Source organism: Anomalospiza imberbis, chromosome 5 (genome assembly GCF_031753505.1).
Source record: "Anomalospiza imberbis isolate Cuckoo-Finch-1a 21T00152 chromosome 5, ASM3175350v1, whole genome shotgun sequence".
Classification (NCBI taxonomy): domain Eukaryota; kingdom Metazoa; phylum Chordata; class Aves; order Passeriformes; family Viduidae; genus Anomalospiza; species Anomalospiza imberbis.
Window position 1 is genome coordinate 62,231,292 of NC_089685.1, and position 118,038 is coordinate 62,349,329.

General features: G+C 45.5%; 3 protein-coding genes and 3 long non-coding RNA genes across 16 annotated transcripts; 2 read left to right on the plus strand and 4 right to left on the minus strand.

Moving 5' to 3' along the window:
• Positions 1-824: 824 nt before the first annotated feature.
• Positions 825-19,827, minus strand: RANGAP1 (Ran GTPase activating protein 1). 3 transcript variants are annotated; one of them, XM_068191380.1, is made up of 15 exons: positions 19,664-19,827; positions 18,468-18,595; positions 17,501-17,560; positions 16,659-16,838; positions 15,687-15,821; positions 14,352-14,510; positions 14,065-14,178; positions 12,484-12,583; positions 11,861-11,938; positions 11,330-11,487; positions 10,731-10,844; positions 10,308-10,410; positions 8,540-8,628; positions 6,584-6,705; positions 825-1,295 (listed from the first exon to the last, which is right to left on the minus strand). In XM_068191380.1, exons 1-15 carry the CDS (start codon positions 19,773-19,775, stop codon positions 1,226-1,228), a joined length of 1,722 nt encoding a protein of 573 aa, XP_068047481.1. In that variant the 5' UTR covers positions 19,776-19,827; the 3' UTR covers positions 825-1,225. The 3 variants fall into 3 exon arrangements, with proteins under 3 accessions (XP_068047481.1, XP_068047482.1, XP_068047483.1); XM_068191381.1 differs by having other exon boundaries at positions 11,330-11,474; positions 11,854-11,938; XM_068191382.1 differs by lacking the exon at positions 6,584-6,705 and having other exon boundaries at positions 1,147-1,295.
• On the minus strand, positions 5,900-6,143 carry LOC137474632 (uncharacterized). Its single transcript, XR_010999440.1, has 2 exons — positions 6,024-6,143; positions 5,900-5,965 (listed from the first exon to the last, which is right to left on the minus strand). It is a non-coding gene; the product is annotated as an uncharacterized lncRNA (long non-coding RNA).
• A 6,205-nt stretch (positions 19,828-26,032) lies between the features above and the next one.
• On the plus strand, positions 26,033-74,405 carry ZC3H7B (zinc finger CCCH-type containing 7B). Of its 8 annotated transcripts, none has more exons than XM_068191397.1 (23): positions 26,033-26,568; positions 33,163-33,223; positions 35,150-35,183; positions 35,570-35,767; positions 36,605-36,763; positions 39,380-39,460; positions 40,890-40,949; positions 42,336-42,378; positions 46,815-47,074; positions 48,553-48,901; positions 49,876-49,982; positions 50,829-50,991; positions 51,077-51,238; positions 52,085-52,290; positions 53,743-53,843; positions 54,522-54,703; positions 58,269-58,354; positions 63,737-63,870; positions 65,387-65,492; positions 66,554-66,662; positions 68,338-68,471; positions 69,265-69,428; positions 70,182-74,405. In XM_068191397.1, exons 2-23 carry the CDS (start codon positions 33,171-33,173, stop codon positions 70,372-70,374), a joined length of 3,084 nt encoding a protein of 1,027 aa, XP_068047498.1. In that variant the 5' UTR covers positions 26,033-26,568; positions 33,163-33,170; the 3' UTR covers positions 70,375-74,405. The 8 variants fall into 8 exon arrangements, with proteins under 8 accessions (XP_068047498.1, XP_068047493.1, XP_068047500.1 ...); XM_068191392.1 differs by having other exon boundaries at positions 26,034-26,568; positions 49,873-49,982; XM_068191399.1 differs by having other exon boundaries at positions 26,034-26,568; positions 49,876-49,931.
• Positions 26,380-29,372, minus strand: LOC137474662 (uncharacterized). The gene is made up of 2 exons (XR_010999444.1): positions 29,098-29,372; positions 26,380-29,044 (listed from the first exon to the last, which is right to left on the minus strand). It is a non-coding gene; the product is annotated as an uncharacterized lncRNA (long non-coding RNA).
• LOC137474664 (uncharacterized) lies at positions 73,648-82,491 on the minus strand. Its single transcript, XR_010999446.1, has 2 exons — positions 78,611-82,491; positions 73,648-78,411 (listed from the first exon to the last, which is right to left on the minus strand). It is a non-coding gene; the product is annotated as an uncharacterized lncRNA (long non-coding RNA).
• A 57-nt stretch (positions 82,492-82,548) lies between these two features.
• TEF (TEF transcription factor, PAR bZIP family member) lies at positions 82,549-105,168 on the plus strand. Of its 2 annotated transcripts, none has more exons than XM_068191417.1 (5): positions 82,549-82,873; positions 93,203-93,529; positions 95,011-95,231; positions 95,881-96,092; positions 98,011-105,168. In XM_068191417.1, the coding sequence occupies exons 1-5, from the start codon at positions 82,771-82,773 to the stop codon at positions 98,030-98,032; spliced, it is 885 nt and encodes a 294-aa protein (XP_068047518.1). In that variant the 5' UTR covers positions 82,549-82,770; the 3' UTR covers positions 98,033-105,168. The 2 variants fall into 2 exon arrangements, with proteins under 2 accessions (XP_068047518.1, XP_068047517.1); XM_068191416.1 differs by lacking the exon at positions 82,549-82,873 and adding an exon at positions 87,365-87,651.
• The last annotated feature ends 12,870 nt before the right edge of the window (positions 105,169-118,038 follow it).

Consider the following 118,038-nt stretch of genomic DNA (forward strand, 5'->3'; position numbering starts at 1 on the left):
GGAAACCATCAAGAAAAGAGATGGGGTGCTGCAGAAACAAGGTTTCTGACTCGATAGCTTTGCCCCCTCTCACTTTACCGGTGCCTCTCTCCTCACACAAACCAGGCTCCATTCCAGTCCCATTTTGTGTTCCACTGCAAACTCTGCAATCACATAAAGCTGCAAAACAGGTTTCCAAATCCCAGTGTAGGTCTTATAAATGATGATAAGGCTGTGGAGTTAATTTTTATTTACATAACATTTCAGGCAATCGACATAAACATTTTTAAGTTGTACGGAGGAATGTCATGGTGGTCCCAAGGCACGAATGGGCATATGGACAATCCTCCAGACAGATTTAGGGGCATCTGCTGCTACTTGTTCAGAGAAAAGCACAACCTTCTCTCTCCATATTTTTACACGTGCTTGGCTTTCAAACGTGTGAACAGTGTACACAGGCCCAGTGTTTTGCCAAAGGGAAGAGAAAGGGACACATTCCACAGGGATTTCATGGCTTGTATTCATTTCCAAACCAAGCCTATTTAATTAGGGTGAGAAGGAAAAGGGCAGGAAAAAACAACACAGGCAATGGCAAAAAAAATTTACAATAAAATATCTTTGCTCCCTTAAGCAATGGCCACCAGGATCAGCCACACTACACAAATATTCCAAGCCACAGCCAAAGGGGAACAGTACATTAAAATAAACATCAGCCACACACTGCCTTTGACAACAGACTTGAAAGAAGAACCAAAGGGGATCACACCTCACCCCTCTGACCCATGAGCAGCAACCCCTTGGCCCAGAGAAGCAGGGCAGCAGCAGCAGCAGAGCCTCCCTCTGGCACAGTGCTAAATGCTATAAGGCAGGTCAAAGTCAAATAAAATAAAATGCCCAACTGGCTTGGATCCAGATGAGAGCTCTTCTGGGCCCTGTGTTAGTCTTGGCACCCTTGCCAATGCAACCAAACTGGAGAACTCTTCAGATCATGCTGAGCTCACAGCAGTACAGACTTATTTTAGCATAAGCACCTGCCTTACAGACCAGGGAATCACTTCAAGAGGAGTAGGAATACAATTCAGCTGGATTTGTTCTTTTATGAATGCAGAAGGAAGGACAGATTTCCTACAGGGGAAAAAAAAGGACAGCATGTCTGTATGTGCTCTGGGATCCTCTCCCTCTCCACAGCTCCGAGTTCTGTGATGATGACAGTCCTATGGGGATGGAAGGGCACATCTCTTGTCTCCTACAGCTGGTGGAGAGTCTGTAAGAGCATGTGGCGAGCAAATGAACAGGAGTCAAGAGCACGGTTGGGTCTGTGGAAAGAAGGGAGAGAGAGATTTAAAATACTGAATTAAATAATGGTTTTGTGTCTGCCTTTGACTAAGCAAATAAACACTGTTTTCAATGTATTGGATGTGTATGCCCCAAAACCTACAGATTTTGCCCTCAGTTATCTTTTCCAATACCATTCCATCACTGTTGCCCAGATCACTGCTTCCCATTCAGAGCCTGCTGTGGAAAACTCTCTCTCCTGAGAGTCCAAGTCAGGAAGACATTGGTCAAGAATCAGAACATTTATTTCCATAACTATAAACAATCTGCTACTGACTTTTATCTCTGCAGCCCAGTGTCTCATTTTGGGTAGAATGATGGAGGTGGAAACCCCCTTCCCTCTCTTCTAGCAATGGATTTTTCCCATCAACTTTCATTGTTTAGAGCCCCAAAACACAGGAGATGATCCTGTGAGCACTCCAGTCTTTTCTCACCAAGTCATCTGCTATCTATAATCAGATGGTCACTTTGGTCTCAGGACTTTTAAAGTCTTTAAAAGAGGCGGCATAACCGCCTGTTACTCTTCCCTGAGGTCAAGTAACACCTGACTGGTTTTGCTGGGCTGATGCTGTTTAGGTTTTGCCTTTTTTTCTATGTTCTCTTCATACATGTATTCTTCACACATGTATTTGCAGGTCTGTAATCTATTGTATTAATGACCAGTTTTCCCAGTACTTTTCCTTTCCTTAAGCAGAAATACAAAAATTCCAGAGCACCAAGCTCCAGGAGGTACAAGACTCCATGCTATCTTGGTTGTTCTCAAGGATGAGAACAACTCTTCAAGATACATTTTCATGGACAAAGTACAAATAGTGCTAAAGGGGGGGTTCCAGAGAAGGGGCTTGACCTGGGGGGGAATTGCATCAACACTTGTCCTCCTAACTGGTGCTTCTTATCAATTATGCTAGTTTTCTAAAACCTATAAAATGTACTCGCCCCTGGGGGAGGGAGGTGGACTTTTGTGGACATCTTTCCACAACTGCCTCTGGAGGTCTTCAAATAAAGATCCCCTTTTATATTACCTCCTTACTAGAATTATCTCGAATTTTCATTTGCAGGTTAGGAAAAAGGCAAGAGGGCCACCTTTCAGGTGGCCCACAGAACATGGGCCCACAAACATGCAGAATGTCACCCGAAAGGGCCCAAGACAGAAGATGCAGTAGCGAAATCAGATTTACACAGAATAATCTGCTCCCTGAAATTAAACCATGGAAACACAGTCACAGCAGGGTTAACATGAGGCTAAATTTCTGTAATGTTTCCTCCCACTAATTTATATTTCTGTTTCTGCAGGCTAATTGCTGGCTCGGTGTCACTGAAACTTTTACCAGTCTCAGTCCATCCATTAGGGAGCTTCCTCCAAAGAATTTTAATGCAATGTTTTCAACTGTTCTGAGAATAGAAATCATTAATTTTACCTCTCTCCCACCTCACCACAACAAAATAACCTTTAACAATTAACAGCTGTGAAGCCTACTCAATCTGGGGAAAAGGGTGAGCTGAAATAAAGAGTGGAATATCTAGGAAGGAGCAAGGAGTTCACCTCCAGGTGTACAGCATATGACCAATTTCTGCAGAGGTTGTTTGGTACTTCACTCCATAGCTGCTGCTGTTTAATAGAAGCATATCCTGGAGAAGACCTAACCATTTTATTCCCCCCAAGAGCCATTAAATGCCTCATACTGAACACACAGTGTCACAAAATTACAGCTTGGAGTTTATCTTCAAAGTGGCTGGGAGACACATTTCAATTTCAGCCCTCATCTTTGGAAGATCCAGCCCTCTTTGCAATGAGGGAGCTGGTTTGATCCAGGCAGCTGCCCATTTCTGGAAATACAGAACCTGGACCACTAATATTGATCACAGACAAGATCCCTCAGCCGCCTCTCCTGACACTAAGCCTCCTCTAACAATAAAATTCTCCTTATTTGCTGTGGAGTTACCTGCCTGCCACTCTATGCTACAGACTGTTGGAAGAGACCAGTGATGTGATGCAATTCAACAGCAAAGAGCAACATAAAAAAAACCCAAACAAAACAACAAAAAACCAACCAAACACAAACCCCATCACCTCCAGCAAGTCTCAAGTGGGCAGGCAGACATCCACATACTTTCAGTATTTCCACCTAAAAACTTATGGAAAAGCACATGTGGATTCACAGCACCCTCTTGTGTCCAAAAAACCCAAATAAGGCTTGACAGCAAGCAGAGTAAGATCAATGCTGTTTACAGTCTGTACCCACAATTCTGTAATTTTTATTGAATAGAGAACACTGCCTACAATAACAAATTGTCACAAAAGGAAGGAGGTAAGTGCCTAGTTCAGAAGCCCCCACTGCAGTGAATGACAGCAGAGCTCTGGCCTAGGCAGCTACAAGGACTTTACAGCTCTAAAAGCCCAGAAGAGCTATCCGCAAACCAAAAGGAGAAAAGAAAGGAAATTCCACAAAAATGCATATTATTTTTCTGCAAGTGAAGGAATTATAGGTTTGGCAGAGTGGAATTAGGTTTGTCACAGAAACAGAGGCCAGATGATTTCTGAACATTACTAGGTCAACCAGGTAGAGGTTTAACTTTAGGATTGCAATTTTACTCTGACTGAATTCCAAGAAGAGACAAGAGACAGAGGTTAGGTGAGAAGCTGTGTGTTGGTTTTGGCTGGGATAATTTTCTTCACAGGAGGGGCTGTGTTTTGGATTTGTGCTGGAAGCAGTGCTGCTGACACAGGGATGTTTCAGTTACTGCTGAGCAGTGCTCATACAGCATTAAGGCATTTTGTTCCTCACCCCACCCCAGCAGCAAGTAGGCCCAGGGTGCACAAGAAGCCAGAGGGGACACAGCTAGGACAACTGACCCCAGCTGCCCAGAGGGATATTCCACAGCACACAGCATCATGCTTATCAGATAAAGCAGAAGGAAGAAGCCAGCTATGATGGAGCCTTCCTGGAGATAGTGGAAGTGATTCATTAATTCCTTGTTTTGCTTTGCTTACAGATGCAGCTTTTGCTTTACCTATTAACCAGTCTTCATGTCAATTCCCAAGTTTGCTCACTTTCAGTCTTCCCCTTATCTTCTCCATCCCACTGGGTTGAGAATAAATGGCTGTGTGGGGCTTTGGTGGGAGCTGGGGTGAAACGACAACAGGCTGTTTTAACTGGACTGTGGGGTTCTTGAACTGTTTACATTTACCCAGACACAAATTTAAGAGCTGTTGTCCTTGTTCCCTTATGGGAAAGCATTGTAAGAAAGGGCTGTGTTTATATAACAGAGAGAGACTGCCTGTATCTAGTGTGGATTTCATTATGGAGGACCAAAGTTTCCCTCTAAAATCACAGCTTACAACAAGTCTGTAAAGCAGAAAACTTCCACTCCCAGCATTTCCTAGCACACTGGTGGAGGCTTGGCATTACCACTGGCACATACCAGAGGAAGAGCTGCCTTCCGCTAAGGGAGGGTCTCAGCTCTCACTCAGCTTCTACAGAACCTATGAACAGCCTCATACTTCCACCAGGCGACTCTCCCCTCTTCTTTGTGTAGTGAAATGCTGGCTCTGGCTTTAATAGGGTTGGTGTTGATGAATTCATGAAGACCCAAATTTTACTCTTTATTTTGTCACATACAGCATCAGCTACAGCTGAAAAACATTTATTGGGAAAAGCCTACATGTACATGGAGAGGGGAGACAATTATCTTTTCTCAACAAAATCGTCAGGCATTGCTGCCTGACATATAGAATTAGGACAGTCAAATGCCCTAAACCAAAGTCTTTCTCCTGTATTCTCAGCTTCCAGCAATTTAAATTCCATTGTGAGGGCTGGGGCTTGATCAATAACCAAGAGCAAGGCCGCAGTGTCGGAAACAGCAGAAATTCAGTGATACAGCTGGGTAGCTTCACATGGCAAGTCCTGGCATTTCTTGCTTAAACCTATCATGATCAAGTTGGAGGTATATTTGTTCATTTGGTAAAGCACATAGTCACTGGCTTCTAAGTGCCTTAACCTGATCAACACAAAGATAGGAGGCAGCAGGCAAAGTGTTCCAGAAGAAGGGCCTCCAGTCAGCATTTGCACATGTGTAAACAAGATACTTTATTTTCCAAAACTCACCTTAGCATGGTTGGTCTTTATAGACACAAGCCACTGCTACATATCAGTTTTGACAGCTTCAGCCAGACCAACGCTTGGAAAAATTGTTTTCCCCCCATCACAACTGGCCAGCTTCCAAGCCCAGCAGAACCATGACAGATAACCAGTATTTGACTGCGCTCCTACTGTCCATGTTTCATACTGACCCCAACTACCTAATGCCTCCACTTTACACCAGCAAGGGGTCCTAAGCAGCTGCTGCTAACCCATACACCATGAAATTCAGGAACTCTTCAGCCTCATTCTGGAACCTGCTAAAAGCTGCTCTCACCCTACACAGCACACGGCGCATGCCGAGCCAATCATCAAGCTCCAAACAGATTTCAGGCCTCTGCTGTTTTGCCTGGAGTGACAATTTTGGACTGCTTCTCCTTTGACTACTGAACAGTAGTATGCAAGTCTATTTGGTGGGTTTTTTCCCCCCTAAATCTAATCAATGCTGAAGTTGACACCGATTTAATTTAGGAGAGATACGGTTTCCACAGCCATTTAATACATTAAAAAAGCTCAAGTGGGGGCAGGGCTTAGTTCTGTACCTGTTGTGGAAGTAACAACATTCAGTACAGGCAGTCAGTAAAAGCAGCTTCTTCAGTACTTGCGCTCCCCATTCAGTTCTCAGAAAAAATCACTAACTTGGTTGCTGTCACAGTAGGAAGTTCTATTTAAAAACAAATTCAGTCTTTGTGTTCTGCAGCTTTCATCTGCTAGTGTTCAGTGTCACACAGCGTAACAACTCTAGCAGAGCTCTGCTGACCCTCTTAACTCTAAAGGATGACTTGGAGGGCATAGCTAGATCCAGTGTACCCACAGCTCCCTCATACAGTGGCCAGAAACCCAGCAGGTTTCCTTAAGCTCAAAAAAGCTCTTCTGTGAGAGGTATTAGCAGTCTCTTGTTCAGAGCCACTTCCTTGCAAAGCCAACTTCCCTCTTTAGAATTTTTTTCCAATTCTGAACCTCACATACCGCAATAACCAAGATAAAATAGAGGCCCCATTAAGCTACTAATTCTCAGTTTCAGAACAGACCTATAGTGGGCTTTCACAACAGCTTACATGCAGCTATTAACCCTCCAACAGTTGCACCAACTCCCACAGAGAAGATTACATGGCAAATACAATACTCACTTTGTAACAAAAGCTGAGAGAACTGGGGCCAGGGATTTAGGGAAATAATCCTGCTGGACCATATGGTTCAAGGTCATAAGAATACCATAGAGGCTTGGTACAGTTTTGATCTTCTCTTCACTCTGACAAACAGACAAGAAATCAGACATCAGAGAACTGGGATTTGATTTAACCCACTGTAATTCACAGACAAGTAAGTCTCTGCTGAATGAAGTGCTTCCACATACTGCAGGATAGAAAGCTGGTCACTCAATTAAGTACAAGACAAAGGTAGCCAATTCCATTGTCTCCCAGCACCTGAAACAATGTATCAAGAACATTCTAGAACTTATCAACTGACAGTAGTACTAATAGGGAAAGGGAAGTAGTGAACCTGCAAGTGAAACAGTCAAATCTTCTCAGAGGCTCTGTGTCCAAGTGTTCTCCTGAGGAATTTCACCAGACCTGAGTCCATAAAGAATTCAGTTGCCTTAGCAATTTTTATTGTGTTATTCTGTAGCTCATTTTTATACCACCTCCAGCTCTTTGACAGGCTCCCTCCAGAACCTGATGCAGTGTTCCCAGACCTGGTCTCATAGTTATGTACAAGATAAAGCCAAAATATCCCCTTGCTTACATGATGCATTTGTTATTTCTTATTCCTAATGTGATGCTACTCTACGTGTCCCAACTCTTACATTGTTTTCATGTATTTTTCTACTGGCATTTCAACAAAACTCCTCATTCTGCAGACAAGACCCAGACCTGTGTTCCTGCTGTAGGACCTTGGAGTTCACAGTATTAAGAATATCTGTTGCTCACATGCTTCCAGCTACATAGGACTGAAAATGGAATATGCACCTTATCCACATGTAGGGAACTGGGGATGAATTTGACACATCACAGATGTGAATCAGCAGGTTGATCCTCCAGGGCCTTATCACCACTTCCTGTCCTAAAAGACTTCCTCAGGAGCACAGGTTTGTGCTTTGTGCCTCATGCATATTGCTACTTTCCACATGGGCAAGAGGTAGGTGGCAGTCCTCAAAACAGGCATTCTGCAGAACCAAATACCACCTTGGGTTCCATTAACCTTTCTGGGAAGTGGGAAGCTCAGTGCTGGTCCAGTATACAGTGAATACAGAGAGAGGCTAAACTGATTTTTAGGAAATTAAGTCATATGCACACATGTCAGTGAGGGTGTGAACGCCAAGCTGGAGACTACCAGAAGGACATTGACAAACCTGTTTAATAGCAGGCTGCTCTAACAGATTATGGCTTTTCTGTAGTTTAGAATTGTCTTCGACCAAGTTTATATTCTCAGCTTCCAGATCTTGAGGCAGTGAGAAACACTAACCCTTGTAGCACAAGCAGGCAAAGGTGTTTAAGGCTTTGCAGAGATAACCTCTCCACAGCCACCTCACTGAAAATAAAGCCACTAACTCTATGAAAATCACCTCACTGAAAATAAAGCTATTAATTCTATGAAAATCACAGGCTTCCTACTGACCCTCCATCTTCTCACAGAAAGTTAATTCATTGCAACTAATTATTTAACACTAGCATTTGGCAAAGAGTCTCCAAAGCATGAAATTGAATGCCATTGATCTGGCATGAGTAAATGATACACATTTTTGAGACATGCTCTCAAAAAATGCCCTAAAGGACCCCAATAACTAATAACATTGATATGACTTTTATAGTCCAGCAGCAGCATTATTGCCCTACCTGAGCCTCCCTACCTTCAGAGAATGACTGACAATGCAGAGCACATTAAAAAAGGGCACACATCCTTCATTCTAATGCAACCTTGCAATTTGCAGTTTCTGCTGGACCCTACGACTTCCATTGCCCCTGGGCACCAGGCAGGCACTGGCACCCAGCTGCTTCCATGGCAACATAATTACCCAAATTCCAGCCAGTCTGGCCTTCAACAGCCTGAACAGACCATGACTTAACTCTTTCCTGCTTCCTCACCTTAAGTAGTCCCATGTGGACCAAGAGGTTTGAGATGAATGCATCCGAATTAAATGTGGCAGAACTGAAGGCTTTTTTCATCAAGGCATCTAAAAAGAGATAAGCACATTAGTTTAATCAACACAGAAAAAGGACATTTATGGATTTAAGATGAAAATGGATCATACAGAAACTCAGCTGTTAAATTGGTTTTGTGATATAGTATCTGTTAAGATTTCATTTGTCTCTGTAGCTATAAGCTCTGAAACATTAAGACAGGTCAAACCCCTTAAGTATAAAGGGGAAAAAAAAATTTAGCACACCCAGCAAAACACACAAAGCCCACATGAGAATTCCCACACTGCCAAGCTCCAGATGCAATACACCCCAGTCCTATGCATCACCAGATGTTCTGCTCAGTGCTTTTGAGCATGCATGCTATGTGTACACATACATATAAACATGCATACAAACATGAGCAGATGAGCTAGAGCTCATCAAGAGGTAGAGTGCCTTGACTTCAAGGCCAGCAACAATTCACCTTTCATTTGAAACCACAAAGAATGAGAGAACACAATGACAAAGTTTGTTCACCTGTTTTCTGGGCTCCCTCAGGACTAATACTATGCCACAAACAATGGGCAAACCAAGGCTTTAACCTCTCATGTGTACAAGGTGGCAAGGTAACCCATTTTTGACCTCTGACCATTCTGTTTTCTTAGAATGGGCAGAATTCACTGGAGTGGCTGTAGAACAGTGCCAGACATTAACCAGGGCCCTCACTGTCAGCTGATGACTGCTTTTATCGAAGTAATTGCCAGGTTCTACCTTTCCTGAAGAAGCAGGAATACAGATAAATGGGTAAACAAACACACTTGGGACAACAGCAATACCCTTTGTTCCATTTTTTTACTGGAGACAACTCATAACAGGCATGAGCCAAGGTGCTCTAGCTTAATGAGGTGCCAACTGACTATTTTTCACTGATTCGACCCACAACCAACTGCAGAGAGCTATTGTGTCACTGTCTGTAAAACAAGAGTTTCACCATGGCTATGAATTCCAAACCAGGGAAATGCACAGTACACCACTTTAAGTGGTCTTCACAATAATTGAGCCAATTCTTTTGCACAGTAATGATGGGTAGCTCACGTGTGGGAGAACTGAACTGCTGGGGGATTTGAAAAAATGAAAGACAGTGATCAGATGCCCAGGATTGGCTGGAAATCCCTATTTCCAAGCAAAATCATGAAGGGATATACTAGTAGTCCACACACTAATCAGACCTAACCCAAACTACTACTCCAATATAGTGTGAGAAATGGTCCCTTCTTGGAACATTGGTTTCTGTGTCTTGCCCCATGTTGGAAATATCTGCTTCCTGAAGAAATTAAAGATAAGAGACATCAACTAGGAGGTCTCTCTTTACCATCTCATAACACTACACTAGGGAGGCTACTTCCTGCAAAATGCTTTTTAAATAAACAGCCTTGGAAAGGTAACTGACCTCAAAATACAGAGCTACTGGCTATGGACAGCCCAGCATCAAGGAGATGCAGTAAAGGCAGCATCAGGCAACTACAACAGGGACAGGCTTTGGCAGCACAAGTATGCCAGGTTCAGAATCAATCTTCCACTCTACACAACAGCAGGGCACAGCTTGGCACTTTGTTATCTGCCAGGGACAAAAAGGCCCAATGGCCTGGCTCACAGGGGCCTTGTCCTCCTTGCAGAGGTGTCTGTGGCACTGAACCAGGTCACACCACAATGGGAAGAAAGGCCCAATCACCTGTTGTTTCATGCACTGCTGTTTTCACTGGGGCTTCATCTTTGAAGACCGAGGATATCCTTAGGAGGGTTGCAACTACTTTTTCTACATCAGATGTATCTGTCTGAAAGGGAAAAAACAGAGATCAGTTAACTGCTAGACAGCTACACAACATGAGTCTCTGCTAGGGCTATGGAAAGAATTCCAGTCTTTAGCTGAGTGGCATCAGCTTTGCCTTGGCCATATCAGAAGGCACAAACAACACAAACAATTATTTTATGTAGAAGCTCTGATGCCAGTTTAAGCATTATTTGCATCATCTGCTTCCATCAGGTTCTTTGGGATCACTGGAGAAAAGATGCAAATCTAGATCAACTTATCACCTTTGGCAATTAAACAATTTTGCAAGGAAAATCAAGCCCAGACAAGCACCAGCTCACCTACCTGCTGAGCTATCAGGACAGAGCACTTTGGTCCTAGTCGCAGCAGCTTCTCTGGTGATGGGAAAGCAAGGAACGTGGCAACATCCACAGGAGGAGATGGCACTGGAGTTGAAGCCTGAAACAGGTGGAATTCATCTCAAGTTTATTCTTGGAAGTAAATCAATTGGTTCAGCAAAAGCAGATGGGACAGCTCAGGGCACAGCTATGCCAGGCCAGAATCTGTTCTCTTTGAAGACAGCCTGAGGCTGACCTAAGCCCAGAGCTGAAGTGGTCAGGACATGCTAGCACAAGGGCATGGCACTGCATGTCCAAGGTCCCCACCACTTTCTGAACATGGAAGACTTTTGCTACCCATGTGTTGCTACAACCGCTACTCAGCCTTTCCCTCCACACACGTGTACAACACGCGCACTTTAACAAAACACATTTTTCAGCTAATCCATTTTATTTCCTGAATGTTATCTCCCTGGTACAATAGTGCCAGCCTATGCAGGAATGTGACTGCCTGTCAGCACTTCAAGGTCAGACTCCACCATCTCACTTCCTCCTTTACTCTTCTCCAGCTGATGAAACCAAAAATCTATCCGGCAGTAAGCTCACCTGTGAATCAATTATCTTCTTAGGAGTCAGTGACTCCTCTTCTTCTGCTCCTCTCTCCTTCAGCTGTTGCTGTTCCTCCTCCTCTTCCTCCTCCTCATCTTCATCTTCCTCCTCCTCATCATCATCCTCCTCTCCTTCATCATCACTAAGGTTAGAATGTTACACATTCCATTAATTACACACCTGGAATTCCTGTACACTGGAACTCCAAATTGTCAAGAACAAAAGATCAGCCTCTCCTCAAAGTCCTACTGCAAGAAGCGCATCTCACCTAAAAGACACCAACAGGACACTCAGACATCACTACCCAGAGAACAGCAAGAAAAGATCAAACACACCCAGTTACTTATGCTGAGGTGAGTCCATCAATGAAAACAAGACAAGTTTAATTCTTGGCTGTGCTCCACACTCATATCAACATCCACTAGCAATGAGAGAGTTATTTTAAAATGAAACAGGTCAATGAAAGTGTTGATGAAAATTGTCAGAAAACTTCCAATTTAAACTCTTGGTACCATGCCTACCTCAAAGATCCCAGCACTGATGCCATATTGAAGCCTTCAAGGATCTCATGGAGTTGTTCGCACACCTCTTCTCCCAGACAGTTACCTAGTTTGACAGAGGAAAGTGGACTTGACACATGCACACAAGTTTGCTCTTCAGGACTTACCTGTATATTCTTGTCCATCTCTTTTCTGAAATCAGTTACATGCCAATACTGCACAACACCTTAGAGGCAGCAACACAAAACTGCACTTATCGGACAGAATCAAACAGTTAAACAAATTTCAGCAGCATTACACAATGGTTGGAGATGAAAAACCCCTAATGCTTCAGGAGTTTGAGAGACTTCCTATTATTTCTCTAAATAGCTCTTGTTCCTAGTGATTCTAAAACAAGGACACACAACACAGCACCAGTGAAATGCAGTGACCCAAGGTATGAACAGCAAAAGCCAACAAAAGTCAAAGTAATCACACTCTTCTGCACAGCTGCACATAAATGTTCTCAAGGTCATGCAAGTTCAGCTACTGAGTACTGTTTTTGTATGCTGACAATTGAAATAATAGAATATATGGTTCCATCAACATTCTTCCTAGTGGTTTCTCATTGGAATCAAACCATACATATTTTGATCCAGCAAACCTACATACCATTGAGATCCAACTTCTCCAGCTCTGTCTTATCTTCAATAGCTTCAGCAACAGTCAAAGCAGCATCTCGCTTGATCTCACAGAAAGACAAATTCAGTTCCTAAAAATGCAGAAGGACATTTTGTCTGCAGAATTCCTATTAAGATCTATCATACCCGTAAATTTCATGTCCTCACAAGTGTCCTGGAAAAACTCATTTGAAGAGGCTCCCAGAAAAAAAAAAAGTTATTAATTGAAAATAAAGCCTGACATACTCCTAAACTCATATACTTGAAAAGGGAATTTTGAAACATACTAGTAGTTACAAGCAGCACTACTAAAGGTGGCCATTTCACAAATCACTGCTCACCTAAAAGGTAGCAGACATTTCAGTCCTTAGCAGTCAGCTGACTGGAGATCTTCTCTTATCAAGGGTCTCAAGAGCACTCCAAAACTCCCATTCCACTATGTCCAACAGAAAAAGGGCAGCTACTGTACTAAACAGATTGAACATTTCCTTTGACACCACAGTTGCAAGTTAAGGCCTTCAAAAAAAAAAAGCCATGAGCGGTACTACTTCTGAGAGACTCAGCCAACAGAGAAACCATGTGGACTAGTAAGAGTCAAGTAATTCAACAGCCAGACACCATCCCCCCACCATATCACATTGTGCTCAACCAATCCCTTCCTGAGAAGGGATTGAATATTAACAGGAGAAGGGAAACAGTCCTTGAACAGAAAGAATCAGCTGCAATTGCTTCATGCTACCTTCCCTTAACCATTTCTGCTCTGGGAAAAATGACTTAACTTCTGTCTGTTGATCTCAATACACCATTACTTAAGTATGCTTGGGAGATTCAGACAAGTTCCAGTAGAACCAGCAGAAGCCCAAGCAAGGAATCACACACCACAGAGAACCTACTTCTTTCTATAGGCTCATACACACAAATAGGTATTAGGTTAATTCCTGTCTTTGACTGCAAGATTAGGAATCATATGCTCAGCATCTATCTCAGGGTAGTTATGACTCATGGCAGGTGTTTCTAAAGATCCTAGTTTGCTGATGTTATTAATTTGACTTCAGCCTATCCAGAAAGTCGTCAGATTCCAGTCCTGCAAACACTGATGCAGCAGGCTGTGGTATCACCAAAAAACTAAAAATATTTGGACCCTTGATTGATGCTCTAACAAAGAAAAAGCATTAACTGTATGAGCTATGAAATGCTGAAAAGACAAGCTGCTCATCAAGTCCCCTTCATGTCAGTCCCCATTCTTGAAGCTCTGGGAAGTTGTAATAGCAGGTACTTCCATTATCAGATTTCTTGAGTAGCACTTACTGAGTTGAGCCAACAGCTGCAAAAACATCAAGCAAAGACTAACCAGATCACTGGTACACCTCCACATAGCACAGCCCTCACTGGATGGTGGGATGCCGCTGACCTATATCACAGCTTGCTGCTTCTGAGCACAGAGCCTGCACCGAATCCTACCTTAAAGTAATCCTATCTTAAAGTAATCAGTAGTGGTAGGAGAATGAACAGAAAAACATGAAATGAAAAACATGGCATTTTTCAAAAGAGCTGAACAGCAAGGAGACAATACCTTTAATTTATGAAGCCCTTCTTTAACAGCATCAGCAATAGCAACAGCACCCTTGGAACGCACCAGGCAGTCCCCAAAGTTGATCACTTCAATCTGACGAAGTGCCTTCAGAGTCTGCAGAGCAAAACAGCAGAGATTTGAAAATAGACACGCATGTAAGTGAACATCCTATTACTTCTGGAATGCCATCTTTCCTATTGCAACATGACATGGTTCCACCAACCCAAAGGTGCTAATACCGACCAGACTTGAGACAAAACCCAAAACAACTGCTTAAAACAACTCACCTCTGCCATGGCCACAGCTCCTTTCTCTGTGAAGGTGTTGTCATTCAAGTTTATAACCTTAAGCAGTGGGTTGACGGCAAAGGCCTGTGCCAGTGCCGTTATGCCAGGATGGTTAATTCCATTCTGTGGCATATGGACCTCTTCTAGAGTCCCAATGATCTGGGAAAGGATGTAGACAAAAAAAAAAGCTTTTAGAAAGCATTCAGCTTCAATTCAACTTCAGCTTGAGAGTATACTGCTCCCCTTTTAGAATTTACTTAAAATTGTTTTGAGTTTCAAAACTCCATTGGTTCTCCTGCAGTGAATTATTTACCAGCAATTCTGTCACAAATCTAAATTAAATCACAGATGCATGGCAAGTATCAGATAAACACAAACCCTTGATTCAAAGAGACAAGTATCGTTGTCCTAAATAACTTAAAACAAGAGTTCTTCACCTGTGGTTCAAGAACACTGAAATACACCACACAACATCACTTCAATTTTCTAATTAAAATCTACATGTAGCACTGACCACAGAAACAAACATGTAAGAAACCTAGTACAAATATGGTTTATGGACTAAACAGCATGTCACATAACACAGTAATTAACCCCATTTTGATAGTGCCACTCAATTTTGATTCTCCATGAATCACATAGTTATACAACTCTAGTATTTCAGAAGTCTTATTTTTGCCATCACTACTGATTAATCCAAATCACATCTAGGCAGTTCTTTACAAAAAAAGTCAACCTGTAACCTGCAATATCATTGTCAATATGCATTGTAATTCAGAAGTCACTTCTAGCAACAACTGAAGTATGAAGAGGGAATTAGGTGGCCCCAATCACAGTGAATTGTCTTCTTCCCACAAAAGTGCAAGTGGCCAGTGACAGCTAGAGAAAGCCAGACAACAGTTCAAGCTCTGACTAGATAATCCTAGCAAAAACACTGGGCTGCTTTTGCCAGATGACTGAACAAAGCAGAACTCAAGAGAAAAACCTGGGATACCCACCCCAGTGCCAGTCAACAACCATTAGCATAGAGAGAGGAAAAGGAATAGGACTATTAAATTACTCAGGAGATGACTATTTCTCCCTCAGGTAACTACTTTACATAGTGACCAGCTATGTGTTTGGAAATTTAGGTCACAAAAACACTCAGTCAGCAATTCTAACTCCACTTGTTGAAGACTCCAGTTTCAGCAGCAAGAAACATTGTGACTTCAGTGAACAGACCACCAGCTCCTGCCTCCTAGCTGATGCAAACTCTCCATGCATCATCTTTAACACTAACACTGAATCATACCTTGCTCCAATTTGCTGGCAAAGCAGCTCTGGTTTGATACTCACCCCAAAGGCTTCAGCCAGGGCAGTGGTACCATCATTCTCCAGACGATTTCTGCCAGCCACAAATATTTTTAAAGCAAGAGGCTTGCCCTGGGCACTTGATTTCCTGTGACACTCTTTCAGAGCAGCTGCCAATATCTAAAGATAAAACAAGCAGCTTATACTCCCCCAGCATATCACTCTACAGGAATTCTACTGTGTTTTGTAGATCCACCTCTTGAGAAATACTTTGAGCATCACTGACACATACCTGTTTCTACAACAGGGTATACAATAAAACTGTCTCTACCTGCAACACTTGCACAATGGTCTCAGGCAAGAATTGATAGTTTTGCAACACTTAAACACACTGAGCCATCAAGAACATTTTGCTTCTCATCAGGTAAGCTTATATGGGTAGGAAGATGACAATGAGCTACCACTACACACTTGAAGCAAAGGAATTCTGCTGGGCTGTCCTGGGAAAAAGCACTCACAGGAGGTCAGATCCTTCTCTACTTAGCCCTGTGAAATGCACCCAAGCACAGTGTCCAGGCTCCCACATGGATTTAATGGGAAAAGTCCAGCAGAGGGTACCAAGGACAATTGAAGAACTGGAGAATTTTACTCATAAGGATAATAGTGACCCCTGAGATTATTAAGGCTGGAGAAGAAAAGGCTCTGGGGAGATATTATCCATGTGTAAAAATAGCCAGCATGACAAGGAGACAAGGTGGTATAAAGAAGGCAGAGAGTCCGACACAACTGCACACAAAGTGCAGAGAAAACACCATTTTAACACAAACTCCCTTTTTTTACTGTGAGGGCTGTTCAACACTGGGAAAGGCTATTCATAGAGCTTGTGAAGTCTCCATATTCAAAACCTGACTAGACCAAGCTTGAAGAACCTGGTGTACTTGTAGTTGCCTTAAGCAGGGGAGTTTGCCATCACGAAAGATTGCTTCCAGCTTCATTCCCAAAGGAGATAACCCTTACCTTCCCACCACCAATGCCCATGCCACAGTTATTGAGCTTGAGTTCCTGCAGAGTGTAGCATGCAGGGCTCTTCAGCAGAGCCTCAAAGCCACGCACACCGTCTGGCCCAAAGGCATTGTCACTCAGGTCCAACTCCACTAGCTGGGCTCCAGCAGCTATGAGTGCATCCCCCAGAGAGATCTGTAAGGAAAACAGATGGCAGTGCGAGGGAATAGATTACCTTTTAGTGACAGCATCACTGCAGTGGCTAGGTATGACAGTGATGCTGCAAAAAAAAAAATTTCCACTTGGAAGACATTCTGCAAAGCTGCATGGGGAAATAAAGCTTTACTGCTAAATACAGAGAGGAAGTTGCAAAAATAAAGCAAAAGATAACCACAAAGCAGTTACCAAGACACTATCCCATCTTTTTAGGTCAAATATTTTTCAAAGTCAATTTCCTGGTCCACACTGCTGAAAGAAATACTGTCTTCATCAATGCTGAGTTTATGTTCTGGATTCAGAGGACTCGGAAATGAGGAGCACTGTAATGGTCTTAGAAGACACAGCTATATGATTTACTTAGAAAGTTTAGCTCTCACTTTATCCACTGGGTCATGAAGATGGTTTTTCCCAGTGAAAAGCTCCTTCACCAGCATGGACTCACACTTAACCTTTAATTGACTCCTCTCCATCTCACACAGGAAGAGTAGAAGAGAACCACTCACCTATTCTGAGACATTTAGTGCTAACAGCACAGAGAAGGATCAGCTCTGTACCAAAATACAGACTCCCACAAAAAGCACGACAGGTGAGAAAAGAGGTTATATTAGTCAGAAATCTCAGATCTAGTTTTTACTTACCAAAGCAGGAGGGATCTCCGACCTTAGCCTGCCTGTGAACATGTCACTCCAATGACACCTCTAAAATAAGAAGTATACAGATAAAACCCACTAAAATATTTAGGTCAGCTCAGCTGTAATAAACATTTACACATACAAGATGCTTTACATCACTGGAGACAGCTTAATGCTGTCTCCCTTCCCTTGGGTTGTCATTTGATTGTACTAAAGAGCTGCAAGAATCGTGTTACAATCACTTCACTTGCAAGGACAAAGTAACAAATTCACACTTATAAACATTATACAAGAACTCTTGCTTGTGTTCAAGCTGGAGTTATTTTCTGCTGAGAAAATTGCCGTTGAAAAAACTATCAGGAAACAGAAGAATACATTAGCAATGCAGATTTTACTAAGGTATGAAGTGCAACAACCTGAACTTACTTCAAATGCCACACTTGGGTGATTAATGCGTATCAATGTCTCATATCACTCTCCTTCAAGGGATAGTGTAGTGCCTCTAGTAGCACAGCATCCCCTTAACATTAGGCTAGAGTAATAGCAGGAAAACATAGCTTGAGCAAAGACGAGCCTCCTGTTGCATTTCTTCCCTACTGAGACATTCTCTGAAGACTCACTCTCCATAAGATTCGACTCAGTTTTTCAGAGAACTTAATTTGAACTGAGTATTTTGTTGCCATGGCTTTGTTTACAGATGCTGGCTTCAGTAGAGGCTCTTCCTCACACAGCTTCCCAGCTTTAAGACTGGAAGCCTTCTAAACAGGAAGTTAGGAATGCAAAAGGTATTCCCATTATCCTCAGGTGTCCAAGTTATGCTGTATTTTCCTAAGATTGCTCTTCCTCCTGGAAGAGCCACCAAGCAAGCTTCAGGGGTAACTCAAGGTAGGTCTCCGCAGTAAGAGCCTAGAGAGGCCTTCAATATTTCCACATTATTTCTTCCCCTCGACTATCCCCCAGTTAAGAATCTCACCTTAAGCTCACTTTTCTTCTCCAAGGCTTTGGCAATAACCTTTGCTGCCTCCACACCCACTGTGTTGCCTTCCAGGCGCAAGGCTTCCAGGCCATCAAATTCCTCAATTTGCTTGATCACTTCTTCAGCTGCAAGAAGCAGATAATCTAGTTGGTCCTTTAACCATTGTCTTGGTTACCACAGTAACCCTGAGATCCAGTAAAACTTGGTCAACCTCTAGCAAAAACAGCTAGAACAACGCCTGAAACAGCAATGGGAACAGAGCTGAAGTGTCAGGTCACCAGAAAGAACACACTCCATTCCCTACCCTGCCTTCACATAACTCTATTGTTCTAGTCTCATAGCCATCCTCCTATTTGCAAAAGTAGGTTTCTTTACTTCCCCAATAAAATCATTCTGCCATTCAGCACATGCTTTAAAAGCTAGAGTGCAAGTCCCTGGAGAGGTGCAGAGACTAAGTTAAAAGCTGACAGGCATTAGTGTCACATCAACAGGAAAAAGTTCCCACCGACTATCAGAATTAATGTCGGTTTAGCAAACATGTCAGGGTGGAACAATTTAGCTCTACAGTAATCCTAGGCTAGGCAAAGAAGCAAGCTGCAGTCTCTCCTGTCAACGGGCACTTGCTATTGTTCCCAAGCTCCAAGGCCTTTCCTCATAGTACAATGCCTTTGAACTACTAAACCAATCTATAAAAAAGCTCCACCTTTGGCATTAGCAAAAAAAAACCCCAAAAAACTATATAGTATATATACAATATATATTATTTGCTATATACTACAGAAAGAAACAAAAAAGAAAGAAATCAAACTATTGCAGCAGGCTAACCTATGAGCCCATTCCTCTGTGCCCATCTTGTTCCAAGAGCTGTGATACACTTGTTTACTCTTTTTAAAAGGAGCACTGACTTCTAACGCCCAGTAACTGTCAAAAGCACTTAGAGCGAACACCGAGAACACAACAACTGCAAACCAGGCACCCAAATCGCAGTTCGAGTGGCTGCAGCACTGCCAAGGCTCCAGGTCAAAGCAGGGTACCAGAAGGGCAGGAAACATCCCTATCAGAAGCAGCTGTAGCTGACAGACCCCTGCATGGCAGATATGACAACTTGTCCATGCAGGATTAGCAGAAAGTTTACCACAAGGTTTTACAACTTCAGGGACATGCTTCCAAAGCACAAGGGTATTTCCTCTTACCATCTTCAGCTGTGTTGAGTTTAAGGCTCTGGCCTTTGAAGCTCAACTGTCCACCACCCACTTTGGTTTTGGCAAGCGACTCTGCAAGCTTAGTGATGTCTTCTGAGGCCATTGTCCCGCTTTTCCCAAAAGGTAAGAACTGTCAAATAAAAGAAACTATCATCATAAAAATTCTCTAACTACAATACATAATCTACACAAATAACCATATTTATTTGAACACTGATGTGGTTTTTGTTAGTCAGATATCTAATTGAGTTTTCCATGTCATAACTTACTTTTCCCCAGAGCTCAATTAAGATAGCTAAGCTAGATTAATACTCCAAAGCCAGCCAGTCGATGGTGCTGATTCTTCCAACAGTGACAATATACTTCATAAATAAACAGTAGGTAAAACTATGGATTAAGGCCACATTAAGACGTTACTCCTTGTGCAAGATTAACAATTACAATGCAATATCCCTCTTGTTTCAAACTCCATCCTTTAATTATATGTGCTGCATGCTTCCCCTGCTCTCCAAATCAAGCCAGCATGAACACAGTTGCTTTTCCTTTTCAGTGATATTCCCAGAAGTGCCCGTGTCAGCACAGTTCCAGAACCATCGAGTTGCTGAAAACATTGTGTGTGCTGCATACAAAACTCTCTCAGCTTCCTGGGTGCTCTTTCCTTTCAGATGTTCCACACAAATCCATCACACATTAAACAGGATGATCTAACACTCAAAATAAATTAGTGAGCATCTAGCCTTGGGGCAGATGTTTGAAGCTAGCCATGGCTGGTAGCATCTGCATAGCATTATTTAATGAAAATTAATCACTGTCTGAAGGAACTGGCCTCCATCCATTGAGCAGGATAAACAGAGTACATTTCTTATCCCGCTGTCTCTGCTGGGATAAAAGGCTACACAGAACTAATGCTTAGAAACCACACACTTAGACTTTAGACATCAGAAGGGATGAAGTTCCATTCCTACAACAGAAAACTGGTTCCCTTCCATTCCTGTCTGATTAGAAACGACCCCACACTCTTGTAGCTGCTTGAGGTCAACGGTGCTGGTTTTAAAATACCCTCTATATGAAAGCTGTATATTTTCCTCCACATACTCTTCTCCTGATACCCATCTGTGAAGACTCCAGCTTCTCCACAGTATGACCTCTTTTCAGGGGTCTTTAATTTTAATATCACTTTTGGAAACAAGGGGTGAAAGTCTCCAAGGCTGAAGAACATAATTTTTCTAGGATGCCTATCCTCTCAGGTAGGTGCTGCCAGTAGAAAGAAACTGATGCCTACTGAGGCTACCTGAACAGAGGCTAGATGGTGTTAAATGAATAAAGTAGGTATTTATTAAAAGGCCTTCAAAGTATACAGCTGGGGCAGTACAAGAGCCTGGCTGTGGCTCCACCCAAGATGGATGCCTGATCACGAGGTTTCACACTTTTATGAGTTTTGGTCCATTGACAAATTGGGGTCAATTGTCCAATTTCAGCTTCAGGTTACCAAGTCCCATCCTCCCGGATGGCTCTCCTCAGTTTGCTGTTGCTCACAATTTTTGGGTCTGAAGGTGCAACAGTGTCCTTGGTTCTCAGGCTGGAATAAGATTGTTTGGTCTACATGAAAGCTCAAACTTAAGGCATCAAACCCACATAACTTACTCCACTCCTACCAGACACCAGGATACCAAAATCAAGGACACTCCCAGCCTCTGCCAATCTAACACCGAGAAGAAAGAAAAAGAGGACATCCTCCAAACCATGAAGGCTTTACAAGACAGGGACAGAAGTTAATATCTGCAGAAGTCAGTGTGTCCACCTCGTTCAATTAACAACTTTACTCTTAAAAATCAGTTCCCATCTACTATGATCATCTTCCTTACAGATGTTCACATCCACCTGGCTTCTCTTTCCCTTCAATCTCCTTTGTTGTTCTTCACCTTACATATAGACTACCTCCTAAACTCAATATACACATCCTGAAGCATGTTTTACAGCACATGTCACCCACACCCAACTGTCAACCTACCACAGGTCTCTTTACTGTTAATTCTTCCGCTGAGAAAGCTCTTGGGAAAAAAAAAAAAAAAAAAAAAAAAAAAAGAAGAGTTAGCCTGTTTGGCAAACACAACCAAGAAGATCTGGAAACGCCTAAAGACACGTTTCCTTTTCACTTAAGGGCTGTATGAAACTTTACGTTCCCCAACGATCCAAAAGGTTAGTTAGAGGAATACTTCAATTACAACACTTCGTCGACCCCGACGGCCAACACGCCGGCTACCGGCTGTGCGCGCAGCACCGGGGCAGCTGGCAGCGCGGGGCGACAGCCCGAGGTCCCCGCCCCGCCAGCTCCTGACAGCCCCGCAGCGTCGCTCGCTCCAGGGGTGGCCGAAGGCTCCTCTCTTCCCCCGCGGGAGCTGCCCCCCGCCCCACGCAACGGGGCCCAAAGCACGGCCGGAACGCCCCTTCCCGCTCCGCGCGGGGAGAGGAGCCCGCGGCCGGACACGCGCGACGCGAGCGGGAACCCCCGCCTGCGCGTCGGCGGGGCGCGCGTGGGAGCGCCCCCCGCAGGCGGGGCGGAGAAGCGCGGCAGCCCGCGGGATCGCCCCCTCTCACGCAGGCCCCCTGCGCCGGCCGCCAACGGCGGCGGCTGCCGCCTCTCCCCTCACCTCACCTCCTCGGGGATGCCGCCGCCGGGGAAGGCGCGGGAGCCTCACGCCGCCGCCGCGCCGGGGCCGCTGGGTGACGGGTGGGCGGGGGAGGCGGAGGATTTGAACGCCGGCAGTTCTGCTCCCCGCTCCGGGATTGGCTGCCGCGTCGTGACGCCACGGGACGCGCTCCGCCGCCGCACCGCAGCCGGTGTCGCCACGCCGGGCGCGGGCGGGGCTGCGGGGCGCGCGCGGCGGCGGCCGCGGGGCACGCCGGGGGCTGTAGTCCTGTTCCTGCCTTCGGCCCCGGGTGCGGCCGGCGGCCTGAGCGGGGCTGGGCCCGGGCCGCGCTCACAAGCCCCGTTCGCGGAAGTGTCGCTGGGGAAGCTCCCGCCAGCCCGCAGGGGGAACACGAGCGCCTTCTGATGAGAAGCGTCGCCTGGATAATGGCCCTGGGGTCTCCTGTTCGTACTCGCATGTTACTGTCAGACCGTTCTGCTAAAGAAGGCATTTCACAGAATCACGGAATCTGTTAGCTTGGAAAAGATCTCTGAGATCATCGAGTCCAACCTATGATCAAACAACGGCTTATCAACGAGACCATGGCACCAAGTGCCGCATCCAGTCTTAAAACACCTCCAGGGTCGGTGACAACAGCACCTCCCTGGGCCACCCATCCCAACACTCAATCACCCTTTCTGTGATAAAATTCTTCCTAATGGCCAACCTGAACCTCCAGTGGCACAGCATATGACTATGTCCTCTCATCTGCTGCTTTCACCCTGGAGTGCCAAGTCAATCCTGGTTCAGGATGGAAAAAAAGCCTTGGTTTGTGTGACAGCCTTGTGTGCACATTGTGCATGACATTTTCTTCCTGAGTTTAGAACAAAAGTACATTGGATGAGGCAGAGTGAGCTGTGCACAGACCTGCCTGCTACTGCCGTGGGTTTGCACAGCGCCTCTGTCCCTTCTCTGCCACCTGCAACCTACGGGCACCAATGTAGGTGGCATGCCAGGTGGCAGATACCTGGCAGATGCCGCTATTGAGCAGGGCCATAGGTAGGATTTATTCTGCTGTTTAGTCCCAAAACATTCTAAGAGGCATTTTCCAGTCTCTCACAAGTTTCCCAGCTGCGGTTTTAATAAGCAACAGCAAATGCTTGTATGGACCCAAGGAAAGAATGTCGGTATTTGATGGTGCTGGGTGACCAGCCTCATAAATAGTAAGACAAGTTACTTTTGCGACTGAAGAAAATGAAGAACGATTTAGACACTAGACTGTGGCTGCATGTGAGAAGCATAAAGCTGTGAGAATACATACAGCTGATGAGGAGTTAAATTAGTGTGGTCTCGAGAAGGAGCTTGAACCTGAAAATATAAGCAAGAAATTTGGCACTGGATATAAGTTCCTCACAATTTTTAGTAATAAGCAGGATCTTATCAAATACATCAGATTCCCTTCCTTGTCATTCCCAAATACTGGTTTTGCCAGAGGGGCAAGAACAAAGGCATTGACTATAGGTGCAGCTATATTGGAATGTAGGTGTACCATGCCATTATAGGATAGATCCATACATTCATTCTTCCTAAAAATAGCTTTATATATCAAAGCAACTTCTATGACACTGTATCTGGTTTGTAGCAGGGGTTTGCAGTGTTTGACTCTCGCTGACTACCTGCACATGAGACTGAGACCTCAATAACTGCACTTGCAAACTGTGAAAATCTTCGGTTTGCAGTGTTTGACTCTTGCTGACTACCTGCACATGAGACTGAGACCTCAATAACTGCACTTGCAAACTGTGAAAATCTTCGTGTTAACTGCTAAGGAAAGATTGTACTTCATGAGAGGAGTGGTACATGCCAAATCATGACCTTGCAGGACACCTCCCAGTCTTAGAGACAAAGGAAATTGGGATGGAGGAAAGCACAACATGACTTTCAACTGAGAAATGCAGTCTTGGAAATGAATGTTCTTAAATTAAAAACTAGTGTTTATTCCAGCATAACTTGATTGTGTGTATGTTTTGGTTTTGTTCCTTTTTCCTCACCTCCTCTTAACCTTTCTTCTCATCCACCAGTGAGATCTTTTCCTTTCACAGGTGCTGCAGGGCTGGAGGTGTCCTGGGCTCTGTGACTCATTTGGTGATGGCTCTGTAGGGCCGCCCTCCCACTGTGATCTGGCATGCTCTCCCGGTGTTCACTTTCTGCCTCCAGACCCGCTCCACCTTTCTTCTGCCCAAAACCACTCCATCAACAGGGTTTGTCATTCAATGTACATTTTGCCCAGCAGCTTCTGCACCAGAGGCCCAGCTTAGTTTAGGTTCTAGTCATTGTCACAGTGTCACCACCTTAAATTAAGAAATAACAAATCTTCTGAAGAGTTAATAAAAATAAACATTGTCTTATCCATGGATAGTAGCAATCTTGGATCAAAACCAATACCTAAAAATGTGCATTGTAATAAAATATTGTGAAGAGCAGTAGACAGTGTTCTCCAATGTCATAAGGTACCCTATACAAGTCACAGCCTGTATTTCATAAATTATCAGTTTATTGTGTTGACAATGCTGTCAGAAGCCAATCCTACCCAGTATAATAAAGTCTTTCCTTTTTTGATCAATGCATTTTAAATATCAAGCCAGTTTAGTACACTTCAGATGTTACCTTCTATCTGCCTTTGAATCTTGGCAGAGTACACAGTTGCAAAGCACAAGCTGACATTCTTGTGGGTCACTGTAAATAGAGAAGTGAGACACTCAGGAGTAAATATGTCACTGATTAGACTGGGAAAAAGCTGGTAATTTAACCCAGCGTCAGTCTGGAAATTATTAATCTAGTGGTTGACAGAATCCTTTAGGGAGAGGGAAACTATTCTGCCAGGGAGGCTGTACAAGCATACAGCTCCTTCCAGAGTGTTATTTGAAGTTAGTGCAGCTGGGTCGGGATGGGTGATCCCCCAGCTAAGATGGTCTGTGTATCTGGATCTTCACAACTACTGCCCATGGCAGAGCACATCCCACCCAGCCTCCCTTTCCCACCAGCAGTTCTCTTCCTGGGGCTCTGCTAGCATGGACTGCTTGGAGATTCAGTCCACTTTCTGGAAATACTGAGGGATTTGGGATGAAAACAAGCCAAAAATACGATTCCAAAAAGTGTTTAAACTCACATGTGTATGCATAAACATAAAAATATATATGCATCTACATACCTATAATATATATGTAGATTTTATAATACCCAATCGTGTAAAATCTAATTTTAATATGGTTTATTAATGCTGCATATATGCATCTACATATATATAACATATATATACATGTGTGTATGTATATGTATAAAATATGTAGATTATATAATACTTAGACACGTAAAGTATAATATGAATTGAGATTTAAAAAACAATTTTTGTTTTATTTTTGTGTTTAGTTTAGTTTTGTTGTTGTTGGGTTTTGGGTGGGGTTTTGTTTGTGCGTTTCTGTTTTTGTTTTTGTTTGTTTTTAAATGCATATTCCTTTCCACGCAAAGATTTATGTTTTCAGATAAGGTTATTTACAGGGAACCCCCTCAGCAGTGCAGGCTGGAGCAAGTAAGGTCTGGCTGGAGCAGTTAATTGCTCTGCCATCAGCGATGGCTCTGGCCCCCGTCCAGCGAACACAAAGGGGTGGGCTCAAGGGTCACAGCTTCACGGATGTGATAATCCCAGGGGGGTCTCACAATTCAGCTCCTCGCCGCGTTCGTGTGCATGCATTCTCTCTGCAGAGGCAGCTTTGCTTTCTCTTGGGGTATATTTTTTTAATATCAGCAAAGACAACCAGGAAGAAAAAAATGTTGCATTAAAATTAGAACGGAGAGTGGACTGCTGAAGAGCTTTATTTTTTAGATTTTTGTTTTTGTTTTTAAAGCCTAATTCACCTTAAAGAATCTCAAAACCAGCCTCAAGGGAAAGATTTGTGAATTTTTGTAATGGAAAGCGGTAGCCTCTAGGGCCCAGAGGATATGCAGGGAGGCATTTTCTCTCGCTGGTGCAGCTGAGAGCGAGCGAGAGCGAGCGAGACCTGGAAATGAAAGTAAAGAGATCAGGAGGCACATGGAGGGAGCTGCAGGGGCAGCCGATCCAGAAGCAGAATGCTGCCTTCTATAATTAAATAGCACTTACTGTTATTATTACTTCTAGTAATAATACATTAATAATATCTCTAGTAATACAATACCATTTATCAAGGAAAGTTTATGCATAGTGTGGGGGGGAAAACCCGAGGAGAGGTGAGTTCTTTATTATTATTTTGGGGGGATTATTTTTGTCTTAATTCTGTGTATGTTTGTGTATGTAGAAAGGGGTGGACTTGAGAAACAAGCAATTCTGGATGTTGCTTCATTAGAAAGTAGAGGTTTCAGATAGTAACTGCATAGATGAAAGGTTGTGTAATTGGAAATGTAAAAAAATGTGGTGAAAAAGAATACGGGTGAGATTTTTGAAGCTAAACCGTCTTCCGCCAAAAATGTGGGGTTTGCAAAAAAAAAAAATTGTCAAAGATCCTAATCCCACCCCCTGGAAAAAAATGTGGTAGTCTAAAATTGCATAGCTAGGGGGAAAGACCCTGGGTTTACGTGGAAAACTTAGTATTAATCGCGTTTGTGCCTGTTTTGTTTTGTACGTTCGGGATGTGTGTTTTGGTCTGTATTTAGGCTGCAGTTTCCCCCTCTTGTTTCGTTCAAACCCCATGAAACGGCAGAGAAATCATTTGGAATTGCTTTTTAGATGGACCTTCCATAGGGTCTTCTAAAGTTTATCAAATAAGAAGACTGTGTTTTTGCGTTTTTGGATTTTGATTTGTTTGTTTTGGTTTTAATTCTTTAATGTTTTAGACAGTTTCCGGGTGGCAGGGGACGTTATGTGTTTTTTGTTTTTTGGGTTTTTTTTTTTTTTTCTTTTTTTTCCTCTTAAAGCCGTCTCCCAGACTCTTGGAGATGCGTGATTTTTATTTAAGCAGATGGGGGATGGGGAAGGAGGAAGAGTATGTTTTGGTTTGTTTTCCTTTTCCCGGGGAAGCCTGGATGTCTCCTGCCGTGGGAGACCCCTTCCAGCAGGGCCGCGGCGTTGGGAGTGTCGGGGTGCCGGCGTTCGGCGGAGTCGCGGGGCGCGGGAGGCGCCGCCGGCCCCTCGCCGCTCCTGCGGCCGAGTTGGCGCCTCTCCCAGCGGCGGCCTCTACGCAAGGCCGGGGACCGGCGGCCTAGTGCTGGCAGCGGGGGGAGGAGGACGCGAGAGAGGGTTCCCGCGCCATCCGTGTGGGAACCGGCCCCCGGATTTAGTTTTTCAAATGAGGCACGGGAATGCGAGCTGGGTGGACAGAAACCCAAGAGCAAGTGGCTTAGGGATAGGCAGCATCACCCCACAGCTCTCTCCATGCTCCTTGGCTGCGCTGCAGTGGGGGCAGGAGGAAGGGTGGCCTGCGGTACATGAAGGTGCTATGTGTAGAACACAAGGCTGAAGGGAGTGGAAAATGAAGTAATGGGGGCTGATGTGGTCACTTGAGGCTTTAGCCCCCACCACCATCCCCCTCTCAGGGAAACTTAAGAGTCACTGCTTTTATTTCCAGTGTGGGGTGAGCTGGTTGTTGCTACCTTGCTCTGCATTCACTGGGTGCAGTGAATATTGCTGGGTGCAGCTGGCGGCACCCCAATGACCCCGGTGATGCTGCACTAGTGGGGTGCTGGCATGTGAGATGGTGGCCATGAAAGTTCCTTGGGGCAGCCGGTGCTGGGAGGGACAGAGGAGTCAGCTCTGGTGGGCACAACATCGTGGTGGGGACTCCAAGAGCAGTTGACTGTGAGAAGCAGTGAAACCCAGGGAGTGGGGCATGGCAGAAAGCAGCTGCAGGAGTAAGCAAGAGCCCAATTTTGTAGTAGGCTCGGCAGTTTGTCCTTTACTTGATGTGTGCCCAGTTAGCTATTCTGCTGCACCACTAAGGTGGCCAAGCAGCAGGCAGTGAAACACTCCTATGTTTCAGACCAGTGTATCCTGGAGCCTTTTTCCTGGGGAGCTCCAGTCTCGGCTCTACAATGTGCCACTTGCATCTGAGTGTACTAATTTCTAGCTGAAATGTTACAGTCAGAAAGTCAGTCAAGTGTCAGTTCATTGCCATCTCAGAAATACAGTATGAAAAACTTTGCCCAAATTCAGCTCTGGCAGGGTTATGAATAAGAGCTGTGTCCTTGATAAGATAAATTCATGTCTTTCCGTTCATCTCGTGTTTCTACTGTCTACCTATCTAGAGGATATCCACCCAGTGTGTGATTCAGTCCCCCAGTTCACTGGCTCATGCTTCCTTCTGAAGGCAAGAAAACCATTTTGCCTGTCTGTAGCATTTTATTGCTGTCTGGCAAATGGTTTGCCATTTGTTGAAGAACTGTGAATAAAGTTCTCTCTAGATGCTGGACCAGGGAGGATAAATGTCTCTGGACTGAAAGGTTAAGAGCTTTGTAGTGGGGATATAAATACTCAGTATTTGAATTTTGCTGGTGATTTGAGTGGACAAGTCTGGACAGAGAGATTTGGTGGGGGAGAGAAAAGGGACATTTAGTGCTTCATAAAATGTTTTCTGCTGTGTTTCTAAAAATATTTGAATGCCCAAGAAAACAAAACCTAAACCAGCTTTGCACTTAAAATTAATTATGCAGTAGCTGTGGTATAGTGTGCAGCAAAACTGAAGTGTTGCTCATGTGGGTGGCTCAGTGTGTGCTGGGTTTGCTGGTGTAACAAGTGCACGGCTTGGTCTGAATGTTAAATGAAACATGGGTTTGCTGGTGTAACAAGTGCACGGCTTGGTCTGAATGTTAAATGAAACATGGTGAAGATGCTGGAACGATGAGGGGAGACAGAAGTCACTGAGTTTGCTGGTGAGGTGGTGGAGGAGGAGGTGTGAGGAGCAAAAAGAGGAGTCTGATTGGCAGCCTCCTGCAGTGGTTGGGGCAGGCAGGACTGATCAGGTGAGGGGTCTGCCACACTTGAAGGAGATTGCTGGTCTGGAGTCACATTGAAGGGGAATGGTAGTTGTTCCTTAGAGATGTGCAAGAAATTGTTGGTAGCAGCACACGGTGAGCACTTTGAAGGTGTTGCCATGAGGGGATGAGTCTTATGTGCAAAGTCATGTCATAAGCTTGGAGGTGTGACAGACCTGTAGCAGAGAAAGCTGGTCACCCTCTTGCAGGGAGGGAGGAATATTGTAAAATGCAGGCGAACTCAATGGGAAGAATGATGATGTCTGACTAATTTCAGAAGGCTGAATGATTTCTTTATTATAACTTTGCTAAAATACATTAATATACTGTATAAAGGAGGATACTAAAACTACATGCTATTTTCTCTAACTACCATATCTAACTACTAACAACTCGTGACCCTGTTCTCCAGAGTCCAGACACAGGTAGATCCGATTGGCCACCAGACTCAAACAATTCTTACCAGAATCCAATCAAGCAATCACCCCAGGTAAACAATTCTCCTAGCACATTCCACATGAGAAAAACAAGGAGCAGAAGTAGAAATTGTTTTCTCTTTCTTTCTCTCTGCGCACCTTTATGAAAAATCCTGAGAGAGAGAGAAATGTGCTGCCACAGAGGAATGTGGGGCAGCACCAGGGAGCAGTAGTCTAGAGGGGAGATCAGGCCTGTGGTTTATGTTTAAAGAAGGCAGTGGAGGGGTTTGGGTTGAAGAATATTCACTCTGGAAGATGGGAGTAGAACTGCAGAGCATAAACAGCGTACAGGGCACAGAAGGTGTCCTTTTACCAGGGTTTTGTAGCAAGGATCAAACTGTAGCTGTGTATTGTGGGACGTACAGAGATGCAATTGGCTGGTCAGCCACCCAGATGAAGCAAAGGTGGGGATATTCATGCTGGATGCAGTGGCAATAGTGATAAGGAGAGGAAAAAACAGAAGGGGAGCTTTGGGATGCAGGAAAAGTTGGGTAACTCTAGGAAGGAGACATTCTGTAGCCATTCCCAGTAGTCCTTTGGCTGCACTCCAGGTTTGGGTCAGTAGTGTTTGAATGCCCTTCTCTCTGGGCAAGCAACAGTAATCAGTTCTCGCTGTAACACAGACTCACATCCTGCTGTGTAGGATGTTATAGCAGCAGGGTCAGGGTAGCTGTGAGAACAGGTACTGATCTCTTCTTTACTCCTTGCAGAGTGTTTTAAAGGCTGAGCTCAGAAACAGAAGTAGACCATGTGTATCGGAAGCTTTTCAAGGGGGTGATTTGTTTTGTGGATATACACAATTGCAAAGGTGTGCCATGGCATTTTTGGAATGCAGCCATTGATTTGATGATGACCAGCCAGTGTTCAGCTGCCCTCCCCACAGTCACCAATGATCTATCTTTTTACCAGATCCGTGGGCTTCTGCTTCACTTCCCTGACTATTGTTCCCTCAAGCATGACTCAGCGAGCAGCAAGAGCAGGGCTGCACCTCCAGGCAGGGCAAGCAAGTAGCTGAAGGTGATGGCAGTCACCAGCAATGCCCTCACTCACAGGGTACAGTCCCATCACATGTGAACAGTGTAGGCAGAACTAGATGCCAATAGGAGTGGTTCATCAACAGTCCCGGAGAAGATGAGGTGGTGAATCTGGTCCAGGTCCACCCAGCGAGTCCAGTGGTAGGAGACGATGCCAGACACAGGACTGGAGACAGGCTGCCTGCAGTGGATGTCTAAGGCTTGTCCCAGAGATAGAACTGAGGACAAGTTCACCTACAGCATAGCTCAGACAAGACAGGACCTGCACCTCTGCTGAAATGGAGCTCCTAGACTATGGACAGAGGGGCATAGGTGGGGGTCCAAGGTGAGGCTGTTTGGAGTGCTTCAAGACTTTTAGTGTATTCAGCTAGAAATTCTTCCTTCCTCCCTGTGCTCTCCACATGAGCCTTTGGGAATGTTCACTTGACTCTTTTGCCTCCTCTTCTCCCCCACAGTTTCTCTCTTGTCATTTCCTGTGGAGGCCCTTTCCTCACTCTTGTCTCTGATGGCCCTCACAGTTTCTTACAGTGATCTGGGGTAGATCTGTCCTCTTTCATGTCTTTCACTGCTGCCTTTGTGGAAATGGTTCCTACTGCTCCTCTTCTGCTTCTCTGTTCTCTCCTACTTCTTCTGTCTTTGCAGAATTTCACACAGGGAGAAAAATAAAATTACCTCTCTCCCCTTGTCTACCTCCCCAGCCTGTCTGCCTGTATCGTTAGTGATCATATTAACCTCACAATCTCCTTGTTAAATTTCCTTGGCTCTTCCTGATTGCTCATTATCCAGGCTATTTATGAATCAATGCAGGCCTTCTGTTGGTGTTGTGCTGAAGTATATCAGCTCTTCTCCATCACTTCTGTTTAAAAGCCTTTGTAGAGATGCTAACCATCCCTCACCTTGTCTGTTGGCTTTCCCTTTCTTGCTGCACTGCCCATCCTGTTCCAAGTTCAGCTGCTTAAAAGTCTCCTACCTGCTGCTTGAACCAGATTGCTTCCAAATTTACTGTCTGATGGCTTAGAAACTGCACAGTGTCACTTTCAAGCTCTTGCTTCCTTCTGCTGCCACTTTCTCTCACTCCAGTCTTTGCTGCTTCCCCCAGCTCTTATTGTTGGTAATGGGCAGGTTCAATTCTACATTTTGCAATGTAGGGCTTGCTGAGTTGTCAGGATTGATTTTTATGTACCTTAAAGACCCCTTCAACCTGTTCAGACTGAGTGTGTCATGGATACTGCAAGATAATCTTGGAATGATAGGGATGGTCTTAATGTAGAAGGGAGCTGGATGAAAATCCTCTCCAAGCTGTTGTAGTGTAGAGGTGGAGAAATTACTTCAGTATCTTCTCAGAGGTAATCCTGTGTTGGGAAGGAGCAGGTTCTTCCTCTCCATCTCATTTCAGTGTTTCTGTACTTACTGCCTTTGTCCCCAAGTTCCTATTCCTCAAATGCTGAGTATTATTTGTGGTCACTGCTGGTTGATCTGAAATTTGCTGTCACCAGCAGCTCCGTTTTGCCATAAAGTGCCATCCTTTCTCGCCTTCATTATTCTTTTCTTGTGTGACAGACCTGTGTACCTTGGAGAAAGGTCACTGGGGAGCCATTCCAAGATTTGCTTCCAAACTGCAGAGGATGAAGTGCAGATAACTCTTGAGCCTTCATAAGGTGCTGCCCACCCCAGTTTAAAGCACTGCAGGATAGGACTCTATTCCCTCTCCAAAGAAGTGTTCCCCAGTCTGTGCTGCTCTTGCCTGCTGATTTTCAGTGTGAAATCCCCATTGCATGTATTCAGTGCTGTCTTTTTATGCAGACCACAGCAAGCTATTTCATCTCCTTCCTTTGCATCTCCCTTTGTGCTGTACCTCCATAAACCTTATGTAGACAAGGTGTGTTTCATATGCTGTGCAGTAAACCAGTTTAAATCTGTCCCAGATAAATACTGGTCAGAATTGTATATCATGGGAGGGTCTAGGCACAAATTCCTGAAATGACTGCCAGTGCAGGCAAAGATGGTGTTGGGTTTCTTCCCTTTCCTAGAAGGCAGTCATGATAACAGTTGGTTCCCATTGCTTTATTTACTGGCAGCCTAAGCTGAGAGCTCAAATTGAAGTAATTCCTCTTTGCCCCTGAATCCTGTCAGTGGCATGTGAGAAAAAGCAGATACTTGGTAGCGAGCTGCTTGCCATGCTGTATCTGCAGTGTGGATAAATCATGGGCTTCGCTGTTCAGGGCATCTGGTCTGGAACATTTTGTTAGTAGTAAATTCAGGCACAAACAAACTACTTTGCTGTTTAATTGCCAACAAGACCTAAAATGACTCACTTTGTGTTGTTTCTTTCTCTTCTTCCTCCACAGCAACCATAATGGAGAGGCAGAAGAGAAAACAAGAAATAGAGAAAGGACTTCAGTTCATTCAGTAAGTGGACAACCTCAGTGTTCCCTGTGGATTTGGAGGCGGTCATCTTTCTGTTGAGGATTGCAGGAGCTGAGTTTTTCCTATTCACTGCTTTGGGTTTTCTGCATGGGAAAGAGATACTGTCCTGAGGATTTTAACTGTGATTTTTTTTCAGGGTATTTCTTGTCCTGTTAGAGCTCCCTAAGCTTAAAATTCTGTCATTTTAATTTCCTTTGGTTTTGCCCTCCACTGCAGTGCCAGGATTATCTTTACAGTCAGCATAATGCTAATAGTACTTGGACCTTCTACATCATCTTCAGCATGAAGATCTCAAAGTGCTCTCTAAACAAGGTTATCCCACCTTTGTTAGGAAGGGAGACAGTGTTTCAATTCTGTAGGCGGGGAAACAAGGTACATAACATGTTAGGCACCCCATATGGTGCCTATAGGAAAAATAGATAACCTGGGTTCTTCTACTGTTGCTAACCTGTAATGTAGATGTCTCAGATCACTCTTCTCTGAATATTATGTGACCTTGTAGAGCTTGAGGTGGTTGCTTATATAGTAGTTACAAATCCTAGTACTTCCTTGTAAGATACAGTAGTTTTTCTCCCTCCAATGTTTGACTGATCAGAGGCCTCAAACTCAGGTCCAGGTTCCATGGTGAGTAAGGAAGCAGTAAGATTGTAATCAGATTGGTTTGGGATTTTTTAAGTTCTACTTTGTGTCCTGCAATTATTATGCCTGAAATATGTGCCTCTACAGTAGGAAACCCCCTAGATCTTCTGTGTTACATATTAGTATCCTGTAACATGCCCATGATATTTTCATCCCGGTCTGAGACTAAATAGGGCTGATAGCTCAGTTTTGGAGAGGTAATTGTGAGATTTATATTGGTAGCACTTATAAAAATGCACGAGGTTCTGGGGAAGAAAATAATTTAGAAATATGAGGTGTAGTTCATGCATCTGGGGCATATCTTGCACTCTGAACCAGGAGCACTGCCATATGTTGGTTTGTTTTGATGCAAAAGAAGGGAGTCCCAATATGTAAGCATCATGAATATTTCTTACAAAGCCTTTACATTTCCTGTAGTTAGTTTTAAGGAGTAATTAGAGGAAATCTAAAAAAACATTTATTCTGTAACCAGTAAGATCATGTATTTACGGTAGGTGAGAAAAGCTATGAAATGTGCTGAGGATTCCTCTAGAGCCTATTGATTTGTCCTTGAAGAGAAACAATAAATATATGTGGACCAAGCCTGGAAGAATTGGTTGGTTCAATTTGTAGAACAGAACCTTTCTCTTAAGTCTCAGTGTTGTTGTAGGGTAGTTGTTATCCTCACAAGCGCTGTCAGTGTTTGTGGTTCAGCCTTGGCCAAGAAAGTTGGAGTTAAATGAGCTGAGCTCCTGAACCTGCACTGTTTTCTCCCTTCCTTTTGTGGGGTAGGCCTAAAGGCATATGGCTAAGTTAAGGCAGAGAAAAGTGATTGCATTTATATCTGTATGTCTCTGGTCTCACAAAGAATTTGAAGAAGTCTTGGAGTGCTACTCTAGTGCCTCTGATTAGAGCCAGATGCATATAAAATACACTTGTATTCTTCCTGACAGTCTCTCATGGGACTTTATTAAAGATAGGTTTTTTAGGTGACTGTCAGAAGGCACATTACAGTGGATCGTGTATGCACAAAAAAGAAATGAGAATAAGACTCCTCTAGTCTCAAGTCCCTCTTAGACATGACCATTGCTTGACACCACTGTGAGTGTCACTGAGCATAATGCTCCCTAACTGGGTTCTCTTTGCCTCAGCCGCCTTCGCAGTGATAAAATGTTCAGTAACTTACTGAGATCACCAGCACAGGACCAGAAAAAGGATCTCTTCATCAGACAAAAGCCCTTGTTTGCATGGATGCCTGTTTCATGAGTATTTTCTCTTCTTTTTCTTCAGGTCCACATTACCCTTAAGCCAAGAAGATTATGAGGTAATGGAGATTTTGTTTGTTTGTTAAAGCTGGGAGCCCTCTGGTTAGCAAGATTTGTTCTGTTGCACAGCCATTAGTTTACATGCCAAAAGTGAAGAATGTGGGATGGTCTGTCACAATTTGCCTGTGACTTAAAGTTTTAAGGTTCTGATGATGACAGCTTTCAGGGAAAAGGAGAAGACACTGAAGCATTCAAGAAGAATTGGAATTTGACTGGATTATTCTCCTCTACCAAAAGCCTGATGTTTTACAGGAGTGTAGGGATGCAGGAGTATCTTAGTGGACAAGTAGTTTGCCAAAAGATACGGAAAGGAACGGGAAATTGGGAAGCCTGTCCTGTCTCTGAATATCCACTTGAGTCTATCTGTTCTCTCCCTGCTGCCCAGGCCTTTTTGCAGAAGCTGGTGAGAAACTTGTTTGCAGAGGGCAATGATTTGTTCCGAGAGAAGGATTTCAAGCTTTCCCTGGTCCAGTATGTGGAAGGGCTGAATGTGGCAGATTATGCAGCCTCTGACGAGGTGACCATCCCAAAGGAACTCCTCTGCAAGCTCCACGTCAACCGAGCTGCCTGCTACTTTGCCATGGTGAGCGCTTTCCCAAGTCATCCCCAGGAGCCAGGGTTGCAGTGCTGTGCAGTTGGAAAAGATGTCATGAGGCATTTCAGCTGGTTTTGTCCACTCCCTGTTCAAACACTGGAGGAGACAACAACACACAGAAAAGGCTGCAATCTCCTCACAATTGCACTGTGTCTTGCAAGACCAGAGGAAGGATGTGAGGAGAGGGGGCCAGGCCTAAGGTACTGAAAATGCAGTTCTGCTCTTCAGTGATGAGGAGTTAGAATCATCCAGTGTCTTCCATTGTTGAGCAGGAATACTGTTTATTGCTCCGGAGGCTCTTGCCTCCTCCTTTGAGACACTGGAAGACAGTAGGAAGGCTTTGGATCTTGAAGGAACTTGCAGCATACACATGGAAAAGGATTCTGAAATACCCAGGCATTAAAAGGCTGCATGCTTCCATTTTACTAAGGCATGTAACAGCTTTCCTTTATGGCACAACCCCAGAGCCAGCCCATCCTGTTTGTAAGGACACTGAGTCCCCTGAAAATTAGCAAGCAGTCACATAATTAAAGACTTTCAAGTGCAACACGCTCAGGGTAGAGGGAGAGGCAAGATAAGGTTGCTCAAGCAGCCTTAGTTCTGTCATTTCTTGACTTTGAAGTGTTTTGAGTTTTGCAAGATTTAACAAAATGTTCTGTTAATGTAGATGTGTTTGCATGCTGGTCTGTGCATGAGTAACATATGTACTTCCACCTGCTGCTTGTATTCCTGTTTTCTGCTGAGAGATAGAACATTTGCATTCACAGAGAAGGACAAGTTAGCCTGCTGTGCCTCAGCTGACTCCAGGTGGTCTGTTCCATGCAGGGGTTGTATGAGAAGGCGCTGGAAGACAGCGAGAAGGCTTTAAGTCTGGACAAGGAGAACATCCGAGCGCTATTCCGGAAAGCCCGTTCCTTAAATGAACTTGGAAGACACAAAGAAGCGTATGAGTGCAACAGCCGATGCTTGCTGTCCCTCCCACATGTAAGTTTTTGACATACAACTCATCTTGGTTTTTGTGGCTCACAACCTTCTTCTCCTTAACATGCTTAGTGTGAGGCCGGAGGATAGTGGAAGAGAAATTTTGTCGGTTCCCAAGAACATGCTTATGCTCAGAAATTCTGTCACTTTGACTCAAAGATGTTTGTCCTCACATGTTTCTTCAGGCCAAGTCACCTCTTACAGATAGTGCCAGCCAGGGACACCAGTTAATGACAGCAGGTTTATGGTCTGTTTGTGAAGAACAAACCCCTACTCTAACAAAAGATGATCTAAAGCCATGAGAATGTTTTAATTGGCTGTGTTTTTATCTCTAATGGAAGTGACTAGGAGCATGGGATAAATGGGAACTGGAGCTCTGAAAGAAAAACATACATGGTTTTCCTGTGTTGGATACAAATGTCTCACATTTCACTTCCCGATTGCTAAGACAAAGTGATCAAGCTTTTTATTTCTTGAGGAACATGCAAAGGTGTCCTTGCCATCACATGGCATTGTTATTTTTGTGTTCCGGGGTGTGTAAATTTTTGTACGTGGAGAGGGCTATCTGCATATACTAGGAACTATTTTCCTGATAGTGCTTTTGAGCATCCTCTTAGGCCAGATATTGATCTGGAAAGCAAATTCTGATTACATGGATTCAGGTAAGCACTTTGCTGATGTTGGTTCTGATCCATCACAGTAATATTATTACAAGAAAAATGCATCCACCTCAGCAGGAGAAGTTAACTTTCCTTTATATTACTGTTATAGAAGCAATCTTTGAAAGCCTTGTTAGCAGTTAGTTATTCCTTTCGTATAGTTTGTAAATTCTAGCTTCTTTGACTTGGCACAACAGGGTGACCAAAGCATATTGAAGATATCATGTTTGGGGAGTCCCAAGGAGCTGCTGTATAAACAAACCCTTTGATTAACAAAAGCATCTAATGTAGGTGTTCTTGTAAAGCTATATGTGGCTATAATTTACATTGTACTTTAGCCACTTGATATATTTTAACTATATAGTTATGTTTACATAGCTGCCATTGTTATCATTATTTTATCAAAATTCTCTGTGCCAGGAAAGTTCAGCCTAAAACACCATATTGAGTGATCTGTGTTTCCTATTCTAAACAATTCAGACTTGTAAGTTAACATACCCCATTGTCTTATTACCTGCTTAACAGAAATCATAAGCCTTCTCTGCATGAAAGGCAAGTCATGCTATCCATCATTTCACTCTTTTCCATTACCCTCTGGAGCACATGGGTACTTCCACCTTTGCATTGCTGTAATTGCTGAGACCTTTGTTGTGGTCAGAACAGAGCCTGTCTTAAAACTTCTGATGATAAAGGATATGCCGCTCATTTAGCTCACTGTCTAGCAGAGCTAACTTACTTCTGGGTGCAGATACTCAGTGCTGCTAGTTTGCAGAAGTTCTCAGGATGGTGAAGTTAATACTTCTCTGTGGTACACTTGTGTTTGGTATGGCACCAGGTGCTTTAGAAGAAGAAATGGACAAGCTAGATTTTGTTTTCACTGAGTTCAGTGAAGATGGTGCCAAGACTAATGTTGAGTGTGTGGGGGAACACAATCAAAAAATGGCACTCCATATTGAAGGGAAAAGTTACTGATATGGTGGGCTGGAAGAACCAGAGGCTTTTCAGCTGTTCTAAGGGAAAGGACTCAACCTACAGGGAGAAGGGAGATAGGAAAGACCAGCATGGCAAGTAGAGAGAAGAGGGCAAGCTTCAAGGTTGGACATGAGGGGGGAAATGTTAGAAGATTAATGAGGGCTATCACAACAGGTTGGGCAGATAGATACTTTTTTTTTCTTCTTTGAAAAAAATGTTGAAGTACTCTGAAATTTTTGCAAACAGGGAGAGAGAAGAAAACAGAAGGAAACAGTTGCTGGTGATATATAAATGTAGAAGACTGTGGCAGGTTGTTAGTCTGGGCAGGAAGCCCATGGTGGTGTGTGAGTGGGCAAGGACACTGGGCAGGGAGGATGGTAAAATGCCACACAATGGGGAAAGCTGAAGATTTGCTTGACTAAGCTGAGGCAGTTTAGCTGGAGCTGGAGACAGTCAAAATGCCTTCTAGACAGTAGATTGAAAACTGAGACTTGGTTTCAGCTTTAAAAACAAACAAGCAAAACAGGCTAGTGGGTACTGTCTGCATATCAAAACTGATGATTAACTCTGCAGCTGGCAGAGAGGGAAGACATGCAGGCTCCTTCCCAGGCATGGAGACCTTGCAGAAGCTGTATCAGCAGCCAGTCTTGGCAGCTCCTTCAGCCAACTTGCCTGCAGGACTCCTGAACCCTGTATTTGCAGAGTGGATGCTTTGTTGGAAGCAGATACTTGATTGTGATTTTCTGCAGCATTGAATGAGTGTAGGGCAAAACTCCTGGTGCAACTGCAGCATCTTGGCAGGACTAAATTACAAGAATGCTGAAGTCTGTGTGGACTCTCCTGGGTCTGTTCTGGAAATTATCTATCTGCTGCTGTCTGAAGCTGAGGCTTGGTGCAGCCCAATGTGCATAAATGCATTCCTCTTTATTTCATTCTGTGTGCCACAAAGGCAAAACTGAAAGTGTCCCATCAATGGTTTTGTCCCCAGGATGAAAGTGTCACACAACTGGGACAGGAGCTTGCCCAGAAGCTGGGACTGAGGGTTCGAAAAGCATACAAAAGACCTCAGGTATGACTTCTTTTGTCTTAGAGGCTATCCTTTGCTTGTACAAATTTACTTTTGCAGAAGTGGTAGGTGCTGCTTTGCAGTTACAGACATGTGTACACAACCCTGCAAACTCTAGCAGGCTGCTGGCAACCCTCCTTGTCCTGACCCCCTGACTCACTTTGCCTTGATCCATTTGTAACCCCAGTGCTGCTCTGTGTCTACCGCTGGGATGTTTTCTGAGTCCCCAGCTGGTGCTGCAGGAGAAACTTCGGATGTAGTAGATGCCTATTGTGTTTTTTGCAGGAGAGGAACACCTCATCCCAAAGCAGGTTTTGCATCACAATCCTCTCTCTGTTATGAGAAGGATGGGTTCCTCTGCTGCACTGGAGGCATGACTGGTTTTGTAGTGCAGTGGATCATGAAGGGTTCCTGCCGCATTTCTAGGCATACACTTCTTTGTGCTGTGGGAGAACAATGGGTACACACCTGGTCAGAAGCTAATTTGACACCAGTGGCTGGATCCATAACTTGGCTCCACAAGGACGTGCTGTAGGTGATCAAATGTGTACCCTGGGTTGGAGCTAGAGGGCGTTAGGCCGCTGCTAGCCATAAAGCTGCCTTGGTCGCAGATTTTGTTCTCAGGAGCAGAGAACATGAGCCAGTAGTGGAAGCTGACGTTTGCGTTTGCATCCTTGGCCCCAGGCACCGGGGTGTGTTAAACAAACAGCGTGTTCCACCTGCAGAGGGGCACCTCTGTAGCATGAGGTGGAGTGATTGGTGGGCATCTGGTTTGCAGAGAGCTTTTAGGGTAAACCTGGCTGTAACGTGTTAATCCTCTCCCCAACAAACTTCATGTGTGATTTGCCTACCCTAAGAAAACTCCTTGATCTCATAGCAGCTTTCCACAATCCAAAATGTTTCTGTCTCAAAGAAAGGGAAGCTTATGTGGAAATACTTTTTGTAGCTGTTCACTGTGTTGGCATTGCCTTTTTTGCTGCTGTCATGTTACTCAGCTGAGATGGGCTTAAACCACCTGTGTGTTAGAAATACAAAAAATTAAACATTCCAGAATGCTTTTTATTATTTGAAATTCTGTGTTTGGTACTTTGTTAACACTTTGTGATCTTTTGTGTTGAGTTCCAGCTTTCACTCCAGTGTGGTAATGCCTTCCCAAAGTAATAATTTCTTAAGGAAAAGCAAACCCATCTGTTTCTCAAGGAAGTTTTTTGCCTCCTGGTTATGGATCAGATATTCTGAGGTGGACGGAACAATTAAATGTCCCTTTTTAGTGTTGACAAACGTGTACTCTTGTGTCACAGTGGGGTAACCTTTTGGGGTGGCTTTATTTTTGGGCAGTGCTTGGAAGGAAACCATATTGTAACCCAGCTTTACCTAGTTCATGAGCCTTGATGGGCAAAATTCTGCTCTAAGACCTCTCTCTTCCTTGCAGCAGGAATTGGAAACATTTTCACTACTCAGTAATGGCACGTCAATCAATTCATCAAACCAGGTAGAGTTTGCATCCTGTGATTGTTACTATTTATGGACTGTGCTACTAGAATGCTTTAAAGTTTTATTTAAATGCAAATTTATAACTGTCTTTTAAGTTTGAACTGTTTTAATTAGTGTTTTTTGCTCTTAAGGGATATTGCCAAGAAATTAATTTCTTTGAAAACATTTCTACTGACATAATTTTTTATGTTGGTAATTAGATCACCAAAGATGGTTATTTTTCTTAGTTATTGCGAATGTTTGCTATCTCTTGCATTTTAAATAAATTTTTGTTTTCAAGTTTTGCATATCTAACAATAACGCTAAATAAAAGTCAGAAAGTGCAACTGCAGAAGAAACATATAAAATTAAATCCTGTGATGTAATGAGTAAGGCACATACACAGTTTATGTATTGTTTGTATTGTTCTGGGAGACCCAGCTAGGCAGGGCAGTGTACAAATACTAAGGTAAAATATAAGAAATTGCTGTTTTCCTTGTTCTACCACTGGGCAAAAAAAAAGTCCCAACAAACAAGCACTTGCTGTTTCTATAGGCTGTTTGGTATTTCACAATGCTCCTTAAAGCAAATAAACATTATAATTTTGTACAGCAAACTACTAAAGAACTAATTTACCTCTCACTGTTCAGTGATTTGGCTTCACATCTTTCTATGAAGGCCAGTCAACTTTCTTTAATAGTTGTGCCTAGTTTTTAATTTCAAAATCTTTTCCTTTTATAAAAATTGAAAATAGTGCAAAATCCACTGTAGTAGATGCAATATTACAAGACAAATGCTTTACTTGTGCCTTTTTAAGCTTAATCTGAAGGCACATATACTTACCTCTATTTATGTTTCTGTAAAATATGGACTCAATTTATTCCTTGCCTTGAGCTCCAAGTCAGCAGTTGTCTTGGCAGAAACATTTTCCTGTTTTGAATTTGCTGTAGAAGTTTGTGGTTGTTAGATTGCAAAATATGTGAACTAAGAAAAGGAACGTTGTGTAAGATCAGGCTAATCAGATCTCCCATGCAGTGGGCTGACCAATCGATGTGTCCTGGGACTTGGGACACAGTGTTCTCATCCACACATGAAATACCCTATTCTATGTATGGAGTTGCTCACATGGTTGGATGTTGTGCAGACATGGTTTTCCCTTGTAGCAAAAGGATTTGTCAGCTGCTGAAGGTAAACATGAATAGGTTCCTTGGATCAATGGCCTCCTAAAGTTCATTGGTTTGGTTCGTTGGTTCTGTTACAGCACAGAAAGAGGCCATAAAGGAAAAGAAAGGGTCATATACATTTAGGAGTAGTGAAGAGTCCCATATGTGAAGTGTGGATGTATATTTAAATATTAACTTCTCACAATATTTTTCATCTCCCTTTTCCTACATCCTCTTTGCAGACTACTTCCAATGGATTGGGCTCAATAGATGACATTGAAACAGGTAAAGATATCTCAGACTTTTGTGGCTCCAGTATGGTATGTGACCAGGCTGGCAGGCTTGAGAGGTTCATCACCTGCATTTTTGTCTCTTCTGCACACTCCTAACTTCGGTAACTGGGAGAAGGAAAAAGTGGTGTAAAGCAGGAGTGTTCTTCTTGCAAACCCAGCTTTTTGTCCAGGCCCGGTGAGAGACGTGTCTGGGAGTTAAAAGGGTCTTCTGAGGTACACAGTTCTCTCCAGTTGTGCTTTCTTGAAGCTGCTCTTGGCAAAGCTGCTGCAATTCTGCTCCAAGGCAAAACAGTCCAGATAAAGTGAAGGTTGTTTGCTCTGAGTGCATATGGTCCTCCAAGACACTGAGGTGGAGGAATTGAAAACAAAGGAGTTTGGAGGGACCCAGGGAGAGCCGAGTTCAGGGTTGGGCACCCAGGAGGAGAAGGAAGATTAACAGAGTTGCTTTTCTCTTGCTGGGAAACAAGTGACCTTAACTCTGCCCCTGTAGAAAGGCTTGCTACCTTGTATCCTGGAGTACTGCACTTCTGCCTCTGAGCACATCAGTCTTTGTTCCTTTGTAAGGTAGTCTGTGTGCATGAAGATAAGTGTGAGGACTTAACACCATAAGTAGCAATTGCTTGTTTTATAGAAATAAACTAATTTCATTATTAGGGTGCTTTGGAAAGCATGTTCTGTGTTATTATCTGTTGAATGCCAATTTAGTATCTGCTTGCTACATGAGATCATGAGGCCAAGTTCTGTGAATTGAGGAGAGTTTTTCACATTATCTTGCTGTGCTAAAATTAACTGGACTCCTACTACAGACTAACAAATGACTGCATCAAGTAAGCTCTTTATCTAATCTGGATTTGATGTAAGAGCAGCATGCCACCTTTACTGCAGATCAGCCAGACAGAGTCTTTACTGCTAGGAAATCTTTGCAAAAGCACTGGCATTATGTTATCCAATTGCCCTGAGAGTGGTGTGCCACCAGGACAACTGGGTGCTGGGTACCCTAAGAGTTTCAGATTAGAGGAGTTTTTTTAGTGATTTTTTTTTTGTGATTGTTGTTTTGTTCTGTTTTAAAATGCAGACTCTTGAAGCCTTTTCCTCCATGTTTTGCTTGAAGTTATCTGATTAACTCAGGCCAGTCCTGCAGAGAGATCATGGCTCAGATCTGGCTCAGTATGGCCATTGGCCAGCTAATGCACCAGGGAACCACTACTGTTTTGGAGAGCAGAGCTAGAAACAGTGCTTTTAAAAGCTCTGTACTTGGCCCTTGGGGACAGGCAGGCGTATGGCCAGAGAAGCCACCAGCTGGGGGCCTTGGTTATGAGAGACTTGGTTCAAGGGCATGTATGGACAAGCCTGTGATATTGACATTCTCTGAACAGAGAGAGTCATGATTATTTCTCCCAGGAATTTTCCTGGGAAGTTGTGAGATGCAGTGAGAAAGCTCAGAGAAAGAAGAAAACAATTCTTATCTCTATTCGCTGCTCCTGTTGTTTGGCACATGTGGAATATGTTATGGAGATTGTTTACCAAAGAGTGATTTGTTAATTGGACACAGGTGAAGGTTGTTTGGATTGATTGGCCAGTTGGGTCAAAGCTGTGTCGTAACTGTCTGGAGACAGTCACAGGATTTTCTTTAGTATTTTTTTAGTATGATATAGTTCTAGTATAGTATTAATGTAATATAATTTAGCTTAATAAAAGCAATTTATTCAGCCTTCTGCAAAATGGAATCAAAGTGTGTTATTCCCCGTGCAGGGGGTTTGCACTGCTTCAATACAAGCCCCTTGTTGACTTTATAATAATACACGGGGCTGAGTGTGATGGCAGGTGCAGAAATCAGCAGGTATGGGTGTGACTGTGAGCTACTCATCAAAGAAAGCTGTTTTATTCTTTTAAGGTGGAGTAAACATTAGGTGAATGTAGAGGATGCATGAGCATTCTGTAAGGAGAGTATGTGAGATGTGAGTATCACAGCTGGTGAGTGAGGTCAGCAGATCTGGTGTCCTGAGGAAAGCAGGAATGGGAAAAGAGAGATAGGGAAAAACATTGTACAGAGTGGAGTCCAATCTTCCAGGGAGGAAGTGCCTGAAGGAATGACAGGGTTTGGGTGGTCAGGGTGAGAGGAGTGGACATCTTTCCTCTTCCACTTGCAAGTAGTGGAACCTGTTGGTCCCTGCTCTTTTCCTTGCCCTTCACGTGTGCTGAGCTGTGGGGGTCTCATGTTATTGTCTGCCTTTTGGTCATGCATTCAGTGTTTACTGGTTTGGGGCCTCTTAGGGTGTGTGAGGGCCTTTTTTCTTTGCTTCCCAGTCTGAGTGGAAAATGCAGGGCCTCATTCATTCCTCAGAAGGTCTGAGAAGGTCTGAGCTGCTGGGTCCTTTGGGGCCCTGTCATTGTGCATCCTTTTGCTCCCCACTGCACGTGACCCCATCCCTTCCAGCATGTTCTGAACTTCTTGTTGGCCTCTGTAGGGATCTTGACAGTACTCCAGACAGTACTCCAGTACTTAAACATCTGAAAAATGGGAAGGCACAAGCCATCCCTTTGTACTGCGGGGAATCTGGCCAAGCTTCCAGGCATGAGAAAAGCTGGATAGCTGGTTCCTTGGTGGCTGGGGGTTCTGCACCAAAGGGAGATAAGTCATTGCAAAAGGGGGCATGGGGTTGGAGCCAAGCCTGATTGGTGGGGCAGCTGTAAAACTAAGGACATGCACAGCCTGTGGGAAATGCATTCAGCTGCACACCGAAATCCTGTGTTGGATCCCATAAGGTACAACACGTGTTTGCCTTCAATGGCATGCTTGAGGATGTGGAGAGAGACCTGTGTCTGTTCCTTGCCACTTCCCCTGCTTCCCTGTCTTTTGTCATGGGTCAGCCTCCAGTGCCTTGCACAGTGACCTTTGCTGCAGTCCATCCATGTGGACCACTCACAACAAATACTGGAGGAAAGGTTGCAGGGGTTGGTGCTGTGCTCCAGGTGGGGTTAGAGATAAGGGGGCATGGCAGTGTTTGTCATCTCCTCTGTTGTTTTGTTCAGGACATGGGGGTTTGCTGGAGTTGCTAATTTGCTGAGCTCTCTGAGAAGGCACCAGCACATTCCTGGGCCAGAAAACGAGCAGTTTGCAGCCAGTAACAGGGCTCACTCACCTGGTCCCTGATGCAGAGGATGGCCAAGTTCTCATGGGGGTTCAGTGAATAGACCTGGTACAGACAGGATGCAGCATTTCTTCCTGGATCAAGTTTTGTGTCTCTGAAGCATGTCTAGTTTCTTTCCCAATTTTATCAGTCTTTCTAATAAAAGCTATTGTCTCTCCTTCCAAACTTTGCCTTGCTTTTATAGCCTTACTCTGTTGCAGTTACAGTGCAGCCAATAGGATGTTGATGGAGAAGGTAGCATCTTTGTCTTATTTATTTTCTTTAATTCCAGGACATCTGCACAAGGGCAGAATTAAGGTAGTTTGAGTGCTTGGTTTGAGAACTGCAAATGTAATGCTGCATTTTTCAAATTTCTAACATCTGAACTTTTTTTGAACCTTTATTTTTTTTGAGAATAAAATGATCTTCTGTGAAGAACATGTGCTTGCAACCTTAACTTCACTTAACAGAGGTTTATATTGCATGATGGGAACATCTTACTATTTCAGTAGTGTACTGGAGAGGGGAAGAAACCTTAGAGAAAACCACTGCCTCTTTTCTGCCTCAACCCCATCTCACACGAGTTCCCAAGGGCATGTTTGTTGATCAGATATTGAGGGGAAAAATGAGTAGCAGCCTCCCACTTTTGGAAATCAGGAAGGACTCAAGAGCAGGGAATTTACTTGGGTAAAGACAGTTGAGTGAGTCTGATGGGGATTTTTGGGACACATTGTTAGCACAACCTGATCTGACCACTCAATCTTTGACTCTCCTCTCAACAGGGCCTTGTGTTTTTAGTCTTCGACCATTTAGGATGCCTGGGTTTTTAGAGAGGGTGTGCAAGTAAGCAGGCTTTCAGCTGGGGTAGCGAAGCTCCAAGGACTAGAGAAGGCAGTGATCTCTGCCAAATGCATTAGTGAGGAACATTAAAGAAAACACCAGGTGGTGGGTTATAGAGAAATTGTACTACGTGCCCCTGGCCTTTAGTACTGGCCATAATGAATTTGGTAACTGCTCAACCACAGGTTTTCTGTTGTTCCCGGTTGCTGTACATGCTTGCCAAATCCTGACAGTCAGACTGGGCACCAGCCCTTAGAATGTATTTCAGCTATTGGTGAGTGGGAACAAAAATGAAAGGGCATACTCTTCAGAGTGGAGCCTCTCCTCTCAGAAAATTGGCATACTTCTTTTTTGTGATTTGGTGGAGTTGTATAATATTGGTTTTGCCATGTTGTGCTCTCTTTGTCTCCTGCAAGAGGCTCTCCTGATGACTGGCTCTGTTTTTCTCTCATCACAGACTGCTCTATGGACCTGCAGTGCCTCCCATCTCCTGTGGCCACCTCCATCCCTGTGAATGAGGGGCTGGCCCCTTTGCCTTCTGACTCAGATGCAAAGGGCTTGCCCACCTCACTTCCTGCTGCCAGCTTGATCCCGTCTCCAGACTGTGTACCCTTGCCAGTGCCTGAGAATGCAGAGGACTTCACAGATGGGGACATCATTGGGGAAGAACTGGACTCCCTCCTGGATTCCCTTGCTGAAGGGTCACCATACCCTCTAGTAAGAATGAGCGCTGCATGGATCTACTGCTTCTTTGTTCCAAATAGGTCCTTGGAAGCCCTTGGAGCATGAGAATGTGCATGCTGCCTCTCATTCTCTTTCTGTAATTCTTTTCTCCTATCTCTTCCTCTAGGGAAACTCATTCTTTCTTTTGTTTATTTCTGCTACTGTGAGTATAAAGAGTCCTCTTCTAAGCGTGCTTTGCTGTGTGCAGCTTCAGGGAGCTGCCTCTCAAAATATACCCAAGGTAGACCTCCCCTGACATCTCCTTCCACCTGGCCTCTCATGTCCGTGAAGTTGAAGCAAGTCTAATTAGTAAAAGGAGTGTGGTGAAGCAGGAATGATGGATGTATTTTATACAGTGGGCATGCTCTAATCTCCTTGTATTTTGTGCAGGTTGCACTCAGCCTAAGCTCTTTGAACAGATCTGGGAGATACATAAACAATCTGTATTCATACTTATGTTGGATTTTAGTTGCCAGTGTTGCTTTTGTGAGCCACCTTGGGTCTGGAGGCAGTATAGTGATTTTCATGCTGGAAAAGCCCTGATGAGAGGTGCCACGGGTTGTGATCATTACCATGACCTTTGCACTCTGTCTACTCGGCTGCCTTGTTTCTTGACCTGAACTGGTTTAAGTGCCCAGTGCAGGGCACTGCCTTGCAGACTGATGAACTCAGGTATCCCAACACCTCCTCAGGGATCCTGGTCCAGACTGTTTGCAGTACAGAAAAATGGGGAGGTTTGTGGGAAATCTGCAGGTGGATTGAGCTGCCAGGTATCCTTTTGCTCCAGCTAGTACAACACGCCCTTCACTGGGAGCCTGTTTCTCTCTGTTGTCATGGTTTGACCCCAGTCAGCAACTAAATACTAGACAGCTGCTCACTCACTTTCTTCCTGCCCCTTCCCCAGTAAGGAGGATAATTGAAAAAACCCAAACTTGTGGCTTAAGATATTAACAGTTTAATAATTGAAACAAAATAAAATGCAATATCAACAACAACAATAGTAATAGTAAAGGAGAGAGAGGGAGGAATAAAACCCAAGAGAAACAAGTGATGCACAGTACAGTTGCTCACCACTTGCTGACCAATGCCCAGCCTTCCTTAAGCAGCAATCAGTAACCCTGACCAACTTCCCTCCATTTATATCCTGGGCATGATGTTCTGTGGTATGGAATATCCCCTTGGCTTGTTGCGATCACCTGTCCTGGCCATGCTCTCCCCCATCTTCTTGTTCACCTGCTCACTAGCAGAGCATGGGAAATGGAAAATCCTTGACTTAGAGTAAGCATGACTTAGCAATAACCAAAACATCAGTGTGTTCTCAGCATTATTCTCATGCTAAATCCAAAACACAGCACTGTATCTGCTACTGAGAAGAAAATTAACTCTGTGCTGGCCAAAACCAGGACATCTCTTTTCGGTCTTTGTTCCTCAATACTAATTCGCTATTTATCCTCCTTCCTGCTCCCCTGAAGTCTCTTGTCCAGGGCACCATTCCTACCAACCTGCCAACAGAGATGCCCCAGTTGATTCCTGTGTTTCCGGGGGGAACTCCGCTGCTGCCTCCAGTTGTGACAGCCAGTATCCCTGTCTCTACCCCTCTGCCACCTGCCTCCTTTGGCCTGGTGATGGATCCCACCAAGCAGCTCTCCTCCTCCTCAGTCCTGGATGCCTTTGAGGCCCCACCAGGAGGAAGTGGCAGCTCCACTTTAGATTCGCTGGATTCCCTGGATCTGCTTCCATACACAGATACACGGCTTGACGCCCTGGACTCCTTTGGGACAAGCAGGGGGTCGCTGGATACCTTGGATTCCTTTGCCATTGGTAGGTGCAGGGTGATGTGGTTTTGTGTTGCCTTAGTCGTGAATGCATGCCAAAATTATTTCCTTCACTGCTGAGGACATATGTCTTGTAGCTTTCTCTGCTGGTGTGGCAGAACAGGAATATAAATGTAGAAAAGAGCAGTGAATTGTCTTGGACAGAGTAACGGATAAGGTTTAGCTCAAAAGTAATGAGAAAAAGCTGTAGGTATGTAATCCCAGATAACCAGTACCTGCATGGAGTGAAATCTAAAGAGGAGAAAGGAGCACAAAGGTGTGTAATGATGAATGATGAGATTTAAACTTGGCTTGGTGTCCAGAACACCTCCCTTGGCACAATTTGCTGGACTATAGCATGATTCCTCCACCTTCCTCCTCAATGACTCTTCGACATTTTGCACAAAGTGAGCAGAATGATGGTGACTGTTTTAGATGATACAGGACCTTATTGTGCTGGGCAGAATGGTAGAGGCCAAGGCAGATCTTTCCCATCTCTTGATTCAGGGCCATGAGTGTCCTCTTGAATGAGGCTCTGAAATCTCACATCATAAGGTGAAAAGGTGTGGAGGATGGTGGGCAAAGACTGAGTCACCTCCTGTTCAGGAGGGAAGTGGGCTTCTTCTTGGTTAATTTGTTCCCAGTATTGCAGTATATTGGCAGTATTTTGAGAACAGCAGAGATTGGCCAGTCAGCACTTGAACACTGACAATCATCTCAGCTTTGGGTTGCCACCTTAGTAATGCCAGTTCTCAGCAGCATAGAGTTGGGTTCAGTAGGATTTCTGGGACCAGAAAGCGTTTCCTGGAGTTTTTCTGAGTCTAGACAGATGCTTTGGGAAGAAAGTATTAAAACATTATGAAATAAATAAAGCAAATTAATTTAATAAGCTGTTTGTCCTTTTGTGAGTAGATCTGCCTCTGAGAGTGAAATGATTGTTTTTATTTTGTGGGGCTCTTTTCCCCTTCTTTTGCCCAGAAGAAGCTAGCTCTCAGGAACTGCGACACTCATCTGGCAGCCAAAAACCAGCCCCAGTGGTGAGTGAGCTACTGGCCTGTGCTGATGTCCCAAGATGCTCTGAAGCCAAGGTAGTGGTGGTGGTGATAGTGGTCACTTGGGTGATGTAGGTAATTTGGGCCTCTCCTCTTACCCTGCCCTGGTGAGTGTTGCCTCCCATGTTGTGGCAATGCAGGTAAAGATTCCCACTGGGTCAGTAGGAAGACATTTGTTCCATCTTTGTTTTTATCCATAACTCCATATTGCCAAGGTAAACATGGCGTGACCGAGGCTGTAATGTCAGCAGGGGATCATGGAAGACGGGGTCCTACTGTACCTGGCAGCCACATAATGCTCAAGGATGGGGCAGAGTAAGGCAACTTTGACTTCAGGCTACTGAAGTTCTTTGTTGCTCTCTGCCCCTGTCACGAGGCTTCTCCAGATGTTCTGCCTCTGTCGTATGTCTCCAGTCTTGGAGAAAAAGGGGAGGATTAGTAAGCTTGGAACAAAAGTTATTCTTGAGTTCTTGTCACCTGCTGGCCCTGTTAACATCAATGTGAATATCCCTGAAGATTGACTGATAAGCAGTTTGGGTTTTTTCTTAGCTTGGGATAAGGTTGATTTAAAAGTCTTCCATTGCAGAGTAGATTGTGATGGAAGGAGTGAGGAGGGCATTTTGTTTTGTGGCTCGTGATAGAAAACTGAGTTTCTTACCGGTAGGAAATAGGCCTGTCTTTGAAGTGAACACACCACAGTGTTCATTCTCTTTGAAAAAGTTGCAGTCCTCTCTTCTGGAAATGTAATTTCAGATGAGAACATTTTGATGAGAGAGGAAATGAGAAAGGTTTTGAGAGACTGGAGTGGGGCAGGGGGTTGAAGAGGTCTCTTGCCCATATGGTTGCAGAGCTGAAGAGAGAGATGTGTGTGTTTTCACTCAGGTCAGCCTTGGTGGAGTGAATCACCCAGCTGTGCCCAAGGCCACCGAGCACCTGCTGTCCCAGGCAGAACCAGTAATGCCCAACACAGCTCTGCTGGTGAAGAACCCCCTGGCGTCTACTCACGTTTTCAAACAAGCCTGTCATATCTGCTACCCCAAAACAGGTGATGCATTTGCTCTGCCACCAGAGCACTGGCACAGACTAGGAATTGGCTTTCCCCAGGCTGATGGGGTTATTCTCTCTGGCAGGGCCCAAGGCTGGTGATTACACCTATCGGGAAGGGTTAGAGCACAAGTGCAAGCGGGACATACTGCTGGGCAGGCTGAAGAACTCGGAAGACAAGACCTGGAAGAGGATCCGTCCTCGCCCAACCAAAACCAATTTTGTAGGATCCTACTATCTGTGCAAAGGTGATCTGTGGCAGTTGGTTGCTGGGAAGGGGCTGTGCCAGGGGAGACTGGGAGGGGAATTCTGTTTGATATTGCCTGCTGGCTCTAGGGTGTCCTGTTTCATCAGTAGCCTGTGGACTGGATGGCTCAGTACAGTGAAGGGCAATGAGCTGCCATGTTGTGGAGATTAGGCAGCTTCTTAAGTGGTGGAGTAGAAGAGTTCCAAAGGCTCAGTGAGCTGCTGCACACAGTCGAGTGCTCAGAGCTTCTCTGTTGACACGGGCTTTACTGAGAGCCTCCCTCCTGTACATATGCTCACCTTAGTCCCACTCAACCCGACTGGCCCATGGCAGGGCTGTGGCTCTGCCTAGGGAAAAGCATTCTCTGCCTGCTCCTTTGCTCCAGCCCATCCCACAGTACATGCAGGTAGTGTGACCAGACTGGTATCCCGAGGCAGTGTCATTACAAAGTACCTAATGAAGTGGGGAGATTGCAAGAGCTAAGCTAAAATGGCTCTTTACTTCTGGGCCTATGGGAGAACTTAATTTGTATTGGCTTTAAAAGGGGTTAGTTAAGTTATGATCTGTCCCTGGCCAGGCACTCTGAATTAAAGCTGGCCTCTTGTTTTAAGATGGTTTCCCCTATAGCAGCATTACTGGAGATTGTCACCCTTCAGTAGTTTACATTAACTCTTCAATGTCTTGATATATGTGAACTTGGGAGGAGATATCTTTTTCTTTTAGCTCTCTGTTTTCTTGCTTTCAGTTCTATGTGAGGTGTGGGCACTGGGAGAAGACAAGAAAGAGTTTAGTTTCTGACTGGGCCGCCCTGCCTGTGTGGTGGTGTGTGCTGTTTGTTGCTTTGTAGATATGCTTAACAAGCAGGACTGTAAGTACGGGGATAACTGCACCTTCGCGTACCACCAGGAAGAGATCGACGTGTGGACAGAGGAGAGGAAGGGGACCCTCAATCGTGACCTCCTCTTTGACCCGCTAGGTGGGATCAAGCAGAGCAGCCTCACAATTGCCAAGCTCCTCAAGGAACATCAGGGCATCTTCACCTTCCTCTGTGAGGTACAGAACTGGTGGGAGGGGGCAGGCATCAATCATCTCTTCAGTATGTATCTGGACCACTTATATGTTGATAGTTGCCACCACGAAAATACAGTGGGATGACTTGCACAACTCGAGTGTTCACAATGGATGTCTGTAAACGCTTCAGGAGGGACAGGTGAGGAAGGAGAGGCAGGGAGGGAGCCCTGTGTGTTCGGGAGTGTTTTCACTGTCTGGAGTTTAATGATGATGAAGGAAGGGTTGAGTGGTTATGGGTAGGAACTGGGGGAAAGCCAATAAGGTGGGAGTCTGTTACAGATCACCCAACCAGGGTGAAGAGGCAGACAAAATATTCTATACGCAGATGGGATAAGTCTCGTAATTGTTGGCCCTTTTTCTTGTGGGGAGCTTCAGCAGGTGTGTGCTGTAAGTACAGCACAGCAGAGAAGAAACAGTCCAGGAGGTTCCTGGAGTGTGTGGAAGAGAACTCCTGACACAGCTGGTGAGGGTGACAACTAGGGAAGGCATCCACTGGGTCTGGTGTTTTGTGAACAGAGAAGGACTGGTGGGTGATATTATGGTTGGAAGCTGTCTGGGGCACAGCAGTCATGCAATGGTACAGTTTTCAGTTCTTGGAGAAATAAGGAGAGGGGTCAGCAGCACTGCCTTCTGAAGGGCAGACTTTAGCCTCTTTAGGAGCCTGGTTGACAGAGTACCTTGGGAGGCAGTCTTGAAGGGAAAACGAGTCCAGGAATGTTGGACATTCTTCAAGAAGGAAATCTTAGAGGTGCAGGAGTAGGCCGCCTGTAATTCTGTGTGTCCCAGCCAGTGCCCTGCTCCCAGAAGGACAGTGGGCATTGTATGCAGGAGTGTGCAGGAGAAAGGAGTAGTTTCCCTCCTTAGCCCTGCAGCTGAACCAGGTGCTCACAGCCTCATGGGATGACCTGTCTCTTCTCCCATCTTGACATATTGCTTTGAATTGTAATTTAGCCCCAGTTACTTTAGAAATCAGAATTCCATAATGCAACAAATTCCCACTTGATGTCTGTGCAGAGCTACTGAGCTGGTCAGTTGAGAATTGCCTCATATCATCTTAATGCTCTGCAGCACAGAGTTTCCCATGTTGGCAGTACATGTAAAGGGACGTGTTCTTTGCTGTGAAGTGGCTGTTCTTTTTTCTCCCTTGTTCTTGTTCTGTTGGCTAACAGGGAAAGAATATGCAGCTCTGACCAAAATTTTTCCAACCACAATGGAAAATACTGTGGAGAATATGCCAAAAAATGTTGTCTGGAAGCTTTTCCAGAGATTGACTTGCTTTATTTTAAAGCCCTACCACAAAGTTTTCACCACACTTCTTTCTAACTTTGAACATTAGAATAGGCTGGCTCTGATTCTTCTTTCTCCTCTAAGTGAAGTTGCTCTGGTTCACTGCTGTCTAAGATTTTCCCAGTATGCTACTTCTTCTCTTCCCAGATTTGCTTTGACAGCAAGCCCCGGATTATCAGTAAAGGGACCAAGGACACACCATCTGTCTGCTCCAACCTTTCTGCAAAACACATTTTCCATGATAACAAGTGAGTGAACACTTTTTTCTCCTGATGGGAACCATGTCTCACAAGTCCAGCCAGTTTAACTCCAGGGCTCTGGTCTCTTTCTTCTTTTCCTCCCTACGGGTTCCAATCATAGGACAGCTCAAATCATGATAAGTAGCACTATGGGATTCACACTGCATGTTTGCTTCTGGTGCTGAAGGATTTCAGGCATTAGCAAAGCCCTTTGGCGTCCCTCTGTCAAGTTTTCCATTGACTTAATTTGCCTTTCAGTTTGGCCTTTACAAAAAGGTCAAAACAAAGATCCTCTTGCTCAGGATCCTGCCTCTGACTGTCTGGTAATGAATGTTTAGGAAAACAAGTATAACAAACATGTCAAGTACACAGTCATACAATTCCTTCTGGTTCCTGGCAACCTGAGATGTGGGGAGATGCTGAACCAGAGGAGTTGGTATCTTTGCTGCGTATTTTGAAACTTGTCTGATCTCTGAACTTAGAGCATCACCCATGTGCTCAGAGTGAAAATAACTACCCAAGCTTGCTAGGGTGGGAGTGCAGGGGTTTGCTTTTCCCAGAGGGAGTCTGTCTCTCCTGGTGTCAATTTTCTTGTGTCCTTTGCCTGCCCAGTCAAATGTCTGGATGTCATATGTAAGGAGGAGGTGGGGAGGGTTTGATCCTCTGGTGCTTTGCATTTTTCTGCAGGTGTCTGGTCCACATTGTGCGTTCCACCTCCCTGAAATATTCCAAGATCCGTCAGTTCCAGGAGCACTTCCAGTTTGATGTGTGCCGACATGAGGTGCGTTACGGCTGCCTGCGTGAGGACAGCTGCCACTTTGCTCACAGTTTCATTGAGCTCAAGGTCTGGCTGCTGCAGCAATATTCAGGTGAGTGTGACTTTGCTGGTGTTGTGTACACTTGAGGTTCTTCCATTGTGTATTCAGGGCCAGTTCAGAGGGGGAGAAGGTGATTTGGGACTACTTAGAAGGTGTCACTCGCTCCTGCATATTACTTACTCTGCCTCCTCAGAGACACAGAAGAGAGGATCAAGGTGTTCTGTGAGGTGATTTGGCCCTTGTCCATTTACAGGAACAGGGTGTTTATAATTTGCAGACTAGAAAGCCTTTCCCTTGGGACCAGCTGAATAAATTAAAATGATAATTAGGTAGATAGTGCTGAATCCCAAGAGGTGTTTGGTGCTTAAATCTTCTGCAAATAGCCATTGGACCCCTGAGTGAACATGTTTTGCAGTGAGAATGGCAGCACAGGTGACAAAGCAGTTGGTTATATAAAGAAGGCTATGGATCTGCAGTTTGTCAAAACAAATTCATCAACAGCAGGAAATTGCAAGATCCTTGGTGTTTCCCAAAAACCATTTGATGACGTACTTCAGGAGAGGTTTTACAGAGATTATACTCAGGGAAATGGTATAGTGACAGTGCCACATATGGCACTTTCAGTCCTGTCTCTTTTGTCTCTGTCTGATACATTGGAGGTTTTGTCTGGCTGATGTCCTGTTGGCTCTGTAGATATTAGTCCACCCACATTGCTACCTTACATGTTTTTTCACCACAGGGTCTCATTTAGTGCAACACCCAGACTGGTAATGGGAGTACTTCAGAGAGGAAACACATTATGGATGTTTCTCACCATTTTTTGATGTCATAATTGATGTTCAGTGCAGTCTTTGGCCTTGGCTTCAGCTCATGAGGGACAGTGATGAACAAGTAGCACACTGTGGCAAATGCCATCTTTAATCTTTCTGTTTGCCCTCATTTACTTGTGGCCTCAGGAAATCAAATAATTACAGCTCTGGAGTTTGTAAGATAGCACACAGCCTGTGAGTCATAGAAGGCCATTGCTGCCCTACATGGTTGTGATACTGCTTATTGTATTCTGGGCACTCTAATATTCAAGTACCTTGCTTTTATCCCCATCCCATGGTTGGTTTATTTTAGTAGATTTGGTCAGGTTTTGTTATTTGAAAAGTTTCTTTGCTCCCTTCTTCCTTCCCTCTGTGTTCCTTCCTCTTCATCCTGCAGAAGAAATAAACTGATTTTTTTTCTTTCCTTCTTTATTTGAAGACATTATTTCAAAGGGAAAGTTGAGGAGATGAAACAAGCCATGAGTTAAGCTGCAGAGTTGATCATTAAGCCTTGTGCTTAATGATCCACCTTTTCCAATAATAGGAGAGACATTATCTTGTGAGGTTTTTTTCTGCAGGGCTGTATACATGAGCCTGCTTTCCTTGTTAGTTCGCCTTTCTCAAGTGTAGCATTCATTATGAAAGCTGAGATTAAAGGTAGTTGTTGCCATTCTCTGGAATGCTTTAGCTTTGGAGCAGGAAGTTTCATTTGGGCACTATTTGCTCAGCAAGAATAGGAAGAGGGCAGCTTACATTTGAAGCACTTCACAGCCATTTGAGCATTTACAGAGCTTCTGGCTTTGTTCGTGGGGATAAAGGATTGTATTAGTGGAGTAAAGGTTCCCAAGATCTGAAAATTGGACGGGCAGGACTGTTTTCTTGTTCACTGTGGCTTTTCACAGGCATCTCTTGCTATCTTCTTCCACCAGTGGTAATAACAGACTCTTTGTCTTCACTAATGATTTTGCAAAAGATGCCGAAATATTATAAGTAATCAACACTTGGGCCTTTTGGTTCCCGGCTCATTTCTTTGTGACAGTTCATGCTTTGAAAAGCTGGTAGATTGGAAACCATCCTTTCGCATTTTTGAGGGTTTTTCATTCCCAGCTACCACATTTCTAGACTGTATTGTTGACATAGTTCAGAATTCTAGAACTGGAAGAAGGCAGTCACAAGAGCTACATTTGAAATTCAGTCTTCTGACAAGGCCTGCATATGCTTCTCCCTTTGGTTCTGCACCCCAAGGATCACAGGTGTGCAGAATGGAGAAGGTGGGAGCTGCTTCAGTCCTTTTCCTGCCAGGTCCAGTGCAGCATGGTAATCTTTTATTGTGGTATTCCCAGATTTAGAGTTTTTGTCCCCAAAATACAAATTATCATTGTGTCTGACCCTGGAATACTTGGACATGGAAGAAGGAGTTGTAATTTTTCTAACTACACCATTTCTTCTGGGATTAAGGGTTAAGAGGTAGAATATTCACTAACAGCTCTGATCTGTGAGCAATACCAGTTATGCAGTAGCTGCCATTTTAAAGACCTGAGCAAATGTGCTTGAAGAATGGTGAAGTTTTCTGAGTGCTTTTCATCCTGTTCAAACCCTGTGCAAATGGCAGTAGAGGTGCCGCATGGGGACCTGAACAGCCAAAATCACAGACAGGAAAACTGAGGTCAGGAATGCTGTGGCTTACCCAAGCTACACACAGCCTAAGCTGAGATGAAAACTTTGTTTGGTGGCCCTTAAGTTCTGGAATGCGCTGTCTCCCAGATCAATGATTGCATTTATGTAATACTCCTGGGGAACACCTCACTTCAGTAATAAAAGCTGTAGGCATCAGCAAAGCAATCAAATTTGCAATGTCTGTGTCCTGGGGATGCTGCATCAAGGCCATCCTCAGCACCCTCCTTGCAATCAGCTGCCTGTGCAAGATATTTGCTTCAGTTTGTTTTGGCAGCTGTCTTGGGTCTTTAGAGCACTTAATAACTTGAATGCCCATCTAGCTGACTGGTGATAACAGAGGCTGTTCCCTCACCACTTGAGCTGGTCAGGAGCTAATTCCTTAGATAAGGTCTGACCAATCCTTTTTCTTGTTGTCTGATGTTGTATTTCTGCTATCTGAGACCTTGCAGATCTTTCCTTGCTGGTTATTTACTAGCAGCTGGTCCTTGGTTCATTTTGCACTGCTGGTCTTTCCTTGCTGCCTTGGTTGTCCTTGGTGTCTATTTGTGTTGAATTTCAACTTTCCTCTTTGCCTATGGGGAGCTCTCTCAGCTTGATGGTATAACAGGCAAATTAATCCCAGCAGGTAATAGGTGAGACTTCTGGAGTCTTGGAGATGCTAGATGTCTTAGTGGGTATCTGTGGTCTTCCAAGCTAGAAGCAAAAACTCCATATACAGTAGATGAATAGTAACAAAGCATTGCCTTTAAGACCTTGGTAGAATCTGCTGATGTGGGGGTCAGGGACAGCCTTCATCAAGCTCTTGACCCTTGTGAAGAAATATTGGCTTGGAAGCAGTGTCTGGGTCCTTTGCAGACTGCCTGAGCAGAAAGCCAAGTCTGAACAAGCCCAGGAGACCGAACTCTTCTCCTTTTGTTTGGCTTGTGTAGAGGAGATCTTCCTTAGCAAGGGATTAGACATATTCTGTGGTGGGTTCTGTCACAACTCTGTCCAGACATTACCAGGGGGACTGTTGAGAGCTGTCAGCTACTCATGGGTTACTAAGCCTAAACTAAAAAGTCCTGCAACCCCTCCTTCTCTTCTTTTGGCCAAAGGAGTGTAACTCGGTTCTGTCTCCTTTTTGTTCCCAGGAATGACCCATGAAGATATTGTGCAGGAGTCCAAGAAGTACTGGCAGCAGGTGGAGGCACATGCCAGCAAACCAGCCAACAGCGTGGTAAGTAAGGTTCATCTAGGGCTTGGAGACAGATTTTGCTCCCAATGGTTCCGGCCCTTTCTGTCTTTTCCTCCCACTATTGTGCCTGACAGGTCCCAGGCAGACCAGGCTGGCCACTGAGGTGGAGGAGAGCTGAGAGCTTTCCTGGTTGCAGTGCTGTTGTTAAGCTTTGTACCTTGTTTTGCAGTGTTATGATCTGCTCTGTTCCCTGCTAGGGTGAAGCCTCCAGGTCACCGAGGGCAACACACATGAGAATGTTGTTTTGTGTGAGACCTTGCTGGTGAAACTGGGAGATTTTGGGGCAGTGGTCACAGAGTGGGGACCAAATGTGTCCTGCTGCCCTTTAGTGGCCAAGGGGTGGTAGAGCAGTTTGAAGGACTTCTAAGGAATGACTCATGACCTATACAACAGATCTGAACATAGGAGTGGGTGGAACTGGCAGCCCAGGTGCTGTTGAGGCTGACAGAGACCTTAGTGGTGCTTTACCAGGAGGAGACTGGGAGCTTTGCCCTTTTTTTGCCACCAGTCTCTCAGTGTGGAGGGCTTGCACCCTCGAGCACTGGCAAGAGCGTACCAGGGTAGTGTGAGAGGGGTTAGAAGCAAAGGGCTTTTCTTTGTTTACTTTCCTCTGTCTTGTTGGTTATGGGCAGTGCTGTCTTATCCTTTTTTTTTTATCCCAGAGGGGATTTCTGTACTGTAGGAGCAGAGCCCACCCAGTGAGGACAATTCCCAGCCCAGTCCTGCTGTTGAACTAAAGCAGTTTTTGCCATTAGAACAGGACAATGGTGGGGAATGTGGTGTAAATCCTTTTTGTTCCCATTTAACAGCTTTCTTTAACCTTGGCAAACCTGAGCTTGCCATCCCTTGGCCTGTGTCTTACTGTCCAAGCACAGTGTTTCACCTTTGTATGGGGTCTGTCACCCAGGAGTTCCTCTGCAGAGACCAGTGTCAGAGCAGTCTGTGAGCACCCTGTTGAGGAGGTCTTTTATAGGAGAGGAATCAGAGTCACTCATTTGATGTTTAGCTGCTGTTTTTTGTCTTGGTTGTGTGCCAACAGAAGTGTTCTGAAGGCTGTAGGGCACTGATGCTGGGGAAGCATCTCTGGGAAGGTCTGATGGGCATAGCTTAGCCTAACAGAAAAGATGCAGGTGACTGCACTGATACTTGCAGTGGGCTCTGTGTCCACGTATGCACTGGTTATGCTGCATGAGATGGATTCATCTTCAAGGGGATGCTCGGCAATAAACCTGTGCAGCTGTTGTTGTCTTAAACAGTTGGAGGAAAGGAATGGGAAGCAGCAGTCCAGAATGACCAAGGTCTGTATTTCCCAGAACTGTCTGACTTGCTTTAGGAATATGTTCTAACCTCTCAGGAAGCTCAGCAGGACAACTTTCTGTGTCCTGTATTATATGAGAAGTGGATGATCTGAATAGTCCCTGCAACCAGAGCTAGCTGTGATCTCTTTCTGGTGTGGGAACAGAAGCAGTGGCCTGCATCTCCACATGGGAGGAAACTAAATGTGAATTTGCAGCAGTTTGTGACAGCAGTTGGATTTATATCAGCAATCCTTGCTCCATATGTGCCTTGCCCCAAGAGCACAGTCCAGAGACTGGTTCTGTCCTGCCTGCTGTGAATTTACCTGCATTTTCAAGAAAGCTCTGTCTTGCCATTCTCTGTGTGTAATGAGGGGATTAACAAAAGATAAATGGACAGCTGTTTTCCTGTAAGCCTTGCAGCTTCAAATTCACCTGTGTGTGGAGGTGCTACTGCTGGAAGAATAAGCTGTACAGTAGGCATGGTCAGAGCATGTCCTCTGAAGCATGTGGGATCTGGATGCAAAGTGAGGGTTCCATTTCTGGCTGCTGGGGCTTGCAAGGGGCAGAGGATCAGGAAAGGAAATGCCAGAGCCTGCTACGTCAGGGAATGGGTAGAGAGCTACAGTTTCTGGGCCCTGTGGGCAGTGCTAGGGCTAATGACCAGTGGCAAAGTCTGGCTGTGGCCCATAAATGCCTGTCACAGAGCTGGACTGCACCCACAACCCTTACAGGGTGCAGAGGCAAAGCAGCAGCCTTGTTGGTACAGTGAAAAAGTGCCTACCAGCAGCACCACCAGCCATCTCTAAGGATGGGCAGCCTGGCACAGGCACTGGCACTGTGCAGGGAGACAGTCAAGTCAGTCAGATGCATGTGTTTGCAGTAGCACACCATGGCTTTGGCAACAGCACGTCCTCAGCCAGAGGGCTGTGCTTTGGGATGAGATTTGGGCTTGCTGCCAAAGACCCTGTAGGCAGGACTAGCTATCTGTTGAGAGATGTTTACTTTTGCCATTGTTTTCTCCTGTCCAAGCAGGCTAACGTGACTCAGAGTTTTCTCAACGTCCTTCCAGCTTTCAAAGTTGGCTGCCTGGCAAAGACAACTTCCCAGGAGTGCTGTAAAAACAGACCCCTCCTTCCCGTCATCCCGTGAGATCCACTCTCACTCCAGTGCCCTCTGGTCAGCGGAAGCAAAGTTGCTCTGGGGGATTTTACTGCAGTTTTGTCACAGCTGCCAGCTGGACTCAGCACCCACGGCTGTCCAGTTGTGGAAAAAAGAGGCAGGCAGCATGCAGGGGCCCAGTAGCTGTGACAATGAAGGTCAGGAGGCTTAGCAAGAAATGAAAAATGAAGATACACTGCTTGCCAAGCACCTGATGGGACTCTTGCACTTGGCCCCACAAATTTGGCCTCACAGCAGCTGCTGTAGGAGTAAACCCAGTGGCCACAGATTGAAGAGCCAGACAGCAGGAGGGGCTGTTGTAGGGAGCCGGGTGTCTTCTCATCACATCCCAGCAAACTGAGGGGTTGTAGCCCTCATTTTTTCTGGTTTTCAAGAGCTGTTTTGTTTTTATTCCCCTAGCCAGCACCAGAACCCCTACGAAAGCTCACCCCAGAATTATCAATTTCAGCATGGAGAGGAAAAGAATGTCTCCATTAAGGAGTACTTGCACCTAAGTACTGCTCACTCAGTTAGGTGGCTGAGTAACCTGGGCTCCTCATATAGTCCCCTGCGGTATATGACTCCTCCACAGAACATTTCAGTATCACTGAGAGGAGTTCCTGAAGCTGGGAGACATGAATGGCCGTGCAGGGTCTGTTGTTTTCTGCAGAGCCTGAAGTGGAGAGCGGTCGTGCCAGAGACTTGTATTTATTTGGTTGCCATGGTGCATAGCTAGCACTGTATTGTCTGGCTTCATAGCAAGGGGTGGTGCCATAGCCCACGGCACTTTTGCCTGGCTTAGTCTGCTAGAGCCTCATGTGATATAATTTCCACACTGTTGGTTATCAGCAGCCTGCCAGGTGTGTGTCTTGCCTTTACAAAAACAGTCATACAGCATTAAGAGGAGCCGCTTTGAATTTTTGCTTGGCTCCTAATCCCCTGGGAGCATACCTGCCCACTGGATTGACCAGCAGTTTGCATGATTCAGATGAAGAAATGCACGGGGCTTCTTTTGGTGAAGAATTTGTGGAGAAAGCAGCCCAGATTACCAGAACTACCTGAGAGATACTTTCTTTCTCTCTGATCTCTTGTCTCTTCTGGAGATACTGTGTTTAGTTTTGCTGGGTCAGTAGGTTTGAGCAAAGCTTCCTGGCTGTGCTGAGAGATATGTCACCAGGAGGATAGCATGGGATTGATACAAGGGAATATGCTAGCAGTGCCATTTTGTTACCATAGGCCTATAGGTTTGATGGCTCAGTAGTGAGTGGTAGTGGAATTGTGTTTGAAGACCAAGTGGAGATTAAAGCTACTGTTCAAAGGCCACATATCTGAGAGGGAGGCACCTTATTGTCTTTCATGGTAGCCCAAATCTCAACTGTGCTCATTTCACAGCCTGGCAGAAAATCTCACTTTGATGTGTTCTTGGTGGTCACCAGCACAGGTGACAACTGACAGCAAGTGATAAACGAGTCATGTGCTGGGAGTCACCAGAAAGGTCATTCTCTCAAACCAGAGATTACCCTCTTTCAAAAGAGATTATCTCTTTCAAAAGAGATGCTGGTTCTCTCTGAGGGTCCTTTTGCTGAGACATCAGAGAACTGATGGCTTCATGTATGTAGCACAAGTGAGGTCACTTCCCCAGTCAGCTTTTCACAGTGACAGAGGACCCTTTATATGTCAGTTCTGGTTCTCCAAAAGACTATGTCTGGAGGATGCAGAGTGGTAATTGATAGCTGATGTGGCATCTCCTGGGAAATGCTTTGATTCTGTGCTGCCTGTGTTTGCTGTTTTCCCTTCACTGAGGGATGCAGCCAGGGTCCATGCTGCTGCTAATAATTTACTGGCAGAAACCTGCTCTTCAGGGACATGGCTTGCATGTCTGGTTATTGTGAGATGCTCAGGGTTAAAGTCAAGGCATGGCAGGTGGGACGGGCTGTTGATGTGGCTGACAGTCAGAGAATTGTTTTGCTGGTGCGTGACCTTTGTGCTTCATGGCCAGCTCAGTGACCAGGGTGTTCTCTTGTACTCTCACATACTCCCGTGCCCAGGGCCACTGGCATCCAGTCGGGTTTGTTTTTTGGTTTGGACATGAACTGGAGATACCAGCCTCATGTTCTTCCAGTGATGATGCGGAATGCAAACAGTTTTCCAGAGATTTGCTCAGAAAACATGAGGCAGCAGTGATATGAGATTGGCTCCTTTTTTTTTTCCATCTCCACAATCTGTTATTCATAATCCCAAACTAGCCTTCTCAGGTAGGGTGGGGGCAATAAGTGCAATGGCTGAGAAGATATGAAATATGTGCATTGTACCTCTGTGCAGAGACTCTGATTTAACTGCTTGTGAAATGCAGTGCAGAGGAACTGTGAGAAGACTTGAAAGGATATCAACAAGTGGACCCAGCTCTGACTTCATTGTGTCAAAAGTTAGGTGTGACATGAGGTTCTTCATCCAAAAGCAGGAGTTTTGTGTCCTGCATTGTGATATGGTCCAGCTTCCTCCCAAGGGGGCTCTCTCAGCTGCACTCTCCACAGGCAGAGTGGGACATAGATTGCCCTCCCTGCAGGGAAGTGGGGATTAAGCTCTGGGACAAGTCTCACAGAGCTTGTCTGTACATGGAGGTACACTGCAGGGGTTTCACAGCCAGGCCTGGTCAGTGCTGGAAGCTGCCAGGCTGTCTGTGCTTTTGGCCAGATGTCAAAACCCAGGAAATCATGCTGAAGCAAGCGGTGGTTTTGCTCCTGTCTGGTATCTCATTGGGCCAACAGCTAATGCTGGCAAAGGAGAGCTGATTTAATCTGGCTTGTCACTGGTACACAGGTGTGTGGGGAGCTGCCAGCATCTCTGTGGCAGGTTTGGGGGGTGCATTTTGCCTCTCTTTGCCTGAGGCTGTGATTCTTTTCCCTAGGCTTCTCCCCGGAATCCCACGTCAAGCACCTTTGACCTCCAGATGAAATTTGTGTGTGGCCAGTGCTGGAGGAACGGGCAGCTGGTGGAGCCAGATAAAGACCTCAAGTACTGTAGTGCCAAAGCCCCCCACTGGTGAGCAATTCAACCTTCTCTTTACTCTGCCCTTCTTCAAGGGCAGGAATTTTTCATCCTACCTTCTCCAGGGCTTCATTTGGCATCTTTGGAAGAGGCATTGCAGACAGCTGCTTTCCAGCTTCCTTCTCTCTTTACTGTGTGTATTTGCTGCCAGCATCATGCAGACTGTTACTTCTGGCACAGGCGGTCCAGCTCCCACAATTCCCTTTTCTCCCAGTTCCTATCATTTCTTCTTACCACAGGCACTAACAGAGCTCTCCTCTGCACTTGTTTATACTCAGCTATTTGCAGATGTCTGTCAGGTCACAATTAGCAATAATTCAAGATATCACTTTTAAATTAGTTTCCCTTGGCTCTTTCATTGCTTTGGTTGCTCCTCTGTGATGCATGTCATGTCTCTTTGCACCTCTTGACTCCTTGGGCCCCATGAGAATGTTTGGTGTGACAGAAGCATTGAATCCTAGAACAGTTTGGATTGGGAGAGACCTTTAAAGGTCATCTAATCCAGCCATCCTGCAATGAGCAGCCACATCTTCAACTAGATCAGGTTGCTCAGCCTGACCTTGAATGTTTCCAGGGATCAGGCATCCACCACCTCTCTGGGTTGTGCCAGTGTTTCAACACCCTCATCATAAAACATTCCTTCCTTACATCTTGTCTGAATCTACCCTCTTTTAGTTTCAAGGCACTACCCCTTGTCACAACACTGCAGGGCCCACTAAAAAATTTGTCCCCATCTGTCTTATAAGCCCCCTAGAAGAGAAATATTGGCTGGGAAGTCACTGTTTGGTCATGGAAACTGTGGCCTGTCTCACCCAGGCAGCCTGCAGGGATCTGATAGAAGGGTTTATAGAACCACTTTTCCCATAACACAGGCCACAAAGGCACAGTCCAGCTTCCTATTGTAAATGTAAGACTTCTGTTGAAGAAGAGACAGAAGCAGCAGTTTCTGGAGGAAGTAAGCGGGTGAGGATTGCTTCCTGGGATGGGAAAAACAACACCTCTTTGTGCAGCTGCTGAGTAGAGCTGGTGTTTTTGCTCAGGGTATCTCCTGGTGATCCCTTGCTGGAGCTGCAGGAGAATAAATACTTCCTGGCACTTTTCATAAGGTTGTGCTTGTAATGACTTGCATTTCTATTGCACCTTTCAAACAGAAAACATTCCCAAGTGTTCTTCATGGATCTGATTGCACAAGAATTGGCTGTGTGAAAGGATGGAATGCAGCTGTTTAATAATCCGTGGTGATGCCATGTGAGATTTGGGGGAGATTTTTGTGGCTCTATGAAAAGAGGTACCCCAGTAAATAGGTAATATTTACAGGGAGAAGTCCTCCTAAAACCGTGTTCTTGTGGCTTCTCTATCACAGATGTGCATGTCTAGGAACAGCCAGTTAGTGCAAGGACAAGCTGGAGAGGAGGATTTGCTCATCTTTCAGTATTTGAGGGTCTCTGAGGTAAAGAACATTTGTTCTGCTCTTTCTTATGTCTCTCTTGATTGATTCTCTCTTCTTCAGCTGGACGAAGGAACGCCGTGTCCTGCTGGTGATGTCCAAAGCTAAGAAGAAGTGGGTGTCAGTCCGACCACTGCCTTCCATCCGTAACTTCCCACAGCAATATGATGTAAGCCCCACGCTCAGCATGGCCAGGTGCCCCATCCCTTTCCCTTCCACCACGGTGCAGTGTTTTGAGGGCTGCTCCCTTGAAGACTTGTCAGGGAGACAAGCACATGATGGCTGAGATGGGAGGTAAGGACAGACTGACGGCAGCAAAATACATCCAGCAAAAAGATGGAGCAGAAGAAGGAGCAGCACCCATTTAAACCACTCTACACACAAATACAAGTTTCCAGTGTTGCTGCTAATACATAACAAGAGCTGTTAATGCATCTCTGGCTGGCACAGAGTTTGGGAATGAAATGTAAGACTCCCTTTAGGTCAGGGTTTCTCAATGTAGGTGAGAGGCGAGATGCTTAGGAGAAGCCTATCCCTGCCTTTGCTGTGACTGTGTACTATAGATTGTGAAACTTGCTCACAATGGGTTTTGAAAGCAAAACTAAGAACTCAGCTAAAAAGCCACGTGCTGTGAGGAAAATTACAGATATCCAGACTCTAACCCCAGCTCCAAATGTCACAATAGAGAGTTTCTCTCCCTCTCTCCTTTCTTTTTTTTCCCTGAAAGAAGAAAACTCCTTCTTCCTACCCTATGGTAGATCCTCCTTTTGTGCCAGAACAGGGGGTAAGAGATGATCCGTAAATATGATGTTTAGAAAGTTTCTCATTTTCTCTGGCAATGATGCTCCTGGTAGCTGTTTGTGCACTAGTGTGGTCTAAGCAATCTGTAAGGCCACTCTTCACCCACTCAGAGGTGGCTGGAGAATGAGTCACCTTTGGGGACTATCAGCTTCATCAGCAGAAAACATTATTGATTCAATCCAGGATGCTCCCTGCTGTTGCCCTGTATCTGCACCCAGTTACCTATGGAAATGGCAGCAGCTGCTGAACTGCCTGTGTGTTTATGTCGTCAGGAGACTGAGGAAAAGAATAATGAGTTAATGATATATTGTGTCATGTTTGCAATATGTCCTGTGCAATTTAATGCCCTAGCTGGTTATCAAACCCACTTTCCCCTCTAGCCAGGACTGATTGTGCAGATGCTGAATTTTTCTCTCTATCTTTCAACAGTTGTGTATCCATGCACAGAATGGCAGGAAATGCCAGTATGTGGGCAACTGCTCCTTTGCCCACAGCCCTGAGGAGAGAGACATGTGGACCTTCATGAAGGAAAATAAAAGTGAGTGGGGGAAATGGGGGCCAAAGAGTTTGGGGAAGAGGATATTTGGGCATCTGGAGGATCTGTTAAGACATATTCTTGACAAGAGAGATGAAGCTGGACAAGGCTGCTGCCATGAGTTTATGTGGGATTTTGGGTCAAGTCTGTCTACAGCTGCTTTTTTCTTAAATGTGCATGTATCTCTTGAGTCCCTTGCTGTGGGACTAGTGCACAATAGTTTTATGTCTTACATTGCTTCACTGTTGCCCTCTCTTTCTGCATCACTTTAGAATCCGGCCTGTACTGTCCCTCCTGTTGCCCGTAATGTCCCAGGCCTGGCTCTGTATGGAGCTCTGCCAAAGCACCAGTCCTAGCCTGTAGCTGCTCCTGTATCTTTCTTGTCTGTCTTCTATCTGCTTTGGCTGTCTTACCTATTTCTGCTCATATTCCTTGGTATTGGCCTGTGGCCCTCCCTGCTCATGGCATTGTATTCAAAGGGGTGGAGTTGAGATCCTGAATTAGAAAATCGTTGGGTGGTGCCTTTATGGAGGAACTTGTCTGTATTTAATTATCCAGGCTTACCTTTTGGGCAGTAGTTGGGGGGTTGCCCATATCCTGGACAGCCAGCTCTGTGGCAGAAATCCTTGTTTATTCAGATCAACAGGAGACTGGGAAAAAAGGGCCAGCTGTCCAGATGCTCACCTACCTCTGTTGGAGCTGCTGGAAAGCCTGAAGGATTTCAGGCCTGCCCTGAGTTTTTTAGGTTCTGTGGAGGGTCCTTCTCTCTGCTGAGCCAAACTATTACTTGTTGCATTTCATTGCTGGGCCCTTTAAAGCACATCAGACCAGTCTGGGTGTGTTTGCTCAAGCACAAAGGTGAATCTTCAAACAAGAGCATTGTCTCAATTTGGGGGAATTTACATTCATTATCCCCAGTTACCTCAAGTTCCTCAATTACTCTTTTAGCAAGGAGTAAATCACTAATGCATCACACTTAGAGCATCATATCAATATCTGCAAACATATATGTTTCCATAGCCTCTCTCAGGATCTGATCTTGCAAAGGCAGATGTCTACTTAAAGCTTCCACTTCAAATTTCCCTTCCCAGAAGTTAGTTATGTTGAGTGGCTTTTAAATCAAAAGCCATGAGAGACATTGACCGCAGTTCTCTGGGTAGGTTTTGAACTTAGAGCAAGCTATCATTAGGTCTTCCTGCCCTCTGCAGTGCTTCCTGAGGCCAGCTTGCTTAGGGGCTCTCCTCCCTCTCTAGTGCTGAGGGTGAAGCTTGGGCTTAGAGGGAAGAGACAGATCTGAAACCTGCCTTAGCTTCCTGGCTGGATGAGATGTCTTCCAAGAGGTCATGTAGAATCAGGCCTCTTGGAGAATCATCTTGTGCGGTGAATTCCAAGGAGATCTTGCAGCACTTTGCCACCTTTCTGAAAAGTTTGTGTGGCTCTTGTCACAGTTGCCCTTTGACTGATAAAAGACACTCCCCATGCCAGGTGGTGTGGTGTGAATTTAGCTCCTCTCCCCCGGGGTCTTATCTGAGGAAGTGACATGGGGCACAGGCCTTCAGTCTGGTGCTGCTGCACAGGCGAGGGAAGGGAAGGGCTGCCCCAGCATTTGTCCTTTTCTCATAGTTTGTGCACCAGGTGGGGAGGTTGTTGAGTGGCTTCATGTGTCGCCTTTGTGCAGTACTAGATATGCAGCAGACCTATGATATGTGGCTAAAGAAACACAATCCTGGGAAGCCTGGAGAGGGAACACCACTCACCTCACGAGAAGGGGAGAAACAGATCCAGATGCCCACTGACTATGCGGACATCATGGTAATAAGCTGATCTTTTGTCCTTCATTCCTTCTCCTCCTCTTCCTCCTCAATGCTGCCAGCCTGCCTCTCTCCTGTGCTCCAGGTGTGGCTAGCAGGGACTGCATTACTCTAGTGTTAATACAGAGCCTGTATTAACGTAGGTTAAATGGACAGCTTGGAGCAGCACAGAAAGGACAGCACAGCTGAAGTGGGAAGAGATTGACCTGGGGTCAGCAAGGCTCTAAAATGCTTTTCTGTTAATCCCCAAGTCATTAGGAGTCTACCTTAGGTTCCCTTTTGCATGGCCTCAGCCTCTCTCCAGGGTTCCTGGGCAAGCTGGCAAAACCATTGCAGGCCTGTCAGAAGAGGGAGAAGCTTGGAGAAGAGCTGGTACAGAAGCCTGGGAAAACTGGAGGCAGATGTGTTTCCTTTTGCCATGGGTGTTACTGATGTAATGGTCTGTGCTGCTGAAGGGTCCTGCATTGCCTGTGAACCTGGGGACCTTGCAGTGAGACCCCACTGGGGCCATCAGCAGGGGCAGGGGGACCATGTCAATGAACTAAGCTGCCCTGTCCCCTAAGCCTGTTTGAGCCATAGATAAACTCTGACAGAGCATCTCTTCTGTTCCCCTTTTGTGTCAGCACAGTTCCCTAAAGACAATATGGCAGAGAAGCGTGGGTAGTCATAGATTCAGTGGAGCTCCCAGGATGCTCTGGAAGGAGAGGGGGAGAGGCAGTGCCAGCAATAGGGAAGGCCAGTGGATGTGAATGTTATTGCACTGACTGGCCCTTTTCCCTTTCTGCACCGGTTAGATGGGCTACCACTGCTGGCTCTGTGGGAAAAACAGCAACAGCAAGAAGCAATGGCAGCAGCACATCCAGTCGGAGAAGCACAAGGAGAAGGTCTTCACCTCAGACAGTGACTCCAGCTGCTGGAGCTACCGCTTCCCCATGGGCGAATTCCGGCTCTGCGAGAGGTACCATTGTCTCACCTCCCTCCTGTGCCGCTGCTGCAGGGACAGGGTAACAGGCCCAGGGCCTCTGTCATCCCTCTTCATCCTCTCACAGAGTTCTCGGAGACTTCTTCATGGAGGAGGAGTGGGATGAGATGACAGGTTTGGGTGGCACTTAGGCTGCTGTTAGATCACAGAGGTGCTCAGCCATAATACTGAGGGGTAAAAACACATTCCTGAGCATGTGTCTTTAGAAAAGGAGAGCTTCCTGTCTGCACCTGTGCTCTTCATAGCCAGGATGCTCTCAGGCTGCTGAACAGCCTCTTTAGCTAGTGCTTGGGGGGATCCCAGGTGCCTTATTAAATGGTTTGAATGTCTCACGCCCTCTGAATCAGCACCTTAAGGTGCCTTCAGAAAGCTTGTGATGGTTAAAAATGCCGCTTGGGTTAGCAAGAAGGTTCTTGTCTTTCATGCTGGTTACCTGGCATTTCCTCTCTTGTGCATTGCTTTTTCCTCATCCCTGCTGGTCCAATTCCAGCTCACATTTTTTGTGCTCTTGACTAAATCCCCTTGTAGCCACTTCTCATTTTGCTGCTCTGTTTTTTCCCCAGCCTTGATGTCTTTCTCACCTGCACATGGGTTTGTAGGACAATTAGCTCACCCTTAAAAAGGAGAGTTCACAGCATGTTTCAGTGGGTCCTGATCAAATATCCCAGACAGAGAGCCCAAGTCCCTGTACTGAGGGTACCCTCCTGACTGCGCTCCTTGTGCTGGCAGGTTCCAGAAGAACAAGGCCTGTCCTGAGGGAGAGGAGTGTCGCTATGCCCATGGGCAGGACGAGCTGACGGAGTGGCTAGACCGGAGGGAAGTGCTGAAACAGAAACTGGCCAAAGCTCGCAAGGACATGCTGCTCTGCCCCAGGGATGACGACTTCGGCAAATACAACTTCCTATTGCGGGATGACGTATAGTATGAGCTGGGGGGAGTCTGTCAGCTGCAGAAACATGGGGTGGGTTTTCCAAGTGGCAGTAGCAGGGAGAGCGAGATCTGTGTCTCGCAAAGAGAATTTTTTCTTTTCTTTTAAGATTATGAGACAATGATTTATTAGTGAATGAATTTGTGAATTTGATTCTCGTTGGCCAGCAACGCCACACTCACTGAGTTTATGATCCATCTTTTCTCTCTTCTTTCCCCTAAATTCTCCTTCCACCTCATCTTTTTGTTTTCACTCTCCTTCATTCAAAAGAAGTAATTCAGTCTGTATTGGGCTGCAAATCAGAGAATTTCTCCTTTTGTCATTCTTCTGTCTTTCAATTCAGAGTATGACTGCAGAGGTCTGGAGGACAAAGCTGAGAGAGAGGGACAGAAAAGTTGTGGATGCCCCACCCCTGGAACTGTTCAATGCCAGGTTGGATAGAGCTCTGAGCAATGTGGTCTAGTAGAAGATGTCCTTCTAAATGACAGGGGGATTGAAACTAGATGATCTTAAGGTCTCTTCCAGCCCAGACCGTTCTATGATTTTATGAAATCTGGTGAAAAGGTAACCATGAATTTCATATGTTCCTTTTCTCAGTGCTGCAGACTAAGCTCCACTTACTCTGCTGCAGCCCTCCTGCTTTCCTGGGCAGTTTGGTACCAGAACAAAGAGGAATTGTGGTGCAAAGAAGGAAATCCACTAGATTTCGCTTAAAAGATCTAGGCTTATGTTCAAACTGTCTATATTGCCCTTAGGCATCAACTGGTGCTAAGGAGGACAATAGCTGTGTGGTATAAGGAGTGCAAGGTAAAAGCAGTAAAGTCATGAAACTGCTTGCAGCAGTGGGAACTGGGTTGTAGGTGACTTCAAACTTGAGCTGACTGAAGCAAGTTGGTGAGAAAGCAAGTTCGTGACTTCTCATTAGATGTCTTTTTCAGTGTGTGGCAGGTCTTCAGGGCAGATAGTTTGGGTTTGGTTTTTTTGGCTGGTGTGACTGGTGCAAGTAAAACAGAACCCATCTAGGAAGTGTAGTGGAGTCTGTGACACATCATGTGTCACTGAAGTCCACACAGCAGTCTCAGTCAGGAGGGAGGTGGTCACCAAAAGGAACCTGTGTTTCTGTTGCCGTGTGTCCTGAAGAGAGGGAGGAAGGTAATGGTATTCTTTCTTGCTCTTTAAATGGCATGTGTTTCTGGTTACTTAGAGCTGCATTTTTCCCTGCACTGCCAGAAGAAGTGGGTGGGGACCCATTTCAAAGGACACCATTGCGCAGCACGGGCAATGTTAAGCTAATGGGACTCCAGCTGGAAGCGCTTACCAGTACCAGAGATCCAGCCCCCTCCTCCTCACAGCCAGAGCAGGGAGCTTGCCGATGCACAGTGCAACCAGGATGTGACCCAGAGCAGGGACACAGTGCTGGAGAATGAGTGGCACAGCGGGACCCAGCCAAGGCCTGCTCTTGTGCTGCCTGATGTGTGCTTTGATGAGGTAACCACTAATGCTGAATGCTGGGACAGAAGTTTTGCTTTTTTAAGTAGCAGCAGTGAGAAGCGGTACTGCTCTGCATGCCAGCCATGTCTTCTCTGGCAGTCTCACCTGTAAGCAGTAAATGTGTCCCTTGTTCTGAGTTTCCCTCTCCTTCTCCCTTCTGCAGTCCAGCTCTGCTCTGCAGTTTTGCATGCATGTATGGCACCATCCAGTCAAACACAAACACATCTCCCTCCCAGCCTTCGTCAGGGTTGTCTTTTTCATACAGATTCTCCTGGGACAGCAGTCTCGGAGCTCTTGGGGCTGGTAGGGCTGTATCCATGGTAAATACAATCTGGCCGTGAACCTCTTGGTGTTTTGGCATTGCTGTGTCCTCCCATTTCTCTCTGCTCCCATATCCTTGGGGTTCAGAGCTTCAGGAGAGATGGGATGTGGAAATCAGGAGATGTGGAGATGGTGTGGGGCAGCTGTCATCTTTGTAAACCAGCCTTCAGGAGGGTGCTTCAGCTCCAGGGGGATAGTTAGGGTCCAATTATGGAGCAGAGTGCTGGAATCTTTCCAGAGACATAGCGTGTTCTAAGTAAACGGAATGTACTTCTGCCCTTAGAATCATTAAGTTGAAAAAGACCTCAAAGATCAAGTCCAGTTGTTAACCTGGCACTGCCAAGTCCCAGACTAAACCATGTCCCAAAGTGCCACATCTACATGTATTTTTAAATACCTCTGGGGATGGGGACTTAGCCTCTTTCCTGGGCAACTTAACCACTTTTCTGCTGAGCTTTTTTTCCTCTCCCTTAAAATATGGATGTAGTCTCTGGTTTGCTATGAGCAATATCAGACATGGCAGTTTTTGAGTGGTCAGGTGCTGTATTTTCTCCTTGTTCTTTGTGGTAGCTATGGTACCTTCTCCTGGTCATCCTTGTGCTCAAGTGGTAAACTTTAGAGATGGGAGGAGACAGGCATCAGCTCCTGGGTTATCTTGTTCTGCTCTTCTTGGGCAGAGATGCCAAGGAAAGAAATCTGGACTGGGGGACACCGGAATGTGTTTTTTTATTTTTAAAACAAACCTGCATCTCTAGTGTGACTGTAGCGTTCGCTGAGCTGTGATTTCTCATGTAACCGAAACAAGTTACAGAGTGGGTCACTGTCCCCTCTCCCTGTCTCTGCAGTGAGAGCTGAGCTGCTCAGTGGGGCTTCAGAGGTTCGGGCTGGGGCTGAGATGGGAGAGGGTGAGGTGACGTAGGCCCACGGTCATGGGGGTTGCATCAAGGTCTCTTTGTTTTCCCTGATATGATAACCTGGTCTGTGGTGTTGCAGTACTTCGTCACCAGACTTGTTTTAGTGTGTATATATGTGACCCTTCCCATGAAGCATATATACACAGGTATTAAATATATCTCTCTATATAATATTATATGTGTGTGGTATTGAACGAATCTTTTAAATGAGGGTAAAGGAAAAGGACTCAGGCCAGGAAATGCAGCATCTCCAGTTTAATTATGAAGCCTTTTATTTGGGATAGGGAAAGGGAACTAACAAAAGAGGGGAGGTTTTTATATAGATAGGTATAAACTTTGAGATGGGACAGGTTTCCCTGTTGACAATTTTGAAACCCTTTAGGATGTCCTTGCAGTCCCATCTCAGTGAGAGAGTATTATACTGCTAACTAGTGAGTAAAGTTTTAACATAAGGCTTTGCTTATATTATTTAAAGGGACATTGTGAAAGGCAGGAAGTTTCACACTTGATTTCGCAGGCTTGCTTTATCAAGCCAAGAGGGTTTTCTTCAGCACATAATGTGCCCTCAGCAGAAATGCTCAGTGCTCGCAGCTCTGATAAACCACAAGTTGTAGGGGCTGCTTTAGTGGTGTGTCCACAAGACCCTGTGATAACTCTCCTTTCTTTATTTGTGTGAGAGAAGAAGAATATTCTGCAGCACAGAATCAAATTTGAGGGTTCTTAACAAAGGAGGTATTAATGTTTTAATTTTATAACATTAGAAAAAATCTTATATCCTGTAAAATAACCATAGACATTCACACAGAGCAGAAACTTATTAAATGCTGAAGGGCTTAGTGAAAATCCTTTCCCAAATTCTTTGGTAGGGGCAGGGATTTAGGTGACACTGGCATTGGAGTTAACCAGTAACCAGGCCTTTACAGGGAGAAGTAAAAAAAAAAAAAAAAAAAAAAAAAAAAAAAAACAAAAAAAATACCCTACTTAGCTTGTATGAAACTGTATGTTAAAAATTGATGGGTTTTAGCAAGTGAAAGGAAAAGATAGCAAGGGGATGCTGCAGTTCTGAACTGGGTAGTAATGATTTTGAGTCCTTTAATATGTCTTATATTAATATAATTTAAGAATACCACGCTTTACTATTAAAAAGAACTTAGTATCTTTCATAAGGTCTAGTATCAGGATAAATATGTAGATGTTTTAACAACATTTTTGTTTTCGTTCTTAAATAAAGAAAGAAAAACCAAACTTGCTTCTTTTAGCCTTTGTAATAGAAAATAAAAGTGTGCACTTTAAACCCTCTCCTGATCCAGAGTGTTTTTGTGTTTTTCAAACAGCCTGCAAAGGATTTTATCTTGCTTTCGAGTTTCCCTGCTGTGAGAAGGGAAGCAAAGGGAGCACATCAAGCATTGGACCACTGTGGCTTTCTCCCATCTTTAAGTATAATCTGCTACTGTTCTTGCTGAGTGGAAAATTGCCCATGTGCATATTAACAGTTGATGCAGTTCGTCATCAGACACACAGTTCTAGTGAATTTTAGATGTATTTAAGATGTTTTTCTTTCCCTCTAGTGCCAAGAATCCATGTGCTCTGCATTAACACATAGTTTCAGGTGTTTGGGTAACCTGTGTTTAGAAACCTCCAGTAATCGGGTAAACACCTTCATCTAGAGATTCTTCTGTGTAGGCTGCTCTGTTCAACTGGGTTGGCCAGTTCTTCTGCCTGGCTGTGTGCACCCTGCTAGGGAACATGTCTTTAGCCCCGCTCACCCAGTCGCAGACAGATTGGGTCATGGGAAGCATCTGTGCACTTACTTTCCTCCTAGAGAGGATGCTGTGTGAAGAAAGTGCAGTGGGGGAAGAGGTCAGTGTGAAAACATTTATTAATAAACCCAGCTTCTTTATTTTTTTAATACATTGTGATGCAGATTAATCTAGATTTTGGATGAAATCAAAACCGGAGATGTGGTGAAGACACAGGGGTCCCATGGATATGCCCTGTTACTGCTGTATAAACTGGTAGTGACCAGAAGGTCATATCCAGTGAGGCCTGAAGAGACAAGATTTGTCACACATCTCCTTGATGTGCCTTCATACAGACATAAGAACTCATGTCCTGCTGGTCAAAGAAGAGGCCTGAACACATTCTTGTAGTGCAGGGGGAATGAGGAGCTGTGTGCACTTCCCAGGTGCATCAATTGAGTACATACAATGTGAGAGACATTAGTTTTACATTCCCAAGATTGTTGAGACCATGCTGGCAAGAGCTGAGGGTAGCTTTTCCAGTACAACTGATACCAAAATTTTCAAATTGTGAGACAGATGAAGCATCAGAAGAAGAACACCTATTTTCCTTGTGGGCTTGAGCCTCAGCTGTAAACTGGTGTTTCTTCAATGAAATAAACTTGTATTTTGGAGAGGAAGAAAAGGAGCGGTGATTTCAGTAATCTGATCTTCCTAGGAATTTCAGCAGATACAAAGACAAGGCAGAGAGACCCAGGTCAGCCAGGAAAAATCCAGGTTCTATGGAAAATTGAGAGGAGCAGGGTAGAAATCCCTGAGAGGTAGGAGGAAGGCTTCGTAATGAAGATGTTTAATGCCGTCACAGCAGCCTGGCAGAGGGAGTTTGCTGCAGATGAGAATCCTAAGCAGTCCTGTAATGGAGTCTGCCTACCACACTATAGAGAAACATTTCTGGGCAGTGACAGCAAATGATGCAAATGCTGTCATCCTCTTCATTGTGTTTGCTGCTGCCATTGCAACCAGGAACAGGGTCATGTTGTGTTATGTCCTGTGCACAGTGAGCAGCAGAGTTCCTGACATGCATGAGCTGGGGAGGTGTGTTGGTCACTGGCTGGGCACAGAGGACGTAACTATGTAGGGCAGCTGGGGGTAAAAACATGGGGCAGAAATCAACAAGCTAAATAGTAAAAGAGGCCTGGATGGGAGTGACTAGTTGGAGGGAAGTGGAGGAGAAAAGGCTGTGAGCATGCCGTCTGAAGCACACAGCTGTTTGATATGCAGTGGAGGAAGGCACTGAACAGACTTGGTTGGTTGCTATGGGATGGCTCTGGCCAGAGGTCCTGTGGACACACAGCTATTGGGGCTTCCTGGAAAGCTGCAGACTCTGGTCAGGAGCTGAACCATGTCTCATTCAGCCTCACCCTTTTCTCCCCAGGACAGGAGTGGACAGGACAGGACCTGTCCATTCCACATAATTTCTCTCCCTTCCCAGATTGAATATCGCCTCTTGTTTCTTTGTGGTTCCTCCTCCAGGCAAGAGCAGTGTGTCCTGGTGCCACTGGTTCAGGAGTGGTGTTTCCTGAAAACAGCTCGAGGAGTAGCAAAGACAAGAGCAGGGACCAGACTGGATGACAGTTCCAGCTGACTCATTTCCCACCACAACAGTCCTATCCCTGGCAGCTCCCAAGATTGCCCCTTTCAGGAATGCTCATATCTGCAGTTTATCTTATGGATGGCAGTGCCCTAGAAAACTACTACAGAGAGCCTTAGGAGGCACAAACATAACAGAGACCCTGTAAATAACGTCATTCATAACCATCTGAATTAATCCTCAAAAAATTACATTTACCCAAGGGTGGGATAGAGGTCTCTAAAGCTAGATGCCAGAGTAGATTTGGCTTGCTTTGAATTGGACAAACACTCGGCTCTGGAGGTGCTCTTTGGCATATTTCCTTTGTTCTCAGTGGATTTCCTTTGTCTGCCTTAGCTGTGGGCTTCCAATAGCGCTGCAGCCCTCCAGGCAGATGGCTGGGAAGGATGAAGAACTGCATAGTTTTGCTAATTGAATACCAAGGCATGCGCCCCCATCTGTACCCCAGCAAAGCTCTGAGAAAGAGAGGGAAAGTCTTGATTCCATAGGAGTGAGATGGCCTCCATTTTCCTCAGCAAAATTACTTGAGAATAACTGCAACACAGCTGGGCATTGCCCCTGGGAGCTGTGGTGGGGATTCAATACAGCAGCAGTGTTTCAAAAGAAGCTCTAGGCAGCCTGTTTGAGCCCATTCATGTCTTGGTTTTGGGGTATCAGTGGGAGCCAAACTGTCAAAGTTTTTTAAGGGTCATTTGTTTTCTTTCAGTCCACATGCCTTCCCCAGGCTCAGCTGACTCCTGTATCTTTCTTTCAAGCTCAGACCTCTTGTGCTACAATGCTGCAGGATCCCTCCTCTTGCTGGGGACCACATTGTCCTTAGCAGGTGTGAGTAGGAAGAGATGGCTGACAGACAGCCCAGGTCCTTACAGAGAGTCTTGGTTTTGAGAGAGAAGCAGCCACAGGAGTGTGTCTCTTGCTGTCCCACCCAATGATCTCCCATGGCCCAACATCACTGGCCTTGGATTTCCCCATCCTGATTTCAACCCCTTGATTTGTTGCTGCTCTTGGCACCTCCTGGACTCTGCCTCCTGCCAAGGCTTGTTCCAAGAGCTCCCAAAGCTGTCTCTGTCCAGGCTGCCAGAGTGATTTCAGAGCAGGGAAATGCAAAAAGGCAGCTTTGGGTGTCCTTCCTGCCCAGGACAGTACAACGTCTGGTGATCCCAAGGCCCTTTCTCATGTTTTCTCTCTGCCTAGCACCGAGTTCTCTGGCAAATAGCACCTCACAAGGGAAGGCCACGTGCAGAGAAGCAGAGCTGTGGTGAGCCCAGCTGCCATGTGAGCTCCCCAAGAAGGGGGAGATGTCTTGATGGGGGTGGTGGGGAAGCAAAGCTCATTAACTTTTTGGCACTCGTTTTGGGGAATTAGTTTTTAGAAATTCTTTTGCCTCAGGCAGGAGGTGCAGGCACTTCCTTCCACTGAAGTTCATTGATTGGTTGGGAGATCCCAGTGCTGCTCTTCCACACAGGGAGACAAGCAGGCACATTTGTACACGTACATAGGCACACGTATGCATGCCATACCCTGCTCGGGAAGGAAGCCATTTCAGAGGTAGGAAGAGAGCTCTCAGGAGTGAGGTACCTGTGTCACATGTTGCTACCACCAAAAGCACCCAAAGGGTTGCATGTCCATGTTGCAGGCACCAGGAATACAGAACCCTAATCCCACTTTTCCCTCAGCTGTACACCCTCCCATGCTGGCTTCATTACTCCTCTCACCTCCTTTTCTTCAAAGTTATCTGCTGTGGATGCTGTGGTGTGGCCACAGCCTTCCTTGCTGCTGCCGTTCTGGGTATCCCTGCAGCTCTATGGGTGTTTGTTGGCGCTAGCAGCATCTCAGCTCAGAAGACAACAAGTTTCTGGGATGTGGGGCAAGTGTCCTTTCAGAATGGCTATGGTGAAACTCAGCCTGCAGGCCTCTACCAAGGTGAGAAAAATTCCCTACCAAGCCCAATATACCACACAAATAAATAGTTAAGTCTGGAAGCTGTAAGGGGAATGTACAATTGTCCTAGGAACTAGTACAAGAACAAAAAATTATACAGATGTCTGTAAAGAGGCAGTGATTGACGTCTGGCAAAGGATTTGCTTGAATAAAAGAAAGAAGAAACCACTTACCAAGCTGGGTTTGGTGAAACAGTCAAACCCTGTGGGTGGGCCTGGAGCCTCCACACAGACTTTGAGGAGTAGGCTTGATTTGTGGGATGTGCAACAGAAGATGTCTCATGTGAGGAGGTACGGGAATTTCCAAGTAATGGCTGCGCTGCCAGTGTGAATGGTCTGGGGTGACTGAAAGAAATGGAGAAAAAAAAGGGGAAATAGTCTTGCTTCAAGAACAGTAGAATTTGCAAATCTTCTAGAGGTGTCTACACATTTTTATCCTTTTTTCCAGATTCACTTCAGGGGAGTGTCATCTTGTAAGTCACCATGAAGTCCCTTCAGTACTGCTGGCTTCTGCCTGTCCCTTGTCACTGCCAATGGGCCCCAGATCATACAGAACACATAACAGCAGGTTTTATCTCTGGGGAGGCATTAATTTGACTCTCCTCTTCCTAGCTTATCTTTCAAACAGAATAAGATATTTAAATGTATTTATCCCTTTGTCAAGGTGGGTAGCATGCTCTGGGGATGGATGGATGGATGGATGGATGGATGGATGGATGGATGGATGGACGGACGGACAGAAGGATACATAATACTGTTGCATAAGCTTTGTGTCCTTAGAAAATCAGAAAAAAGCTTTTTATTTTCTAAGAGGACACATTCCATTAGATTACCAAGGCAAACTTTCATCTTATTGGAAGAAGCTGAGATAAAAGCAATTAGTAATAATAACCACTAATGCCTTTCTTTGGTCAAATGTCATTGCTGCTGCTGGGTTCCCCATCAGCTGTGCTTTCAGACACACCTGAGAAACAGTTAAATTCCCTTTTTTAGTGGTGACCTCATAAATCGATGAGCAGCCAGGTGCCACCGCCAAGGAGAAGACCCACAGCAATAATCGGCAGGAGTTTCTGACTGAGGAGGCGCACAAGTGTGGCACTGGCTCTTGTTTTGGGTCTGAGGGAGGCTGCAAGACACTGGAAGGAGCAGAAACTGGGGAAAGGCCACTCCAGAAGCGCTGTGAAAGCGGCCTTGTGGAGGAGTTGAGGGAATACCCCTGGGGCTGAGTGAAAGATGGCAACTTGGACCCACGCACAGAGAACCCCCTTACCCGGCTCCATATAATGAGCAGGGTTGTATCAGAGGTCTGAATGTCTGAAAAGATTCTTCAGGGTCTCAAACTGCCAGGAAGGCTGTATCTATGAGTAACACCTCAGCAGTGTTGCTCTATAGCTCACTTTGGGCCCAATGGCACAGCTCTCTAGAGAGGTTCCATTAGAGACAGGAGTAGAATTAGAGGTTTTAAAAGAGACATTTACATGCTTTGGTGCCAGCAGAAGCACCTGAACATGGCAGGAAAGCAAAGAGGTCGGGGGAAGGAAGGTACAAGAATTGGTTGCTTTAAAAAAGAACAATTATTTTGAATAAAATTATAAAAGGAGGGAGAGTATGGACCAAGGCTAATGTTGAAGGACTCACAATCCTCCCCTCAGGACTGCTGAACACACTCCTTGGGCAAATGTGCCAAGAGGTTCAGCCAACACAGCTGGGTGGTGTGGGTAGCTGTTACAAGAGACCTGCAGAAAATATAGTGAAGTTAGCCCTGGTCTATGCCAGTTAAATTGGTGTTCCTGGAGTTTGGCCTTTTCCATCACATTAGGTGCCTTCTTTTGTGTGCCATCCACTTAAGACCAGTATAACTTGACTATGGCTGGTTAAGTCTGTGAGAAAATGTGCTGTTAAGGGCTGACTGGGCTTCTGAGTGATGAATGGAGCAGAGCTGCCAACAACTCCACTAAAATGGGATCACAAAACCAATAAAAACATATCTGATCTGACGACAGTGCAGTCAGCAGAAGTGATGCAGTCTGTGGCCATGCCTGCATCTTTCCAGAGACAACATTTCAACTTCATTCACTAAAGCAGCTCAAATGCTCTGCTCTCCATGGCATGGGACATGGGGGCAGACAGACATTCCCTACTGCTATGACTCTACTCCATAGTATATTTGCTGATTCCCTGGGGCTTGAAGACAGGGTGGTGTTGATGCTTCCAGCTAGTGATATTACCCAAGCTCTTCTGGTGGGCAGGAGCTCACTGTTCTGGGATTCTGAATCAAAAGGGACATACAGTATTCATACGAGACTGTGTGGACATGGCAAACACTAGATGAGACGTGTCTCATCGCTCTCAGATCTCTAGACAAAAAAATTAGAGATGTCCATTGCAGGCAAATAATTAAAACTGCTAAGAGACAATTTAGATGATCTTTAAGGTACTGTCCAACCCAAACCATTCCATGATTCTATGAATTTTCTTTGAATTAATGTCTTCATTTTCTGAAGCCATAAATGTCAGTCAGTTGCTGCAGCAGTGGCTGTGAAGTTCTTGGGTCCCTCCAGACATGTGGTCAGATGTTTGTTCAGCTTTCACAACAAGTTTGAGCCTGGGACAAAACCAGGGGTCCAGCTGCACCTGGTACTGGACAACTACCATGTTCCCACCAACTTTCCCTTGTCAGCCTGTGATAAGAAGCAAAACTAGGCATATATGACAGTAGCTGTCCCAAACATCAGTGATGCCTGGCATGACTGAGTGAGTCCAGTCTTCCAGAATGGACTGGAAGATTTCAGGAAAGGACATGGATCTCCTGGCTGGCAAGCTGTGCTCCAGGAAGGAGAGATGTGATCATGTCTCTTGCTCACAGGAGCCAGAATGCACTGACCATCTGCAGACTGCTGGCTCCAGCTTTGGGTGGGTGGAGAACACTGTAAAAGTCCAGGGTTAGTATGGTACTGTTCTCCCTGAATGGCTTCACCACCGATAGTTATGACTGGCTGAGAAACTGAAGAGGTTGTATCATAATTACAAATTCTACTAAACTAATTATTGTGTGATTTCTGAGCCTGATTAGATTGGGATCTAGATCACGAGTCTTCTCCAACTAAACTCAAATTCTCAACCACCCAACCTGGCTAGGTAATTCTTTTTGATTTCTACTGGGTTAAATCAAATGCATTTCCTTATGGAACAAAACACCATGCCTGATTTTCCTGGAGTGTGTCCGATTGCTGTGCCTCAGAGACCAGTTTAGGAATACCTGGTTTCTACTGACTTACACTGGCACTGTAAGGCTGAGCCTGGCAAAACAGACAGGATCAAACTGAGAAATGAAGGCACTTCTGTTGAAATACCACACTCAGCAAAAGAAAAGACCACAGTACATTAAGATGCTACTTCTCACACCAGGTTCTGATAAAGGGGATCAGACTTTTATCCTCCTGTCTCGAGTCCTTTTCTCCATGCTAAAAATTTCACTGACAGGAGAAGAGGAGCTTTGTGTGCTCAAGATCTTACTTAACCAGCTGTTACCAAGGTATTTGCAGGGTTCATGAACTCTCTTCCCATACATTACTGCTCTAAGAGAAGGCTGTTTGTTTTCTGATAAAATTCTGTGGCACTTCAGAAGAAAAATCCTATATTTTGGGGATGATGCACACTTTATAAGAAAGAAACCTTGTGCTATTATCAATATTAACTTAGGAGTCACATGCAGTAATTATTGCATCACATACAAATAATGTCACTATCTTCATCTGAGCTAAAAAGTTAGTAGGCAGATGCAGACAGCATGTGTATCTCCCTGTAACAGCCTGGAGCTTGGAGCACAGCTTAGAGCTCGTCAGAGCCTCCCAAGAACGCGTCAGAGGATCCCTCTCCTGTTGTGTTTACGGCCGACATGTACCCCTAACAGCACACACTTGCTTCTTTTTCCCCCTTCAGACACATGTATTCGTTATAACACCTTGGGAAGCAAAAGGGTGCTGCCTTTCAAAGTTAGATAACTGGCCCAGTTCTTTGCTGTCGGATTGGCTGGGAGAGGCCCTGTAAAACCACGCTGGCCAGGCGCCCAGCCCAGCCCTGCAAGGCTGCAAGCTATTTCCACAATTGGCCACTTCAGAGTGGGAGAGGGGGAGGTGAAGACTGCCGGGCAAGCTGCATCTCTGCCAGGCTGCTTCCCATTCTCCTTGTTTTTTCTCAGCCAGAGCAGTTCGGCAAACCTGCTCCAGGTGCCTCTGAGCCCATCTCGCACCGCCCAGGATAGTGGGCTGTAACGTTGGTGGCCAGGTACCTGGCCCTCCCTTTGCTCTGCTGGCACAGTCCCAGGACAGGACATGTCAAGCTGCAACACCCCTGGGGGCCCCACTGCCCTGGACTTTCCGGAAGTCCTGAAGTCCCTACTGGAGTATTCCTTGCCCTGGAACAACAAGATGACAGGTAGGATTGAGGAAATATGTACTGGGGGTTCTGTTTTGATTTCTCCATTCCCTCCTTCAGCTGCAAGGTGAGAAGGGGTCAGATCTTGTTTGCTGCAAGCCCTTCAAGGGTGTGTTTCCCCAAAGTGTCCAAGTCAGACTGAGAGTTCTGGCATTGTGCATGTTGTGCAGCTAGGAGGAAAAACGGCAGCAATGGATTGATTATAAAATCATGCTGAGCTGCTGATCCTTTTAATCTCTGAGCTCAGCTACTTCTTGGAAACCCTCAAAGATTCATGCACAGAAAAGGCTTGGGCACAAATGTTTATGCTCACGTAGAAGTGAGTTCCAGGATTGCCATTCATTGTTATCCTATGGTTAATAACCACTAAGTCTCCAGACACTGCCTTTTCCTAGACTCAGACTGTCCAGAGAGCCCAGCCTGCACGGGACAGGCTGACTGTGCAGACTTTGTTTAATTGTTTATCAGTGGAAGAACTGGGATAGAGAACACAGCAAATGTTGCATTTTCTTTGCAAGAGCACTTCTGTACTCCTAGGCTTTCTCACTCTCTGTGCAGCATTGTAGAAAACAAATGGAAAGGACCCAGGAGCTTATTTAGTTTGGGCTTTTGCCGCGCTGAACACTTTGCTCATGCTGCACTGATGGCTTCACTAATGATGGGTCTGCTCCAAGCACCCATCACGCAGCTTGAGTACTCTCTGGTTTTGGATAGGATGCTACACACCTTTGACAAGCTGCTTTTTGGTTGTTGTGTTTTAACGTTTGCTGCTCAGCGCTGGAGAGGTGTGTGGGAACTATGTCTGGGCATGAGTGAGTTGAGCTCACAGAAACAAACATGCACAGAGCTTGCTCTTCTCTAGGAAGTTGCAACCAGGACATCCAGGCAGCTCTGTAGTGTTGAGGGGCAACAGAACCCGGGAGCAGAAAAGCCAGACACAGTGTGGAGAGGGACACTGCTCTTGCTCCAGGGTTACTGGGAGAAAAGGCTGCTCCTGTGACAGTAAAGCATTCATGTAAGGAAAGGCAGCTGCCTACACCTACTGTAATACAGTGAGCCCTATGGCACATGCACAGCTCCCTGTGGAAAAGGGAAATAGGGCAAGGAGAACTGCCCCACCACTAAGGGGCTCATTTTGTCACATTGCTCTGCTGCTGCCTCCTGTGAGCTCGCTCTCTTCTTTGCTGAGACTACCCACTAACAGGTGTGTTTACATACCACACCATATGAAGTCCCACTGTTTGTGTGGACCAGGGCATGTTTCCCCAGCTGAGAGTACCCAAGTAGAAAGTGGAACTGTCGGGGAGGAGGCAGTAACAGCCAAGGGCAGCTCATGTGGTGCAGAGCCTTGTTGTGGCTAAGCTGAGTTTGGCTGCTTTTCTTGGGTTCTCTGCTCTCCACAGCCAAGTGGATTCAATTAATCCAAGGGAGGAGTGCTGGCAAGACCTATCTGTTTAGAGTAGAGGGGTAGAAGAGAGATCAATGACTTGAAGAGAGAATAATTTAGTCTTAACTCAGTGTGACTTATTTGGCAGCTGAGTGCTGTTTTGTGGCAGCTTTCTTCCTCAGTTCCAGGACCACCCTGCTTTTCCGCATCACTTCCTGTAGTCCTCAGAACTCTTTATTATGCTGCCTCCCTCTCCAGACCAGCATTCCCATCATGGCCCTCTTCCCACAGAGCTCAGTTCTCTCCTTCCTGGGTCTCCATACTTGGACAGCACTCATCTGGATTTGCTAGCTCTCAGGCCTCTCTCTGAAATTCTCTATTCTGCTATTCAAACCTCCCAGTGGGGCTTGCTGTACGTCTCCCCCTCACATCCTGTGCCCAGCAGTGAGCTGCTTATCACTTGCCTCCCTCCCTGCTGCACCCCAGAACTGGGCTGTTCTCTATCATCTGGCCCCGACAAGACTCCCAGCAGTAACAGCCCAGGCCACTGCATTCCTCTCCTCACGTCTTATTGTCTTCCACTCTTCCTTCTCAGATGCAGAGTGAAAGCAAATGTAAAAATCCCAGGCAGATCCCAGCTTAACCAAGAAGGAAAAGCTTGTGGTACAGTGCCTGCTTTCTGTTGGCAATTGCTTTGAGCACTTAATCCCCAGAGGCAGTGAGGAAAAGCTCTCAGGGCAGCCTCCCTCCTAGCTGGCAGGGCAGTGCTAATGCAGGAGCAGGGTGATATGAGAAGCAACCCACAGGAATGTTTCTCAGGAACTCCCTCCCTCCTGCCTTTGGGAAGAGCAGCTAATGCTGTGTAGTCTAGACCCTCTCCAAGTAAAGTCACAACTCATGGTGGTGCAGAACAAAACTTAGCACAGTGGAGCATGGGTGGAAATGTGCTGGAGGAAGAACATGGTCAATCTAAAGGGAAAAGCCCTGGAGCAGAAGCTGCTGGGTGGTTTTAATAACCTCCCTTCATACAGACATTACCCAGCAAAGCAGCTGCCATTGAGCTCTGTAGGGGTGATGCGTGCAGACCCTGTTCCTTGAAGGAGTGTTGTACAGTACTGAGGCACAGCATCATCCTTGGGGGCTACCAGCATTGACAACAATGGAACAAAGTGACCATGAGAACCATAAATGAATGGGAAGCCTGCAGCCTGCCCCACTTTGGCTGCGTCCGCTTGCCTAAAAGCTGCTCCTTTGTGACCTCGCTTGGTTGTGTTCTTTATCTACCACCTATCAGTAGCTGTTTCCTAGACAAAAGCACCACTGTGGGCTTGCTGCCCCTTGCCAAGCTATGTGTGCTGCCTCTGTCGTGTGTGGTCTGACATCTGCGTCTCATTACCCTCTGTGAAGTGGCATCTCCCTTTCACACATGTGCCTTTTCATCCTGCCAGCTGAGCTTGGCAAGGCGGAGGGAGTCCGCGGAGGGAGTCCACGGAGGGCACGCGGCAGCCCTGGAGCACACTGGGCAGCGGAGCATGACCTGCTCTGCCTGCTTCTCGCAACTGGATTTATCAGCCTTGATAAAAGATGCATTAACCTGCGCCGTTCCAGCCTATATTAACAGGGTGTCCTTTCCCATACTTCCCGTTGGGCAGCATGTGTGCAGGAGTTGCATCGGGAGTCCCACCCGTTCCCTGTGAAAGAGGGAGCAGATTGGGCCTCCCAGCCCACGCAAGACAAGTTGCTGCTGGGTGGGGCAGCTCCACGTCTGCCCAGGTTGGGTGGAGATGGCCTCTGGTCCTCCTTGCAGTAAGACAGTGGAGGAAAACACTTTGTGACTTCAAATCCATTCCTCTTCCTGGGGCATATGGAGAAGAGTGTAGACCTGATTTTTTTTTTTTTTTTTTGGGGGGGGGGGGGGTCATAAAGACCATCAGGGTTTATTAGTAAGGGTCAGTTAAAATCGTGTTTTGCCAGTAAAATTAAGTGTCTGAGGTTTGTGGGAGGGGGGGAAGTTCAACCAAGCAGATGCCCAAGTGCCTACCTGAGAGGACGGTGTCTTTTTTTCTGCTGGCACATATGGGAATGCCTCTGCTCTCGCTCCCGCGGCTCTGTTGGACGCAGACGGGCCGATCCCAGCGGAGCACACCCCTCCCTTTCCCGGCTCGCAGCACTGTACAGGAGGTTCGCTGCAGCCCGTCCTGTCCAGGGAAGAGCAGCCACTGCTGACAGGAAAAGCCTGTGGCTGCAGCATCTGACACTTCTGCGAATTTATTCATTCTGTGGGAGATGCTCCTCAGTATCCACCTGTGCTCTCGGGAACGAACTTGGCAATATTTGCTGCCTTCGTGTGTTCAGCAGCTTAAATCCCAGCACGGCATCTTTGCTGCTAGAGCAAAGGGGCCGCTTGCAGAATCGCAAGAATTTCTTGTGATTATGACAATTTGGAAAGGCGGCCTTTCCTCCCTTCCCCCAGCAGCCCGCCCATGCCAGCACTGCAGTGAGGTCCCTCTGTCCCTGCCCATGTTATGTAGGGCACGCCGCTGCGGGCATCGTGTGGGACGGAGGAAGATTAAATTCAGGGCACGCGCGAAAGGTGACTTCGGGATCCTCAATGAGGATATGCAAGGGCGGGCTGGAGCGCTGGCGCCGGCACAGGACGGGGAGGGGGCCGGCCCTCACGGACGCCCGCTCGGTCGCGGCCCCCTCAGGCACGGCCGGGCCGCGGGCACGCGCGGGCACGCGCGGAGGCGCAGGGGGCGCGCGGCCTCCACCGCCCACGCGCGCGCGGCCTCCCCCCGCCTCCTCCGCCCTCCTGACGGTGACGCAGCGCCCGCGGGAGGAGCGCGAGGGGGTGGGGCTCCGAATGCTAATGAGCTCCCTTGAGGCCCCGCCCCTGCACGTGCTCTGGCGGGCGGGGGGCGCGTGCCCGCGCCGGCCGCGGGGAGGGCAGGGTGGGGAAGGCGGGGCCTGTCCGCGCGGAGCCACCCCCCTCGGGGGCAACGGACCAATCCCGGGGCGCGGAGAGGCCGGGCCTGGGCGGGGCCCCCGAGCTCATGAATACTGAAGCACGCGCCGGGCGTCAGCCGGCCGCGCCTGCGCCGTTCGCTTCGCGCTTCGCCGCCGCTGCTGCCGCCGCTGCCGCCGGGTCCCGGGGAGCCGCCGCCGCAGCCCCGCGCCGCCGGTGACCGCTGACAGCCCGCCCGCCCGCCCGCGGGGAGTATGCCCGGCCGCGCCGCGCACCAGGAGGCGGCGGCGGCGGGAGGACCAGAGCCCACTGCAGCCGGAGGGAGCGCGGGGGCCGCCGCGCAGCAGGAGCGGCGGGGCCTGGCGGGCGCGTTCCCGCTGGTGCTGAAGAAGCTGATGGAGAACCCGCCGCGGGAGGCGCGCCTGGGTGAGCGTGAGGGCAGCGGGAGCGCGCGGCGCCCCCCGCTTATCCACCCCCACCGCCCCCTTCCCGCCCCGTGGCTCGGAGGGCGGGACCCGCCGGGTCACGGCGGGACTGGCCGCGGGGGGAGCACACTCGGGAGAGGCCGCACGCTCCGGCCCCCTCCCTCCGCCCCGTCCCTCCCTCCCTCCGCCCCCCTGGCAGGCCGAGCCAAGAGCCGGCGGCACGGGATCGCTCCCCGCCTCCCAGGCATCGTCCTCTCCGGAGCGTGTAGGTGCCTGCACTGGGCAAAACCGAACGCTGCGGGAGGGAGGGGTGGGCAGGAGCCGAGACGTGACACGCTGGGTTTAGTCCCTCGGCTCTCTGCAGCCTCTCCCGCCTGTAGACGCGTAGCTGGGAGCAGCAATGAGAAGGTTTCGAGTCTTGCATGACCTTAATTGCTGGGAAGTTGCCCGATGACACGAGTAAACAGCGGATCCTCTGAGATTAGGTTCGGTGATAATCCATAAGGGTATGAGTGACTGCCTGCACATGCAGTCCTGCATGGGCTGGAGCTGCCTCTCTGCCGCTGGTGATGTGGACAGCAGCTGTGTAAATAACGGTGCTAGTGCTTATAGTCTTCGGTGCTGATGGCACACTTTTTTTTTTTTTTCCCTTCTCATCTGGCAGTATTTTTGCCTTTCTGAGTATCAGTTTCATTTTGAGGGAGGCTCAGGATTATCTGCACTGCTGTAATGCCCAGTGTACTAGTGTATAATGCAAGTCCTTACACCTACGAATTTTGAGGTTAAAAATAAGGTTTTGGAACAGTAGACAACATTCAGGGTAAACCACAGCATAAGCAAGGTTGGCAAGATCAGTTAGGATCCTACCTACCTTGCATGTCTAATATTGCACAATACCCTGTAAATCCATTTTGTGATTCTGGAGACTTTTTCTCCTTTCTGCTGGGAAAAAAAAAAAAGCTTGTGATAAAGGTTTTAGTTATGTTGCCATGGTGCAGGATGCTGCAGCACACAGAATCTTGACTCTACAAAATAATGGGATTTCTTGAGATATTTCTGCACCCAGTCCTTTTTAAAGACATTAATGCTAGCAGGACCAATTTCAGTTGATGTATGGTTGCTGATAGGGATTTAGTGGCTTTATCATGGGGCTGATTTTTGTGTTCAGAATCCTCTGATGTGGCCTATGGAGATGTAAAATTCTGAAATTAATATGATTGTGAGGTAGTGCATTTTTCTAAAATTAGAAACATTTGATACTAATTGATTACTAGATGACCCCATTCCAGCTCGTGAAGGTGTTCAGCTGGAGCCTCTGAAGCTTGCCAGTGAGTCCACTTCATCTTGATTCATGGTGTGATAAAGTTCAGGTTGTTCTTGTTCTTCAGATTTCTCCATAGATTTCCTTAGTTATGTTTCATTTCACACTTTGTGGAACTTGTTGCTCTCTGTTTATTTTGGTCTCTGATACTTTTCTTGTTTTCGTGTTCAAGACAAAAAAAAAGAATGCCTTCATTGTCACCTGGTAGTTATTCCTAATTTACAAAAGGCTTGTCAGTAGTCTTAAGACTCGACTGACTTCAGAGAGTCCTTGATTATTTTCTGTTCTTTTAACAGTGATACACTCAAAATGTTAAAAAAAATCCTCATTCACTTAGTCCAGTGGTGCACTTTCAACAAACTTTCTGAGAAAAGACACTGCACTTCTGTCTGGAATGCCTATTGACAAAAACACAATTTTCTGTCTTATTCTGTGAGGAATTATATCAGCTAGCTGCAGTGTCTGTCCATTTATAGTCTCTGCAAGCTACCTGTGGGTTTTCCAACCACTGTTGGTAATTTGACTACCCAGTCAAAGCAAGCAGCTTTCTAATCCTTCTAAGCAGCAGAGGAGGGAGGTCAGCCAGTTCCAGCAGAATGCCATCCCCTTGAACGCCCTGCCATGGACCAGGTACAGCTCACCAGCCTTGCTGGGAGAAGTGGTTGTGTATGCTGTAAGGATTAAATAAATAAAAATAATGATATTTTTATAAAAAAAGGAAAAGTGCTGTGGGTTGGGGGAAGGCAATTAATATTCTGGAGCAGGAGTGCAGGTCTCTTCCATTAGTAACAAGCTGCTGCATACTCTCCAAAGGATGCCTTAATCACCAGTTGCATGCTGCTGTGGCAGGAGAAATGCCTCAGCAAACATCACAGTAATGGGCATTAGGGATAGGGAACCCTGCAACCTGCCTTGTTCTGTCCTTTCAAGTGGGACTAAAGATTTATGGAGCAATCAGCCTATATGTATATGGTGTTTTCAGCATAATTTGACAGTATTTTTTTGGTGAACAAGAGGAAGTTGGTAAAATAAATGTTTGTGGCTGGGCTAGCTGTTGACAGCCTGGTGGCCAAAATCTTTTGGTTGGCTTTTGGTGTAGTTGGTTTTTTGGTTTTGAGGAAAAGCCAGGACAGGGAATAAAGCTCTTTTCATGCTGCTGCTTTTGGTTAAAACAGCAGTATTTCCAGCAGTTCAGTAACTGGAATGGTCCACTTAAGTCACTGAGTATAAACTGGTGTCCTGACTGTTAACAGCAAATGTACAGCCCAGTTAATAAGTCACAGTAGCAGAATGAGGGGGTTAAATCGGACATGAGCCATCATCTGCAGAAGTACAGTCCAGATTTATCAGGGTGACCTTGAATCGCTGCAAATGGAGCCTCTTAGGATACTGCAGCTCTACTGTCAGGTAATACCTGTTTACACTATAAATACCTTAAGAGAATTAATCTTTCAGGTCCCTGTGCTGATGTAGGCAGAAACTTCCCCCTCAAGCTGCAAGAAGTTAATTAGTGTTGCATTAGATGTTGTGCACCCAAGCAGGATGTTGTGTGGCAGAAATAAAGATTAAATGAATTGAAAGAAGGCATGTGGGAAAACATCAATGCAAAAATGATCATTCAAAGGTTTTACCATATTATGTATAATCTTTGAAATAGATGAGCTCCCAATATGTGTTAATTTCTGCTATTTTATTTAGGATACTGTTAGAAGCGAGGGAGGAGAGAGAGAGACAGCATAGCTAAACAAAGACAGCACTGGGGGCCTAGTGCTTGCTAAGTTGTCAGCTTGTAGCAAAAGGACAAAAAATTTCAGATGCTTTTCTCACGTGGAGGAAGGATCTAATCTGATGTGAGCCAGGGACAATCACGAGAGGAAACTGGAGGAACCACAGTGTATCGAGGTTACTGCAGGACAGCAGGATGATCATGCACATCCAAAAGGCATTAAAAGATCTGTGAAGAGCCACATATGCCAGTAGTATAGTCTTTTTAGCATCTACCTTCTGAAAAATATTTTTAAGCCTTATATTCAGTCTAACAATCAGTTAATTTTTTTTTCTTCTCTCTTGGAGGTGTTGTATTAGCTGTTGCAAAACAAAAGCACTGCTGGTTTGTATTAAAACTGGCATAACTTATAATGGAGTACTGTTTTCAAGAGTTAATTTTTTTTTTCATTTTAGTTGACATTTTGACTTAACATTTCACAAGTTTTTTTATCATGCTAATTAAAAACAGTTATTTATAAATAATTAATTATTGTTGCTTGGATTTGTTTTGGTGCCATCTTTACTGGGATATCCTCTTCAACATCCAACGCCAATCTGGGTTTGGTTGTGTTGGGCACTATGAAATGTTGGGGAGTACACAATCTCTATTCACAGGTGAAATGCTGGTTCCAATTTGGCAGGGTGTGCTCCTGTAGTAAGGGAAATCCTCCTTATATATAGAGTAGATGTTGTTTCTTTACTGGCTTCAAGGAGGAGCTGTTTAGAAACATTCTGGTTGTTTACATCATTACTGTTAACCCGCATGTTTGCTTTGCTAAGCAAAGGGTGGGAAAGTTGCAAAACTCCCCATGAAAAGGAGTTTATAGCAGGAATAGGAGCTGTAAGGTGGCGGTTCAGAGGGATCAGTGTGAAGTGGCAAGGAGAAGGCCAAAAGCTGCAAGGTGATATTACCAAAGCTCAGGTCCAGGAGCCACTGGTCTGAATTTAATGTGTCCTTTAGGTAGTTGCTCTTGATTCCAAGCTGGTGGCTGGTGAATAGTTTCTCAGCTGCTTGGTTTAAAATCAGTATCTTCTTTTGTAAGAAATATTCAGAATATGGTAGATAATTTACTTTGTATGGTAGCACTGTTCTTTAAGCCATAAAAAGCTCTTTCAGTCTCAGATCCACACCAGCTAAGGCAACAGCGAAAGGAATGCCACTTTTATCAGAATAGGTTTTATATAAATAGGCTTTTCTGATTTAGAGCCAAGTTTCACCCCCACTTCCACCCCTGATAAAGAAAAATGTGCCTTTAGCATATTGTAGCCAGTCTAGAAAACCCTAATGCCAAAGATTGGTGCATTTTATTGGGCTAATCTCTGTTAATACTGGAGATCCAAACTGGTCCCGTGTATGTCCTTGGAGTCCCTGTTCTATTGAACTGAGTATTTGTTGGCTTCCATGGTAATGCCCAGTTTGCAGGTGCTTAGGGTACAACTGGTGACTGTCCCTTCCTTTTGACAGCAATGCTGGCTCAGTGCTGGCAGTACTAGCACTGCTTCTGGAATGCCTCCTTCACTGCTGATAGAACTGCAAGGAGAACTGGATCAGGAGAATTACTTGGATTTTAATTTTTTTTTTCCTGCCAGCTTATTTTTATCTCTTAAATTATGTAATTATTCCATAACTTGCGTTTTCTGCTTGGATTCTGTCCCAGACAATTGTTAAGATTCAGTAGCTATGGGGAACAGAAACAGCCATTTTTCTGTAATATGTGCACTGTAGCACAGTAAATGGAGAAAAACTCATCAGTCTCTTGTGACATGGGGGTGTGGTGTGGGAGTGTGCTTTATTAGACATCTCCCCAAAGAGTGAAAATTGTATGTAGGTACTCTGAGCTATCTATAGTGAGCAGCACTGGGAGCTATTGCTTTCTGTGGACATGCTGAGTCATTTCAGAGAGAAATGCTTCTAAAATGCTGAACAATAGGCATCCCGGTCTCTGGTGTCCTATGGACCTTTTGACTGATGTTCAAATGTAATCTGAAAATCCCTACTCCTCTCCGATTTGTGTTTAAATTACTGTTCTGCACTTTCCTTCTTTGTGCATAGAATAAGCTACTCTGCTTCCTCAGAATTTTCTTAATGGTTTCCCATGTAATCCTGCTTAGGACTTGTGTTGTCCTCTGAGATGGGTATGTGAAAACCAGGCTGTTTTGCAGTGACTGGTTAATAAGCTCCATTCAACACCTCATCTCCCCTTGGTAAGCTATCACAGCAAAGATGCTGGTCTGCAAGGCTGCTCAGCTGCCTGTGGTCCAGCCATTACAGAGGGTTAGAGTGCTCCATATGTAAATGTTGCTTTTCAACATCTGTTTTTCTAGATCATGTCACGAGGCAGAACCGTGAGCTTACTGCTCACGGTAAGCTCATGGTTTCCTTTCATGGGGATTTTGTTGGACTCTTAAACCTTGAGTCTCTCCTGTGTTTTGGCTTGTACAGTGACCTACTTGTATCTTTCAGATAAAGAGAAGGAGAAAATAAAGCTTGAAGAAGATGAGGCAGCAGCTGCCAGCACTATGGCAGTCTCAGCTTCCCTCATGCCACCCATTTGGGACAAGACAATTCCTTATGATGGCGAGTCTTTCCACCTGGAGTACATGGATCTGGATGAGTTTCTGCTGGAGAATGGAATTCCTTCCAGCCCTACTCACCTGGATTTGAACCAGAACCCACTCTTGCCTGTGGCTGAGCTGGAAGGGAAGGAATCTGCCAGTGCTTCCACTGGTTCTCCTGCATCATCCTCTTCCACTGCAGTTTACCAGCAATCTGAAGCAGCCTCCAGCACAGGTAGATGGAATAATATGGGGCTCTGAGGGACTTCTGTTGTTCTCATATTAAAAGGTGTCCCTTTAGATCGAAGAGGAGACATGCTAACCTGTCAGTGTTTGCTGTGGCAGGTTAAACAGTTAAACATGCTCAATAGAGAGTCTTAGTTCATGTGTCAGTATATGAAGATGCTGCCTCTTGTTATCTTTACTTCTTCCCGTCCTATAAAGAATGAGTGTCTATCAATGTGCAGTATGTTTGTCTGTCAGTGTGCAGTCTATTTTGCTTGTGAAATTATAAGAGCTGAAGTAGCAACATAAAAGTCTTTGCTTTCTTGGTATTGCTAATGTAGTGAGAAGCTGGACAAATTGAGAAAATACTTTCTCAGGTTATTTTACAACAGATTTGATAACTTGTCATAAGTCATTTTTACTACCTTGGTCTGCTTGGGTGAACTTATGTGAACTTAATGTACCTCAAATAACAATGTTAAATAGAAAAACAATGAAGCAATCTATTTTGTGGTAGCCTGGGAAATGGGAAAATAGACACTTGGCAAAGGTGTTTTAATGAGGCAGTTTGATGTTCTGTGGTGCTTTGAAGTGGCAATGGAGGAACAAACAAAGAAAACTGTGCTTAAATGGTACTAGGAAACTTCATTTGTAATATGGAGATCTTCTCTATTAAAGAATTTAGCTGCTCAGTTTGCCCTGGATTTGGAGTTTAAACATGATAGCCATCGCAGTACTATTTTAAGAGCAAGCTTTACAGAAAGCATTTTGCTCTGGACTTCTTTTGTGCATCTGTGGGAACGATAACATGGAACTCCTTCCGTAAGTTAAAGGGTGTAGCTGTTTTCTAGGTGGTATATGCAAAACTTATTTATTTATCACTACTCCACATTGCAGTGACATGCAGTTTTGCAACTAATGTACACAGTTTTGGAAACAATAGATTAATATGATAAAGCTCATATGAACACTACCAGTGTCAGATATTTCTGTTGGGACATTTATTTCTATGTGGCAAAGAAGAAGACTGCTGTTGCATTTGTGGCAAATCCTCCTTTGTTTAGTAAGTTGTTTGGAAGTCTACTTGTCTGACCTTTGAAGGGACTCAGCAGCTGGGGTCTTTGGGCAGGCTTGTTTCTGTAAGGACTTGTATGGTACAAAACTCAGGCTCATACAAGTTTCTCCCTTCTTATTGCTGCTGAAGGTGCTTTTTATGTGTGCAAAACAAGTAATTTTTGCCAAGGAAGTATTAACTCCTGTCCTGCATCTGTCTACTCATGTCTGTTATTCTGGCATATTCTCCTAGATTTATATTACAGACTGGACTGTGAACTCTTTCTCTGTACCAGCAGCAGTACAGCACGCACCACACCTCAGGGCAGCACCAACTAATTCTATTTGATATTTCTCACCACAGGGCAATAAAGGTGGCTTCTTTGTTGATTCTTGTCATCCTGCTGAATATATTGTAATTTCTCCTGTTGTTGCCAGAGTCCCCACCACAAAATGAGAGAAATACACCCAGCCCCATTGATCCTGACTGCGTAGAAGTTGAGGTGAATTTTAACCCAGACCCTGCTGATTTAGTGCTGTCCAGTGTGCCTGGTGGTGAGCTCTTCAATCCTCGCAAACACAAGTTTACTGAAGAGGACCTGAAACCACAACCTATGATTAAAAAAGCCAAGAAGGTTTTTGTCCCAGATGAGCAAAAGGTAACAGATTTATTGCTGCAAACTCTTCTAGGCCTTGATAAAAGTTTCTGACTCTTTGTCCAAACCCTTTGACATACAGAGCTAATGCAGTTTACCTACGTGATTGGGCAGAAGCATTGCCAAGAATAGAATTGGCAAGCCAACTGCTGTGCTGGCTGGTTTGCAGATTTTGGTATCATGAGCTAATTACTGGCAAGGAGCAACTGATCATGCTATACACAGAAGTTAGAAGAACTATCAAGTCAAATCCTCATCACCTGCACTTTTGAAGGCCATTGTCTGTATTTGCCCAGTATTGTGTCTAATCTGGATTTAAGCAACCTAGACAACAGAACAGGTGTTTTTATGTAAAAGTTCACTCCCGAATTGAAACTTAAATAAAGGAAGCATTTGAGTTGGACAGCTTCTTAATACCCAAGTCTGAAAATCTCTTTAGTTCTCGCAAACCACTTGGTTAATCCTAAAAGAAAACTTGTGTCAAGATGAAATCTTACAGTACTGCATGGTCTCCATTTTGATGTCAGAGCCCTGCAAACCTAAGGAGGAGATTCCTCAATATAGCAGTCAGTGTGAATATCATTATACAATAAAGAGGTGTCTCCGAAACACTTGTCAGTTTGTGTTTTTTTTTTTTTTTTTTTTGATACAGGATGAAAAATACTGGACAAGGCGAAAGAAGAACAATGTGGCAGCAAAGCGTTCCCGTGATGCTCGGCGATTAAAGGAGAATCAGATCACAATTCGGGCAGCCTTTCTTGAGAAAGAAAACACAGCCCTGAGGACGGAGGTGGCAGAGCTGCGCAAGGAAGTGGGACGATGCAAGAACATTGTTTCTAAATACGAGACCAGATACGGACCCTTGTAAGCACACCCTTTTCCTTGTTAGGGCTCTTTGTTTTAGCCTCTTAGACTTCTCTGCCTTCTGTAGAGACTCCCAGAAATAAAGTCTATGGAGGCTTTGCCATTTTGCATCTACACTAAGAAACCACAAAACACAAACCCTGTTTCTGTTGGCACAACTCATTCAGGCCCTTTCCTGATCATTCTGTTGTCCAAAATCTTAGTGTCCATATTTAGAACCTTATTTTCAACGCTGATAGAATATTTTCTGATGTCATACAATTGAACAGATTCACCTGTCTGGAGGAATAAAATTGGATCCCTCCAGATTGGAGAGAGCTTTTGCTCTCTGTTCTAGCCTTCATTTTTAAGTGGAGAAAGAGCCTAGGAGACTCTCCTCTCTCTCTCTCTCTCTTTTATTTTTTTGTTTTGTTTAATTTTCAAACTCTTGCTCTTTTCTCCTGTCCATTCCACCTCCCCTCCCAGTAAAAGCGTAAAATGTAAATTTAGGATATAAGTAGATGTTGCTGGGCAGCATCATGAAATTGTTTCCTCTCCCATTCAGAGGCACTAGAAAGTATCTGTTGTATAGGACTCTGTTCCTGTTGAAGAGGAATAGGAGAACCTTTAGGACAGGAAGACAGGAAAACATTCAATCTCTTGTAAAAACAGAAGTATTGCAAGGTTAATCTATGAATGTTATGCAGAATGGAGTCAGTGCAGTTTTGATTACAATACTGTCTAAATGTCTTGATAGGTTCTAATCCTGGATAACGTCCAGAAACCAAGGAGAGAGAACAGTAGTGAATCACTTGCTTAACATATGTGGACAAAATAATTTGATGTGGGTTCTAGACTATTTCTACCACTACCCCTCCTTTTTTTCCTTAGAGGGTCTTCCCTCTTGAACTGCCGATAAAGCAGCATGTTGCACTTGACTTAGAAGTAAGGGAGATTTAGAAAAAGAGGTCTGGCTCATTTGGCTGAACCTTGAGTTGCACCTGTTAAAAAATGGCCAGCACCCTATGCTTTGAAAGAAGGGGCTTTTTTAAAGAAGTAAACAAGCCTCTGTTACTTTTCTGCACCTTACCTGTTGTGCAAGAGATTGAGAAAGAGTTTTGGTCCTTTGCCTCGTGAACACACTATGGGATAAGCTACACCCACTATAAACACGAACAGTTTACCTCACTATCTCCTGTGCAGCAGTATATCTGGTCTCTCCAAGCTTGCTGGTTCTATCTCCAGCATGTTTCCTGATAGAAAATTAGCACACAAGACCTGCCCTCTTGGAAGTAATCCATTCTCAGCACCAAGCACTGCTTCAACAATATATGGTGTTAAAAGAAAAAAAATATGCTGTGTGTGATGTTGAGACCTTCTACATGACCTACAACTGCAAGAACTAGAAGCTTTACCAGAAGTATATGTCTAGAAGTCCTCATAACAAGAGAAGCTGTCTTAAGATAGTGGCTGTGTCAGAGCTCTTAGGCTATACTTCCTGGGATAATATTTACATTAAGGAGTAAATGTGGGATGGTGATGTTGCGGGTAGTTGCAGTTGCTCTATTGAAATCTGAAAATACATTAGAAAAGCATTAGGGTTTATTTTCTATGCTAAAGACTAGCTTGTCTTTTAAACATAATGTGGAAATTATGAGTTTAGAGCAATTTTGTGTTGAGTTCTTAAGGAAGTGGAGAAGCAGGCTAATCCACAACACCTAATGTATGCTTTGAACTATCCCCACACCCCCCAGCAGTTATGCTCTTAATTTGACTAGAGTGGCTCTTGATGCTGTATTGGTCTAATTTCTTTCAGACATACTAAAAATTGTCACCCTTTCAGCAGGGGTTTTTTCTTTCACAGGGTGGTTTGTGGTGGTGATGGTGGGAAGTATGTTATAAATAAATTGTCACACTTAACACTTTGCTTTGTTTAAAGTGACTTATCTGATTCCGAGTGATGCAACTTTAAAGACTTTTAAAAACAAAGAAACTAAAAAGCACACATGAATCGCCAGTCTTCAGAGTGAGCAGTGAAATCTATGAGGTGTCCCAACACAAACAACTGATGATGACCCTGCCTGCCTCCTTGCCTGCAAGTACCCCATCTGACTACCCAGGGCTGGGCATGATGAAAAGTGCAAAGTCTCCTTAATTCTGTATATGGCTTTCTTATCTGTCTTTCTCACTGTAACTATGAACTACAATAAGCTTACCTACTGGGGTTTTGTCAAGACACTCAAAGTTCATGTCTCAAAAGTCTGTTGACAGCCTGTGTGCATAGTGACTCTTCATTTTGGCACTCGAGTGGAAGAAGAGAGGGAGTTTTAAATGAAAGTGTCTGTATATATAAAGAACTGCTATATTTTAAGACTCTTTTCCCTGCAGTATAATGAATTTTATTTAATACTGCAGCTCACTTTTGGTACAGTGTAGCATATTGTGGAGTACTGTGAGTGCAGAACTAAAGACACTAGGAAGACAACAGCCTGTAATGTGAGAGACTTCAGTGCAGAAGATTACAGCAGATGTACTGAAATAATCCAGAAAGCACCACAGTGTGCCATACAGAGAGTAATAAACCTCTATCAAATGACCCATGTAATAATAAACCACATCGGTGGCTTTCCTGCTCCACAGCTACACTGCTGTAACCTGCCTTTTCCTTTATTTCGTTTATGAGGCTCACTTTCTTTTATGCTATCTTGCTGAAAAAGGTTCTATTCTTCTGCTAACGACTTAGCAATCATGGAAAAGGTGCTATTCTGAGCTGCTGATCTCCAAGTTTTTTGGCAGTCTGAAACTACCGAATGAGTATTAGTTCCAGGAAAACAATGGCTATTAGTTGCCATATTACCATTTTCTGTCTCTTGACTGCAGGACAACTGTGGTGCTGAAGGTGAAACAGCCCATGATATCCCACAGTTAGTAACGGGCAGCTTAAGAGTGAGGACCCTTGTGCTGGTGTGGGAGGGTAGATGAAAGCTTGGACGGATTACAGAGATGTATATTGTGTTTAGAAGATGGAGGATGTAGGTGGAAGTTCAGTGGTAAGAATTTCATCAGTATAACAAGAATCTGCTCTTATATTCAGTGAGCTTGAGAGCTAAATCTATGTGGGAAGAACGAGAGTAATTACTTTCTAGGAAAGAAGTACAGGGCCATGCTTGTAGCCAAAATGGAGTTTGTAAGACAGGAGTGTGTTCGTGCCTGGAGATTGATGAATAGCATACACCTCAAAAAATATCATCTTGAAAGCTTTCTGAAGCACAAGTGCCAAAATTATGAGGCATGACTAGTTACCAGCATAGCTCAGTGCTATCATATTGAACAATTATTTTGACTTTGTGTTTACCCAAGAGATTCTACCCCTAATTTCACAGCAGAAACACAAAGAGAAAAACGTAAGAAGCAGCAGCTAATATTGTAAGCTTAATAAAAAGCAAAAAAAAAAAAATCAAAAGCCAGGATTCATAACCAGTGTTTGACAGCATAACCTTTGTACAGAGCTTATATATTAAATGTAGTTTTTGACCTATCATTTTTAATGGACGATGTACTGAAGTCAAGAAAATGTTTTTAATTTTTTGCTGGTTACCAAAGTATACCTATGAGTGTATTATTATAATTTGGGATTATAAAGCTCTGAGATAATCTTGGGATATTTTTATCAAATAGATAAATATCTTAGTTCCATGTTGCTGATATGGCAGCATATATCTCTACCTGTATTGCATATTGCTGATTTGGACTGATATTTTCTGGTATGTTCTGGTTTTTGCTTTATTTTAGTGATAAAGGCCAAACCATGGATTAAGAAAAGCAAATCAGCAACAAAACAAATAACCATGACAGCATGTAAATGTAGCAACTTTTTTCATTTATAATTTCTAAATTTTCAGTTAGCCCTGACTGTTCTTAAATATCATGCTTCCTGTTTAAATCACAACGCCAAAAGCTAAATAACTGGGCAAAGAGTTGCTTCATTTGGATGCTACTCTGCTTAAGAATATCTTTTAAATACTTACATATTGTGTACAGGATTTGGTTTTGCAGTATATCATGACATTTTAACAGTAAAATATTCAGTCAGTGAGATTAGCATGTGCAAGTCTATTGTTTTATTTCTGCTATCTTAAAAGCTTACACAGTGGAAACTAACAGTAAATGTTCATTAGATCTTTCTTTCAGAGAAGACTGTTAGCAAACATTTGTGCTTCCCTGTAGGACAATGCAGATTTACACAATCTGTGATTCATGTGTCTACGGGTTGCAAAACTGGAAAATCGCACTTTAGGGTGAGTGCAGCTCAACTTTTGAAGCTGGAAAATTTGGTGGTGTTGTTATTAAGAAGCAGTATCTTTAAAGATAGATGAGAAGGTAGTAATTATTTAAAGGAGTGCAGATAGAGCCAGACAGAAAATACTGTGCAATGCTGAATTCCTTTCTCAGTTTTTGCAGTCTCAGGAAGTTAAGTTTATTGCTCCACAGCTCTCTGCTCCTCTCGGAATGATTCGCTATATCATTTTGTTTCTTTAACTAGGATGACAATCCTATCTGTAAGTGATAACTTGGCTATGTTTTCTTAGTGATCATAAGAAGACAAATATTCTTTTAGCTCAGTTTGAATATTAAAAGATGCTGAATTGACACTGTTAGGGCTTGAAGTTCTCTAGTCTTGGAACATACTCTAGAGAGGCCATAAGTTTGCCTGATGTCAACCTACCCCATTCCACAAAGGGACCATCTCCAAGGGCAGAGAATAAAGGGCATGTGCACCTTTTAGCATCACTGCAGGGATTGCCAGGAAAGAGAGCAGTTTATGACAGCTGTACTTTCATTAGGAAGAAGATTGACACCACATGGCCATTTCATAGTACTAACTTTGAAAATATATAAACTGTGGATGAAATTTGTGGACAATGAGTGTTGTTTTACTCTACAGAAGACAGCAACTATGAATAAATGATGTGCAGTTTTTAATACAGTATTGCTTTCATACATGATGATCTAATATACATATAGTGGGTTTGTGTCTAAAAATTCCAAGAAGCTTAATCTATCACCTGTTGCCAGGATCTGCTCCCACTGAAGCTAGTAACAAAGATCTCATTAACTCCCACAGGAAAAAGTCTTTACTCTTACGTGGCTATTGTAAAGTTTTAAGCAAGTGCTGGAGTCATGGGTGTCTTTGCTTTGCTCTGAAGCATTCTGTGCTGGGATCAAATGGATACATCTCAGATTGCAGGTGTGGTGTTGGTAAACTGGTCCTGATAGTTTTGATATTCAGATAATCTGAACTCTGCTTTTTTTTTTTGGTCCTTCATGGACAGAGTGAAAAAGTAGTGCACTATAAACTTGTGTTGGAGAAGAAATGTTTTTGGGTTGTTTGGTTTCTTGCTAAGTGTCTTTTTGCAGTGACATTTTATGTCTTTTCTGACAATTCTCCATTTCCTTGCTGTGCTGTTTGAAAGCCCAAGGTGTTCTAACTAGAAATCACTTTCAGCATTATCTGCAGGCCTGCTACCAATTGTACCAAATCAATTTCAAGTTGGGAGGTGCAGTGAAAGCCCAGCAGTTTTGGGAATACTGTAATAAAACCACTTATGCGGATTTTTTTTTTTGTAGATAGCAAAAATAATGGACCTGCACAGAGGAGAATATTGCTGCTTCAGTATTGTAAGCCACTTGAGCATAAAAGGGCTTTGTTCCTTGTGATCAGGTGCTTTAATTTTTAGTGAGAGAGAAGGTATCTCAGACCTTTGTAAAATCCAGATAGGCTTTTGTTCACCCTTCTAGTTTTAGCTGCTAAGCACAAGATAAGAAATGCAAATTTATCTTAGTGCATAAATCTCATATTTTTTGGCAACATACACCTAAATCCATAAAGAGCAGAATCATTTGTTAGTGCTAGTGTTGTGCCTTTGCAGCACTACAAGACTCAGACTGGCTTTCTAGATGTTTAGATAATTACTGTGGTCTGTATATCTGCCACTGTAAAATGGTGAAGATAGATAAACTCACAGTTGAAGACTGGGATAAAGGTAGAAAGAATAAGCTTAATTAAATACCTGTGGAGATGCTAACATAATGCTAATTGAGGAATTACGGTGATTTAACTCATCATAATGCAAATTGACATACAGATATAATTTGTTAGGTTGATAGTCTGCTATCCCTCATGAGTCACTTTTAGAATGCCAACTTCTTGAAGTTCAGATACCTACAGGGAAAAAGGAATCCTTTGAGTAGATACATATATAGATAGACATAGATACTTGACAAGGAGAGCAAAGAATGAAGGAGGAAGAGGAGAGTAATGCAAGAGTCTGACCTAAGAGAAATTGCTAAAACTGAAACCTCACTCTTTACAATTTTAGGCCAATATGGATCCCCTCAGTTTAGCATCATACTGAAGATAAGTACTTGTTTAGGTCTTGGGAATCTTCTTGTCTTGGTCCTACTTCCACAGTCCAAAAAGAAGTGACAGGAATATACAGATAGGGAAAAGAGTTACTGCAGAAAGGCATGAAAAAATAGCTGTTGCTTCAACTAAGTGTGCTGTTGCGCTGGGACTTGACCTGCCAATGTGACCTGGTCAGTGCTGTCTCATGACGAAACTACTATCTGCGGCCCCAGTCTTTTAAGGCCTCAATTCTGCTGTCATTTTTGCATGGGAAGAGCCCTATATCTGTAGAGAACCATGTGGACTTCACAGGATCTGTTATTGAATGTGAAGCTCTGCCCAGGCAGTCAGCTGCAGAATTGTGTCCTTAACACACTGTCCAGTTGTAGTTATAGGGCTGTTGATAATAAGTGTAATCTGGGTGCCTGTTATATAGCCAAAACCCTTGTTACTTCATTTTCCTAACTAAGGCATGAGCAGAAGCCCTTTGCTGTACAACATCTGTAAAAAACTTTAAAATGTACTTCACATACGTCTAGTAAATTAAGGCATGTGATTTTGGTCTGTGGGTCTCAACAAACCTTGCTCGTGTACCTGCCTGAATGTTTTCCTAGATCTGCAGCTACGTTTCAGTGAGAAGGGATGGTGGGATTTGTTTTCTCAAGAGGGCACAATAGCAGCTCTCACCTGTCACACTGGGGTGACTGCTCGCTACTGGCCAGGATCAGGGATGGATGCATCCTCCGCACTTTTATGTGAAGTTGTCTGAAATATGGTGATTAACATGATTATTGGAATACTGTATTTTGTATAACTTATAACATGTAAATACACTTTTAAAACTAATCTGTTCTATGAAGTAATAAATAAGTGCTTCCATTGTAATATCTGAATATTGTTAATGCTTCATGTAGCTTGATTTGGGATTATTTCTTTCCTAGAGAACTACAGAAATCAAAACAAAGATTGATGTTGTGGAATTCTAGTCTAGTTGTGATGCTTTCTATCAACAAAAAATGTTTTAAAAATAATAATGAGCTACTTAAGCAGAGAAACTAAGATTTTGAGGGAACTGATTCTCTTCCAATCTTTCTTTAACAGTAGTCACTGATTACATTCATAATTGTACTCTTCCCATCCTGTTAGCTGGACAGTTGATTTGTTTGTGAGTAGCATTTGGAAAGTAGCAATATTAAATTATTTGTAAACTTGAGTGACTGAGGAAAACTGAAGCTGGGTGGTTTTTGTTGGGTGTGTTTTTTTAACTACTCTCTCTTTTGGCTCAAACAGATTTGTCTCCACCCTTCAGCCAGACTGCAGCAAGTTGCAGTGCAACAGTGAGTGACTGTTACTGAAGCTCATTTGTGACCTAGATAGTCTACATCTTTATTAGTTCCATTATGTACATAGATGACACGGGTTTCCTGTTGTGGTGTGGAGAGAGAGAGAGAAAGTGATTATTGACTTGTGGCTTTGTTGAGTACATGTTCACTGGATGCTGCACAGCTGGACCGTTCATCAGATTTCATGACCTTTTCTATCTTGTGTTAAAAAGAAAAAAATAGAAAACAGTGGAATAAGAATCATAAGTAGTCTGAAATCTGAAAGCTTGGGTTTTGAGGAGGAGGTGAGATTAATCCATCAGCCTTCATGTAAAGAGATTAACCTGTGATGACACTTTCTCCAGCCATAATGTAACTTTGTCTTTAAAGCTGTACTGGAGCAGGTTCCTCTCTGGTAACAGCTGTGTCTGCAGTGTTCCATAAATGACAAAGCCACATCTTTTGTAGTGGGCAGAGACAACAGCATCTCTTTTTATTTTCTTCTATTTTTTTTTCTTCCTCTCTCAGTGTCTCTAGGCTGTAAAATAGCTATGAAAGAGCTAAGCAAATGTGCAAGTTATTCTGAAAACTCTGTTCTTGTAAAGCTTTTTCAGACACATACAGTTTTTAACTGCATAATTTGAGGGAACTCCTATCTGCTATATTTGGCCTGAAATTCTGTTGCCTCTTGGATAAAAGTATTTTTTTATCTTCAGATGTGACACTGATCTGTCCCATTCATTCAGTGGGATGGATGATAAATCTGCACAGTATTTATACAAGATAAAAATCTGATCTTAGTTTTACTGTGTGTTAAGTTGTTTAATCTCTTGGATGTCTACTCCTTGAGGTTGTCTATATAATTCCTATATATGTAGCTGCTTTTTGAAGCGGTCCATCAAGAGCATTTGAGATCATCCTGACTGAAAAAATCCATAGAAGTGATAGAGATAATAAAGCTTGTAAAGCAGCTGGGTAAAACTGTATTGCCATAAATGTTTTTAATTTATATATGAATCTTCTGTCCCAAACTGCTTATTTTGTACATAAACCTAAACACTCCTGGCAGCTGATGGGTGAAAATAAAGGTGCTTAAACAGCAATCTAATGAGGAAAGGGCATTTCACTATTACAGAGTTGGTATTATTTTATATTTTCATTTATTACACTTTTTTAAATGTATAAACCACAGATTTGAATTCTCAAAGTCTTCAGCTTGGATTTTGTGAGTAGTTTAAATCCTCTCACCTCTCTGCTCGTAACTGGTTTTTAAGAAAAAGAAAAGCTTTTGGTTAAAATGTAAAATTTTGACTGTATTAAATTCTGTTAGTACCCTTCCTTTTTAAGAAATAAAATGTATATTCCACTATGCTGAGATCCAGTAATTTTGTTCTCTAGATAGCATACTGTGTGGTGTACAGCTCCACTGCCAGCATTACACCTACACTTTGCAGTGAAGTTGGTAGACACTAAAGCAGCTGATCACCTTTTGGGAGCAGGTTCTTGCTGTGCATTTCCCATGTGTTAAGTGTGCTGGTAACAGGTATACAGTTCCCCGCTTTCATTTTCTGGATGAACTGATTTCAAAAGCATTGCAAGGTTTTCTGTTTGTCCTGCAGTGACTCTTGGTTGAACTCTCAGGGGGCGAAATCTGAGAACAAGTCAGCCACAGCCACTTGGACCGTGCTTTGTCTGTTACATTGGGGCTGAGAACATCCACATAGTAATCAGAATTTTACTGTTTTTCATGGAAAGAAGTAAGTTTTTTTGATGAGGACAGCTTTCTCTGCACCTTTCTGTTTTTTTTTTTTAACTAAACCTTGGTTGGTTGATTGATTTGTTGAGGGTTTTGGTTGGTTTGTTTTTTTCATTGCTGGTTGGGTTTTCTCATTTTTGTTTTGTTTTGGTAATTGAAGATCAACCTGGTAAGAAATGTATGTCTTCTATATATTCACTGCATGTCATACATGCTTTCAGGGTAGACAAGATCACTGGTGCTTCAGTATAATCTCTAGATAAACTGCAGTAAGGATCTTTGTTGGATTTTCACTTTTGTAAAATGTTTCTTGGATGAGTAGTGATGGAGGGTGGTAGCAAGGAACAAACAAACAGTCAGTGAGTTGTTTTTCTCTGGCTGTCTTCCAGAGTCATGGCAGGATTAGTGACCCAGGCAATTTGTTTACGAAAGCAGAAACCCTTCCTCTTTAGAGAGAGGAGCCTGACCTATACTACCTATCAAAGGCCGAGGACTTGACATGGCCAAGCCAAGAATTTGCCCTAGGAACTGAGTGGTTGCAAGGCTGTGCTGGATGTATCCTTCTGGTGTTACATGCCCTTAACAGAGGGGAGGATATTTGGCATTTTTTCCCTGTTGGGATATCAGCTGGCAGCAGCACTAATGTTTGTTACACTGCCTTCTTTTCAGGGAGCTTGAATGTTCTCTTGGGGGGGCGGGGAGTGAGTTTATAAATGTACTAACTCTGCACATTATATTACTAGTTCCCTTTGGGAAATGTTGCGGCGATTGGTGATCTGAAATATGACAACTGCTTACTCAGCCTTCTTCCTGTTGTGTGTTGAACATCTGCTGATTTTGGGATTTCAGATACATTGGTACTCATTTTTGCTCCTGCTGGCTACACCAGATCCACAGATCAGAAAGCATCTGTCTCCACTTCGGTCTGTAGCACTCCATAGCGGCAGTGGAATGCTGTCATTGAGAAATGTGCAAGAGCTGCATCTGCTAAGCGCCTTGGGGCTTTCTGCTTGTTCTTGGCTGTGGTTATTGGCTGGACATGGCCATTGAGAAAATTGACATGTTTCTGCAGTGTCTTAGGCTTCTGAGGAAATGGAGAGCAAACTGACAATGAGAGTAAAGCCAGAAGCTGACGGGGTAGTATCTTGTGCTTAAGTGGGTGGGGTGTCCCTGAGAAATAATTGGAAAATAGTAATTATGGGACTAGCCTTCCTCCCATAAGGAAAGGAGAGGAGGTGAAAGAGGCTGGCTTGGGAGGTAGAGTGGAAAGTTACTGGCAGTATTCCAGATGTTGCAAGCATGAGTTCACATACCTTATCCCTCTTTGCCTGATCACAATTTCTATGATCAAAACCGGTTCCTGTATGCTTTATCCCCGAAATACGCTTCCAGCTTGCAAGAGCAGGCCCAGCACCCGCCCCACCCCCGGGTGAAGGCTGGAGCAGCAAGGCTTGGAGCCAGATCCCTGTGCACGTTCCACGGCGGCAGTAGGGCTCCCCTGGCCCAGGCCTGGTGCCGGGGGCGCACCTTGTGCCGCGGTGCTGCTCGACCTACCTGTGCTGGAGAAGGACGTGGGTGGCTTCCAAGCAGCCGCTGCTTCAGCCTTCTGGTCTGCTGGTGCATTCATTTTGTCCTGAGGATTGCTAATTTGTTCCTAAAGCTTTACAGGGTGTAAAATGTAACATGCATCACGTGAGGAGAAGTAATCTCATCTCCTAAATTTGCATACTGCCTCAGTCCATCAAGCCATGGTTGCCCCGGTGTCCTGTTCTTGCACGCTGCTTGCAGCCAGGGATAAACTGCCGTTCCAAATCTTTATCCTGAAGGAAAGGCTGGCTTCATCAAGTTCTAAGACGGCAGTCGTACTGCAGGGCCGATCCCGTGGTGCGACACGGTCTGGGAGCGCCCGCCGTCCCCTCACGGCCCCGCGGCGCCGCAAATGGCGGCCGAGCCGCGCCCTCCCGCGGCGCCGCGAGGTGGCGCTGCCGCAGCGCGCACCGCCCCGTGCGGGCGCCGCCCGCCCCGGGGCCCGGCTGCCGCCGCGGGTCCCGGCTCAGCCGGGCCGGCAGCGCTCGGCTGGAGCTCAGCAGGGCAAGGAGCGTCCTCAGCTTCCTGCTACGGTACCTGCCGGGCTCCGACAGCTTTCCGCACTCCTCCGAGCTGACTCCCCGCAGCCCTCACGGAGGCTCTCGCGTCAGGGCTGGTGTGCCCTGCAGCCCCAGCACTGAGGGGGAGTAAGGGGCAGGCAAAAATAGCGGGTCGCGAAGGCTGAGGAGGGTCTTGTCGTGACAGTACGGGCTCCGTGATGCGCTGAAACATAGGGCTGGGGCTTTGGACTCTTTTGGGCCTGCCCGAGTCAAGACACTTTGGGACTACCCAGGGAATATCCTGACTGACTAAAGGCAACCTCTCCCTTCCCGTTGCCAAGGTCCACAGAAACCTAAGGATGCGAACAGCAGCTGGAGTGAGTGGGAGAGAGCAAAAGTGTCTCTAGTGTTCCCCAAGCTCCTGCAACAGGGGAAATGCAGCCAAGGCATCCCAGAAGGGCATTGCCTGCCATCGTGAACAACACCTCAAACTCCCCAGGTTGCCACAGGACACCAAGCCTGAGGGAAATGCTTCCCTAGCCCTAGAGCTGGCTTTGTCCTGAGCTGTGAGCAAGGCAAACCAGCACACCCAAAGCGGGACTAAGAGTAGCAGGAATGACCCTATTCTCTTCCCTGCCTTGCCCCAGCCCCGTGGCTACTATGGCCAGAGAGGTTACAGAAATGAAGGAAACTAATTTCCTAAAAACCCAGAAGGAAAAGACGTCACGTCTTTCTTGCCTCTTTAAAGATCTGGGGTGACCCTGAAGCACGACATTAATGATATGTAACCAACTTACAGAGGATGCAATACACTGCGGTTTCAGCTCTGTACCAATCCCTCTGGGGACCAGTTTGGGGACATGATTGCAAGATTAATTTCAGACCTGTGTATGGCTCATTCTGGGCTCCCTCCTCTTCTGCCATGCAGTGACTACCAGCCTGCTGAGTCTCTTACCAAATTAGGCTTCTTCTGCCCACCTTCCAGCCTGACAGGCTGTCATAGAAGTTTATATCATGGCTGGCTAGGAACTTCTTTCTAATTTTAATTCTAAATGTATTTATGATCCAGATGAGCTTCTAAGAGAACAAATTCGACATTTGTCCTAGCATATCTTTTTGATACATGGTTGCCGTCCCCTCTCAAATTCTCCTGTTTTAGATTAAACAAGCTCCACACTCAAAATGGCCACTCACAAGTCTGCTCTGTACCTGCTACAGGCCAACTCCATCTTTCCTGAGGAGGGGTGTCTAAAGCAGCATCTGCAATGCCAGGTGAAGAGGTACCTCGCACTTTCTGGTCTCTCCAGACAATTCTTTGATGGGCAAATCCTTGAACTGAGTCTTTGTTCAGAGCCAAATTGGCAGCACATGGGCAGTGTCCACCCCCTGCATGCCTTCTTCTAATGCTCCGACTGGAGGGGTGTCTTGTTTACAGCATTCTGGGGCAAAACACTGCTTGTTTTGACAACTCTCCCTGTGACTGTCAGAGCCCCTTTCTTAGACAGCTCCTCACCCACCTTGCCTCTTCCCTACTGGTCCCTGTGCCAACAACACGCAGTGGGAGGTGGGACAATTATGCAGGCAGGCCCTTGCTCCAGACCATCTGTCTCTTGCCCTCACTCTGAGGGACAGGGTGGTGCTGGGGTATCGTGTTCCTGCAGTAGAAGGTAGGTTTTCCACCATCTAGATCCCTTCTGCTCTTCTCCAAGGAACTGTGATAACCCTGTGGCTCAAGGAGAAGGAAATGACCTTTCTAAAGTTACAGAGAGAGGCTGGGGGAAAGAAAGGAGCACTGCTGGTCCTCTCCGACAAGCAGGGCTCTGAGAGCTGAAGGAGAGAATGTCAGGGCACTGTTGATGGCCAAGGAGGGCTGGAAGAGGACACGTCCTCCGGGTACCACCAGCCCTGTGCTGAGGTGCTGCATGTACCTCTGTGGCAGTACAAAGAACTGCTCAGGACCTGATCAGCAGAACCCAGCAGGACCAGTTGCCCCCATGGGCTGGCCATCCACACAGCCTGTCTGAGGCTGTGGGGAAAAGAGCCGGAGAAGGAGGGCAGGGGACGGTTTAAAAATAGTTCCCCTCTCATTTTTGCAGCTGTCATTCATGGTGCACAAGCCAGCCCGAGGCCTTCCAGCTCCCATCCACATTACGTCTTACATAATGGGAGACACGCGGGCATCGCTTCAGGCCGGGAACAGGCATCAGGCTGGGAACAGGCAGGGACGTGACATTTACGCTACCCTGCCAAAGCTGATGAGCAGCTCCAGGGTGTCCAGGCCCTGAAAACAGCCTCTGGGTTGGGGAAGACAACTCGTGTGGCTGTCAAGGGCAACCCAGCCACAGCCACAGCCTGGAGAGGAGGTGAGGGAGAGCAGGATGCAACCCAAGATGAAGTCTGGCCTCTGTATTGGCTGCTGGCAGAAAGCTGGTCCAGCCTGCCAAGCCACTGTGGTGCTTCTGGAGGAAACAGCTGTGAGAAAGGGTTGGCAGCTGTGAGGAGGTCTGTGGGAAACACCACAGTAGGTCCTGAGGGGTGACTGTTTGCCAGAGGGGAAGATGTGGCCTCAGGCAGCAGACAAGGAAGGAGGGGTGCAGAGATGGCAGAGAGAAGCAGAGAACAGGGATTGTAGAACAGCTTTCCAGGGAGGGGAGCTGGAAAAGAAGCACAGGAGGTGTGGGAGGATAGGTCTGGGGAGGAGGAAAGGGACAGGCAATGAAGGATGGGACAGTGCTGAGGGGAGCTGGTGTGAGAAGGGGGCTGAGGGGATGGGGAGACTTTTGAGAGGGAGGCAGGGTGGGAAGGGCAGTTCTGGAACTGTTGGGGGTTGGGGAAATGGAGGATGATTGAAGTGCTAGAGGGAAAGGTGAGGGTCCACCAGAACTGCCTATCCTTTTCTGCCAACTTGGTGCTACAGGGTAAGTGTTGCAAAGGGCAAAAGAGCATTCCACGTCCCTCCGTGTCAGCCACGCTAGGCTCAGATGCTGCTCCTGCATGTTTTTTCCCTACCCCCCTCAAGTCTCCTCAGCTTGGAAAACTGCTAGCTCAGGGAAATTCCAGAGACAGGGGGCTGCGCATGTGGCAGCAGGTCAGGAGGACAGAGCTGGGCAGCACTGGGGAGGCCACTGCTCTACACCTGCGGGCCTCAGCTTCCCAGCCTATCTCATTTAGAAACCCTCCCACCTTCTGGCCAGGAACTGAGCCATATGTCTGCTCACTGTAGGAACCTCTCTTCTTTCAAAGATCACCGGCTTTCATGCTTTATATGCCAGCAGCCAGACTGCCTTGGTAAGGCATGAGTCACTGTAGTGTGGTTATTTAAAGTGTGTCTCCTTAGCGCCAGCCACGTGCCTGGGCTGTGCAGGCTGAGAAGGAACGTGCTGCTGGACCCCAGAGTTTGCATGTGGAGGGCCAACCGATGAAAGACAGGCTGAGACTGGGCTAGCTTCTCCCAGAGCTAAGGGAAACCTTGACATTTCTCAGCAGCCCCCATCAGTGGGGAGAACAATGCAGCCTGTCCCAGTCTCAAACCACACCAGGCTATTTCCACATCCACAAAACAACCATACTTCACGGGAGCTGTGTTGCCCGGGGGCTCGGCAGATCTGGGGCTGGTTTGGCAGCCATGCAGTCACCCGCTGCACAGGAGGCATGACCTGGACTCGCTAGGATGGTGCTGGGATGGTGCTTGGGTTCTCCTAAGGCTGGAGCAGAAGATGGAGTCCAATCCTGAAATTTCAAGCATCTAAGGACTTCTAACAACTGTTGGGGAAATGGATGCCTTAGCTAGTAAATATTTATGGCATATTCTAACTCCTCACTGCTGTTTTCCATTAGGACTGACATCCCAGAGCAGTGAGTAAGTCCTACTGTATGTCCTCCCTGGCTCTGCATCATTCAGCTGGCCCCGGTGCAAGGCTGCTGGCCTGTGAATGAGTCGAGGTTCGTTCTCCCCCTGCATCCCACTGGCACCAACTGAGACCCTGGGCACACACTGTGCTTAGGCCAGACCTTGCCATTGTGCCCCACTGAGGAGAGGCGGTAAGTAACAGTCAGCCTTGGCACAAAGTTTGAGGAGCTGCTGCTGGCCAAGCTGAGGCAAAACTGGGCATTTATAACATATGGAAAAGGAGGTGTCTCTGGTGAGTATGACGTCTGTGTTGGCAGTCAGCACGAGGAGCTGAGAGAGCAGAGCAGAGTTTTGCAGGGGCACCATGTGCAGGCCAGCTAGGTGGAAGATCTCATCTGTGTTTCCTTACACAAGTGATTTCCTCTGGTCCAGAGCAGAGACTGCACCTCTGATCTCCCAGTCTGGGGCAGTAAAAGCTCAACGCTGTTGTCACTGGTTGCAGGGCACTGAGATGTTAGGATGTGTCCTCATCTTTCTCTTCCTTTGGACCAGGCCCCTCAGGATGAAAACAGCCCTTTCTCAAAGCCTGGCTTCTTCTGCTGCCTCTTGTGCAGGCCTGGACCCACATTAGCCTTTCAGGGAAGGTCTTTTCCTCAGGAGTGAGATGCCTTGTTGAGCCCATGCAAGATCACTTTTTCTCTCCTGTAACATATATAATTTAGATTCACAGTGTCACAGAATGTATCAGGGAAGGTATTTGTGGTAATTGCTCACTAGGCATTTACAGAAGAAGCCAGGCTCATCTCTTCCAAGACAGCAACAGGAGAGAAATGTGCCAGGTATGGGAGCTGTTGTCCTTTTCATACCCAGGTCCTTCCTCCTTCCGTTCTCTGGCCTGTTGGAAGGCTGCTCTGTCTCTTCGTGTTACCCTTTGCTTTCCCCTCCCTCCCTCTCTCTCATTTGCTTGGCTAGACTTCCCACTAATGATATTGTTGCTCTAATCTTAAGGATGCCACTCTGAACTACGAGTCTGTTTGCAAGCTGAGATACCTTAGGCCTGCCTGGTATTAGGCCAGAAAAAACTCTACTTGTTGGAGTTGTTGAAGTTGGCACCAACCGCTTGGGAGCCAGCAGTGGAAGGCTCTGACCCAGTGGCCAGTCTGGATGGTAGGTAGCCTGGAGCTGCGTTCAGGCAGGATGCTACCCTGATACCTTGACAACAGTGTGTCCAATTAAGCCCTGTGGTATTTTTGTAATAGCAGAGCTGTGAATTGCAGCTTCCCAGCTAAATTGCACTTGAGTAATGCTCTCATGACTTGACTATCTCTGCAACATTTTAATTAGTCATTTCTGTCTTCCCTACCACGACATGGTATTAGTACAAAATTATTGTTATTAGTACAAAATGGCTGCCGTGATACCCACTGTCACACAGCTCTTTTCAAGATGGGGCTGTGTTTCAGCAGCAGTGGGTGTTTTTGGAGCAATTGCGGGAAAGAAGCATCAATATAATGAATGCAGACCCAAGAGCAGACTTTTTCACTCCTTTTCTTTGCAGCCCACTGAGGGCCTGACACCCAAGGGCCGTAATGCTCCCACAGAGGTCAGCTCTGATACTGAGTGCAGAAGAGGCGGAAACAGGCCCTGGGGAAGGACAGCAAAGAGAGGAGCTTGGGATGGAAGAGATTCAGATGATCCATGTATACTGACTCCTCAAGCATAAGCAAGGAGAGCTGGATCTCTGCTCCTGCTTTATGCAGAGCCCTGAAAGGAGCAGTGTGTACTTGTAGGGTAACACAGCATGGTGATCATAAAAACCTGCCTCCCTTTTTGGCTCGAGCAATTAGCCCATACTCAATGTTTCCATTAGTAAGAGAACTGAATGATGGCATTAGGTAGTTTGACATAATCCTGTTTGCCTACAAAGAAGGTACAAACTCCTGCTTCTGTAAGCACAGCAGGAATCAAACTGCATCAACAGCTTCTTTGGTCATAGCTCTAAGCCTCTTTTTAACCAGTTCTTCAACCTGCTTGGAGAAAGCTCCTCAAGCTCTTGCTGCATGCCAAGTTGCACATTCTTTACTGCACTGCCTGTACACTTCTAGACAGTTTCCACCACCACTCTTCAGCCTCTCCTCTCCTCTCCTCTCCCCTCCTCTCCTCTCCTCTCCTCTCCTCTCCTCTCCCCTCCCCTCCCCTCCCCTCTTTAGCTTTACTTTGGGATCAGTAATTCCCAAGTACCTCAGACCACTTGTGGTAGACACACAGTGCAGGAATTTTGTAATACAGAGCTTCTTTCATCAGACAATGACATTTGTTCCCCTCTGTCATCATGTTGCACCAACATGAGTGACATGTAAATGCCTTGTTGCCACTTTGCTTCTGATTAAACACCTTTGGGGTTTAATGAGTTTTCCTCCTGCTGTAAACCAGTGACCACAGCTATGGTCACTGCTGTAATCCCAAAATAATTTTGGACATCCTGGGAGGGGTGGCGGAGCCAAATGCAGCTGCAACGTCCTTCAGAGATTGAAGGTTGTTTTGGAGACTTCTGCAAAGCAAGAACACACCTTGCAAAACCCATCATCCCAGCTGGTCTGCAAAGACTGGTCTTAACAAGCTGGTTCAAATGTACTCCCCTCATCTCTAGCCATGCTTCTGCAATCCTCACGTCTGCCACCTGCTCCATCATTATCTCTTGGGCTGCAGCCAAAGACTGTGGCAACACCTGAGCTACTGATTGGGCTATTGCAACAGTGGTAGCAGAGCAGGGACGCGGCTGCCAGCCAAGCCAACTGCTCCAGGATGGGCCAGTGTGCAGCCAGCACTCCCACTGTGCAACACAGCCACCAGCTCCCGCAGCTACCTGCTGAGGCCGATGGTTTTGGAAATGCTGTTTCGCTGCATGGAGGGCAGCTGTTGAGGGATGGGCAAGGCATATGTGGGAAGTGGAGAAGAAGACCAGGAAGAGCTGTAGAGGGGGGAAAGGGCAATCAGCTGCTTGCAGGTGAATGGCACAAGGGGAATAGGTCCAGCAGGAGTCAAAGGGTCTGCTCACTGATGGCAGAACTCTCCCTTACACCCTACTGCAGGCTGCTGTTTGCTCCTAGGATCAAGCCTCAGCATTTAGGGAAAATAATCCCTTGGAGCAAGGAAGATAGAGAGGTGAGGGAGAAGAGAAGGATAAGGTTTTGGAGAAGGATGCTTCCTAAGTTCCACAGGTGGATGACCTCCTATGTGGGGAATGTAGCACCCATAGTGGCATTAGTTTGTGTCATATCCAGAGGGCTGGGAAGCCTTTCCATACCCTTGGGGTCTTCCTATAGCTTTTGGCAGCATGTGCATATAACAGCAAACATTACAGGGGTGCAGTCACATCTGTTCACCTTCCTTTCTACTCCACCTGCTGAAAAGATCCACAAAGCAGAGCAGACACACTCATCTGTGCGCCAGTTTGACTGTTTAACTCCCTGAGGTCAGACCTGCTTTGCTTGGCAAGGCCAGCATTCACCCAGCACGACTGAACGCTTTGGCAGGGCAGGCTCCAGGCAGGAGTGAAAACAGCTGCACCCCTGGGTAAGAGGCTTCTAAATGTTTGCAGGGTGGAAAGCCACAGCCCTGCAACCTGCTTTGCTGGCGCAAGAGCCTAGAAAGCCAGCCTCTGTCACCACAAAGATGAGTAAGATCCTGCCAAGTGCCAATTACCTCTAGGAGGAACAATTACCACTTCTCCCACCAGTATTTGCAGGTTAAGAGAGTGGTCTCACCAGGCACGGGAGCAAAGGAAAAGCTCCCTGTGCATTTGGCTGGCAGGGGAGCAGCACAGCCTGCAGTGGAGACCCCTTTCTGTCTGCAGACCTTTGCAGGGAGAGAGGATAACATTAAAGACAGTGAAATTAATTGGGGGTGGAGGGGGGGTGGGAGGCTTGCTAATTGTACCTTCCACAACAGAGTTGTATCATAGAAAAACACTTGGGAAGGGTTTGTTGCGGGGTTTTGTGAGGTTAGAGCCAGCTCCCTGTACCAAATTCTGTCAAGGTTAACAAACGTCACTGGATGAAATCATTGGGTTTTTGTCATCCAGGCAAACACAGTGACACCCCTTCCCCTTGCCCTTTTACCTCCCAGCTGTGGAAGCCAAAAGGCACGTCCAGCCAATTGTGGGAAGCTTTGTCACACCAGTGAGGTGACACAGTCTTCTCCAGTGTAGTGCTGTGGTCTGGCTTTTGTGGCTTCCTCTTGGGGCCCACCCCCAACAGCTCTTGCAGCCCTATGAGGGCAGAGGAGCTCTGGAGAAGATACTTGTGCAACTTTGTAGCACATTCCAGGCATGTTAAAAGAAGATATCCAGCTCAAACCAGTTCTGCACTATGAAGCTCTACTGGCCAGGCAAGGCAAGGGTCAGCACAGTTACTAACAGAGACATCCACTTCCTAGTCACGCTTTGAAGACTGCTATTGTAGCCCTCAGATGGCCTCATTCAACCAGTTCATTCCACTTTCCAGGAAAGCTCCATCACATGCAGAGATGAATCAGGTGCTGCTGGAAAACCCGCAGGTCTTAGCAGTTACCCTGTGCATTCAGAGGAGTCAACAGTTCAGTCTAAGGCACCCCACTGGAGTTAAGCTTGGATGAACTTGGGTCCTTTCATAGCATTTTAAGTTGCAACTGGGAAGCCTGGAGTAATTTCTTTAAAAATATAAAGTAACAAAATCTTTTCAGCTGTGATGTTGTCTTTGTGTTCACATAAAGCTGTGGTCAGTGGCTTTCTCCTTCAATAAATACTGGCCTCGTATGACTGATGGCGTACATGCTGGTTTTATGCTGTATTGTTCTCTGCTGGTGATGGAGCTCTTGTAGCCCCCACTGTCACCTCTATAACCACTGACTTTGGGAAGGTTTCTACTTAAGTTCTGTGACTGGTCAAAAAATTTACATAACAAGTATTTCCATGAAAGAAAATTTGATTTTTCAAAGAGCACTGTACCTTTGGAGAAGACAATAATTCCAAGATTAAAAATAAAGCCTTATCAAAATAAAATAATCTTTCTTAGATGGCTTTGACAGGTTATTCTCAATGGTCAAGTCTCTCATTTGAAGAACAAAGTGATGTCTCTCTTGCATGGTTGATCTGTGGTGCTATTTATAATCCAGACCATAAGAAATTTTTTTATGTTTCTAAAAACCAGCAATTTGTGGTTCCTTGTGCTGATGTGTTAGCACTTAGACTGTGGGTTATAGCATCCAATGCCTTGTCCAACAGTGATGGCTTACACTGCTCTCCTCACCAGTGCAGATCACCTTCAGCTCTGCCTTGGAGCATCACAACCCACCTGTGTTCCTTCTGGTCTTGTTTTGTTAGATCCTATTCTGTCTGGATTTGTCAAGCCCTTTCCCTTCCTCAGAGGCGGCTGGCAGCGGCATGGCTGCAAGGGATAAGCTGCCCTTCCCCAGCATGTCTCCCTCCCATCCTTTTGCATCACCTCCTTTCCCATTCAGAGCAGCTCCCAGCACTGGAGGGTCAGTGTGAGGCAACAGAAGAGACCAGTGGTTGCCAGCCTGGTGCTCGTACTCCCTATGAATGCGGTGAAGCCATAGCCTCCCCCAAGCCTTGGCATCTCCACGTCTGTGCTGGACGCAACAAAAGCACTGTGACTCATGGCCCCTCTGTAAGATCTGGCCAGGTCCCCAGAGGGGAAACACTGTGCTAGGAGCAGCCCAGATTGAGAGTTGGAGGAGGATCATGTATGAGAGTTCAACAAGCAGGGAGCCAGGTGGGGATGAGGAAGCTCTGCTTCTTGCAAGGAAGAAGGCCCATGCAGCTGCTGCCATGTTGGGTCACCGGGAACATGCATCTTTTCACCAGGTAGGGATGGGAAGAGGAGAGTTCCTGCCTTCCTTGCCTCCCCGTAACATTAGCACCTGTGTGTAAACACCTCAGATGTCCCTAGGGTGCTGTCCTCCTTCCCTCTGCTCCTCAGTCCTTCCTTTGCTCATGTTTGTGGTCTTCCAGACACCACTGCTGCTCTTTTCCCTGTGTTCTCCTCTGTGCTGCTAGTCTGTCCTCACAAGGATGCCAACCCCAGTTCTCCCCTGGCAGATTAGGTCTCTGTGGTTCCCCCCAGTTTTTCTGTGTGCCCTTCAGTTGCCCAGTGTATTGTGTGAGCGCTGCCACTTTGGATGTTGTGGGGGACATCTGGAGCGTCCTCCCAGCTGCAGCTCAGCAGCCCAGCAATGCTGGGCACAGGTAGGGACAGAGGATGACCTTGGTAGATTTTGGAATGGTGCCCGAGGCCTGCTGTGACGCCACTCATGCCTCTGAGGGAGCCTGCAGCAGCACGTGTTGACACTGAACCTGACCGCAGGAAGATCAGGAAATGCAAGAATGCCTGTTGCTGAGGGAAGCTGGACTTGGCCCTTTCGTGAATTTGCTGAGCTCTGCAAGTGAGGCCTGTGAAAGAAGCATTTCCTGCTGCGGCAACATCACACATTGCCCTCCCTACACCTTGTATGGGTCATTTCAGGTTCATTTTTGTCTGATGAAAG

Excerpts from the sequence above, each read along its gene's own strand:
- RANGAP1 (XM_068191380.1), bottom strand. The coding sequence starts at position 19,775 with ATGGCCTCAGAAGACATCACTAAGCTTGCAGAGTCGCTTGCCAAAACC. Across the intron at positions 18,596-19,663 it reads ACTCAACACAGCTGAAGATG|CTGAAGAAGTGATCAAGCAA; the intron begins GTAAGAGGAAAT and ends TGCTTCTTGCAG. Across the intron at positions 10,845-11,329 it reads AGAAGATAATTGATTCACAG|GCTTCAACTCCAGTGCCATC; the intron begins GTGAGCTTACTG and ends CACCTGTTTCAG.
- ZC3H7B (XM_068191392.1), top strand. The coding sequence starts at position 33,171 with ATGGAGAGGCAGAAGAGAAAACAAGAAATAGAGAAAGGACTTCAGTTC. Across the intron at positions 42,379-46,814 it reads AATAGATGACATTGAAACAG|ACTGCTCTATGGACCTGCAG; the intron begins GTAAAGATATCT and ends CTCTCATCACAG. Across the intron at positions 66,663-68,337 it reads CTTCATGAAGGAAAATAAAA|TACTAGATATGCAGCAGACC; the intron begins GTGAGTGGGGGA and ends GCCTTTGTGCAG.
- TEF (XM_068191416.1), top strand. The coding sequence starts at position 87,480 with ATGCCCGGCCGCGCCGCGCACCAGGAGGCGGCGGCGGCGGGAGGACCA. Across the intron at positions 87,652-93,202 it reads GCCGCGGGAGGCGCGCCTGG|ATAAAGAGAAGGAGAAAATA; the intron begins GTGAGCGTGAGG and ends TGTATCTTTCAG. Across the intron at positions 95,232-95,880 it reads TTGTCCCAGATGAGCAAAAG|GATGAAAAATACTGGACAAG; the intron begins GTAACAGATTTA and ends TTTTTGATACAG.